This window comes from Gossypium raimondii, chromosome 11, assembly GCF_025698545.1.
Source record: "Gossypium raimondii isolate GPD5lz chromosome 11, ASM2569854v1, whole genome shotgun sequence".
NCBI lineage: Eukaryota > Viridiplantae > Streptophyta > Magnoliopsida > Malvales > Malvaceae > Gossypium > Gossypium raimondii.
Window position 1 is genome coordinate 51,775,605 of NC_068575.1, and position 142,958 is coordinate 51,918,562.

The 142,958-nt window shown below is 33.6% G+C and overlaps 16 protein-coding genes and 1 pseudogene across 22 annotated transcripts in view; 12 read left to right on the plus strand and 5 right to left on the minus strand.

Moving 5' to 3' along the window:
* The first annotated feature begins 13,272 nt into the window (after nt 1-13,272).
* Nucleotides 13,273-16,034, plus strand: LOC105803125 (anamorsin homolog). Its single transcript, XM_012635134.2, has 8 exons — nt 13,273-13,441; nt 13,665-13,809; nt 14,232-14,398; nt 14,468-14,557; nt 14,885-15,044; nt 15,147-15,283; nt 15,603-15,677; nt 15,818-16,034. The coding sequence occupies exons 1-8, from the start codon at nt 13,439-13,441 to the stop codon at nt 15,854-15,856; spliced, it is 816 nt and encodes a 271-aa protein (XP_012490588.1). The 5' UTR covers nt 13,273-13,438; the 3' UTR covers nt 15,857-16,034.
* Nucleotides 16,035-16,234: 200 nt separating this feature from the next.
* Nucleotides 16,235-18,711, minus strand: LOC105803129 (uncharacterized). Its single transcript, XM_012635138.2, has 5 exons — nt 17,889-18,711; nt 17,736-17,798; nt 17,544-17,647; nt 17,309-17,445; nt 16,235-16,640 (listed from the first exon to the last, which is right to left on the minus strand). The coding sequence occupies exons 2-5, from the start codon at nt 17,793-17,795 to the stop codon at nt 16,558-16,560; spliced, it is 384 nt and encodes a 127-aa protein (XP_012490592.1). The 5' UTR covers nt 17,796-17,798; nt 17,889-18,711; the 3' UTR covers nt 16,235-16,557.
* A 1,053-nt stretch (nt 18,712-19,764) lies between these two features.
* LOC105803127 (non-specific lipid transfer protein GPI-anchored 15) lies at nt 19,765-20,843 on the plus strand. 2 transcript variants are annotated; one of them, XM_052624367.1, is made up of 3 exons: nt 19,765-20,197; nt 20,332-20,415; nt 20,550-20,843. In XM_052624367.1, the coding sequence occupies exons 1-3, from the start codon at nt 19,885-19,887 to the stop codon at nt 20,666-20,668; spliced, it is 516 nt and encodes a 171-aa protein (XP_052480327.1). In that variant the 5' UTR covers nt 19,765-19,884; the 3' UTR covers nt 20,669-20,843. The 2 variants fall into 2 exon arrangements, with proteins under 2 accessions (XP_052480327.1, XP_012490589.2); XM_012635135.2 differs by having other exon boundaries at nt 19,766-20,197; nt 20,305-20,415.
* Nucleotides 20,844-23,846: 3,003 nt separating this feature from the next.
* Nucleotides 23,847-24,814, plus strand: LOC105803128 (non-specific lipid transfer protein GPI-anchored 5). The gene is made up of 3 exons (XM_012635136.2): nt 23,847-24,249; nt 24,365-24,397; nt 24,485-24,814. The coding sequence occupies exons 1-3, from the start codon at nt 23,934-23,936 to the stop codon at nt 24,604-24,606; spliced, it is 471 nt and encodes a 156-aa protein (XP_012490590.1). The 5' UTR covers nt 23,847-23,933; the 3' UTR covers nt 24,607-24,814.
* Nucleotides 24,815-26,256: 1,442 nt separating this feature from the next.
* On the plus strand, nt 26,257-29,316 carry LOC105803124 (F-box/kelch-repeat protein SKIP30). 2 transcript variants are annotated; one of them, XM_012635132.2, is made up of 2 exons: nt 26,257-26,492; nt 28,049-29,316. In XM_012635132.2, the coding sequence occupies exon 2, from the start codon at nt 28,121-28,123 to the stop codon at nt 29,156-29,158; it is 1,038 nt and encodes a 345-aa protein (XP_012490586.1). In that variant the 5' UTR covers nt 26,257-26,492; nt 28,049-28,120; the 3' UTR covers nt 29,159-29,316. The 2 variants fall into 2 exon arrangements, with proteins under 2 accessions (XP_012490586.1, XP_012490587.1); XM_012635133.2 differs by lacking the exon at nt 26,257-26,492 and adding an exon at nt 26,514-26,865.
* A 13,903-nt stretch (nt 29,317-43,219) lies between these two features.
* Nucleotides 43,220-45,287, plus strand: LOC105803121 (FCS-Like Zinc finger 8). Of its 2 annotated transcripts, none has more exons than XM_052623290.1 (3): nt 43,220-43,815; nt 44,055-44,913; nt 44,995-45,287. In XM_052623290.1, the coding sequence occupies exons 2-3, from the start codon at nt 44,120-44,122 to the stop codon at nt 45,062-45,064; spliced, it is 864 nt and encodes a 287-aa protein (XP_052479250.1). In that variant the 5' UTR covers nt 43,220-43,815; nt 44,055-44,119; the 3' UTR covers nt 45,065-45,287. The 2 variants fall into 2 exon arrangements, with proteins under 2 accessions (XP_052479250.1, XP_012490582.1); XM_012635128.2 differs by having other exon boundaries at nt 43,222-43,958.
* Nucleotides 45,288-46,918: 1,631 nt separating this feature from the next.
* On the minus strand, nt 46,919-48,695 carry LOC105803122 (uncharacterized). Of its 2 annotated transcripts, none has more exons than XM_012635130.2 (2): nt 48,474-48,695; nt 46,919-48,310 (listed from the first exon to the last, which is right to left on the minus strand). In XM_012635130.2, exon 2 carries the CDS (start codon nt 47,944-47,946, stop codon nt 47,326-47,328), a length of 621 nt encoding a protein of 206 aa, XP_012490584.1. In that variant the 5' UTR covers nt 47,947-48,310; nt 48,474-48,695; the 3' UTR covers nt 46,919-47,325. The 2 variants fall into 2 exon arrangements, with proteins under 2 accessions (XP_012490584.1, XP_012490583.1); XM_012635129.2 differs by having other exon boundaries at nt 46,919-48,336.
* A 1,199-nt stretch (nt 48,696-49,894) lies between these two features.
* LOC105803123 (late embryogenesis abundant protein 3) lies at nt 49,895-51,686 on the plus strand. Its single transcript, XM_052623397.1, has 2 exons — nt 49,895-50,397; nt 50,526-51,686. The coding sequence occupies exons 1-2, from the start codon at nt 50,053-50,055 to the stop codon at nt 50,688-50,690; spliced, it is 510 nt and encodes a 169-aa protein (XP_052479357.1). The 5' UTR covers nt 49,895-50,052; the 3' UTR covers nt 50,691-51,686.
* Nucleotides 51,687-52,960: 1,274 nt separating this feature from the next.
* LOC105801483 (late embryogenesis abundant protein 3) lies at nt 52,961-53,887 on the plus strand. Its single transcript, XM_012632768.2, has 2 exons — nt 52,961-53,291; nt 53,370-53,887. The coding sequence occupies exons 1-2, from the start codon at nt 53,016-53,018 to the stop codon at nt 53,526-53,528; spliced, it is 435 nt and encodes a 144-aa protein (XP_012488222.1). The 5' UTR covers nt 52,961-53,015; the 3' UTR covers nt 53,529-53,887.
* Nucleotides 53,888-56,195: 2,308 nt separating this feature from the next.
* On the plus strand, nt 56,196-57,345 carry LOC105803120 (late embryogenesis abundant protein D-34). Of its 2 annotated transcripts, none has more exons than XM_052624442.1 (3): nt 56,196-56,597; nt 56,731-57,017; nt 57,104-57,345. In XM_052624442.1, the coding sequence occupies exons 1-3, from the start codon at nt 56,277-56,279 to the stop codon at nt 57,138-57,140; spliced, it is 645 nt and encodes a 214-aa protein (XP_052480402.1). In that variant the 5' UTR covers nt 56,196-56,276; the 3' UTR covers nt 57,141-57,345. The 2 variants fall into 2 exon arrangements, with proteins under 2 accessions (XP_052480402.1, XP_012490580.1); XM_012635126.2 differs by having other exon boundaries at nt 56,199-56,597; nt 56,731-57,021.
* Nucleotides 57,346-63,187: 5,842 nt separating this feature from the next.
* On the plus strand, nt 63,188-64,302 carry LOC105803119 (transcription repressor OFP16). Its single transcript, XM_012635125.2, has one exon. It carries the CDS (start codon nt 63,415-63,417, stop codon nt 64,186-64,188), a length of 774 nt encoding a protein of 257 aa, XP_012490579.1. The 5' UTR covers nt 63,188-63,414; the 3' UTR covers nt 64,189-64,302.
* A 10,224-nt stretch (nt 64,303-74,526) lies between these two features.
* On the plus strand, nt 74,527-76,005 carry LOC105803118 (uncharacterized). The gene is made up of 2 exons (XM_052623040.1): nt 74,527-74,710; nt 74,821-76,005. The coding sequence occupies exon 2, from the start codon at nt 74,977-74,979 to the stop codon at nt 75,895-75,897; it is 921 nt and encodes a 306-aa protein (XP_052479000.1). The 5' UTR covers nt 74,527-74,710; nt 74,821-74,976; the 3' UTR covers nt 75,898-76,005.
* Nucleotides 76,006-95,740: 19,735 nt separating this feature from the next.
* On the plus strand, nt 95,741-97,004 carry LOC105803115 (uncharacterized). Its single transcript, XM_012635123.2, has 3 exons — nt 95,741-96,064; nt 96,265-96,406; nt 96,844-97,004. Exons 1-3 carry the CDS (start codon nt 95,796-95,798, stop codon nt 96,925-96,927), a joined length of 495 nt encoding a protein of 164 aa, XP_012490577.1. The 5' UTR covers nt 95,741-95,795; the 3' UTR covers nt 96,928-97,004.
* Nucleotides 97,005-97,121: 117 nt separating this feature from the next.
* LOC105803114 (F-box protein At4g02760) lies at nt 97,122-101,606 on the minus strand. Of its 2 annotated transcripts, none has more exons than XM_012635122.2 (13): nt 101,162-101,606; nt 100,914-101,089; nt 100,360-100,554; nt 100,159-100,269; nt 99,634-99,719; nt 99,441-99,562; nt 99,117-99,181; nt 98,940-99,012; nt 98,782-98,844; nt 98,630-98,694; nt 98,476-98,550; nt 98,065-98,336; nt 97,122-97,642 (listed from the first exon to the last, which is right to left on the minus strand). In XM_012635122.2, exons 1-12 carry the CDS (start codon nt 101,495-101,497, stop codon nt 98,120-98,122), a joined length of 1,584 nt encoding a protein of 527 aa, XP_012490576.1. In that variant the 5' UTR covers nt 101,498-101,606; the 3' UTR covers nt 97,122-97,642; nt 98,065-98,119. The 2 variants fall into 2 exon arrangements, with proteins under 2 accessions (XP_012490576.1, XP_012490574.1); XM_012635120.2 differs by having other exon boundaries at nt 97,122-97,659; nt 101,162-101,605.
* An 11,177-nt stretch (nt 101,607-112,783) lies between these two features.
* LOC105801482 (N-terminal acetyltransferase B complex catalytic subunit NAA20-like) lies at nt 112,784-114,797 on the plus strand (annotated as a pseudogene).
* Nucleotides 114,798-121,864: 7,067 nt separating this feature from the next.
* On the minus strand, nt 121,865-129,280 carry LOC105803113 ((-)-kolavenyl diphosphate synthase TPS28, chloroplastic). Its single transcript, XM_012635119.2, has 15 exons — nt 128,986-129,280; nt 128,380-128,466; nt 128,180-128,268; nt 127,742-128,045; nt 127,447-127,630; nt 127,051-127,265; nt 126,823-126,943; nt 126,628-126,740; nt 126,298-126,524; nt 124,616-124,731; nt 123,987-124,085; nt 123,651-123,905; nt 123,174-123,297; nt 122,746-122,940; nt 121,865-122,313 (listed from the first exon to the last, which is right to left on the minus strand). The coding sequence occupies exons 1-15, from the start codon at nt 129,080-129,082 to the stop codon at nt 122,074-122,076; spliced, it is 2,466 nt and encodes an 821-aa protein (XP_012490573.1). The 5' UTR covers nt 129,083-129,280; the 3' UTR covers nt 121,865-122,073.
* A 12,252-nt stretch (nt 129,281-141,532) lies between these two features.
* LOC105803112 (ribosome-recycling factor, chloroplastic) overlaps nt 141,533-142,958 on the minus strand; it is a 4,402-nt gene continuing 2,976 nt past the window's right edge. The window contains exons 8-11 of the mRNA XM_012635117.2: nt 142,919-142,958; nt 142,751-142,801; nt 142,136-142,192; nt 141,533-141,975 (exon numbers count right to left, since the gene is read on the minus strand). The exon at nt 142,919-142,958 is cut by the window's right edge and continues 17 nt beyond it. Coding sequence (XP_012490571.1) covers nt 141,958-141,975; nt 142,136-142,192; nt 142,751-142,801; nt 142,919-142,958 — 166 coding nt within the window. The 3' untranslated portion in view covers nt 141,533-141,957. The remainder of the gene's footprint in view (nt 141,976-142,135; nt 142,193-142,750; nt 142,802-142,918) is intronic.

The following is a 142,958-nucleotide window of genomic DNA, read 5'->3' on the forward strand; positions in this document are numbered from 1 at the left end:
GAAATTAAATTGAATAAACCAATATGATGATATTCTAGCTCCAGGCTCAATTTTTGCTTCGATTTCGAACCGGTACTCGATAATAAGTCTTCTCCTTCAATTGATAAGCCAATTATAGTGATCGAAGATACCTCAGACCACCAACCCTTTCGTCTGTAAATTAATTGCGGAAATGCCTAACAACTAATCTTCACCAAACGAACAACGATAAAACATGCGTCCACGATTTAGCTCTCCAATCGAACCGACAGCCTCAACTTCGCAGGTGATTTAAATCCGATTACTATTTCCTTTGATGGATCCAACCAACCACTTAATTGGACATACCAATATATTCTTCGATAAACTAAATACAACAGACAATCGTTTCGGTTTTTCCAATTGTACTCCTATCAACACTGAATCAATGTGCTCTTTTTATTTGATGTCAATACAACTTTATAAGACAACATTATCCACCTCCTAAATAATAATAATAATAAATACTAAATAAATTTTTTTAGACAACTCTCTCCCAAATTAACTATCTGCCTAAAATTAAATGGTACGTAGATTTAAGGAAAAAATAAAAAAAAATGAAGGAAAGAAAATTTAATAATGAAATCGCGCAACCTTGCGCATGCAAAGAAAGAAACAAAATGGAGAAAGCACACCAAATTGAAATTGAATTGTGGCAATCCAAAGTACAGGCCCATCGACACATATATATAATATGCCTTTAAAATAAAAATATAATAGATAACAAAGTGAAGAAAAAGTAGACTTAGTCTGCCTAATGGCACACTCTCGTCTTCTCATGTGGCATGCCTTTTAACCCTTTTCTTTGTTGGTTTCCTTGTCGGATAATTGCTTATTTGGGACGTCATGATCTCTATCTGTTTGCTTTCGTTCTGTCGATGGTTCGTCTATTTGTTTGCTTGGGTTCTGACGTTTTGTCTGTGTATGGAGGAAGAAATTGCGGGGCTTTCTATGGTGATGGTAAAGAGGAACCATGGCAAATCATTTCAACAATAATATTGACATTCAATCATATTATAAATCACACATAGTCAACTTAAGGAACAAACATGTTTAATTCATTTAAAATGAACTCAAAAAAAGTGTTTTCAGAATTAAATAGAGTAAAAAACGGAGTTAAGATTGGAATCCAAACTCTATTCATCAAATTTCAACATGATGTCTCGAGATAGGATACAATTTATTTTTAAAAAAAGTTTGCTTCGATGATGCCATGTCTGGAGACATTAAAATCCATGTCTCAAGGGATAGCTTCTCAAGCCTATCGATGAGTCTCGAGACAAACTTCCCTTGTTTTGCTATTCTAGCTTCGATGTTTGGATGTTTCGAGACCTGGAATAGGAAAAACTTATTTAGGTTCTGTCGAAACCATCTTTTTGAAAAATAAAATTTTAGGTTGTCGACTCTAAAAAAATGAAAATTTGGGAGTCGCCACCAATCTTTTATTGAAGTGTGATTGGATCACCTAAAAAACAGCTTTGGTCTACGAGTTTTAGAAAAACGAATCCGGGAGTCAGTTACGTACGAGGAAGGATTAGCACCCTCGTAACGCCCAAAATTGGTACCTAGTTAATTAATTAGTGTCTTAAGGTCGAGAATTTGGAAAAAACGTAATCCTTAGCAAAACTTAAAAGGTTACGTATTAAGACCCTTATTATTTCAGAGAAAGAAGATACCACACCCAATGCGTTAAGGCACAGCATTCTAATATTCCCCAAAATGAATTTGGCCAAAATACTTGTACAATAAAACTTTAAAAGAACATCCACTTATCCAAGATTTAAGAAATCACACCCAATACGTTAGGGCACGATTCCTCTAGAATCCCAAACTCGGAATATTTCCTTTACTTTAAAAGAACATCCACTTATCCAAGATTTAAGAAATCACACCCAATACGTTAGGGCACAATTCCTTTAAAATCCCAAACTCGGAATATTTCCTTTATTATTTTTTAAAAAAATCTTCATTTCGAGAAATCAATGCGTCACATCCAATGCGTTAGGACACAACGTGTTGAATTCCCAATAATGAGTTTTTATTTTTTGATTGAAGAGAAATGCTCGATTGTCGGATTTAACGAAGAAAATCGGAACCCAATACGTTAGGGCTCAATTCCTTTGAAAATCCTAAATACGAACATTATCTCAATTTTAAAAAATTTTCTATCTTTAAATTTGAGTAAAAAATGATGTAATGTGATTTTATACATACAAATGCTATAATAATAATAACAACAACAATAATAAATACATTAATGACATAAAAATAATGTAAACAAATGAATAAACGAAATAAAAAACAGTAATCCATGACATGCAAAATATTAAATGTAAACACAATTATACAACGAATGGGAAAGCAAACAAAATAAATAAAGATCGAAGACATATAATATACACATGAAAATTATGAAGATTAAAATATATATATATAATTTACAAATAAAATTTTGGGTTATAGAATTTATTTATAAATACAATACCTAATATACTTATGCAAATAAAGAAAAAATATAATTATACGTACACATATAAAATAATAAAAATAGGTATATTTTAAAAAGAAAAAGTGAGTATTTAATCATTTAAAAAAACGTAAATATATACATATAAATATGAAAATATTCTTTAAAAAATATAGGAAAATATTAGTTAAAAAAATATAGGAAAATATTCGTTAAAAAAATATACATGTACATATAAAAGGAATATACATAGATAAAAAATTAAATAATGAGTACATTATCAAAATTAATTTAAAAAATAAATATACGTATATATACATATATATATAAATATGAGAAAATATTAGCTGAAAAAAATAAGTATGTTCATAAAATATACATATATAGATTTTTAAAAAATGAAAATAAAATAATAATTACACTATTAATTAATAAAATAAATAAAAAGAAAATAAAAAAACTAAATTGAATTGCAATTAAAAATCAGGTAAATCCATAAATAAATAAAAGTAAAGGACTAATTTGAACGTCATGAATTACATAGAGGGGCTGGAAGGAAGTTTTCCTTCTCCTCTAAAACAGCGCCGCTTCAAATGGATCAAATTGAATTTAAAATAAATAAAAGGGTAAATTAAAAAATTAAAAAAAAAACTTAATTACAAAAACATTAAAAGGCGAAGGGGCTAAATAAATAAATAAATAAATAAAATTCACAGTGGTATCACCTTCTTCTTTTTTTTAAAATCGTAAATAAGTAAAAAATAATCGAACGAAAAAAATAATAAGCCTCCTTTAAAAAACTGCCAATCGTTCTCTTTTTTTATTCCTCCATTTCCTCCTTTTTTTTTTCACAATGAAGGGAGAGGCCTCTATTTATAGCTGAGCCTCCCCAAATCCAACGGTACAAATCAGTTACATCAACGGCTAAGATTAAAGGGTATCTACAAATTAAATCTCTAAGATTACAAAATCATATATTCTAAGATTGCATATCATATCTAAGATTGCATATCATATCTAAGATTACATATATCATATCTTGGATTGCATATCATATCTAATATTGCATATCCTCAAAAATTATGTTTCTATATGTGAGCCCGGGCTAAAATTGGGTATTACAGCTGCCCCTCTTTGCTCGTTCTTGTGTAACAAGGACGAAGCAAAGACTTTAAAAATGCCCGATTTTGTCCGGTCGTGCTGAACCTTGGTACATCTTCAGAAGTATAGGAATTAGTGCCATCTTTAGTCTGCCTCACTGCAACTTCAGGAGGATAAGACTTGCTTATTTAGTCTGCTCCACTGCAACTTCAGGGAGATAAGACTTGCCAATTTTAGTCTGCTCCACTGCAACTTCAGGGAGATAAGACTTGCCAATTTCAGTCTGCCCCACTGCAACTTCAGGAGGATAAAACTTGCTTACTTAGTCTGCTCCACTGCAACTTCAGGGAGATAAGACTAGATGCGATCTGCTCTCTGCAACTTCAGAGAGATAAGATCTGAGGTTTTAATCCGCTCCACTGCAACTTCAGGGAGATAGGATTATCGGCTTTAATCTGCTCCACTGCAACTTCAAGGAGATAAGACTTGCCATCTTCAGTCTGCCCCACTACAACTTCAGGAGGATAAGACTTGCTTACTTAGTCTGCTCCACTGCAACTTCAGAGAGATAAGACTAGATGCAATCTGCTCTCTGCAACTTCAGAGAGATAAGATCTGAGGTTTTAATCCTCTCCAATGCAACTTCAGGGAGATAAGATTATCGGCTTTAATCTGCTCCACTGCAACTTCAGGGAGATAAGACTTGCCATCTTTAGTCTGCCCCACTGCAACTTCAGGAGGATAAGACTTGCTTACTTAGTCTGCTCCACTGTAACTTCAGGGAGATAAGACTAGATACGATCTGCTTTTTGCAACTTCAGAGAGATAAGATCTGAGGTTTTAATCCGCTCCACTGCAACTTCAGGGAGATAGGATTTACAATCTTCAACCTTCTCCGCTGCTGCTCAGGGAGACAAGGCTTGGTGGCTTAAATATGCTTCCCACTATCTTGGAAAGATAAGATTCGCCGTCTTCGATCTGCTCCACTACTGCTTAGGGAGATAAGATCTATAATCTTCAACCTTCTCCGCTGCTGCTGAGGGAGACAAGGCTTGGTGGCTTAAATCTGCTTCCCACTATCTTGGAAAGATAAGATTCGCCGTCTTCGATCTGCTCCACTACTGCTTAGGGAGATAAGATCTACAATCTTCAACCTTCTCCGCTGCTGTTGAGGGAGACAAGGCTTGGTGGCTTAAATCTGCTTCCCACTATCTTGGAAAGATAAGATTCGTCGCCTTCGATCTGCTCCACTACTGCTTAGGGAGATAAGATCTACAATATTCAACCTTCTCCGCTGCTGCTTAGGGAGACAAGTCTTGGTGGCTTAAATCTGCTTCCCACTATCTTGGAAAGATAAGATTCACCGTCTTCGATCTGCTCCACTGTCAATGCAGGAATGCAAGATCTGCTCTTTCACTGATCTGTTCTCTGTGGAACATGACCTGTATAATGAACCTAACTATGCCTAATGATTAGGATGGCATGATCAAAATGCATCAAATGCTCCTAACTAGACATGTGTGAATTTTGCATGAATGTAAAATTTATTTTTCCGAGAATGATCCATCGTAGGTTGTCATTACTCGAAGTTTATTAAGGCTTTGTGACTGACGTGCTACAACGCCTTCTTACTTCACTGGCTTTTCTGAAGAAACATTTAGCCAGGCTGTCCCCCACTGTGAACCTCCAAGTTTAATCCATTGGGATGCAAAATTTGTACCCTCTTTCTTCTACTGTGACCCAAGGGTAAAAATATCTGGCCTTTTCTCAATCCTCTGCTATCACAATTCGAAGATATAGAATGCAAAACTCTTTGGTTTCCTACACCATTCCTAGGGTGTCATATCAAATGATCACGCACAAATGAATGATTCTCTTCTCCAAGGAAACCCCTTCTTATTGTTTGGTGATTTAAACTTTGTCACCCATCTGACATCCTGTCATTTTGTTTGATCAATGTTTTTGACAACAAAATCCAAAGAGATAGTCTTCATTTAGACTCTTCCTTCTCAGATTTCCAACCTTTAAACTTGGTGCGTTCTAAATAATAGTCTTGTTTTAGGCTCCTGTATTATTTAGAAACTTCTAAAGTAATATGCAAAACTTCCTTCGTGAAAGTTTTATTAGTCCATTAATCATTATTCTAATGCAACATGCTTGCAAAAAGGGTATAACAATGGATGAGAATACAATTGGTTCTGAGCATAGCTCGAAAGGAATAGATTATCAAAAATAGTAAACAAGGATAGCAAAGAAATTGATTGGGAATGTGTATCTTGGAAAAGAATGAAGTATTCCAAGAATAACAAATTTAGTATGAATATAGGGTGCCCTAGATATCGCAGCTTGAACTTCTCTGTACAAACTTTTTAAAGATCCTTCTGAGTTTGACATGTGTTTAAGAGATCCACAGTACTCTGCCAATGCCCCAAGATGTTGCCTACCTTTTCCTGATAATTCAGGTATAACAAGATCACCACATGCCCCCATCTGGTCAAAATTTAAACTACTCTGATCACCTCTTGCCCCATTCTAATCAATATTTGAGCCGCCCTTTTCGGGTTTTCAACTCAAATCCCCTTTGGTCTCAAGGCGCCCTTTGCGGGTTTTCACCTTGGCCTCTCCATTTTCTTTCTTCTTCTTTTTTTCGAAATAATTTTGATTGAATCTGAACTCATAGGATTAGGCACGTCCTTGTTATCCCTTCTGATCAAAATCAACACTTTTTCAGATAAGGCCTTCAACATAAGGCCCTTCCCATCTTGGATAAAATTCTTTTTGTATGGGAAAGATCCCTTTCAATACCAGGTCCCTCTCAAGGAGTTCTCTAGGGTGAACCTTTTTTGTGAGCTCGCATCATTTTCTTTTGGCGCATTTGACCATGATGGATAACTTTGAACATTCCTCTTCAATTAGATCTAAAACTTCGAGTGATGAATCTTGTCTTCAATAGGTAAAACCACGATGGGCCCAAGAGAAAGTCATTGCCCCAGCAGAGTAGTTTTTTTTGCTATCTTTTCTTTGGGCAATATGACATTAATCGTGAACAGACTGTAAACTTTTGATATTGTGCTGTTGTTCAAATTTAGTACATTGTCAGATATGATCCTTTTGGCGTTCCATATGATTCTTCAAGAATTGACATACGAAGCAGCTTCCACATATTTAGTAAAGTAATTGACGATCACAAAGATGAATTGATGACCGTCAGACTCTTTTGGCGAGATCGACCAAATGACCTCCATGCCCCACATAAGGAGAAGTCATGTACCCTGATAATTCTTTGTAAGGTGAGATCCATTTTCCGACTTGTTCTACCATCCTTAACAGGTCCAGAAATAGGTTACGATCTATGACATCTTCAAAGTTATGAGATCCCTCTAAACACATGTCTCGCTCAGAAGGAGATTCTGAGTCAGTAGTAGCGTCACTCATGTCATTGATATCTGAGGACCCATAATAATTGCAAAAGAATGTACAAAAGAATCTGTGAATTTACGAATGATTATTTATACAATATAATTATGAACGAAAGAATGATGTGGAAGAAAATCCAAAAGAATGAAAGAATAATTACTCGCAAAGAATGAAAAAATATTGGCTCAAATGCAAAGATGTATGTTATTAGAATAATGATGTTTAGACATGAGCCTATTTCATAAAGGAATTCCTATCGTTTTTAGGCTAAAAGCAACAAGAATGTTCTGAACATTACTCTAAACAAGCTCTAAAGACTACAGAGATTTCTTCCGCAATCCAATTACTTAGAACACTCCCAAATTTTATAAGGGCAGACATCTAACAAGGTCCCTTTTCAATTGTGTCTCCGTATGTGAACACTTCTCAACACCTCTTCATATATTGCATTCATACCATTATCAATCATGACTGGGTATCGAATTTCCTGCATTAGATGAGTCATCCAACTTGACAATACCCATGTTGATGAATTTTTCAACTAGCTTTTTGAAGGCAATGCAATTCTCGATTGAGTGCCCCGTAATTCCGGCATGATAATCGCATTGTGCACCTGTGTCGTACCATTTGAGATACGGGGGCTGTGGAGGTTTCACATGTAAAGGAGCAACAACATGCGCATTGAATAAGCTTTGATACAGCTCCTTCTACGACATTCAAATTGGCGTGAACTGGAGCTTTTCAGTACCTGGCTTCACATATGATTCTTGCTTTAAAGGAACACGATGGTGGTGGTTTACATCTTTAACCTACCACAATGATTGGTCTTGAGTGGCCCTTGTTATATCTGCCTTCATTTTTCCCCTTATTCCCTTTCTTCCTTGAGGCTTTTATAGTATCTGGGTGCTCTACCTTCACCTGTTTTATTTCTGATGAATTGTCAAGAGCAACAAGATTGGATTTTGAGTTTTTCAGGCGATAGACTGGTGTCGATGTACCAGTCAGATATTGTCGGGATCTGATAGTAAAGAGTGCCTCTTGTGGATATGCGTCTGGTTGGGCCTGGACACTTATCAAGGTAAAATCTGGAGAATATATAGGGTCCTCATTATCATCCCCAAAGTGAGTCGCTGGGCTTTTCCCTTTACCCAATAACTGGGTTAGCTGGCTCATATTTATTTGGAATTCTAGCATCTGATTCCTCATTTCTTGTTGAAATTCAGTCAATTGCTTTTGCATCTGTATTTGCATTTTCTCTATTCTCTCTAATCTTTGGTCTATGCCTCCTGACTTTGCTCGGGTACTATAATGGTGTTCGGTTGATTGGTTGGTTTCCAGATTAACTGAGGAATGATGTAAATTAATTAGAATCTTTTAATGTTTTTAAATGCATATGAAGTAATGCAATGCATGAATGCAAAAAGACGTCAATTTTGATTCAATTCCATATAAGAAAACCTTACTAGAAAGCAAATTTCTTTACATAAAGCGAATTACAAATAAGACTTTGCCCTAGTACCCAGAACTCTGATCTTCCTGTAACAAAACTAATTCTTGCCCCCGATCCGATTCTAATTCATACTTCATACTCAGCATGTCAGCCTGTACTACTAAAATCTGTACGTAATCAGCTACTTCTCGAATCTAGACCACAGCTTCTTTCATAAGATGATCTCTGCTCCTAACTTGACTCTGAAAGTGGTGGAGCTATTCATTATTACTACTTCGTTTGCGTTCAAGTGCTTGATCTGGATCTCACAATTTTACAGCACCGTTTCTAGCTCTTCCAAGGAATGCACTTGCTGTCCCTCTTTTGCTTAACTCGTGCAACGACCCACTACTCACTCATCCCTGTTATACCTATCAGCTTCTTTGAAAAGGTTGGCACATTTACCGCTCTCGAGTAAACTCTATCCACTTGAAACTTTGAACATCGGAGTAAAGCCACATATTTTTCTATCGTAGGTACCAAATCGACATTCCCAAACGTGAAGCAACTGTAAGCAGGATTCTAAAACTAGGCGAGGGCTCGAAACAAATGTTTGTCTACCTTCACATCAAGCAAATAAGGCAAGTCCCCATAATTGTCGTAAAATAACTGCCTAGCCTCATTATTCCATTGATTCCAAATTTCTTTCAACTCTTGCAAATTGTTTTGAGTTACACTGATGCGAGTAAAATCCCATAATTTCGATACATACCCATCGGTTAGGCTATCACCCTTTTCTTGCTGCGTTGTTTCAAACCAAGTTCGGACAGCCGCATTGTCCTCCACTTTATCAAGAAACCCTTTTTCCATGTCAAGCTTTCTATCTAGCAACCGAATCTGAACTGACGCCTTTTATGATAAAATGAAATGCCATGTCATGCAAACAAAATAAAACACAAAAGGTCAGTGTCATATAATAATCAAGAAACAGTAAAACACCTAATCGGATGTCTACTAGGGTTCAGTATAGTTTTACCTAGGGTGGATTCCTAAGGTTCATTATATGAAGTTTGGCTTCTAGGGTAAAGGTACCCGAACCAGCAGATTCCTCCATCCTCACCCATTATAGGCTCATATGGATCGAGTTCGGTTCAGGGGAATACATTTCCCTATGGCTGCACGGAGATGAAAATCTCACGAAGACATAGGTACGGATGTATCCCGGAAGCAATCCACTACCCTACACGGAGGTGAAAACCTCACGAAGGCATAGCTTCTCACTCCCACTTAAAAGGGTAAAAATGTTCAACTCATGAAATGTATAATGCAAACAATATTTAAGGAATAAGATAATGAATGCAAAAGGATGTTATGATTTTTAAAAAAATATATTTTTCTCGACCGTAAGACAAAAATTAATCAACTTTGTGGCTCGACTCTCTTTTTTTTTTTTTTAAATTTCCCCAGTGGAGTCGCCAAGCTGTCAAAACCATCTTTTTGAAAAATAAAATTTTAGGTTGTCGACTCTAAAAAAATGAAAATTTGGGAGTCGCCACTAATCTTTTATTGAGGTGTGATTGGATCACCTAAAAAACGGCTTTGGTCTACGAGTTTTAGAAAAACGGATCCGGGAGTCAGTTACGTACGAGGAAGGATTAGCACCCTCGTAACGCCCAAAATTGGTACCTAGTTAATTAATTAGTGTCTTAAGGTCGAGAATTTGGAAAAAACGTAATCCTTAGCAAAACTTAAAAGGTTACGTATTAAGACCCTTATTATTTCAGAGAAAGAAGATACCATACCCAATGCGTTAGGGCACAGCATTCTAATATTCCCCAAAATGAATTTGGCCAAAATACTTGTACAATAAAACTTTAAAAGAACATCCACTTATCCAAGATTTAAGAAATCACACCCAATACGTTAGGGCACGATTCCTCTAGAATCCCAAACTCGGAATATTTCCTTTACTTTAAAAGAACATCCACTTATCCAAGATTTAAGAAATCACACCCAATACGTTAGGGCACAATTCCTTTAAAATCCCAAACTCGAATATTTCTTTTATTATTTTTAAAAAATCTTCATTTCGAGAAATCAATGCGTCACATCCAATGCGTTAGGACACAACGTGTTGAATTCCCAATAATGAGTTTTATTTTTGATTGAAGAGAATGCTCGATTGTCGGATTTAACGAAGAAAATAGGAACCCAATACGTTAGGGCTCAATTCCTTTGAAAATCCTAAATCGAACATTATCTCAATTTTAAAAATTTTCTATCTTTAAATTTGAGTAAAAATGATGTAATGTGATTTTATACATACAAATGCTATAATAATAATAACAACAACAATAATAAATACATTAATGACATAAAATAATGTAAACAAATGAATAAACGAAATAAAAAACAGAATCCATGACATGCAAAATATTAAATGTAAACACAATTATACAACGAATGGGAAAGCAAACAAAATAAATAAAGATCGAAGACATATAATATACACATGAAAATTATGAAGATTAAAATATATATATATATAATTTACAAATAAAATTTTGGGTTATAGAATTTATTTATAAATACAATACCTAATATACTTATGCAAATAAAGAAAAAATATAATTATACGTACACATATAAAATAATAAAAATAGGTATATTTTAAAAAGAAAAAGTGAGTATTTAATCATTTAAAAAAACGTAAATATATACATATAAATATGAAAATATTCTTTAAAAAATATAGGAAAATATTAGTTAAAAAAATATAGGAAAATATTAGATTAAAAAAATATACATGTACATATAAAAGGAATATACATAGATAAAAAATTAAATAATGAGTACATTATCAAAATTAATTTTAAAAAATAAATATACGTATATATACATATATATATAAATATGAGAAAAATATTAGCTGAAAAAAATAAGTATGTTCATAAAATATACATATATAGATTTTAAAAAATGAAAATAAAAATAATAATTACACTATTAATTAATAAAATAAATAAAAAGAACATAAAAAAACTAAATTGAATTGCAATTAAAAAATCAAAAGTAAATCCATAAATAAATAAAAGTAAAGGACTAATTTGAACGCTTGAATTACATAGAGGGCTGGAAGGAAGTTTTCCTTCTCCTCTAAAACGCGCCGCTTCAAATGGATCAAATTGAATTTAAAATAAATAAAAGGGTAAATTAAAAAAATAAAAAAAAAACTTAATTACAAAAACATTAAAAGGCGAAGGGGCTAAATAAATAAATAAATAAATAAAATTCACAGTGGTATCACCTTCTTCTTTTTTTTAAAATCGTAAATAAGTAAAAAATAATCGAACGAAAAAAATAGTAAGCCTCCTTTAAAAAACTGCCAATCGTTCTCTTTTTTTATTCCTCCATTTCCTCCTTTTTTTTTTCACAATGAAGGGAGAGGCCTCTATTTATAGCTGAGCCTCCCCAAATCCAACGGTACAAATCAGTTACATCAACGGCTAAGATTAAAGGGTATCTACAAATTAAATCTCTAAGATTACTAAATCATATATTCTAATATTGCATATCATATCTAAGATTACATATCATATCTAAGATTGCATATATCATATCTTGGATTGCATATCATATCTAATATTGCATATCCTCAAAAATTATGTTTCTATATGTGAGCTCGGGCTAAAATTGGGTATTACAGGTTCGATATCTACTCATCTTGAGACCATGAGGTACATGTCTCAAGGTCTACAATTATTGTCTTCAGATTTATTCAACATGTCTCGAGACAATTACCTAGAAATATACAATTTGATCATTTTTGTTCATGTTATCTCGAGACATAACCAATGTATCTCGAAACTATCCTGCCAAAATGTCAAAAATGTAAACTTTCCGATAAATAGTTGATGCCAAAACACTTCCTAAATCATACTAAACTTGATGTGATATCTGGTCCCTTAATTGGGTCAAGGTTGAAGCTGCCATTTGGGCCTAAAACGTGGGCTATGAATGAAAAACCTAAAGAGACGATTGAGGGCTCTCTTAAGGCCCAAACCGTTCGATTTTAATTAGTCTATTAATTTCAACAGCTTTGTTTTATGTTTTATTCGAACATCATAAATATGTTTTAAAATATTATGTTATTGTCATTACATAATGCATTTCTTTTACATTATCTTAAGAATAGTTAAATTACAATTCTAGTCCCTCTAGTTTTAAGGTTATATTTCTCCTTTTTCTTTTTTTTTTTGCATTTTATCAAAATGGTTAAATTTCAATTTTGGCCTTTATAATATATTTAAATTTGAGATTTAATCTTTATATTTTAATTTTTAATATAAATTGGTCTTTATATTTTTATAATGCTATTAATTAGTCCAAAGAGTTTAATATCATTAACTTTTTGTTAAAATACTTTATTTTTATTTCTTTTAGGTTTGCCTTGATCTTATTTCTTCTTCTTTTTCTTTTTCTTTTACAATTTTATAAAATGATTAAATATCAATTTTGATCCTCTATTATGCCTAAATTTGAGAGTTAATTACTATACTTTAATTTCTAATGTAAATTGGCCCCATATTCTCATAATTTTATTAATTAGTTAAAATAATTAATATCATTAAATTTTTTATTAAAATATTATATATAATTTTTATAAGTGATACTATAATATATTTTAACCTTGAAATTTAAACTCTATAATCAACTCATAATTTAAATAGCGTTGCTGCAAATGCCATGTGGCGAGCAAGAGTTTGGTATTTGCATGTGCCCGAGTCACACCTGATCAATTGCCCTATTTTAAAAACCAAGCCTCTTTCCAACCGCCTTTCTCCTTTTTATTAGCCCCTGTAAAGGACTAAAATCTGTAATTTTAAAACCAGGTGGGTAAAGTAAAACCACACTGTGAAATCGCACATTCCGGAATCTCAATCCCCGAAAATTTAAGAAATAACTTTTCTAGGAGTCTTTTCTTACGATTCTGATCCCTGATCTGCATGGTGAGTATCATTTCACCTCTCTCCCCCTCTGCTTTTTTTAAAACTAAATTTACTTCATAACTTTTTCCATGGAAATCTTTGATGGTTTGGTTTCTCGTCATATTTGCTCGGAAACTGAAATTTTCTTTGTTTAATTGAACTTTTGAGGATTACGTAACGTATTTGACGGTTCTGGTTGCTGCAATTTTTTCCCTTTAATTTTGAACGCTCTTTGCCTTCATAGGATTTAAGATCGGAGCGGAGCACTGCATTGGTGGTTACTGATGACGCAAGTTATGCCCGTAATGCGCTGGATGCAATTTGGTCTTCTGAGAACGAAGACCCTAAACGCTTGGACCCTCTAATTATCTTTCAAACTTCTTCTTTAGGTATTCTATTTGAATTCTAATAATTTTTTGGTTATTTTTAAGATACATATATCTTTTTAAGGCTAAAATACACTAGCACCTACTTTTAGTTGGAGAACCTCGAGGATGAATGCATATTTTAAAAATGAGTAGCAAAAGTAAATATAATTTTAATTGAATATACTTTCATTTGTTATAGCTTTTCATATACATATATATATATATATAGTTAAAATTTGATTTTTGGTGAATAGAAAATGTCTTAATTCACTTTGAAACTAAAATAATTAGTAAAGGCAACAATTATATTTCATCCCTCTTTAGTGAATAGTTTCGACTTTCTCATGCGCTTTTAATTTTCTTCTACTACAATCTTTTGATGTTTTAGTTGCTGGCTTTATTACTCATGTTTGAACATATGTTTTCTTGTTGGGTTACTTCAGCTCGTCTGCCATTGCAATCATCCTATGTAGACCAGGTCATTTTCTTCACTAGGTCAGTTGAATTCCCTGTTGATGAGTTGTATGCCGAAATCTTTAGAGTTATGACTCCTGGTGGGAAACTGGTGGTTTATCGAAGTTTTCAGATTGAGATAAGTGAAGTAGAGACGGTAAGTATGTTGTGGTTTCATGAATTCGATGGAATTGTAGTAAAGACAACTTACTAGTGGTTCATGTAGGCATTGTCTGCTTTGGAGCGCAAGTTGCTATTGGCAGGTTTTCTAGAAGGGGAACGTTTTCAACTTAAAAAAATTGCTCACACTGTTGGGGTGAGTGCATATTTTATTCACCTTTTTAGGTTTAATACTTCTTACAGGTGCATGCAGCATGTATATCCAGGGTTTTCTGAGCTAGGTTTCTGATCCCTCCTTGCCTAAGTAAAAAAATCCTTCTGTTCTGATGTTAGTTGATTGATAGATTTATCAATTCTAATTAGTCAATTGTAATTATTTTGTTTTCCCCAATTTGTATATGTAATGGTCAAATTCTGCTTTAGGCATGTTATCTTAATTTTGTCGTTCATTTCAAATTCAGCTTTATATTACCTAATGGGAGTTTTTGATAAAACTAACTATTGAAAACATTGCCTCTATTAGATTAAGGCTAAGAAGCCATCTTGGAAGATTGGATCTTCTTTTGCCATCAAGAAGACCGTGAAAAGTCCATTGAAAATTCAGATGGACGATGACTCAGATCTCATTGATGAAGATTCCCTCTTAACTGAAGAGGATTTGAAGAAACCCCAATTACCTACTGGTAAGATGGCAAGACCCGACAAGACCAATAATTTTTGGTTGTCAATTCTGTAGGAGGAAAATTTTAGGAATATCATATAACATAAATATACTATTTCTTCAGTTGGTGACTGCGAAGTGGGAAGCACAAGGAAAGCCTGCAAGAACTGCACTTGTGGAAGGGCCGAACAGGAGGAGAAAGTACAGAAGCTAGAACTGAGTGCTGATCAGTTGAACAATCCTCAATCAGCTTGTGGCAATGTAAAACTTGTTATATGCTTCTCTCTCTGATTTGGTTTGGTTGATTTAAATTGATTTTACTATTATGACAAATTTGTGGTGTTTAGTGGTTACTTTCGGACTCTGTCTAATTGATGCTTTTACTTGTTCGGTTTTTGAAATCTGCTTTCTATTCAATCTTTCACTGAAAAGAAAAAGGAAAAAGAAAAAGAAGCAAAGCGTTAAAAATGAAGTCGGACTTTGTACTGCTGCTTTTCTGTATGCTTTGAAACTGTGGAGTGTTGACTAATACTTCTTTCCTTTTTGGTAATTTCTCCTTATGCTTTGAACTTGTGAACAGTGTGGACTAGGTGATGCATTTCGCTGCAGTACATGCCCATACAAGGGTCTTCCACCATTCAAGCTGGGCGAGAAGGTATGTGTTTTGTCTCAGGTTTTCCTTGATTCAGGCACCACACTCTTGTATGCAGACTGTAACTTTTCTCAATGAAATGTTGGCACACTAAATACTTAAATTTTAGAACAAGTATGACTTAGAATGATTTCTCCATCCAGGTATCTCTGTCAGGGAACTTCCTTGCAGCTGACATTTGAACTCCCAAATGATGGATTTTTGGCCCAAATTTTAGTTTTTGGACACCTCAAAACATTAGATACTGGTTTGGCTTAGTGGTTTAATGTGGAAGTTTAAAAAAATACATGCAGTTCTTATGTTAGTGTTCAAGTGGATATTTTATTTTTAATGACGAATATAATTATTTTATCGGTTGAATTTCAAGTTCTTTTTTTTTGTTTTTTTCTATTTAACAGTCTCAAAATACAATCTTTGCATTATCGCAAGAAATCGTAACAGCATGGTTTTTAATTGTCTTTCATTATACACAAACTTCTGACAGTATATCCTTCTAGTCCTAAATAGCGTTATATCATAGGAAATTATTGGTGGCTATGCGGGTTATATATTCTATGGAATGATTTATGATTTTACAATGATTAAAATGAAATATTAAATATCATAATAATCATAAATAACAAAGAAGACATTTTTGCGCGACATAAAAGCAGGGTAGATTGATTGCAGACATCTCTGCTTCATATACTACAAAATCTTCATCCGTTGACGGATGCTTTATTTAAGCACAAGGAAGAAACTGGTGAATGGCCATCAATGCAAAAAATGAACATAAATGCCTAAACTCCTCGGATGCAATCCAAAACCTTCAATTGCAATATCTGCCAACCCGGTTACATGTTAGTTGAAGACCCTAATCCATTGGCCACGTCGTTCAATATGTTCAAAGCTCAGGCATGCCCTTCCCAGACTTAGGATCGTATGTCTTCTCCAGCACAAGATTCATTGGAGTATCCTTGGGACCAGCTGCAACACATAACAGCTGAATTAAGTAGCATGCAGAACTTGGGCACTGTTATGGCAGCAAAGGAACTCGCATGCAATAACAATTATGGCAGGGTAAGAACACAAACAAAGAAAGCACTGTATTTTTGCAACCCAATCACATATATGCATACAATTACCAAAAGCTATGTAAAATTCGTCGTGTGCACTGATGAGTGTTCCCCCATAATAAACATCTAACAAGTTGTGGAACAAACAAACAGAAGATATATATTTCAACTCTTCATTGTCCTTTATAGGTGTTAGTATGTTAACCAGTTCATTATCAATATAAAACTGCATGGCTTACACTTTTCCTTAAAAAGGGCAAATTGAATCCCGGAAAAATACTCCCAAGTGATTCAAGGACTAAATGTTACCCTATAGTTAAACAAGTTTTCAAAGTCTTAACTGGCATTATCAGACTTCTAAGTTAACATCTTACTGAATGGAAAATCAACTCATACGTGTATATTTTTCAGCAACAAGCAGATTTTTATTTTTACTTGTTTTAAAAGAAAGGGAAACGCAGAGATGCTTCTTTTAATGAATTGCTCTTGTTGAATGTGCTGCATACGGTTAAGAGAAAGGGGATAAAAAGACCACATTCCACTTAAAGTGGGGAAAAGCAATAAGCACAAGTAAATTACCAACAGTTGGTCTGGGTGTAGTCCTCATCTTCAAGATCTCAGGGCGGGGAATTATGGAACCAGATGCTCCTATACCTCTAGACACTCTCACCTTAGTTCCGTCTTCAAGATATTTAACTCCTACCTTACAAGGCTTCCTACATCAATAATATCTTTAATTTGTAAAAAAAAAAACGACAATAATAACAACAAGAGTTAATCTTTCAAAATATACAATCAGAATAAAATCCAATACCCAGTAACAGGATCAAGAACTTGAACATTTGAAGCATGAAAGGGAGCTTCAACAGTGAATATACCACCTTCATGACCTGGTCCTTGCTTAATGTGCTTTTTTACCTGTAAAATAGAAAAAATGAAACGTAAAACGAACCCCTCCAAGTAACAGAACAAGGCCCGTACTTTAAAATTTGAAGAGAGTCCTGACCAGATTTTTCCCTTCGACAATAACACGATTCTGAGAGCGAATAACGCGTTTGATTATCATCACCTGCCATTTGATTTACAAGAAATAAAACGTATAATTAGTTTTGACTTACTCTAATGCAGAACAGAACTGAAATTTAAATGAGGTGCTTACATTGTCACCCCTGAGAACTTTCCAATGCCTGATGAGCTTCTAAGCTGCTTCCCAACCCATTTCAATCTTTAATCAAAAGCTTCAGTAAATCCCAAGAAAAAGAAGATGGAAATGAATATGAAAAGGCAGGAACGGTGGAAAGAACCGAAGAGAGGTAAAGCACCGAACTTTTGCCGATGACTTGGATGATCTGGATGGTGCTCGTTCAGTGCCAGGTTTTAGGGTTCTCGCTTCTAGCCTATTGGATTATCGGGTTTTCAATCTGCCCCCATTACGAAGTCAATTCACTATTCACTTGTGCATTTAAAAAAAATTATTATTAAAAAAAAAAAGAACGTACATACATAAAAGTTTAAAATTGATCTAAATGGGAAGGAAACACAAGTTTGTGTGAGAAAAGATGAAAATTTATTTAATATAGCATGTAGTGATGTGGGTAATCCAAGTGAAATTTTATTCAACATAAATGAACATAATGAAGGAGTGTTATGTGATCAACTAAAAGTTGTTTTTAACTTGTCTGTAACTTCCTCTACCCCGCACTTGGCATTGCACTTCACCTCACACATCTCGCTGTTAGTCCCCTCCTCCTTGCATTCGTCCTCACACTCCTTGTAACATGACTTGAAACTCTCGTTATCGTCGCCCTCCGCTGCCACCGGACTCACCCACATTGTTGCTGCCACAACAACAATGCTCACCAGTATATATACTGCCACCAATTTGTTGGCCATTCTCCCTGCTTTAATCCCTTCTTTTTCAAATGCTATATATTTTGCTTTGCTTCTAATAAAAGGTGTTGGTGTGGCAAGGTACTTGTAGGGGTATGAAAACCCTTATTTTAGGGAGTGATCCGCAGGATGGGGAAGTTTAGTGATTAATAATAGAGGGGGTGTCTAAATTTATGGTTTCCCATTTCAGTGTCCCGGGGGAGACTTAGGTGCCAGGGTTCTGTTTATGGTCGAAAGTGTTGATGATATTGCAAGCAGCTATAGAACCTAATTCATGACTTTTCATTGTTAGGTCAACTAAGGGCTTTGAGAGGGTTTCAAGCAATTTGGAGGGGAAAATCAGCTTGAGTTCAACTGCTTCAACTAATTGCCTCATTTTTTATGCATACGACGAAATCGTGTTAGTTGTAACTCTGGGTTTTCATGATTCTTTTTCTTTGTATAATTATGTAGCTCGGTTGGTTGTAGAGTTGCTTTGACTATGACACGTGTTAATTTGGACAAATGTGGTTTTTTCATATATTAATTTGCAGTATTATATCATATATCCATATTGAATTATGAATAAAATGTGTGCACATGCATGAAGAAAATGAGTAGTTCAGAAATGAAAGGGTAAAATTCTTACAAAAGTTTTATGAATTTGGATTGTATCATGATTTTCATTTTCTCTCTATCCAAATGCTATACTTATAGATCCCCTAATTAAATGAAACAATAAACTCAAAATAAAGAATTGCAAGCTCTCAATCTCAAGTTTTGCAACTTGGAGTTGTCTATCTCTAAAACAGATTTGACTTCCTTTTATAGTATGTTTGTTCTTCAACTCTAGAAAGGAAAATGTAAATTAACCCAAAGGGAAACGCCTTGGTAGTATTAGCTTGGTTTACCCCCATGTTTTAAATTCAAAGGGAGAAGGGTCAATTTCGATTCATGCCATCTTAACCTATTAACACAACAGAAATCCTTCAGCAAAGAGTAATTATACTACTATATATATATTTAGTGTATTGCTTCTAAGACAAATCAAGAAGCTAGCTAGTTATTGAACAACCCTCAAGTTTAGTAGGAGTTGATCATCCAAATATACCAATCTTTTTGTCATTTTCCTCGAAGACTTTACTATATAATTCCAGTGGCTTCATTATCCTTCTTACTCAAACCCCACATTTAGTAATTTGACTTCCCCTGATTCTTACACACAAGTCCCATCTCTCTCTAGTTTCACAACATTTTAGGCAGAAAAGGATTCATAGCAAGAGGAAATGGCTTCAAGAGGTGTTGAGATGGGTCTAATCCTAGTACTGATGGCAATGGTATGGGCTGGAGCCAACGCCCAAAGCTGCGCCTCCGCACTGACCAGCTTATCCCCATGCCTCAACTACATTACAGGAAATTCCTCCACCCCTTCATCTACATGCTGCTCACAGATGCAGACCGTCGTTCAATCATCACCTCAATGCCTTTGCTCCGTGCTTAATAATGGCGCTTCCTTAGGAATCACTATAAACCAGACCCTGGCCACGCAACTCCCTGGTGCTTGCCAGGTGCAAACTCCACCAATTCGCCAGTGTAACGGTAAGCTCAATTAATTACTTCTCCTTTTTATGCTTGCTTCCTGTAGTTATCTACAACAGGGAGATTTTTTTCTTTTTCTATTAGTAACTTGAATTAAAATTTCCCAGGTGGAACGCCTGGAACTCCATCTGCAGGGTCTCCAGCTGGTTCACCATCAGATTCTTCTGATGATACACCCGAGGGTGCCATTACACCATCAGCATCAGACATTCCTTCAGGTACATATTTAAAATGGCCTGGTCACATAAGCTGACCAACAAACCAAAACCGTATACATCATAAGAAGTTTTTGAGTTATCAATTACTAGATGATGAAGGGACATATTTTGATGTTATTGCTTAAATTTTGCAGGAACAGGGTCTAAAACTGTTCCATCCATCGACGGGGGATCATCAGGGGCAAGCATAGAGAAAGCCTCCCTTCATTTGGTTTTCTTCCTTCTCTCCATTGCAGTCGTCGCCAAATTCTGAGGAGTTGATCCATGCAGGGAATTGTTGCCCGTTGCCGTGTTGATGATAATTCTTTTTCCCTTGTTTTCCTCATACAAGTCTTGTTTCGGATGTGATTGAATTTGATTGTACCACTTTGTCCGACGTTTAGTCAGAAATTATTGAGGAACTCTTTTTTCTTTTTTCTTTCGAATAAGTATGGCTCCCATCCGGTTCAACAACTAGAACAAAAATTTATGTTTGGATTGAAACCAGAAAATAAGGTAAAAGAAAGTAAAACAAAAGAATTATGTTGCTTTGATTAGATAGTTAAAATAAATAAACAAAGGAAATCATTCATTATAATGAATTTTAAAATTATAATTTTTCATAAAATAATTTATGAAATACCAAAATGATATTTTATCTTAAATTATGTTTCCTTTTCTTTTCTTTTTTTCAAATTTGGCCTTTGAGAGAAAGTAAAAATACTAATTTATGTTGCTTAAATAAGAGGTTTTATACAAACAAAGGAAATGATTTCTCTTGCATTCCTTTCTTTTAAGGCTTAATATATAGATTGGCCCCTAAATTTGATAACTTTTCTCATATTTGCCCCTAAACTTTTTTTATCTTATTGGTCCCTAAGGTTGGCATCTGTTACGCAAATTGGTCCCTACACTAACACCGTTTGTTTTTTAAGAATTTTTTTGACGTGGACAAGCATGCGACTGAAATATAGAGAAATAAGACGATGACACGTGAATTCATCTTCAACCATTCTTATTTCTTTTAAAAAAACCTTAAAATTTTTTAAAAGAATTAAATTTTGTTAAAAAATATAAGAAATATATAAATTATAAAAATTCAAAAAAATAATATATATATATATAAATTGAAAATAGAAATAACAAATTTATTTAAAATTTCAAAATAAAAATTCAAAAATATGTTTAAAAATAAAAAATAAAGTTGGTTAAATTTTTGAAAAAATTACAAGAAATTGTACAAATATAAAATATAAAAATTAAAAAATATTTTAAATGTCAAAGAAACAAAAATTGATCGGTTGACGTGGGTCAACTCCTTGTCAGCGCCGATCAATGTTGGTCAAGCTTGATTAACTTCGGTCAACACCCGATCAAATTTTCTTTTTCTTTCATTTTATGTAAATTTCTAAAAAAAGAGTGACTTTTTTTTGTATATTCTTGAATTTTATTTATCTATATACTTTTAGATTTTAATTTTTAATTTATTTTTTTAAGTTTAATATTTAAAGAAGTAAGCTTTTAAATCATAAATTTCAACTTAACTTTTAATTTTTTATATATTCAAATTTTTGAATTTTTATAATTTATAATATCTTTTAAAAAAATTTAATTTTTTTAATTTTTTTTTCAAAATTTTAAGGGTTTTTTTTAAATGATTAAAAATGAATCCACGTGTCCTCCCCTTTTTTCTCCCGGTGTCGCCTCCATACTTGTCTATATCAACAAATTCTTCCAAAACAAACTATGTTAGTGTAAGGACCAATTTGTGTAATGGATGCCAATCTCAGGGACCAATATGATCCAAAAAAAGTTTAAGGGCCAATGTGAGAAAAGTTGTCAAGTTCAGGGGACAATCTATATATTAAGCCCTAAAAAAACTAGCAGTGTTAGCCATAGGGATTGATTTTGTGTAACAGATGCCAACCTTAGAGACTAATGTGATCCAAAAAAAAATTAGGGACTGATTTGAAAAAAGATTATCAAGGGGGCAATCTATATATTAAGCCTTCTTTTAACATAGGGGAAGTCGAAAATCGAAACCTTCTAAACAATGAAAAGTTTGCATACAGCGTTTTCGTTCATATGTTAAAGAAAAGGTTTAAATCCAAAATTGACCCTCAAATTATATCAATTTTTGCATTTAGATATCTAAATGGTGTTTTTTTGTTGTTGTCAAAAGTAATACCTATTTATCAATTTCGTCTCATCTTATCCCAAAACAATATCATCCAATAAAATGTGACATGTAGTATGTTCAGTATTGGACATTAAACATTTTATGGTAAAATGAGATGAAATTAATAAGAGTAAATTACACTAATAGTCATCCAACTATTAATAAATTTATATTTTAATCACCAAACTATTTTATTTTATTTTATTATCAACTGACTAATTAAGCTGCACATGTACAAACTTAAAACTAAAATTATTTATTGCATAAATTTTTTATCCACTTTTAGGTTTTCTCATTCGTTAAATAACTATAAAATTTATAAAATTTTTAAACAACCTAAACTTCTCCACTTTATTGTGTATTTCCATTTTATACTAAATAATTATTGCAATTCAATAAAATTATAAAATATTAATAAATTTAAATTATATCAATAAATGAGACATTGATAATCATAAGTTGCTCGAGTTTTCACATGTTTTTTTTCTTTTTTGACTTTTCCTCATGTTAATTTTGTTATGTTTGTATTTTATAATAATGTTTATGGGTAATAATATTATATTATCTTAATAGTCAAATTTTAGAGCCTAAAATTATAATTAGTTGTAATTAATTTCGTTGTAAAGGCATAATTTTTATATGTAAAGTTTTTTTATAAAGATATAACTTTTATATATAATATTATTTATATGAAAGTGTGTTTTACCAATATTTAAAGGCATATCTATTTGTTATTTGTATAAAGAACTATTGTATTTAATTATTTTGAAGATTTAAGGCATATTAAAATATTAAAATATATTTGAATTAACAATAAAAGAAGAAAATAACATAACATAATATATATATATATATATGTATATATACATGTTGTTCTCAATCAGTAAGTGAATAAAACTCAATTTTCTCAAATTTTACTTATCTAATCTAAATTAAAAGATACATCCAAACTATCTTAACTTTACTATGTATCCAATTATATTTTTCCTTAACACTTTATACCCTTTGGACAAAAAAATATACTGATATGATCACCACCTTGCCTTTAAAAAAGTAGTAGATATAACGTATAAAGGCTTCGCCACTTTTAACGTAAGCATCAAAATAATTGAGAGCACACCTTGGACCGACTTAATTAAAAATTCATTATTATGCCATGTTCCATAGTTGAAGTTGTTTACCAAAGAATCTGTTATACGAAAGTAGGCAAAAGTTGGTGAACAAACATAAAGCCACAGCTGCCTGCCCCCTTTATAAAACCACACCTCCCTGTCTTCTCCCCCACAAAGCCACATACATCACACTTGATTTACTCGAATTGAGAAAACAAATCCTACGACAAGCAATAGCAGCTACAACCATGAAGGGATCAGCAATGGTTGCAATGCTTTTTATAATCGCAACAAATTTATGGACAGGATCTATGGCACAATCAAGTTGCACCAATGTTCTCATCAGCATGTCTCCCTGCCTGGATTACATACAAGGGAACTCTTCGAAACCCTCTTCTTCGTGCTGCTCGCAGCTTGCTAATGTTGTGAGGTCAAACCCTCAGTGCCTCTGCCAGGTCCTCAACGGTGGTGCTTCATCACTTGGTGTCAGTGTTAATCAGACTCAGGCAATGGCTCTCCCAACAGCTTGCAATGTTAAGACTCCCCCTGCTAGCCAGTGCAATGGTAACCAAATCAATTAACCTTTTTTTCTTTTCTTCTCCTCTGATGTTGTTATTATTCAGCTTTTGAACTCAATATCTGATTTATTGATTTTATGTGTATGTATCTATATATATAGGAGCATCTTCTCCCTCTGGCTCTCCACCATCAGGTACAATTTACAAGAGCTAATTGTTATTTTAATTAACTTGGTATCCTATAGAACAATTAGACTAATAATACGTTCATGTTGGTACAGGTGGTGGTGGTTCAAAGAGTAATGTTCCAACAACAGATGATAGCACATCAGCAGGGAACTCGACGAAGCTGTCATTTTCAGTGGTCTGCCTCTTCTTCTTGCTCTTCATCGCCTCGGCTTAGGCTTCAAGCTTGATCTCCATCTGAGCATGTTTCGCCTTTTGTGGACCCTCTTTCATCTATTTCTACTTTTAATTTTTTTTTCCAATGTGTTATTAAATTATCCGGAGGGAGTGAATAATTTCTTTGAGGTTTGTATTTTACATCATATGTGGTTTTCTTTTCTTCAGACTTTTAATAAATATATCTTTCAATTTCATAAATAAAAAAAGCAGTATAATAAATCATCATTATTATTATTATATGCATTCAACATATATCATCATTGGTCGCATGAAATTGAAATCACATCTCTAACTTCAAAAGAAAAGAAAAGAAATAGCAGTTTGTAATATTGACGTTGAATAGTGAACGCTTAGGGATGAATTACATCTTGCTAAACCTATATCATCTCTAATTAATTTTTGTCTATTTTGATTCTTGCTTCTTTAAATAATGAAGACATTACTTGGTTAGGAAGCAATTATCTTCATCCTTGTTACACGCTTAAAATATAAAATTTTTCATTTATATTTTTAAAATTTTAAATTAGTCAAGATGAAATTATACTTTGACCTCCTTAAAATGATAAAAATTTGATTTAATCCTTTAAAGATTATAAAAATATAAGGTATTCAAATGGTAAAAATTACAATTTAATTTCGGCTCCCTCTAAAATAATTTTTTAGCTTTTCCCCTGTTAGATTTTATCTTTACGTTATTTATAATAACACTTTTTTATCTCTATACCTGTCCATGGGTTGGGCCAGGTCACCCGAAAAGTGGGAAGATTTGAGTAAAAATATAGACTCGAAAAATAGGCTTCGGGAAAAAAAAGACCCGTTTAGAAAACAGGTCAGGCCTTAGGTAAGGCTTTTTTGGCCCTGGCTTGGCCGAATATGAAAAAAAAATGCTATTCTTTTAAACTGCTTTCTTGCTTCTTCTTCTTTTCTTTTTTTTTTTCATTTTGTTGCTATTTTCTTTTTATTTTTTCACTATTTTGTTACCATTTCACTATTATGTTGCTACTGTTTTGTTATTGTTTGGATATTATATAACTCTTATTTTATTGTTAATTTTGTTACGATTTAAAAGTCATTTGCTTATTAAGTTGCACCTATCTTAGTGTTATTTAAGTTTACATATTATTCTTTAATTTATTTTTAATTTGTTGGGAAATATTTATTTTAATATTTTTAGTAATTTTGATGTATTATATTTTTAAAAATTTAAAAATAAAAAATTAATACATGCGGGCCAGGCTCAATTTTTATTATTTTATCCGGGCCGAATTTAGACAAAATTTTAAACTTATTTTTTGGGTTGGGCCCAAGCCTAGCAAATAGGCTTAAAATTTTAGTTGGACCTGACCCGGCCTATAGACACCTCTAGCTACGTCTTATTGTATATAATTTTTTATGAATGAACCTTTTGGGAAAAAGAAATTCAAAGACTAAATTGAAATTAAATAAATAAAAAATTAAAAGAAAAACATATTTCGATCTAATTCTCGAGCAGGTTAACGAAAAAAAAAAGAATAGTGGGAGGGAAGAAAATGAAGAGGTGACCCAAGTCGATACAGATAATGAGTAGAGGAAATCTTGCTTAATAAGAGATAGAAAGAGTCAAGGAAGACAGAAATTTGGGAGTAAATAAAAATGGCATATCCCAAGTGGAATATCCACTTCACTTTCCACAGTTTGGTTTTAGAATTATAAAAAACCAAACAAAGTAAGAAACCAAATAAATAAATTTTAAAATATTTTACTAAATGTATTTGTAACATGGGCGTTTCCTTCCTTAGCTGTGAAAAGTCTCTCTTGCTTTCTCTCCCTCCCTCGAGTATCTTCTCTTCGCAGGCAAACAAACAGAGCTCAATTTCTTTTCTTATTCCGAGTCTTGGTTATCAGGTAAGGCATCTTCTCTTTTCTCCATTTCAGAAGCTTTAGAATAACCGCCTTTTCTTTTCTTTAATTCAGAATCTTGATTTTATTTCGAGACTATTCCAATTCCCTTTCTTTTCTTTTTAATGATGATTTACAACTGGGTTTTTTTGTGAAACTGACGGCACGGTGGTGGGTGTATTCTTTTTCTTATGCTGAAATTTTAGGGTTTTGTTCTCAATTTCACGAATTTCTTTGATTTATCATTGTGTTTCTGGGTTTTGGATTAACAAGTGGATAAAGTGAACTAAGCGTGTCTGTGATGGCTAAATTCAATCGGTTTGGGGAAATGAAATACATTCTGGTGCCACGTTTCTTTGAACATGTGCTTGATATTCAGGTTAGAGTCAGGAATTTTGTTCTGTGGGTCAATGAGTTAATGCTATAGCTGGAAATTTTAGATCTATGTGTAGATTGTCAAAATCAGTTTTTATATGATTTTACTATGAATATTGCTAAATGTGCAAGCATATTTCTATTTTTCATAACAATTAGTATTTGTATAAAGACAAAATAACTAAATCACTCAATTCGGTAACTTAACTCACCTAACATCCTAATCAACATTCAATTCATCCAAAATTTAATTGTAATTAAATTATAAAATAACTAGATTACTATACTGTAAACAATTCAATTCATCTAATAATCCAACATGCACCTACCATTTAATATCAAATATTGAATCATGTCATTTAATACAAATAAACTTAAGTAAAAGTAATAGAAAATCTAACATTCAATTCTTCCGGAGCTAGCTATTCCCAAACTGGAATTGTTTGGGCCATGAATGGAATTTTGATAAATAGAGCTTCTATTTTCCCCACAAAGTAACTTCATTGATTGTATCTTACAGTTGTTGCTGAAGATTATTTGTTGTGTTTGATGAAAAGCATGGTGTCTAGAATGTCTTACGTTTGCCTATTTGTTTCTTATTTGCTTGTTGCCAATGCAGCAGTCTCAAGCATGGAAAATGAAATCTTAGAAGTTAATTCCATGCTATTTTATCATAGTTTATGTGCATACGATTTCCATCACCACCCTTATGTACTTTTAGATTTATCAGCTGGTTTATCCTTTCAATGTTTTATACCTTGTTTGTAAACATGTTGCAAGAGCCACGGTCTCAACTGAAGTCTTAGATGTTAATTATGTGTTTTGTTTTTAATCTTATTAATAAATAGGTCAAGTGCAGATGATTTCCATTAAGGTTCATTTGTGTTTTTGGTTCATCAGTTGGTTTGTCCTCCCCATCTTAAACCACCAAGTCCTTCAGCTACATCAGGCACTTGAAAATTGTTAATGGGATGATTTCTTGCAGTTGAACTCTTGAAAAAAATTTACCAATAAACTATCTCTAATTGTGTTGTTTCAATGCCCCTTTGATCATTAGTTTTCAGAGCTAGTTATTTCATTTAAGATAGCGAAAGCACTTCAATGTTTTGTTTGTGAACTATGTTGGTTAGAAAAATTCCAAACTATTGATTTGGTTCTTACCTACAAGTCCATATATTCTTTTTCAGATTGCATGTTGCACTGGAGTGATTGACATAGCAAAAGGTTGTTAGGGAAGAATCAATGAAACCTTGGTTAGCATGTCTGGATTAATTGAAGGTCTTCCGGATGCTGTTGCCCTTAGGTGCCTAGCACGGGTTCCCTTCTACCTATATCCTAAGTTGGAGATTGTTTCTCATTCCTGGAGAGCTGCCATTCGTAGCCCCGAGCTATTTAGAGCTCGACAGGAAATTGGCTCAACAGAGGAACTTCTATGCGTGTGTGCCTTTGATCCGGAGAATTTATGGCAGATGTATGATCCTTTACGTGATCTTTGGATTACTCTTCCTGTCCTTCCCACAAAGGTCAGGCACCTTGCTCACTTTGGTGTGGTCTCTACTGGTGGGAAGCTGTTTGTGCTTGGTGGTGGAAGTGAGGATGTCGACCCTTTGACTGGTGACCAAGATGGGAGTTTTGCAACTAATGAAGTCTGGTCATATGACCCTGTAGTGCGTCGGTGGGCTCAACATGCATCCATGATCTTACCTCGTGCTATGTTTGCATGTTGTGTGTTGGAAGGAAAGATCATCGTTGCTGGAGGTTTCACCAGCTGCAGAAAATCTATATCTCAAGCAGAAATGTATGATCATGAGAAGGATGTGTGGATTCCGATACCTGATCTCCACTGCACCCACAATTCAGCATGCACAGGGTTAGTTATTGGAGGAAAGGTGCACGTGTTGCACAAGGGATTATCTAAAGTGCAAGTCCTGGACAACGTGTGCTCTGGGTGGACAGTGGAGGATTACGGTTGGCTCCAGGGTCCAATGGCAGTTGTACAGGGAGCCCTCTATGTGATGAGCCATGGGCTTATTTTCAAGCAAGAAAAGGAAGTGAGAAAGGTCGTTACCTCTTCTTCGGAGTTTCGTAGGAGAATCGGGTTTGCAATGACAGGAGTGAGAGATGAAATTTACGTGATCGGAGGGGTAATTGGCCCGGATCGATTTAATTGGGATATCAAACCCATGTCTGATGTTGATATCTTGACGGTTGGGGGTGATAGACCTACATGGCGTCAGGCTGCTCCAATGACAATGTGCCGAGGAACAATTTTTGGTTGTACACAGCTAAGAATTTAGATCTCAACTCTTCTCTCTTCTTTTTTCTTTTTTTTGGTTTTAATTTTATTTATTTTTATATTTAATAGTTGGCTGATTTCATTTTAAGCAGTGTACTGTTGCTGAGGCATTGAGTTCCCTCCTATTGGAGATGAGAAATGATATTTTCTCTTTTACTCCTTATGGCTACTTTATTTTCTATATACATATATATATATATATATATTCTCTCTGCTCTTGTTTTTCCCTTTTGCTTTTATAATTTAGTAGCAACTTTTTTAATAAAATAAAACAAAACAAAAGTAGGAGCATAAATTAGTGTCATAGAGCTAGAACTTTAGTCTCGTTAACCGTATGATTTTGGGTGATTTTTTTGTTTCAAATTTGTCTAAGTCAGCCTAATTTTCGCAAAAATGAGAATTTTCAAAAAAAATTATCTAAGGCATTGAAATATAGTGGAAGCAGACTCGAAACGAAAGAACAACGAAAAACAGAAAAAGGAAAAATAGCGCATACGAATTGTTTGACTAAATGCTCTTAAATATATTCACAACTACGAATGAAATGGTTACAAATGAGGGAAAAGGCTTTTATTTAGTTTCCCCAAAATTAACAGTACATATTAAGTTACATCGACGATTATTATTAGAGTTCATCTATAATCGAGAGTCCATAAGGATTTAAACTCTACACAATATTATCCTTTTAGGATTTATACTATTTACCTTGATAACTCTAGTTTTACTAGTGAAGTAAAATCAATAGCAAAGCTTTTCTTCAATGTTTTCAAAATTGGATCGGTGGTAAAAACGATTGCTCTACCGATCCAAGTGATACGACATGATCAATCCGACCAAGTGGTTGAACATGATTTTTTTTAATAATTTACTTAATTTTTTATTTTTAATGATAATTTGTTTTTTATAGACTTATTTTATTATTTTAATTATTTTAATTTACTTCTATTTGAATCTTTAAACTCTAAATAAACTTCCAATTTTGTCCTTTTGTCACTCCTACTTTCCCTTTTTCATGGTCTTATTTAATTTTATAAAATAATTAAATTAAAATTTTAGATTTTTAATTGTAGTATATATTTTATTAATATTTTTTCTTTGGCAACTTTTCCTTCTTTAAACTACAAGCAATAAAATAAAATAAAAATAATTAAATATATATTTTAAAATTTTATATTGCTTATATTTTTCTTTTTATTTGTTAATAAATAAATACAAAAAATGTTTTACATTATTTAGTATAAATTTTATTTGCACTAATCTATTATTAAAAATAAAATAAATATTCTTAATTAAATAATGTAAAAAAGTTTTTATTTAATGATAATTTGTTTTTTATAGACTTATTTTATTCATGAAAAAGAAACAAGAAAAATAATTGGGTTACAATTTGGTACACTGAAACTCCACAAAGCAAACTTAAAAATTGTCATCTCTCTTTTCTTTTATATATATATTTTAATATTTTACTATATCCCGTGAGACACTTGTCATCATTTAAATTCGCTTGTGAAGTTTAAATATTCGTATCAAATATTCTTTTTAAAATAATTTTGAAAAAATTGATGTATAAGAATATATTTTAATAAATTATTTTTGTATTTATATAATGAAAATAAGGAAATTAAAATAAAAGGATTTTATAAAATTATAACAAATGAAAATTTTCCTAAAAAAAAAACAAATAAGATATGTTTGAAGCACTAAGTTGAAATTTTAATTTAAAAGTTAAAAGATCATTAGTTCTTGCATTTATCTATTTATAAACAAATTTAATAATATTCCCCACTAACATATTTAAATACATAACGTACATCAAATACAAGTCATAATAATCCACGAAATTATTAGAGAAGATGGTATGAGTGTCATTATCAAGCAAACCATTTCCATACGTTGCTTTTTTTTGTTTGGCAGATACCTTTTCTTTTTTCTTCATTCCTTGGTTTGTCAAGAAAATGGTTTGACGAAATGGAACAACCCCAAGGCCAATTTTTGAAAAACCCTTCATTTCTCGGCATTTCATTTTCTGATGCTGAAGGCTATTCTCCACTGACACTTGAAAACGAAAAATCTAAAACCATAATTGTATTTGGCAAAGACGTAGAAACCACTGAATTGAAGGGCCCTAATGCCAACTCCATTTGTTAATGAGAGAAACATTTGCCCCAGTCAATATTATATCTCCCCCAAACTTGGGGTTTAGCCTAATCTCCTGTCTTTGAACTGGATATATGCCATTAATTAACTGGGAGTGAAGAAGATATGGCTACTCTCCTTGACAGCTGGAATGGTGCCACCTTTGTCTGAGTTGAATCAAAGTTCATGGAGTTGATAAGGTTAGTACCGATGATGTAGGAATAGGTAGGTTGATGAAAATTGAGGTTTACACTTGCGGTGACACCAACCTTGCAATGAGGAGAGAGTCATTTTGGAGTTTTTGTATACAAAATATGAAGGGGATAAAATGTATGTATGAAGAAAATTTTGGAAACTGAAAAGTGGTTGTATTAATATGGAAGTCCATAAACTTTAAAATACGCAAGATGGAGTGAAGGGTGAGCGAGATGAATTCCCGGTGCACCTCTATAATTATCTTATTGGATGCTCTAAGTGTGATGGGACTTGGGCTGCCTTCTTCCTTTCACATGTTGATTCCATCATCCATTTCTTCGCCTTTAGTATTTTATATTCCTGAAATCACTTTATAATTCATCAACAACCATTTTTCCATCCTCCCAAACAACCTTTACTTTTTCTCCTATGCAAACTTTGTGGGCTAATCAAAAGTGGAGAACTAATAAAATTATATTAATAATTATTTATTACGAAATAGGTGATGAATCGAAAGCATAAATAATTATTTTATAATTTTTTATAATTAAATTATCTATGTCGAAACCATTTTTTATGAAAATAAAAATTGGAGTCGCCACCGATCCTTGATTGAGGTGTGATCAGCTCACTTTAAAAACGATTTTAGTCTACGAAATTTGAGAAAACAGGTTTGGGAGTCAGTTACGCACGAGGAAGGGGTTAGCACCCTCGTAACGCCCAAAATCGATACCAAATTGATTGTTTAATGTCTTGGTGTCGAAAATTTGAAAAGATTTTAAAAGAAAACTTTTTATCTTGAATGAATTAACATAATAAAACATTCTTATTTCAAAGAAACAAAACATCACGCCCAATGAGTTAGGGCATAACATTTTTTAATCTTCAAAATTAAGTTTGTCTTTTGATTTTTAAAACTCATGCATTTAAACCTAAGAAGGATGTTTAGTTATTTAGGTCAAATGAAGAAAATCGAAACACAGAAAGTTAGGGCACAATTTCTCAAAATTCCAAATACCGAATATTGCCTTTATTTTTTAAAAATTCTTATTTCGAGATGACAAAACGTCATGTCGAGTAAGTTAGGACCCAACATTTTTGGATTCCCAAGAATAAGCTTTTATTTGAAATTTACAATTTTATTGCAAAATAAATACTTGACTATCTAAATTCATCGAATAGAATTGAAGCCCATTAAGTTAGGACCAAATCCTTCTCGAGAATCATGAATGCCAAATATTTTAAAAATTTAAGAAATAGAATGATTTTAATGCTTTAATAAAAACAAACATTTTTAACGACAAATATACAAATATATATATATAAATGTTTAAATATATATATATATATATATATATATATAAATGGAGAGTTTGAAAGAAATAAAATATATGTGTAAAAATAAAACAATTCATTATAAGACAAAATAATAACATATAATAAAAACAGTTTGAAATAATGATAAATAATAAGGTAATATCTATGTATAGATTCATATATATATAATATAAGTAAATAGAAATATAATCAAATATAATAATTATTTTTTTTGTCAAAATAAGTTGATATTATTAAAACAGGCTCAAAAGTGTAACTGAAAGGCACCAAAGCAACAAATGAATCGGCAAAAGCAAACAAATAACAGCTGTCCAACATAGAAAATAAATGAATCCTAGAAAGTAACGATCAAAAAATAAAGCAAAATAAACCTCATGAGCCTGCAGCAGCACCGCTTCAACATCCAATATCAACCAAACGAGCTCTCCTCAACATCTGCCACAATAACATGCAACCAAGAGCAAACAACGCTTTGCAACCAGAAATGGAGATTCAAGGAACCTTCTCCAACCTCAAAGCGAACAAGTATGGAACTCAGATCCTCTGATTCCAAATCAACCAGTCATTCTCCACCACCAACCTCACAGAATCCGGTATATCAGCAACCCAGTTCCCACACACCCTTCTTCTCTGACCTTCCAGCGCCAGAAAGTGAGCCGCAATATTAATCACCTGGGGCACAAAATTGTAAGTGACTTCTTCAAAAAACTGTTACAATCGCTGAATATGATAAGTAATCGGCCTAAGTACCTATCTATCTTCCTCTTTTTTCATAACAGATTTGATGACTGTCAGAGAGTCACATTCCACGATCAGCCGCCGAAAGCCCATCATGCGCGCGAAGAGTAACGCCCTTTCACAAGCTCGTGCCTCTGCCACAAAAGCATCACCAACATCCTTAAACAGATAAGTATCCGCCCCTACAACTTTTCCTCTGTTATCTCTGGCTAAGATTGTTGTTAGAGTAAGTTTCTTTCCCGGAATATAAGACGCATCAAAATTAAGTTTAATAATACCAGAATCAGGAGGCCTCCAAATATCCTTACCCAGAAAACCAAAAGAAGAGTAAAGATTCTTATGAACTAACCAAATATAATGGTCATACCCCCCTAATGAACCCTAATAATTTTGACATTGAAAACTTAACCCCTTTATGGAGCAACTTATTTCTATGAAACCAAAGGCACCATAAAGAGATAGAAATGAGTATTCTTTGTCGGCCATCAACAGCAAGAATGTATTAACAAAGCGATTTTTATAATCCAGTAAAACATCAAAGGGAGGGAGTTGGATTTGCAACGAAGTCCACACACACTTCAGAACTCCATAGGACCACAACAGATGCTCAGTGTCTTCCAACTCTTTCTTGTACAACGGGCACACAGTCTCCACACACAAGGTTCTACGCGCCAGATTACCATAATGAGGCATCAGATTGTTAAACACCCTCCAAACATGTATTTTAATTTTTCCAAGGATGTTCAAAGCCCATAGGTCCGTGTAAAATCCTTTGTAGTCCTCATTACTAGTAGACATATGAAGACTATTCTGTAAACGATCTGTAATGAGAACCCGATAACCACTCCTAACAGTATATTCGCCTGATCATTCATGCTTCCAGACCAGCACATCTTCCGGCCCATTTTCAGAAATAGGAATATAGAAAATATGATTTGCTGTGTCAACATCCACTAAGCTATGGATTAACTCTCTATTCCAAGTACTGTCCCCATAACTAATAAGCTGATCAACCGTTGTCCAGGTAGGCCGAATTTCCTGAACCGAAATTATGTTGTTCTCCCTTCCAGGTAACCAGGGATCGTTCCAGATATTGACGCGGACACCGTTTCCCACCCACTACAAAATCCCATATCCAATCAGCGCTCGAGCACTACAGATACTCCTCCAGGTAAAAGAAGGGTAAGAGCCAACCTTTGTTGTTAGAATATCAGAAAAAGGAAAATAACGGGCTTTTAAGACCTTGGTTAAAAGACACTGAGGCTGGGATAAAATGCGCCACACCTGCTTTGCTAATAAGGCCTTATTAAATAAAAACAAATTTTTAAACCCTAGGCCTCCCAAATATTTCAGTTTACATAACGTGTCCCAATTATTCCAATGGATACCCTTCAAAGTTTTATTATTCGTCCACCGGAATCGATTCATAATACCTTCAAGCTTACAACATAACGTCTTTGGCAACTGAAAACACTGCATAGCATAGATTGATGTTGCCTGTAAAACTGATTTTATAAAAACCTCCTTGCCCCCCATTGACAGATAGCACATGCTCCACCCCTCAATTCGTTTCCTAAATCAATCCACAAAATTAACAAAAGCCCATTTTTTCCTCCTACCCACCATCATAGGCAAACCGAGGTACTTCTCAGGGTTAGAGGCCAAACGGACCCCTAACAGTTTAATAATCTCCTCCTAAACGTTAGAAGCAACATTCACACCAAAATATATGGGGGATTTATCAAAATTCACTCTCTGCCCCGAAACCATTTCATATTCATTGACAATATCGCATGATGCATCACTGAATAGAATACTATTATCTGCAAAAAACAAATGGTTGACCGAAAACTTCTCTCTACCTATAGGTGCCCCCAACATCTTCCCTTTCACCTTCGCATCCTGAAGAAGCACAGAAAGCCCTTCAGTGCAAATTAAAAACAGGTAAGGACTGAGAGGATCCCCTTGCCGTAGTCCTCTAGAGGGTGAAAACCAATCACTATTGGATCCATTAAGGCTAACAGAGTATGTAACAGAACAGACACAACGCATGATGAGAACAATCCAATCCATATGAAAACCCAAATGCTTTATTATCCCCGCCAAAAAATCCCATTCCACTTTGTCATACGCTTTGCTCATATTGAGCTTAAGCGCGAAGTTGCCTTTCTTGCCTCTCCTCTTCATTTTTCAAGAATGAAGTATCTCATAGGCAACCAGTACATTATCAGAAATAAGTCTACCTGGAATAAAAGCTCATTGGGCTTCATGAATGCAATACCCCAGCATATCACTCATGCGTAAAACCAATACCTTAGCAGTAATTTTATAAATAACATTACAAAGGCTGATAGGTCTGAAATGTGACATATTTTTTGGCTTATCAATCTTAGGAATCAAAATTATATGCGTTTTATTGATATCACCTATATCCGAGTGTCTATGTAGAATGGATAAACAAAATTGGGAAACTTCAGGACCAATAATATGCCAGTACCGTTGAAAGAATAAAACCGGAAAGCCATCAACACCAGGTGCTTTCAAATGTGCCAACAATTTGATTGCATTTACGATTTCCTCCTTCGTGAACTATTTTAATAACCTTTTATTCATGCAATTGGTAATCTTTCTTTCAACTAAGCCAAACAAATGCTTATCCGAACCACTTTCTGATGCAGAAAAAAGCTTACCAAAGTAGTCAGTTGCAATCTGTAAAAATTCCTCAGATGAGGTAGTCCTCCTACCAACGTCATCTTCTAATTCAGAGATTCTACCACGAAAATGTCGTTGCACGATAACCTTGTGAAAAAAGCTAGTATTTCGGTCCCCATTCTTCAGCCAATTAACGTGGGCACGTTGCTCCCAAAATAATTCTTCCTCATCAGCTTCCAGATTGAGTCCTAATTGGACCTCCATAATCTCTGCTAGAATCTCATCAGAAGGGTTTTGATTATAAAGGCTAGATAATCTATCTTCTAACACAAGTTGATTCATTCTCTCCTTACTACTAGTGAGCTTACTCCACTTTACCATTTGACGACTCATTTTCTCTAACTTATCCAATACACCATCAGACTCTTCTTCCCACCATCTTCTAACCATCCCTTCAAACGAACTATCTAAACACCACTTGGCCTCAAATCTAAACGGCTTCACGTGACTGCTTTGACGATTCCATACCACCCCCAACGTATCCAAAAGAAAAGGACAGTGATCAGAGAAAGAGTGACTCAAATGTTCAAGACGATATCCCGCAAAAAGGTTTACCCAATTGAAAGATGAAACCCCACAATCCAGATGTTCCCTTATATTTGACGAAACAAACCGTCCTCGTTCCCATGTGAACCATCGGCCAACAAATCCTAAGTCATTAAGGCTACAGTCTTCAAGGGCCCTGCGAAAATCCCTCATTTGACGATCCGATCTGAGCCGACCACCCTTCTTCTCAAAAGAACTTGTAATCTCATTAAAATCCCCCAAAACCACCCAAGGTATAGCCTGATCATGATTCAACTGACGAAGCAAGCCCCACGAAGCTCCTCTACGCCTTTAATCTGGATTCCCATAGAACCCCGTTAGCCTCCAGATATCACCACATTCGTTATCGTAGACCTCAACATCAATGTCAAAATAGGAAAAACTTTTAAGTTGAACCAATGTATTCCTTTTCCAGCCCAACGACAACCCACCTCTTGTACCAAATGTACCAACATCAATTCCATTATCAAAACTGCACTTTAATCTAACCAACTCTATTTTTTTAACTCAATTTTGTCTCCATAAGAAACAAAATACGAGGATTAATGGCTCTTAACTATTTTCTGAGCCTTGTAACTGTTCGCGATCTCCCCAAACCACGAACATTCTAGCTTAGGACTTTCATTCAGCCCGGCTGCTCTGACCTGTAGAGCTAGCAAAAACATCCATTGAACCTGATCCCGCATTAACATCCATAAGGACACGTGAACTCTTCACTGTTCTTTGTCGTTTTTTACCATCAGACAATGTAATTGGGTCATTTTTCTCAACTAAAACCAACTCCATAGGCCCATAAGCGACCCCGACAGAACTCAAATCATCAATACACCCATCACTCCCCTTAGTTGAGTTACCAACACCCTGAATGTGCGCAGAACCCAAAGAAGTTAGATTAGGATTAAGATAAAGATTCGGATTCCCAACAAAACTCCTAGAATTAAGGCCTAAACCTTCCCTCACATTAATCGAGTTACCATGTTTGACACCTGCCCAATTTTTTTCACTGCACGGTGACCCATCCACTGCCTGTAACCACCTACTCACCACCATGCTCCGACGCCTAGCCACCGCACGTAACGATAAATCCCATCCAAAGACTATTTTTGAGGAATCAATAGTTAGCCGAAAAGGACAGTAGCTCTCCCCATGCCCCAACTTTCCACAAATAAAACAAAACAAACTTAACTTCTCGTATTTGAACCGAGCATAAACAACCATAGACTTCCCAACCATAACTTTCTTTTTGCGCTTCAATGGGGCAGCAACATTTAAACAAACACGAATACGTAAATAATTTTGAATCCCTAAAGTCGAAATGGATGTATCATACTCAAGAAACTTTCCACAAAAATCACCCAATTATTTTGCCATCGACACACTCATCAACCTCGGAGGTAATTTATGAACTTGTATCCAAAACTCTAAATGGTTTAACTCCATCACTCTTGGATTTACCCTAACTGAAATTTTTGTAAGATAATTAAATGGTTATTAAAAAACCACGGTATACCCACAACAGCCCTTTCAATATCCACTTCATAAAAAACTGAAAAAGGTACTGTTTCTCCCCTATCTCCGTTATACAAATCCCTCCTATGGGATGCCAGAGATCTGCCATTGTATTACGCAGTGAGGGAAAATGAACAACACTATCTGTTAGACATCGACCCACCAAACAAAGTTGATGACCGTAACCCATCGCTTCTTCAACCTCCTAAAACGCTTCTTCATCATCGTCCAATAATCTCAAGTTCTCCAAAGCATCTTCCATCACAACCACCACACTCTGTCAATCGAAACAAAAGGAAAAAAGGATTGAACGTAAAGCCCCCAGAAAACAAGACTAATAACGTCGAAAAAACCTGAACCAGAACACCAAAGAACCGTGCCAAAAAACGGCAGACAAAGAACCCCGTGCCAATACGGCAGACCTGCTGCTATATTGTTGTTTTCTTACAATTTTTCTATCAAATATAATAATTATAAATAAAAGTAATAGGAGCAACGGGAAAAAAAGAAATTAATTAATAACAATAACACCAAACATGATTAAATTGAAACATAAACGAAAATTCTGGGGAAAATTTGAAATAAATAAAATGCAAATGGCCCAAATAGAATACGCAATTAACAGTGGAGGACCAAAAGGGAAATTAATCCTGCCTTTCCAAAACGCTGCGTAGCAACACGGATTAAAATGCCAAAGAAGTAAAATATTTGGGCCAAATTAAAAGAGAAACAACAAGTTTATTAAAAATGCTTCACGAAAATGGAGTCCTTATTGCGTAAATTTCCCATTTAGGGCAGGAACGCACGAACCCTGCCTGCGGGCCGGGTCGACGAACGGATCCTACCCTCACCAAACGGCGCCGTTTTACTTATACTATTAAAACTAAAATTTTCCTTCAAAAACATTTTTACTTCACTTTTTTCTAAAAAAAAAATAAAGCAGAGGGAGAGGGGTTTTCTCTGCTAGGGTTTTTTCTTAACTCAACCCCAGCCGCCGCAACCATATCGCCACCGAAGCTCCACCGCAGATGGCGGTCTGAGGAGATCGGACCCATGGTAAGTACCTCCTTTCTTTCTTTATTCTTTTTTTTTAAGAAAATGAAACGAACATATAAACAGTAAGGGAAAAAAACGAAGAAAGGAAAAAAACAAATAACCTTTAAAATCTATTCGATTCTCTATTTTTGTATTTTCAATGGTTTTTTTAATATAATATTCGTAACCCTTTTACAGCTTTTTACTTTGCTTTATATAGCCAAAAATAATGAAAAATCTCTCAAAAACTCCATCCCTTTTGTCGTAATTTCTGCTGCCGTTTGCTGCTCGTGATTCTTGATTTTGTTGCAAGTAAGTATTGGATTAGAGTCACGTAAGTCGTCGAGGCGACGTCTTGCGACATATGGGTCATTGTTTGTGCGTTAGTGCGTGGAGACGATTCTTTATGACGCTAAAATTTGGGAAGAAGGTCATTCTTGAAGATTGTAGGGTTTCAGATTTTTTCGGTTTTGAATGATTTGGGTTTTAGGGTAATCGGGCTGGTGAAATTGGGCCACATATATGTAAAAATGGACTATTTATTGTTTTATTTTATATTTGAGCTTTAGTATTCGGTTTTTATATTGGCTTTATTCATTCAAATGGGCCCGGGCAATAATTGGGCATTACAATCTAAATCAAAATCATGAAATGTAAACAAAAAATTCTTATTTGATAGTTTCGTTGTACTTTACCCTAAAGAAAGACAGAAAGATATAGAATTTGATATTGAGTTGAAAGATTCATGAAAAGTTCATCAATACATTTTCTTAAACCCTAAGCAACAATTAAACATGTTTCCAATTTTTTTTTTTTTGGTTTCCATCCTTATGAATTATTTGATTGGTATTTGTTTTATAATTACATATATGACCTAAGCCTAATCCTATTTAAATAGAATATTAAAGTAAACCAACTTTTGATAAATCAGCTGACCCATGGTGTAAGTACAATCACAAGTTGATGAAATGTACATTAATGCATGATACCTAACACTTCATAATGACCTATGTCTTGTCACATAATAGATGTGTTATATATTTAACATTTTTCTTAATATAAATCAAAATAATAATGACACCATTTTTTTCCATTTCTATCTTATCAAAAAGTAGTGGCTTTTATGAAATTAAACTTCCTCGAGGTGATAAATAATCATGGTATTGGTTCTCAAGCTCCAGTATAGTATATTAAAATTTTTTTTCCATCGATGCTGCAGTTAATAATGCTAAATAAATGTTAATGCAGGTGAAAATTATATTGTCTTAGCATTGGTATTGTTGTCAGTGTAAGAGGTTACGAGTTTGAGTGTGTTGAAGAGTATTATCCTCTTATTTAAGAGTTGAAGAGAGCTATGAGTAGTTCTAGACATTTTCTTAAAAACAACAAATATAATAAGAATATATAATAAGATTAATGGTAAAAAAGGCATTGATCAGTATTAACTCAATTGATAAAAGATATTAATTCAATTAAGTGACATTAACCAATGGAGTGGATGTCATTATATCTAATTTAAAATAATAGTTTATAAACTAATTATTATTTTATAATTATATATTAATTTAATAAACCATTTACAATTTTTTTCAAATATTAAAGTCTTTATTAAAATAAGTTTTTCCCAATTGATAATTACTTTTGTTCAAATTAAATATTAAGTAGTTGTTGTGTTTATATATGGGTTGATGCATTCCATTTTTTTATATTTAATTTTTTAATATATCTCACATCTCACCCTTTTAATCGTGTTTGTAGAGTATAAATATGTTTTTGTTATGAACATATTTTTAAAACAAAAATTTCCAAATTGATTATAAGTAGAAAAGAATAAATTTTTAATGAATATAAGTCAAAACACACACAAAACAAAAACTATATTTACTTTGACAATAATCGAAATATGAAGATATAAGTAAAGATAAGAAATAAAATGTGAGAGGAAAAAGTGTTGATATGATATTATAGAGATAATCATGAATGTGGTAGTGATGAAATATTTTGTAACCATTGACATAGTGATCATAATCTTGGATATAATTTTGTTAATACAACGTAATTGATCATTCATGCAATAAACACGTACACAAAATCTAGAAACAGTTGTATACGTAATTGCTTTAATTTAAATATTATTATGGTGAAAAGGATAGTTGGACCCATTCATACATACCCCATCTGCTCATCATTTTCTCCATGACTCCCCTAATTTGAAACCCATTTAGAAATTCCGGCCCACGGTTCAAATCAGCCCTCGTAAGCTAGGTCCCACTTCTCATAATTTGATTTGACTTCACCTATTTTATATTTGATGATAGGGTTACATTCAAAAGGAGTGGGGCCCTGTTAATTTGTTTGATGCTGAATTGTTGATCGATAAAACTGCGTTCTTAGGTTAAGAGCCAGCCTTACACTTGCCATTTGTCGTTTGTCGACATTAACCAGTGTTGCTTCTTGTTCAAGAGTAACCTAGGCTCCATAGGCTACGTCCTTTGGATATTTATTGTACAGTATCTTCCTCTAATTCACTTTTTACTCTATAAATCGATTATCCTATTCCTATCCTACAGTTATTGAAACATGTATTAAGCTATAGTTTTTTATTTCTATATAATAACTTATCATCATTTGTCTGGATTCCTAGCTTAGGATTAGAAGGATCAATCTTATATGGGGAGAATTAATTGCAATTGAATGGAAATCTTCCCTGCCCCAATTATTGGGGTTTTGATTCAAGGTTGCTCTCATTCCTTGCCGCGTGCAGACCAGGAACCCTACATCTCCGGGCCTATGCTTATTTGAAAACAGGGGTAATCAACATGAAGATTAAATTTAATAACATTATTATAGGCAAGATCGAGTAAACTAAGGTACTTGGATTGGAGTTGGACCCATCAATGAATGCATTAGATTAGAGGACAATGACACATGGACCTTTTGATTACATGGTTAAGCAAAGTGCAGTTTCAGGTCCCATTTCATGTCCTCCCACACCAACACTGCTCTGCTTTAATTTGCGTCAGAGTTTAGACAAAGTGATCAGTGTAGAGTAAATACACCAGAGAAAGTCGAGAGCGAATGCGACAAAACTACGTATGATATTAAAGGGTGAGAGTTGATGAATACGCTTTCAAGTTTAGACACCAATTGAAACAGTGAATTAACTGCTGCTATCCATAACATTTGAAAAAGTCAAAATTATATAAATCTAACCAAAATTTGGGTAACTTGAACTGTGAAAGTGGTTTGGGTCTTTTATCAGAACTTCAAAAACCCAAGTGATATTTACAAAATAAAAGGGGGGGGGGCATTGAAGAGAAAACAGTCTGATTTGGGTGCTAGATAACCAAAACTATAAATCCCATGGTCCATCACGATTTAATCTATCTAATTAAATAAAAGCTTAACGATTGAAGGCGTGAGCCACATTTTCATCCTTGAAAATTGTTGTTGTTTTTTCTTTTACTAGGTTACATCTTCATGCATGAAAAAAAAAAGGTAAAAAAAAGGTCTCTGTAAATACTGAAAAGCGGTACAAGGTAAAGTTATTTTGTGCTCAGCCGTGAAATAATGATTATTCCTTTGAGAGTGCATACGTTTATTTCTGAATTCGAAAACCTGCTGCAGAGAACAGTGAAAGATTGACAACAGACCAAGAAAGTCAGGACAAATTACCATTGAAATCTGGACCTCGAAATTCTATCCACCAAGGGACAAAACTCACTTCAGTTTTTTTACAACATAAAATTATAAAAAAAAGGAGAAATTATTGCTGGACGTTTGTCATACTTTTACTGTAAGAAGTAAGAACCCACTATCTCGCATGCATACGCCTCTCTTCTATCTTTCTCTTTAAAACCCACACCCAACAACGAAACTCTTACCTGTTTAAGCTTCACTTTTCTTTAGTTTTCTCGTCTTTTTTGGCTCTTACCTTTTCTCTCTTTTGCAAAGTTTTGCAGGGCTGAAAAAAAACTGAATGGAAAATAGATTGGCACAGTTAAATCGATCTAAATAACGAGAGCCCACTAACAGAAAAGTATTAAGTCCCAAACATCAGAGAGAGAGAGAGAGAGAGAGAGAGAGAGAGTAGTGAAAGCTTTATCTTTTTAATATTTGATTTTACTTGAGATTGATGATGATTTTGGGAGTGGCAGACATTTATACCATATTTGCCTGAAACTCTCAGAGACTTTAGATAGGTACTACTTCTTTTGCAGTAAAAGAAGGGGAAAAAAACAAATGGCGGAGCAGTTGTTCGTGCCTGCTCTTGATCATGTGCTTTGCATGCGAGTTATTATGATGGGTATCGAGTCTTGTCCTTGTTGAGGCAGTTGATCGAAGGAAAAAAGACAAGAGAAATAGGGAAACCGGTTTTTTTTTTTGTTTCTTTTTTAATGTTCTGCCATGGAGGCTACGGAGATTTAGAAAGCATTTCAATTTCCCAGAGTATGCGTTTCTGAATCTTGAAATAATAAAAAATTATAATTAAAAAAGAAAAAAAGCTTTGGTGTTTTTTTTTTTTCTTTTTCGTGATTAGCTCAAGCAGGCCAGCAATTCATGGTGGTGTGAGTGATATTAATCATTTCCAGGTGAGTTGCTGGCTTTTTTCTGACTTTCCCCTCTCTTTCCTTTCAATTTCTTGTTCCTTATTCTTAATTAATCTGATTCTTTCCTTGTTTTTGCAGTTGTTATTAGAAATTTGGCGGGGTCTGATTCTGATATCCATCTAATAAAAAGAGGATAGGTAGGTATGCTGAGGAATAGGCCCAGAGCAGTGACCAGCAAGCAAACTTTAATGGCTGATCACAGCTCTCAAGCATCCCCTGCCCAGAATTGCACTAAACCAAACCCATCTTTCTTCGATTCTCCAAGATTTAAAGCTTTCACTTCAAAAGCCTTTCCCGACACCGAATCTCTCAAGAGCCCTACTTCAATCCTTGACAACAAACCCTTCTTTCCTTTTGGTAACCCCTTTGCCTTGGACAGAAATCATCCCAAATCCCCAAAACCCTTCTCGCCTAATAACACACACCCCTCACCTGAAAACTCAGAACCAAAAGGTATTGCTCTTGCTATAGTTGATACATTCCTTAACAAAAACCAAACTGAAAATAAGAGTTGCTGCGAGGCAAGTAATAAGAAAAAGGTCTTGTTTGGGACCGAGCTCAGAGTTCAGATTCCACCAGTACTCCCACCTTCCTTAGTCTCTCCAACTACTTCTCCCACTGATTTTGGAATCAAGACCAGGAATTCACATTTGACACCTGCATTTGCCTCTCCCAATTACGGTATCCATATGAAGGATTCTCCTCGGGTCTTCAATGGATGCCTGCCCGTTAGGGAAATGGAGCTGTCTGAGGATTATACATGCGTCATATCTCACGGTCCTAATCCCAGAACCACCCATATATTTGACAACTGCGTTGTGGAGAACTACTGCAGTGTATTGGATAATAAGCCCAAACCAGCACCAGAGAGTTTCCTCAGCTTTTGTCACACATGCAAGAAGAATCTTCAACAGAAAATTGACATTTACATTTACAGGTTCAGTTTATTTTTTGCCTGATAATTTTGATTCTATTAGGTTGGAAGTCACTTAAAATGCATAATTTGATTTATATGCAGAGGTGAGAAAGCTTTTTGCAGTCAAGAGTGCCGACACCAAGAAATGCTCCTGGATGGAGACGAGAATTGAGAATTTCATTACTGGCTGAATAAATTATTTTGGATTTGCAAATCATTGATTCCATAAAACCAAAAATATTCCCAGTTCTTTATTTTTTTTTTTTCGTTTTTCTTTTTTTCCCTCTCCCCTGCAGATAAGAGATAAGAGAGGATGAGATAATGTAGACTTAATTAGATTAATTCTGTTTTTGAGTAAATTATTCATAATGATTGGCAATGGGATTTTTAACCTACATTTTTCCCTTGGCTTCTTAATACGTAATGATGCATGATTGAATATTAACTTGCCTTATCTTTCTTTATTATTATTATATTCTTTCAATCACATCAATCATCAATCCATAGCTAAGAGGCAATTACTTGGCTGATACAACAAGTTTTTTCTTCCTCTCTCCGATCATCATAATCCCTACCCTTACTTTGGTTGAGAAATAGAGAAACAAAAAATCTCAGAATTCTTAATTCCAACATTAACCAAGTATTGATATCCAATGATGTAGATCCAAACTCTAGTCTCTTTCTAGATCAATACGTACAAGACTGGAGCTAAAACGATTAAATATGAGTAGTAGTCGAGAAATTTGATACTTGATGGATGCACATATATAAGTCCAAATATATATTTTTTAAAGTGTAACAGGGAGAGCTCTTTTTTCAACCCACATCATTGCTTGCTCCTTTTCACGAAATAATGATGATGAGGATGAGCACTTGTATAAAGCAAACTAAGAAACAGCGACCTTCGTTATTTATAGCAAACAAACCAAATTTATTATGGAGGTAAATAGGGATATTCTGAAACATGTGAAACTGTGTTGAAACCTGGGTTTTGATCATTTGCTTCTCTTCTAGATTGATTTTGGGGGAGTCAAAGCAAACATTAATTCTAGAAAATAACTACCGCATGGCCCAAGTGCTTCCACACATGCTTTTGCTTTCTCACATATTAATATAGGCATCGCAATTATTAAATCGACACGTATGGACCGTGGTCCAAAACTCATTCAACCTTTTCCACTCACTTTCCTTTTTTCAATTTCTTTCCTTTGAGTTGCGTGTGATTAATGTAACTATTATTTGAAAGGAAATTCAATATTTCAATGGATACACAAGGTTTGGCAATCCTAGTCTGTACAAATATGACTTCATTTTCCGCGTGCACCACCGTACTTCGTCACCAGCTGGGACAAAACCAATTACGTTCCTCTGTACTCCGATCCAAAAATTGTAGGCGTTTCAAGCTAATACAATATAAGCAGTTCGTTTTCCATTTTTCTCTCAAATTATAACTTCTGACCCAAGATTATGATTTCCTGTTTGCGAGCATTTGAAGTCCTCAAGTTACCCAGCTCAAAGGCCAAACTACGGTAACAGAAGAGCATATGGTGCCAATCACCAATATGGTTCTTACAAGGACAACATCCGACGCATCTACTTTAGCAAAAGCCTCTTCAAATACTCATCCCACTAACTCCTACAAGAAATACATGTATATATTTGCATAGTAAATCATTAGCAATAGTTAACAAAGGTTTCATGGAAAAGAGTATCTTGTAGTAGCTTGGCAACATCCACAAATCTCCAAGCAAGAAACACATGCTCTATGAATACAACAGTGGCGCCGCAGCTGATTAACCTAACAAGCTTCAGAAGCCGATGTGTGTGACACATATAACCACTTACCCTTCCCGCTTTTTCCTTCTAAAAACCAGGAAAAGATGGTGAGATTGCGGGGTGTCGAGGACAGAAATCTTTACTAAAAGAAACAAGCGTATGTTGAGGATATTTGGGAATTAAGCAGCCAATGATGTGAAATTGAAAATAATAATTGCAGGAATAAAGAAAATCATTTAGGTAAGGCTAGTTTAGAAAAATAGAAAGGGCAAAACCAAATTTCAATAGAAACAAAGGGCAGTTAGGGGAAAACAATGTAATGGAGATTCTACAGGGGCAAGAGACATATAGGCAACCATCTATGCATTTTCATGCCAGAGAAGAGAGAAAACAATCAGCATCCAAGCTAACAAAACCAATACATCACATGCCTTGCGCATCTTGTCCATCATAATGTTCATAACCAGCCTTAAAATTCTCACTAACCATCAATTCATAAACCAAAATAAGGAGACTGTCCACCTAATATTGCTACAACTTTTACATATCACCTCCCCTCATAACCATTCATGCTACCAACTATCTTTTGAATCTTATATACAATCTACAACTAACTCCAAATCAGCACACTAAACTTAGGTCCTGAATTTCCTCTATTTAGTTATCAGTGTTGTCAAGATTAAGAATACGGCGTAAAGTCTTGGTGGCAGAGTCATCACAACCAAAGAGTTCGGCTACAGAAGGGTGAAGCTCCCCGGTAGGAGAAGCAGGCGCAGAGTTGCCAGTTGGATGAACATCAACAAAAGGGTCAGCAGCAGGCAAATCCAGTGACACCGTCCTCTTCACACGAAGAGAGAATTTGGGTATTGGCAAAGAACTAGGTGGTGGTGAATTGGAATAAGCAGGCCCAGCCCATAGCTCACGGAAGGGAAAACCTTCCCTAGAGATCTCCTCACTAGAAAACTTACCATTTTTAGTGGCCCTGTTGTTGTTTATTAGAGTAGTAGAGCTTTTCATGGTAGTTTTTGAGTGCGGACATGGTGTATTTGGGGAAGATGATGATGATGAAGAAGGGGGAAGGGAAGAGAGCCGTCTGTCTGTAGGAGCAGCGCTATACTCGAACGGGGAAGGGAGTAATCCCGCACAGAAATGGAAACTCCTACAATTAATCCCTCTGAAATTCCTAGACGGTGATGACCCAAACCGGGCTGGCCCATCTGGATTCACCTTGCTACAGTAGCGATTCCTATGCTGCGCCATCACAACCAGAGTCTCCATACGTTCGTTAATTTGGATAATCAAAACCCACTGAACCAACTATTCAAATCGTGCTATAATAAATCCCCCAAAAAAATTAAAAAAAACGAACTTGTTGTAAATCCATAAATTCTCGTTACAGCCCACTGAAATATGATAAATGAGGGAACTCAGAGGCCAAAATCGTATGCCAAAGAACAACTTGAGCTGCTAGTTCTTCATCGTCGCAGATCCAACAAGACGATACTAAAATCAATGTTATTTACTCCCCTCTCTCGCTCTTTTGTGCCAAATTTATTGGGTCAGAATCTCCGACGATTCAGAGCAAAATCATGATAATAAAAAAAAGGGACAACTCTGTTGCCTGGAATCAGACGAGATCCTCCTACATTACAACCATCAATCATCGAACTGTACAAAGGAAAGGAAAGGAAAAAAGGCAAAAATTAAGAAATGGCAACGGAAAAAGACCCTGAATTCTAAAATAGGAGTAGGCAAATTTGACAGATCTTTTTTGGGGAGAAACTTCTGAGTGAGTGAGAACTTACCGGAAAAAGTTAGCCTTGAGATATGTTAAAGGTGAAGTTATTGGATATGGCTAGGTGCGGAGAGACAGAGTCTGTTCCTCCTGCTCAGCTTCCATGTAAATTGTTAATGGGAATTTGTTTTCTGCCAGAAAAATCCAAACAGATGTCATGAAAATGAGCGACAGGAGGAGAGGGTAAGAGGGAGAGGAAATAGAATCACTCGCACGGATCTGAAATGTCACCGTCTTCACAGTGATATTTAAATATATGGGTGCTCCTCCTTTTACTGTTCTTTCTTTGGTAAAGTGGACCTCATTTTTTTTTACCAGATTTACGATTTTGACATACACTTAGGATTTTGAAAAGTCATAAGTTGAGTTTCTTATTTAGGTTGAAAATTATTTGAAGAATGCAGAAGGTAAAAATGTTTTGGAATACTTTCAAGCATTTAGTATTGGCATTGAATGTGTCAGTGTTTTTGTACTCCACAATTTTAAAATAAATATATAAAAACTTAAAACATAGCCTCAATTTTAAAAATTCATTATCAGTAATATAATTAAATTGAGATTGCAACGTGAAGAATAATATGAAATAAGTAATTATATCAATAAATAAAATTACTTTTGAAATAAAAATATGGTTAAATAAGATGTTTTTGAGGCTTTAAAAAATGTTTTTTTTATTTAATACTTTTGAGATAAAATTTATGCGTCTGAAATACTAAGTTTAAATAATTTAGCCCACTGAAATATGATAAATGAGAGAACTCAGAGGCTAAAATCGTATGCTAAAGAACAACTTGAGCATCCAAAAACAAAAACAAAACATTTCTAAACTATATATAAAGCAAAAGAGATGATTTTTATAGAATGGCAGCCGAAATCAGACCATATGATAAAAGCCCAAGTGCATGACTGAACAAGCCCTGAGCCTTGGATTAGACTTAATTTTAGAAGTAAATTGATACACATTTTTTATTGTTTTCTACAAATTTTTTCTGGATATCTATTAAAAATTTAGCATTTTTCTGACTTTACGTAATCAATGCGAATATGGAAGAAGTTAGAAACGTAATTAATCTTATATATAACTTGATAATAAATTGAATAATTAAGCTAATCAAACGATAGCCTCAGACACAAAACTACGACCACAGTCCAGCTTGGGCATAGAAATTTATCAGCTACTATATGTTTTAATACGACAATGAACTCATATTGGTGACCCCACAAAACGTTCATGTGCTGTGCTGTCCGTTTCTGCGATTGGTTTTGTTTTCTCCATTATCTTTGCCGCTCTTTAACTCGGATCCAGACAAGTGTAGCAACAAACTGCAAACCAAGCTTCAACTTAAACCTAATCCTTATCCTCTGCCATATGTCGCAGATGTTCGTATTTGGAGGCTAGATGTTACGCCCGTACACTACCACCTATTTACCTAATGTCCAAATGTCTCCTTGCCTACCCGAAACGTGCAGACTTTAGTTATACATCTGGCTTACGCATTTATATGCTCTGATGCATCTCCTTAACCCTCCACACCTTTTCACACCACTTCCAACTACCCCTTCTTTGATTTACATTTACAGGGAAAATTATGAACCAGAGACAACCAATAAGGCCTCAAGCAGCCGACCAGGCTGTCGACTACGGCGATGTTTTCGGTGTCACCGGTGCTACGCCTTCATCTCCAACTCCAACGGGTGCGGGTGATCAAAGTGGCATCACCATTGGAGAAGCTTTGGAGGCAACAGCTATCTCTGTTGGCGACAAACCGGTTGACCGAGGTGATGCAGCTGCAATACGAGCAGCTGAGGCCAGAGCTGCTGGTGGTAACGTCACTCAACGTAGCGGCCTTGGCGCCAAAGCTCAAGCTGCTGTCAATTTCAATGACCGTGTGGCTTATGATTACAATAAAATCACTATATCAGATGTTTTGTCGGTAATAAAGACTTGATGAATTAAGCCCAACACTTGTTAGCCCTTCACTTTACCAGTTACATTACACAGCAGACAACAAGTAAATCCCCCATTCGTCTAATTCTCTTATTTTTTGTTTGGGACCGACAGGATGCTAGTGCGAAGCTGCCTCACGATAAAGCCGTGACAAGCGAAGATGCTGATGGCGTGAGAGGTGCGGAGCTGAGTAACAATACTGAAGCAATGCCCACACCAGGAGGAGTGGCGGATACCATGGCCACAGCTGCTAGGGTAAATCGGGATGATAAGCCATGAACAACTTCATTTCTGTAGCCAATGTTATGGTTTTAGTAAAGCAGTTTTATGGTAGAAATTAAATCTTCGTGCTTTGTTGCATATATAATGGATGATCCGTGGCTGGCCATTTACGAATAAAAAAATGTAATCAATAAATTGCGGTTACTAACAGCAGTAAATTAGTATGTTGACCATGGGAGCAAAACAACAATTAGGGTCTGTTTGATTGTCAGTAAAATATTTTCCGTAAAATGATTTCAGGAAAATGTTTTACTTTTCTGTAAAATGATTTACCAGAAAATATTTTCTGGTGTTTGATTGAATCTGTGTAAAATATTTTCGGTTGTTTGGCAGATTTCTTGGAAATATTTTCGAAAAAATTGTTTTTACATATATTGATATGTATTAATAAATTTTTATATTTTAAATTATTTTTACATATATTGCAATGATTTATTTATAATAATACTCAATTATTAAGCTACAATATCATTATAAATTGAAAAAAATTAATATCAAATAAATTATTTGTAATTGTGTTAAAAAATAAGTATTGAATAATTAAAAAAACAAGTTACTGGAAAATCGATAAACAGAAGCAATTTTCTACCGGAAATGAAGGAAGGAATGAAGGAGGCGATAGAGAGGAGAGCACGGAAAATGTCTTACGGAAATTGAAAGGGTAAGACATTTTCCCTAAAATGTAACCCATTTTCTCTTGTTTTGGAGTTTATTTTCCAAATAGAAAATGTTTTCCGTCAATCAAACGCTGGAAAAGTTGGAAATAATTTTTCGGAAAATCATTTCCTTCAATCAAACAGACCCTTAGTTTTGTTGTAGTAGCTTGAATTCCATGTATAGTTTCCAACTTTCCATACTACATACCCCACCTTTCTCAGTTGCTAGCACTTTGGCCTGAGTAAGTTAAGCAAGACGGTCGATTGCTTGAAATTTATTTTGCTCTATATATTCAGATCTCTGAATTAATAAACTGAGATTTACATAGTTGTACAATATGTTATTTCATCCCTAAACTCAAACATTAGCTTAAGGTCTCACTGACACTGTCCTCTTTTATTTTGCTTCTTAATTTGCACTCATGGCGTCAATTTTTACAAGGATAAGGAGCATCAAGTATATCTAATTAATTTGTCGCCAAAGAAAAATCGTTTACTCTACCACTACCCAGATACTGGAGTGAAACAAGTGTTATCATCTTTCGCATTTTTAAAACTTTTATGCCATACCTCAGTCACAAGCCATGCTCTGTACTTCAACCTTTTCTCTTTTTTGGAAAACCGGAAAGAGATTGAAGAGTATTAATTTTCATTACTCATTTTAATTGATTTCGATATGAGTTATGTGCTTAAACTCGAGTGCAATGGTTGAGTAAGTCGACAAAAATAAAGTGTTCTATCTATCATTTTATGAAATGGTAAATTGATGAGAATGTTGAAAAGAAACTTAAGAACCAATCAACTTTGGGCTGTAATTTCATTATATTAATAACTTATATCAATTTTTATTATTTTAGATTAAAATACGTTTTCATCCTTATAATTTTATAAAATTATAAAGAATTTAAATAAAAAAATTTCATCTTAGAGTTCGGAACACAATTACATATTAAAATTTGCATGTGGAAAGAGATATGAACTATTAAAGTAGAGGTGATCATGGGTTGGGCTATTCGGCTCGGCCCGACGGTTTGCCCAAAAAATGAGAGGGTTTAAGTAAAAATATAGGCCTAAAATATAAGTTTGGGCAAAAAAATGAGGTCTAAGACTTTTTTGGCTCGGGCCCATCCTGGTCTGAATTATATATTAAATATATATTTTTATTTTTAATTAAATATACTTTTTATTAAATAGATATTAAACTTTTAATCCGAATTATATATTAAATATATATTTTTTATTTTTAATCAAATATGGGTCGGACTAGGGTCGGGCTTAGTAATTTTTTTTCGGGTCGAGTTTGGATAAATTTTTAGGCCCATATTTTGGGCCGGCCCAGACCTAGAATATGAACTTAAAATTTTATCTGTACCCGGCACGTCCATGATCACCTCTACATAAAGCACCTCCCGCATTGATCGAAGCCTTCCAAAAATGCAGCCAAAAAGAACCACTAAAAGAGCTTGCAATTTCCAAGCGTCTCTTTCGCAGGCTGAAACGTGAAAAATCCACACGTCAAATATCAAAGCACAATTGTAACTCCATCCCGGTGCGGGTCCAGCAACGGCATATATTTATAGAAACCACTAATTAGGAGATCCCTCGTTTTAACTTTCACCGTCATCTCATTCTCTAAAATTTTCGGTATCAATCAATCAAAATAATAATGAGCCAGGGACAGCCACCCAAGCCTCATATGGACAAATACTTCGACCCGGAACCCATCACTATCGGAGAAGTTCTAGAGACAGCAGCCGTATCGGTCGGCGATGCACCCATTGAATCAAGCGATGCAGATGCAATACAAGCCGCAGAAAGGAGAGCCTCTTGCGGTGACGAAGGGGAAAGCGGTGGGTTAGGCGACACTGCACAAGCTGCGGCCAGTTTCAATGCCACTGCTGCCCAAAACGTCCATAAGATTAACATTTCTGATGTATTAACGGTAAGTATATTTTTAAGACCCCACGTATCAATTCATTTAAGATTGCATGTTCAGATGAATTATTTTCCATTGCAATAGAATGCTGCTTCCAAGTTGCCTCATGATAAAGCTGTGACATGTGAAGATGCTGAAGCGGTGAAAGGTGCAGAGCTGAGAGGCAGACTAGAAACCGTTGTCAGGCCCGGTGGAGTAGCGGATACGATGTCAAAAGCCGCTGAGGTGAACCTGCAGGATTAGGATGACAGCGCATGAAGCCTGCATATAAGTGTGTTATTATTGTAGCTTTGTTACAGGTTTTGTCTTGCAACAAGTGAAGGAGTCGGTTATGGAGATGTAGTACCTTAGCGGGGTTCCAAAGTGGTAACTAATTTCCTTGAATGTTAAGATATTTCAAGTTTCAAGTTCAGTTATTGGTGTGGATTACTTCAATGTTATGGTTTGAGCATTGTTTCAATTGTTTTTTTTTCTTTTCTTTTCATGTGTTTGAATAAAATTTTAATAAATCTTGTTAATAGTGTTATAAATCAATGTAAAGGCCCAAAGGGCTTTCCTCTTTAAGGCACTAGCTTTTTTTTCTTCATTTTAAGTAAAGGAACCGGAGGATGTGTGCTACATATGTATTAAAAAGAAAAAAAAAAGTTTTTTTGAATTTCTTTTAATATATAGTATGGATTTGAGATTTAATTTTATGTTTTAATTTTTAAAGGAATTTAGTTTTATATTTTTATTTATTAATTTAAATAGTTAATATTATTAATTTTTCAATTAAAATATTATGTGATTCTATATAATATAAAATTAGAATTTTAAATTCATAAAGTTGAGATATTAAACTTTTGAAAATAAAATTTGAAGGATTAAGTTTCAAATCTACGAAGTGTAGAGATTTAGAGCCATAGTTATTTGAATCAATCGAACCAGTTAGGGGTACCAATCTGAAGAGAGGCATTAGACTGGTTGACACGTGAACTAGTACGAGTCGGTAGAACTAGGCTAAAAAATTGATTAAATCAATTCTTTGTTTTTTAAAATATTTTTATTTTTATGTTTTTTTAATGATTCATTTAACTGATCTATACGAACCAATTGTCTAATCAATTCAACCACTGTTTTGCTTAGAGTATTTTTGATCTTCAAAATTTTACTTTATAATTTGACACAAATAAATAAACAACACAACACGAAGCGTGGATGAAACGCAACTTTAATTTGTAAATTCTTTTATTATTTTAATTAATTGGTAAAGAAGTCAAATTTTAGTTTCTAAATTTTATAAAATTATTATAGTAACTGAAGCCGTAATTAGGTAAGTATCATGAACAGAAATATGGAAGGAATCTAAATAAAAGGTCAATGTATTTCCTCAAACTTAAGCATTTTCATTTTCAGATCTAGGATTGTGATATTAAATACATATATCTGTTTATCAGGTGGTTAGCAAATGGCCATGGTAGAGATGCTTTCCTGCAATTTATGCATTTAATACTGAGAGATTCTAGTAAATTGTAAGAATACGATTACATGTAGAAATTGTTGTATACTGTTACCTTTTGTATAAATACTTTTCCTCATCTTTGTCAGCTGAATTTATATTTTAATTTTTACAAAAAAATTAAGAGGTAGAAAAGTTTTACGCAATTAATCCATAATGGTTCAGCTTCAATTGGAGAAGGTAAGGTTAAAATATCAATTTTCTGAGTGTTTATAAGATTTGGGCTCACTAAAAATATATAGAAAATATTGCAATTGAGCACCACCAACTATGTACCTGAGAAAAAAAAAAAAAAACTCTAATTTTTTCTTCATTTGACGTCTGGACATTCATCTCCTATATCTTATAGTGTTTTTGAGATATTTATATCAATGAATTGATTAGTGGTCGTTTGAGTTGTCCGGAACAAATTATAGTCAATGTAAAATGAGAAGTTGTGTAGAAAGAGCTAACTATAACCAACCGTATTGATACCTTTAAAGGAGTTGAGTATTGATACTTCTAAGAAATATAACCGTTAAAAACACCATGCTATCGATACAATGAAGCAAAGTATCGATAAATCTGGATCAAATATCGATACCTCGAGAACATGTATCAATACATTACCTTTTTTAGGATGCCTTGAGGCTATTGACTTCCTAACGTATCGATAACACCTTAAAATAACTTAAGATCAACTCAAAAACATTTTATAAAATACATTTGCAACATGTTTTTGAGTATTTTAAAGTCTTGAAAATATAAAACATATGCATATATAGAAATTATTTTTTAGCATAAAAAGTAATGAAAGCAAGATACTAATAAAGGTGAATACTAAAATTTAAAACATGTTGGGAAAATAAAAATAGGAAATTTCATTTATAAAATGCATGTCTATAGCTATAAAAGAAATTTTAAGTTGTGGTCCACTTAGTTTTGGATATTATATATAAAATGTGGTTAAATAAATTTAAAATAGAGGGACGAAATCACATCTAAGGTAGAACATATTTCAAGAACAATCGAAATTAATTATTATATTTGAACTTATTTTTCCCTATAATACCATACCAACTTAACCTAAAAGTATTTATGTAAATCAGTGAAGATGGATTATATTAATTTAATGTGTCATGTATACTTGGGAAAATGTAGACTTGTAGTCTTATTGCACTGCTTTTTACCGCCGATGGCAATCCGAACAAGGACGTAGAGATTATAGCGGTTGCCAAGTGTAAGGTACCTTTTCTTGCCTGGGATCATATGACCAAGCCACCTACTACTATGACATCTGCCATTGCCGTTCCATATGTCTCTTCACGACGCCAGCGCCTAGAATTTCAAGCCACGTCGCTGCCAAAAGCAGGATTATACGTGGCTGGCTCTACGGCGCACCGAACTGCAGCCTACGTCCTTAAAAAGCACCCCGCGCACCTCCCTCAACGCCCACAATACATTTCAGTTCATCCAACAGAATTACACAAATTGAACTTCCGATCAACGGAACTATGAGCCAGGAACAACCACAAAGGCCTGGGGCTAGTCAGGAACCCGTCAAGTACGGTGATGTCTTTAACGTCACCGGTGAACTGGCTTCAAAACCTATTGGACCAAAAGATTCCGCCGCCATGCAGTCAGCTGAGAACAAGATCCTAGGAGAAACACCAAAAGGTGGTGCAGCAGCTGTCATGCAATCTGCAGCCATCGCCAATGAAAGAGCAGGCGTCGTTAGTCACAACCAAGCTGACGTTGCTGGAGACCAAGGCGTCGCCGTCATTAAGTCTGACGCAGATGGCGATGTTATGATCACAGAAGCCGTTGCTGGACAGGTAAAAAGTATTGGAAAATCGTTGCATTCAGTATAAAAATCATAAAGTGACAGACAGTATTTTTATTATGGTTTGTTGTAATCTTGGTTTATTTATATGCGTCTAATTAACAAGTTTAAATATTGAGATACAGATTGTGGGGCAATACAGGCAACCAGATGTTTCAGCGGTGACGACTCCAGCAATGTTGGTTGATCCAGGATCAATTACGATTGGAGAGGCTTTAGAGGCGGCGGCCATCTCTGCTGCAGATAAACCGATTGATCAGAGCGATGCGGCTGCAATTCAAGCTGCTGAAATGAGAGCCACTGGCAGCAGCGAGATAACTCCGGGCGGTATTGCATCCGAAGCTCAGTCTGCAGCCACTCGGAATGCTCGAACCCAGCGGTTTGAAGATCAAGCCACTCTCTCGGACGTTTTGTCGGTAATACTTTACTATTATTATTATGAACCCCATTTACTAGTGGAATATTTCTAAAGATTTCAATATGTTTTGGGGGCTGCAGGATGCTACTGCGATGCTGCCTAAGGATAAAGCAGTGACTCGTGAAGATGCTGAAAGGGTTGTAGCTGCTGAGGTGAGAAATAATCCTGGCATGAGTACTACGCCTGGGGGAGTGGGTGCTGCCATGGCTGCAGCTGCTAAGCGTAATCAAAATTCAACAATCTAGATCTTATCACAATGCTATTTTATAAATCACCATGTCTTCTGCTTTTTTGGAAAGAAAGTAATCCTTTTCAGGCTTAATTTACGTTTCCACTATAACCATATCAATTGATTAAACTCAACTAACTTCACGTCAAGATTTTCAACTCTACTCAAACTAATTTCTCAACTTTGGGTGCTGCGCGTAAGGTTTTCCATTCCTTAGTTGCCTTTTGTTAAATCATAATTTATTAGTTTAACATGTACAAATTTTGCAATATCACATGTTTATAAATATGCTTTAATTAATGCCACTTTTTAGCTACATAACACACTTCAAATTGTAATTTGCCTAGACATCTTTGCTAAAGATGCACTTCAATCCTACAATACTTATTCACATTAGCTACTCCAAAGGACAATCGTTAGTCACGGTGAAGAACACAACAATTCAAATACCATAATAAAAAATAAAAAAAAATAAAAGGTTTCATTGCTCGTGGTTTGTTTTTAATTCCAATTTAAGGAAAAGAAATGATATATTTGTATTCACAGAAAATAATTAATTACATATTTTTATAATGTGAAGAAGGAAAGAAAACTAATATTGGAACTTTAGAATTTAAGGAAAAGAGTGATTTTTTTAGGTTTGAAAATACCTACTTAATATGGTTTGATGAAAATATATTAATTCTATAGGGTTTATTTGTTAAATGAATTTTAAATAAATGGACCCTTGATTAATTACTTATCATTTTATCTTTTTTTATCTTCAATCTTTATATGTTCAATAAATTTTAATTTAGAATATAAATAATTAATTATTAAATATTTTAATTATAAATTGTTTTATATTTTCTTTGTTGAATATAATGTATTTTTAATTAATACATGTAATTTTTTTTCAAAATTACAAGTATAGTTGCATTTCAATTATAATGAATAAATTTAAATAAACTAAAATTAATCAATGATAATAAAAATATATCCAAACCTAAACCTTTTATACATGACCCAGATATTGTAGAATATCAATTAAGAACTCACATATAGATTTGTTAATGGGCTGGGCCATTCCACTCGAAAAGTGAGAGGAAAAATGAGCTTAGGCAAAAAATAAGGCTTGTTTAGAAAATAGGTCGGGCTCGAGTGAGGCTTTTTTGGCCCGAGCCCGGCCCGAATATGAAAACAAAAATTTTTTTGCTGTTCTTTTTACTATTTTGCTATCATTTCACAATTATGTTACTACTATTTTGTTGTTATTATTTGGATATTGTATAATTCTTGTTTTATTGTTAATTTTGTTACTATTTTTTTCACATTTGCTTGTTAAGTTACATTTATCTTAGTGTTATTTCAGTATGCATATATATTTTTAATTTATTTTCAATTTGTTGGGAAACATTTATTTTAATGTTTTTAGTATTTTTATGTATTATATTTTTTAAAAATTATATAAAAATAATACTAAAAAATATGGGCGGGCCGGCCAAATTCGGGTTTTAATATTTTATCTTAGCTGGGCTTAGGCAAAATTTTAAGCTCATTTTTTAGACCAGTCCAAGCCAATACCTAACAAACGGGCCTAATTTTTTTGTTCGACCCAACCCATAGATACCTGATATACACAAAATAAGAATGAAACCTGAAATGTTTAAATTCCGAAGGCTTTAGCCTTGTCCATTAAACTAAGATCTCAGAATAATAATAATAATAATTATATTTTGCTACTTTTTGTTTTGGGTTTTTTTTTTAAATTTTTTATGCATATTTATGTATAGAGATAAATTTTTATTTTTATTTTAATCAAATTTCTTAACAAATCGGGATTTCCATTTTCCGTGAAAGGCTCGCCTCTTTTTTTTTTTTTTTAAAAGAGTCTTTATAGAGGCAGCTTTATTTATCAAAGTAATTAATTTTAACTATAATTAATTTCAACCAATTGAATTGTCTATTTAATAATTAGTAGATGATGATTTTATAATTTTAAAATTAAAATAGAAAAATCGTTAAATTGTAAAATAAAATATAAATGTCCATTGTCCAACATTAACATAAAGTGCATCCGAGTTTAATAAGAAACTAAAATATGAAGTAGGGCTTTAAAAATCAATTAATATGTGCCAAGTTAATAAAAAACCCCAACTCATATAAAATGCGTTTAATTTTCAGGACAATTCAATCCGAATTTAAAGATTTAAGAGAACAATTATAAAGTTAATTATTTTTGTTAAACTAATATAGTTTAGAAAACTAACCCACTGTTTTACTTTCTTCATTAGCCGACAACCGTGAAAGAAGATTTAACCACCCTTCTTTTAATTTTGATTTTTTTTTATTTATCAAAATAAGTAATATTCACATGTTTTTATTTTTATTTTTATCATTCTGTGTTAACATCTGGATTGGGTTGGCCCAAGAAAACGACTTCACGAGAAAAATGTAAAGACAAATAGAGGCAGGCATCCATTTGATTTGATTGGGCGTACGGCCTGATGAGTGCTAGCTGTGCTTGTAGTCGCCTTTCAAACCCAATCCTGTCTTGAATTTAACAGTGTTTTCAAGGTGAATGGTTCAATGCCATTTGTTTTGGCAATTTCAATAAGAACCCAGCCAAGGTCTAAGTAATTGGAAAATACCTTTGAAAAGTGTGTGTTTGGATTATGAAAAAAGTGACTTAAGAGTTGACATTGTACGTTGTTAGGGCCCCTCCCCTCTCGCTGCCTTGCAAATGAACAAAAGAACTGAAAAGCGCCAAATCACTTTGTTTGATGCCCTTCTGCTTTCTTTTAACCTTTTTTTTCCCTTTAGTAGTAAACTAACCATCAAAGCTGCCAAATTTCAACTTTTCCCAACGGTTTTATTTGCATGAATTCTCTCTCAACACGGCGCTCAACAGGAGCAGTAGAAAACCATAGCAGAAAAATACCAAAAGAACATTAAGAATCAGAAAAAAAAAATTTTATCAAAAACTATTGCAAATTGATGAGAGGAAAATGATTATACTAATCTTAAAGACTAGAAAATTGATATTAGTGTTACAAAGTACTAGATATATCCCATAATATTGCAGAACCTGCCTGGTGGCAGCACATAACAGGCAGGGAAGTTTCACCGAATAGAACACCTTTGGGTGGCTTATGGGCAGAGATTCCAGACCAGGACAATTTCTACAGCTCATCTCTAAGATCTAAAAACCTTGTGAGGAGCTGATTTGGCACTGCCACAAACAATCTTCTCGGGCTTCACTCTGCCTCTTACCTAATCACTGTATCACACCTATGAGAAACAAGGGTTTCTTCTTTTTCCTATAGTTTATATATGTATAGGTCAATGATTAGTCTTCCTTGCATATTTTATTCGTTTAGAAATGATATTGAACTCAAACTGACCACCTTATGTTAGGATGAGTTTAAGCAAGCTTCCTTTCCATGTTATCATCATGTGATCAGTGATCACGTGTGTGTGGCTTAAGGGTATGTTGGTTAATAATGCCTTGACTGACTGTGTGATGTTATAACTTATAAGCAAGTGAGATATATCTGTCCTTGCCGGCTGAGTTTATAGTTTGATTGAGTTCACAGCTCTCCCACGAAACTAACAACTTAATGATTATTAGAACATGGTTGAGGAGAAAAAAAGATTACTTGAAAAGGATGCCCTGCCTGCCCTTGCGTTGAAGCTTAGAAGGAAGAGTAAGAATAGCTGGCTAATACGTACGCTAAAACAGCAGAAAATTTACGTTTCATGGAAATTGAGGCGACTACACAAACAAGTCGTAGTGTGGTTGCAATTGACGTTGATTTCTCATTTCGCAGTTTTGGGTAATGTTGCAGTGGATAGTGGTCACTCTGTTGCAACGTCCTTCTCTGAGTGAATACAACAGCAACAGTTTCTTATCTTCTTCTACTTCAGATTTCTAATATTTATGTAATGGGTTGGGAAGTGATGCACACCGTTACGTGAACCGATGGTTGTGGTCCTTTGGACACAATAGAAGCAAGATGTTAGGTTAGTTGGATTGCTCTACCTTGGGGCTCCCACCACCATGTGCTACCAGTGGTCGTTTTAACCTTGGGTGGAACCAGATCGACCTCTCCCTTTCTTTCTACTGCGTTACGTCTCCATTTAATATATATGGGCCTTTTGTCTCCTACATAACCTTTTTTTTTTTGTTGTTGTTGAAGTTCTAATTAAGATCATATCGCCCATTCTAACCTTAAATTAATTGTCTTTAATAATAATTTAACTGCGGCGTGTCTCCATTTCATAGATATGGGCCTTTTGCCCCCTACATAACCTTTTCTTTTTTAGATTCTAATTATTAAATATCATATGGCGCATATTAATTCTCTTTCCATATTAATGTTTTTAATTAATTAAATAAACTTAGCAAATAGTAATACAAGGTTAGAATTTAGAATTTCTAACCATTATGATTTTAGGAAAGAGTAGATTAAGAATTAAGATTTAAATGGGTCTAAGAACTAATATTTAAAGGTTTAGAATCTTACGAAAGAATTGGTTAATTTTAGAGTTAAAATAATAATAATGATAATTAATTTAATGTCTGTTGATATATTGTATTATCCATTCTCTCTAAAACAATATAATATAACATGTTATTGTTAAGTGCTTAAAATATGGGGTTTTTAGAATCATTAAGTTAAACCTTAATTATAACCACATAATTTATTCTTGTTTTTTCTTTTTCAATTGAGCCTTAGCTCGATTGGCATAAGTATTGTTGTCAATATAGGAAGACGTGGGTTTGAGTGCGTTGAAGCGTATTATCTTCCTATCTGTGAATTGGGAAGGAACTAGTAGTTCTAGATATTGTCTTAAAAAAGAACAAATATGATGAGAACCATCAATTACCATGAAGAAGAATATCAATAACCCAAAAATTTAAAAAACAAGAAACAAATTTTAATAGTAAAAATATCTCTAAAATTAAATTTTGGTTTTCTCTGTTTGAACATATTTAAAAGACTTTTGTTTGATATGTGGTAAGTGAGAATGAATCATTTGATGTCTCTAATATCATAACACTCAAGTGGCAGATAATGACAGAAGTTTATATAAAATAAAAATCAGTTTCAAAAATCTAACTCACATCAAAAGATTACTTTTAATGAAAGAAGTTAAAATGTGCAAGAAATAGAAATGCGAGTCGCACTGCCACTGATAGCACTAAAATAAATCATTTTGATTGGAATGCACATGATAAATTAATAGCTTGACTCTATACATAACATTATTTACATTCAATCTATTGTAGAATGAGGATTAATATTATTAATTTATAATATTTGATATGACCCAAATCTCAAATGGCACAAATACTATTCCACGTCCCTTAATTTGATTCCCTCTCTTTTTTATCATTTCTATTTTCTTCATTTTAATTTTCCTCCTCCTCCTTCCACATACCCTAGTTGCTAATGCCCTCTATCACAGGTCGTCTTCTCTAGCCAAAAAACATCGATGAGCTCTCCTTTTTCTCCCCTTAATTACTTTTTCATTGTTTAGATTTTCTGATGAATAATTAAGAAAATCACGAAATGCAAAATATTTTCTTGAAATCTCTTAACTAATTTTCGTGGTTGGCCGTTAGATCGGTTTACCGAGCCTCGCACTAGTTTCCCACTATTGGGATCTCCGAGGAGATGAGTAAAACTTTTAGAACTAGCCCTAGGCCAAATCTAATATGGATTTTCTTTTTTTGTTCGATGAGTGGGGTTTGTGTTCTGGGATATGGTTATGGTGTGGGTATGTAATGTTGGTGAAGGTACTATGAGTTAACGGAAATATTTGTGCTCATGGCTGATGAGTGATTAAAATGTTATAAATCTAATTTCGTAATAAATGTGAAAACATAATTGATATCAAAATCTACAATTTACCCTAAAAAAAACTCTTTTATATATGACTGTATGAGTGAACTGTTTGCCTGAATTAAATGATTGTCAATAACTTGTCCATCAACTCTCTCTCCTCCAACTTTCACAAATAACAAATATATTAATGGAGCCTTCCCCTTCCATTCTCCTGCTACTCTCTCTCTCTCTCTAACATAAAAGTATACAGATAAACAGAGAATTAAAAAAGTTGGAGCCTTGCACTTCATTTTCCTTCTGTCTTTGAGATCACAACACTGGAGTGGAAATTATGCCAAACACCCTGGCCAAAAACCTAAATCTCTGCTTCAAAAAGATCAGATCCCCATTAACTTCCCAACCTTCCTCTTCCTCGCCGCTAACCCCAGATGATGACAGCCGTCCACTAACCTCATCCGCCGCCACCGCTTCATCACCTCTCTTCAAAAACTACAACTCCCTCTATGACAACACCTTCGACTACTCAACCTCCAAATCCTTGACGCACTCCTCTCTCTCCTTTGACCCAGACCCCTTCCCTGAATCCGACTCCGAACCCGACTTCGCCACCGTTTTTGCTTCGCACCGCTTCTTTTTCACTTTTCCGGGTAGCTCCAACTCCATCATTGAATCAACAGTACCGTCATCAATCGCCACCACTCCCGAGTCATCAGATACTCTATTACCCAGCAGTTCCAGTCCCAACAATGACGCAAATCAATCCTCTAACCACGGTTGCGGTGATCGACCGAGTGAAGAACATGGCCACCCAAGGACCGTTGAAAACAGCGTAGCTGTCCCAACCTTCTCTCCCAACCCGTACATGGATTTCAGGACATCCATGCAGGAAATGGTGGACGCACGTCACTTAATCGACGTCAAGGCTAACTGGGAATACTTGCATGAGCTTCTCTTGTGTTACCTCGCATTGAATCCCAAAAGTACGCACAAGTTTATTATAGGAGCATTTGCGGATCTTCTTGTTAGCCTAATGGCAGCGCAGGGTGGCGGCAACAACAACGACGGAAAGATCGGTGACGGTAAGATTCCGGGGAAGTGCATGTAAAATATGTAATGTTATCACCAATTGATTGCGGATCAGAATATTGATTAATTATCTAAATGAGTAATATATACATGTGGGGAACTAAAAAGTTTGTTCCCATTGTTTTTTGTCTCATATACTTGGTTCAATTATATTACCTTATCTTGTAAGCTGTCTTCTTTTGGTTCTTGTCTGAAACATTGCAGCTCATGACATACATAACACCTTCTAAAACACATTAGAAACTGTAAGTAAAAGCTGATGTTTGTTTGCATTGAAACCAATTTGATAAATGGCTGTCTCTTACACACTTTTTTATTGTTCTACTTTCGTATCTTTTTTTCCAGATTTTAATTTAGAATTTTGGGCGGTTTATCCATAAACCTACAAAAACAATGCACACATTGAAGTAGAGAAATATTATGCAATTCAACACCAATTGAATGTTAGATTAGGACATTATTTTGACATGGAAAATCAAATGAGCAATGTGTGGTTGTTAGGATGGTAGGGGCATATTATTTCATGGCCGCTATCCCAATTTTTGTTGCTTGTTTTCCTGTGCAGTTAGCAACTCAGCATCATTGGCTTTCTTTTTTATTAAATTTTATTACCATGTTCTTCTCTAAAATTTATGTATACCTTTTGTCTTTTACATGCACGCCTCGTGGTTTCTTTCGAGCTAAGTAAGAGAGAACATTATAATATTAAGAAAATAATTAATTTTTAAAAAAAGAAAATCCCGAAATCCATGTGAGCTATGTAGGTGGTTGGTTCTGTAAGCACATAAAGTCATAAATGGATAGCGATGGAGTGTACAAATTTTACTTCAATTTAACACAGAGACAAACAGAGTCTTTTTTGTCTTTTTGCAAATGTGACTGATGAGGTGAAGCCAAACAAATTTTAATAAGTTTCCTGGATCTTCCCCAAGCATCCTTATCAATGCAGACAAATCCCCGGATTAAAATGAAACCCAATTGGTATGAGTAAAAAATTACCCATCAAAACAGACAGGGCCAGGGAATCCTGAATTTTGTCCTTCATTATTTTTTTATTTTTTCTATATTGGAAACCATTTCAAAACAAACATGGTGCAAGATTCACTGAAACGTGGTGATTATGATTCGTCCTTATACTAACTTAAGTGGCTCATAATTGATTAAAACGATGGAACATTGGTCCATTCTGTACCCAAGATTAGAGCTTTGAATTAATGAGTAATCACATGGTTATGTCCTCTAGTTATCATAACCATCAAACGATGCTTTTAAAATGGTAGGTGGTTTTTGTCATAATTTTCTAGAATCTGAAACTATACTAGATTGCATCAAATTAAGGCCAAGATTAAGTTTAAGGGACCGTGTTTGTGTTTAGCAGACCCATTGAAATAGTTAAAGGTCAAGAGAGATGGGCCTATGGAAGGGCACTCACCCAACTTTTGTGATAATCTAAAGGAAGTGCTCTGGATTTAAGGTACTTGCAAATGAAAGAACTAGGTAAAAGAAATGACTAACTAAACAGAGAATGAAAACAGATAATGAGGGAATAAACTTCTTTCTTTATTCCAAAAATTCTTAACCCCTCAATACATGAGGTACAGTATATATAAGGCTTGAGTAACAGCTCTAACAATGTAACAGCATTTTACCAGATTCAAAACTGACTTAACAACTCTCTACACTGCTAATATTCATCCATCTTCTCCCTAGGCAAAACCCGTAGACAACTTCGAAAACGAGCAAAATTCGATAACGAAAGTGGCTTAGTGAGAACATCAGCGACTTGATCACACGCAGGAACTTCCCCAACTGCTATTGAACCATTAGCAACCTTTTCACGAACGAAAAATAAATCTAACTCGTCCTGCTTAAACTTTGAATGTAGAACAGGATTAGCAGCAACCGCAATTGCACCGGAACTGTCACACCAAATATTGGGTATATCGGGACATTGAACATGTAATTCTTGAAGTAATGATAATAGCCACATAACCTCACTAGTGACTGCGGCAAGGCTCCTGTATTCTGCCTCAGCAGTAGACCGAGCAACGACTTGCTATTTCTTAGAACACCAAGACACAGGAGTATGTCCGAAATAAACACAGTACCCAGTAGTGGATCTCCTATCATCAAAATCGAACCCCCAATTTGCATCAGCATACCCAACTAAGGACAAACTAGCGTACGGACGAAACACAACCCCAAGTTCAAGCGTGCCACTTAGATACCACAAAATGCGCTTTAAAGCAGTCATATGGACAGAAGTGGGACAATGCATAAATTGACATATCCGATTTACAGCATATGCAACATCAGGCCTCGTAAGAGTAACATACTGTAGTGCTCCGGCAAGACTCCTGTATTCAGTCGGGTCCTCTAAACGCTCACCATCATCTCTAGTCATGACAGAAGAACTAACCATCGGTGTATGAACACTCTTCGCTTTTTCCATCGAACACCTAACAAGAATATCTCGTATATACTTCTTCTGACAGAGATGAGGACCTCCTGATGAAGAAGGAGCAACTTCAATCCCAAGAAAGTAATGAAGATCGCCCATGTCCTTAAGCGAGAACTCGTTATTCAACAACTGAACAAACCACTCTATAACAGGAGGCACATCACCAGTAACAATAATATCATCAACGTACACAAGAACATATAGCGTTGAAAACAGATAATGAGGGAATAAACTTCTTTCTTTATTCCAAAAATTCTTAACCCCTCAATACATGAGGTACATTATATATAAGGCTTGAGTAACAGCTCTAACAATGTAACAGCATTTTACCAGATTCAAAACTGACTTAACAACTCTCTACACTGCTAATAGCAAATATGTGTTACATATAACAATAATAAATACTTCAAGTCTTCAACCTTCATTGAATCTCTAATACATAAAAATAGAACCCATGTTTTGTAGGTTAAGGTAGAGTCTCTCGTAGTTGCAATGCCTTTATGGTTAAAATGGACCCAACTGTATAAATTCGAAGAGAGAGACACTTGTTGAAGAGAATAAAAACATGGAAAATGATAGAAACTAGTTTTACTGTTTTAGGGAAAATACATAATGCTACTTGATAAAAAGAAACAATTGTTGTTGGCCCCATAACTATGGTTCAGAAAAAAAAAAGACCAAACAGCAGAGGGGCTTTAGTTTTCATAATCGTGATTAGTTAGGCGCAAACATCACCTTCTGTCCTACAACTTGCATGGTTTTTGCAAGTGTAAGCGGATGATGTGAGAGATGAGCACAGAAATGGGTCAGGCATCATAGATGATTTGGAGCTTTCAGCACATGGTAATGAGGTTGATTGCATAAACAGTCAAAAGCAAAAAAAGGGTGTAAAAGTTTTACCTCTTTTCTTTTTCAGTCTGTTTGTAAGTTGGCCAACAAGAATGATATAATTACAGAAGGTAAGTGAAATGAAATGTTGTTCTAGTTTCTGATTGAAAATGGGAGGCAAACAAGCAAGAGAAAAAAGGCGTAATGGATTAAAGAAATATGGTCTTTGATTGCGCTGATTAATAACTATTTTTAACCAATGCTATAAGAACTGATTGATGTTATTGAATGAGAATACTTTACATTGTTGATTAACTGCAGGGTGATATAATCAATGGTGAAGTTGGTGACCCACACTTGTTTTTGTCCACCTTGAAAGCTACGTTCAATCAAGAAGCCGGCCTAATTAGATTGACAATCCCAGTTAACACTCAAAATAAATAATCAAATTTACTTCCTTTACTAAATCTAAGTAATCCATACTACTTAACTCTTTATTATTGACACATGTCATTTCTTGTTTTTAATGATTCAGTTTTTGGTTTAATTTTGTATTTCATAAGATATAGTATTTTTTTTTACATAATTAAAATCAATCAACACAGGTAAATCTATTTTAATCAATACATTTATCAAATAACCAAATGAATAGGCATGATTTTAGATATTTGATTCATAAATTTAGACTGAATCTTACGTTTTCACATGCGATAAATCATAAAATCTAATAGCACAAACATTAAGTAAGCATAACAAAATATATTATGATAAATTGCAAATGTAAAGTTGACTTAAAATCAAACGTTACTAAATTTATTTTAAAGTATTTTCATATTTATGAACATAATAGTTTATTTTAAAAGTTTTAGTTTGCTGTTAATATGAAAAGAAAATGCAACTAAAATCATAATATAAACTTCCAAGTTTTCTGTTCTTGTTAATGCTTATGGCGATATCAATTTTGTTCGGTAATGTATGTTATTATAGACTTATTTGTAAATTTTATTGAAGATAAAAAGCATGGAGGATTTTATTTCCCAAAGTAATACTATAAAGAAATTCGTACCTAAGATTAATCAAACAAATTAAAGTTCGTAATTTAATTTAATATTAAAATTCAAAATCAGATTCACAATTGATTTCTTATAATAGGTCAGATTGTATCCATAAAAATTCGTTTTATTCCAATGCAAGGATTCAACAATCGTTTAGTCAATACGCTCTTGAACAGAAATAAGGAATCACAATCTTTGATAATTTTGTTATCATCTAATTGTTTTTGCATGAGCCCATTCAACGATGTAAAGTATCACAATGTGATAAAATAATCAATTAAAAAAGATCCTCTAATTCCAATTAAGAATTTATTGGGTCCTTTGGGAACAACATTCAACAAACAATTTTTTTTTTTAAATGTAATAACAAATAGTTAACAATCAATGCAATAAACTACAAAGTAGTACGAAGACAAAGTAATTTTGTCTAAAATTTCAAATTTTGCTCGAAACCTCAGAAAAGGCTGTTTAAAAATATGAGATTTCGAAATAACCGAAATGTTAAGAATCCAAACATCCTAATCCTTCAAATTTTAAAATGTGAACAAAAATATCGTTCCTACGATTAAAAATACTAGTAATTACAGTCTTTCTATTATTTAACGGATAAATCCGAGTGATTGATTAAAAACTAAAATTAACTAAATTAATTAACTAATGAGCACGTCAAAGAACAAAGAACAAATCAGGAAAATAACCGATTAACAACCAATAAGCAAAACAATTCCCAGGAAAGAATTCACCTAAACTTCATCTGCCACTATCAATCTAAATTACTCAATTTATTTGCTTAGTATCTTGATCCATAAAAATCCTTAAATTATGCTAATATCTCTCTTCAAGAATAAGAACAACGGACTCTAGGTTGATTAATTAAAAAAGATTCTAATTAAAACCCCTATTATCGCATTAACTCAATTTATGGATTCTCCTATTAGATTTGACTCTAATTCGATAGGTTTATATCGTCATATTTCTAGGATTGCATGCAACTCCACTTAATTACGCTAGATCTACTCTTCAACAGGGTCTATTCCTCCTCTGATTTAAGCACATCAATGATGAATCAATAATCTAGAAATATCAAATCATGTATTAAGCACACATAATTGAGAACAAGATCTAAGTATTTATTGTGTAAAATAAAAATCAAATGACAAAATTCATCATAAGATTCATTTCCCTAGGTATTTAGAAAATTAGTTCATGCTTACAAATAAAAACATCCAGAAAACAGTATAACCACAAGAAACAAAGAAACTCATAATAATCTCCAAAGAAATCAAAAGGGAATCTTCAATCTTGATGGAAATCTACTTCAGAATCAGCTTTAATGGTGTTTTTCGAGTTATTTTTTTGAATATTCTGTGACAGCTCTATTATATCTTATTATTTTTGTCATATATAGGTTTCAGAATGTTCGAAAAACCCTAAAAATCGCGTTTTTCCACTGTTTGGAGTGCAATTCGCAAAATCGACATGACCTAGCAGCCCATGTGGAATGGTCCAACATGTAATTTGCTCTGATTTTCACTTGTTTTTCACTCATTTTGCTCCCAAATGCTCTCCTAAGTATAAAAACATGAACTTAAAGGATTAGGATCATAAAATTCACCATTAACATTGAATAATCACCTATAAACGCATTAAGAATGAGGCTAAAAACATGTTACGTTTAACACCTATCAGTTTGGTATTTGGTTTATTTAAATTATTTAAGTTATTCGCATTCAAAAATTTAACTCAATTAGAACTCGAAATTCGATTAACTCAATTTGAATAATTCGAAATTTAAACTTTTTTTTCGAGTTGAATCGAATTTTGCTCAGCTCTAGACTAAACTATGCAATTGTTCCCATATGGAGACATGAACTTGGTAATTATTTTCATAGTAGAGCTTGAACTTTAGGGTCTATAAGAAAATATCAATGACTAACTTGGACAAAGAACAACTCAAGCCATAATATTAGAACAACTGCCAAGTCCAAGAACTAAAAAGGTTCAGGCCCCAATTTATGAACAATTGTCACGAGTCAACTGAATACCAATTCAATTATAAATTTATTAAACTACCCTTACATATTTGAAATAAATTATATCCTTACGAGAGTACTTATTGTTTTTTTTTTTACATTTTTAATAAAACCAATATAAAATTTACATAAGATTTGATCTCTTGCCACCAACATTTATAAAATCCTTTATTTACCACTTAAACCAAAACATTATTTTAATATTTTTATACATTTTAATGTTATTACACAAATTGCTACACCCATATTGTTTGTATATATTGATATTGTCGTCAATTGAATTGATATATCAAGTCAACTCGATACCAACTCAAAAAATGATAATATCATAATAACCAATTGCATGCATTTAATATTTTTAATTTAATGAATTTATCTACTTAAATTTCCTTTTATTCACAATTTAAACTAATTTTTATTTTAATTTTGTACATATTGTGTATGTGTTATTATTAGTTTCAAACATTGTGTTTCATCATTTATTTTCTGTTACTTTTAGATGCACACATACGTTCTAAATATATGGTTTCCAACGATACGCTGTGATAGGATTTATAGTGTAATATATGCAACTTCAAACCGAGTTTTAATTAAGCACTTATATAAAATATTAATTATTATAGAATAAATTTTGATTGTTAAAAGGAATTTATCATATAATATTTTGTAACAAATATAATTTATAATATATTTATTTCACTAATAACAATTTTTTTAAAAAATGGTTATTAAAAAAATTGTAGAAAAATATTTTATATAAAATTATCCAAACACTAAAAATCATTTTTAAAAAATATATTTAATGAAACAAACCCAACCTAAAATATAACATGCAACAGCGAGGCATTTGCATTTGGGATTTGAAATGAGTAGCATTATATCTCATATTCATACGAAGTTGTTGGAATGTTAGCTATGTAGCAAGGATCTGATTCGAAAGAAGTTGTTTTCGGACATTTAATCTTTGGCGTTCTTCGTGGTATCAGATAAGGGTCGGAAAGCTTGGAAAAAAGAGGGGCAGGAAGACCAAAGTCCTGGGACCATATGAAATGATAAACCTAAGACATTTTTACGTACAGGAACAGGATTCACAGACACTAAACAGCTTTCACATGTCAATCTAGCCCCAAAGCTTACAGAGTTTCCTTATTTTTGTTGGGAATTCTTGGTTTTTGTTGCCAAAACTAATATCCTTGGGTCGGTCTACATCGATTCAAAGAAAGACTTAAATAATTGTAGGTTAAAAATCCAAATTTTAATTAAACAGAATATGGGTTGTAAATACTTAATTGATGGACACCTAAAATGCAATACCAAATTGTCAGGACACCTAAGTCCAACATTACTTAATTACACTTGAAGCTAGTGGACCAAAAATTAAAAAACTATGGGATAGGGGCAGGGGATTTGAGTAAGTGGAAAGAAATAGTTGTTTAGTGGGTGCAAGCTAATATTAAAAAGGAAAAGAAGTAAATCTCAAGTGTGGGTAATTATAGAATATTTTCTCCTTGTTTATGGCTTTAAAAGACGACAAGGAAAAGGTATCCCATATTTGGTTAAAAAGGAGCCAAAAACTGGTCCACTCTAGCAGGGCATTGCCAGCCAGGCATCATAAACCATTGCCTGTCTCTACCTTTATATGGTAATCTTTGATCCATGCTGAGCAAACTACATTATATATAAAAAAAAAAATCACTTTTTTTTCTCATCCTCAAAAACTCCTTTTGCATGCTCCCAGTTAACACTTACTGCTAATACAAAGTATTAATAAGTTTAGTCACTAAATAAATTGTAACATTCTCTCAAACATATGGGATCAGACAAATTCAAAGCCGCCGCCGTGAGTAATAGGGAGGAGGCTTTTCAGGAAACTTGGTTCACACTCTACCACTACCAAACCATTGCTTCGCTTTGATTTGTCGGTCAAACGCCTATGGCAGCTAATAACAAAAAAAAGCAAGCACCACCACCTCTATCTCAATTCAATGCTTGAAAAACTTAAATTCTATATATTAAATGCATTTGATCAAGTGTTGAAGAACCAACACTACTTTTACTCTTCTTTTGCTTTGCTTGTGTCACCATGCAATGCATTGACCAAAATTTCCTCCCCCTATGAGTATTGTAGAGTGGCATGATTTCTTTTGGTAACACGCCAACCATCATATATGCTAACGAGGATAATGAAAGAAGAAAAAGGAAAGCAAATGGTGAAAAATACTCGTCAATTCAACAATACACCTCATGACCATACTTTGGTTTTGGCTAAAATATTAAAACACTTTGTAGAAATAATTCTTGATAAATCAAGAATTAAAAACAATAAATCTCTAAAATCACCAACAAATTGAAAATGGTTAAGGCATTTCACTGCAGTACTTGAGGCATATCTTCAATACACATAATAGATGACCAATTCTTTCACTTTTGTTAAACAAAATCATTATACTTTTATTATATTCACCTAAGGAATGTTCATTTGATTTTGTATTTAATTAAATCCTTTATTTCAAGTAATTTGTTAATTTTTGTTAATAAACTTAAAATTAAAGGAAAATGTATGATTACTAAGTAGTTAGAATAAGTAGAAGTGGATTTTTCCCTGGCATTTAGGTCAAATTCAAATTTTAAAGTCAACATTCTTAAAAGGGTTTTACTTAAATACCGCTCTCGACATACAAATAATAATATATGTATTCATACCAGAAAGGCAACCTCCAAAACTAGGTATAATATAAACACAAGGCATAACCTTTTTCTCTACAATATGTTCTTCACCATTCCTATCATTGCAAACACTTGCCTATCCTTACTGCTACACAAAACTCTATTAATTTCAGCATCGGAAAATATTATATAACTTATAAGCTCAACACACAGGTAGTGGCGTATCTGGCAATAATTTCAGCATCGGAAAATATTATATAACTTATAAGCTCAACACACAGGTAGTGGCATATCTGGCAGCTGGCAGTGCCTCTCACTCGCTAAAATGGAAAATTGTCTATTTAGGTCTTTTAGAAAATTTAAAATTTAAAATTAGTAAAAGGTAAAATTGTACTTTGGCTCCTCCTAAAAATAATAAAAATTTTATTTAATCCTTTAAAAATTATTTAATCCTTTAAAAATTATAAAGATATAAACTATTAAAATTTAAAATTTAATTTCGACTTCTCCTAACAAAATTTTCTAACTTCGCCCCTGCACACAGATAAAAACATTCTATTACCAACCCAACTCTCTACTTTTAAAAAAACATAATTATTTAGAAATGCAATTGAAGAGATTTTTATAATTATGTTAGCCTTTAGTTTTTTTTTTTTTTTGTAAATTATAAAAAGAGAGCAAAACTCTAATAACAATGCAATTAACGTGACTCGAAATTAGATTACATATATGATGGTAAACACCTTAAATATCATACCAATATTTAATATTATTTACAGTGTTGGCATTAAATGCTTTGGCAAGCATGCATCTCATAACTGAAAGCCATTCTCATTGAATGCTCAACAACATTACTGCACACACCTTCCCTTATTATTTTTCTAATCGTGCAAGTATATCTTTTCCCTTCTTTAAATGTTATCCAAGTGTACTCCTTATCTGAGATCTGACGAAGAATGGTTCCACAACCATACAAAAGTTAACCATTAAAGTCAATTGGTGATGTAGATTTTCATTGGATCATTTGTCCTTCTTTTGACCAAGTGGAAGACATGAACCTCATTTATTGTATATTATGGTTTAATTAAACATGTAATTATTTATTGACCCTAACATTTATATACTATGAATTCTTGATGAATAAAGCAAACAATAATTTACATTATTAACAACATTTGTAATCTCTTAATTATGGACTAAAACAGGCATGGGGAAAAGGAAAATAGAAAGGAATTGCGAATAAAGGAGATAAGAGAGAGAGAGAGAGACAATTTTTTTATACATATCATTTTCGTTTGTGTAATGTTGTATATAAACCCAGCCCTTTTCCAGCAAATACACAGTTGCCATTTTCATTTTTTAATTATATATTGTTTGGCCGTTTCCTCTGCGTTTTTCTTATGTCTCTTTTTTCAGTCTTGGTTTTTGTTTATTGCAATAAAATATTCTCAGCTCTGATGGACTGAAGACAGACTTTGACAGTGGAGCAAATCTAAAGTATCCTCTCTCTCTCTCTCTCTCTCTCTCTCTCATTTGTTTACAACCTTAGGCTGTCCAAAACAGGACACCCATATCAAACTGAAGCATTGTAAAACTGATTTTTGAAGCTTTCTGGAAGTCGGTTCTTGAGTTCATCTATCAGTGTATCCAAGGTAGTACGATTGTGCTGTTGCTCGTTCTTTTCTTTCTTTCTTTCTTTTTTTTTTTTTGGTTTAAAAACAGAGGATTAGTAAAAGAGAGTTAAAAAAAAAAAGTTTCCCTTTATGGTTATTATAATGAGGGACTTTCCTTCTTGTTTTGGTGAAAGCGGTGTTCAAGTAGCTGATTCATCATCTTCAAGTGCAGCTAAAGCTGCTCAAAACTTGGTTACTTGTGTTTATCAGTTTCAATTACACGGTCGTTCGTGTTTAATCACGGTTACATGGACCAAGAATATGATGGGTCAAGGCCTTGGTGTTGCTATTGATGATTCAGCCAATCAATGTTTGTGTAAAGTTGACATGAAGCCCTGGTTGTTCTCTAAGAGAAAAGGATCGAAGACTATAGATGTAGATTCTGGTAAAATTGATATATGTTGGGACTTGTCTAATGCTAGATTTGGTTCCGGGCCAGAACCAGTTGAAGGGTTTTACCTGGCTGTTGCACTTGACCAGGAAATGGTGCTGCTTCTTGGAGATTTGAAGAAGGAAGCATCCAAGAAGATTAACATTAGCAGTACTCCTCTTAGTTCCGACGCTGTTTTCATTGCAAAAAGAGAGCATATTTTTGGGAAGAAGTTTTATGGTGCCAAGGCTCAGTTTTGTAACAAGGGACCGATTCACGATGTTGTAATCGAGTGCGACCCCTTCGATCTTAAGGATCCATGCCTTGTTATCCGCATTGATAGTAAAACAGTGATGCAGGTGAAGCGGCTCAAGTGGAAGTTCCGCGGCAACCATACCATTTTGGTGGATGGACTTCCGGTGGAAGTGTTCTGGGATGTGCACAACTGGCTATTTGGCAATGCTATGGGCAATGCTGTTTTCATGTTTCAAAGTTGCATCTCTGCAGAGAAGTTGTGGACTGGCGACTCTGCATTTGATCCATCTCTATTGACATGGTCTTCCTCTCAAAAGCTTAAAGATCATCACCAAGTACAGGGTCTTGGCTTTTCATTAATATTGTATGCTTGGAAGCATGAATAGAAGTGTAAACTTTTTTTCTCACTAGTGAGATGTAGAAAATACCTTCTACTATGATTTTTCATTGATGGGATTGAAATATGGTACATGCAACATAAGAGTTGTGGTTCATTTGTTTGTCTCAGTTCTTCCTCCTTACCTTATATCATATTAACAGCATAAATCAATTACTCTGGTTGGTTTCGAATTAGCTTTTAATTTCTAGGGAGAATTGTTATATGGACTAATGCAGCAACCAGTTTCTGCTAATGCAAATGGCAGAAACATTGATGTATGACCCTGCTTGCTCTTTCCCGACAACGATGTTTGGAAGAGGCACGAACTCTGTTGTTGAACCCATATGAATCCACGAAATGAAGGCCACGGCATTTGGGATAGATGCACGACATTAATGAGAGCATGGAAAAGGTGTGCTTTATTTTATTTTAGCATTTTTATAAAGTTTTATAAAAAAGAAAAATGTAAGAGGAAAATCGAAATCTTTATAGCAGTGATAGAGCTAAGCAAATGAAACCTTTAGTTTCATGAATCATGATTATAAAACTCAGGTCCGTGATAATATGTTAAATATTCTGCCATATCTTCATAGCTGCCTAGTAGGTGGATCTTATGAATCTATCATGTACTTAAGCAGCTTACAGGAGACTATCTAATAGTGCATTCGAAGTGGAACACAATCTACAGAAAATGTGGGAAGAATATGCTTACCGGTGTGTGATAGATGTATATCTACTGAAACCCCCTTCATTGGTCATGCAAAATAATTGCCTATACAGGGTGGTGAATTTGCTTGCTTTCGACCACTATGTAAAGAAGTCGGTGTAAGTGCTAAGGCTGGACATCTATTTCAATATTAAGGTTTTACGATCCCCATTGTAATGCCCCCCCATGCTTTGGAGAAGTGGATGTAGCTAAGAAGCACTAAGCCCTTTGCTTGTTCCTATACTTCCCAAATGTTGTCAAACCCTGCATTAGTGGATGTTAGCAGTTGTATGTCCATATTCCAATATACTTTAACTGTTCGAAGGAGTCTGTAAGATACTACTCAAAATATGTATAAACAGAAAAATGAAGTATAGAAGAATTCTTTAGTCTTATTCCTTGTTCTTGAATCAATACACTAATGAGGTTTTATACACATATGCGAACCAACTGCCTAAAGAACTGTTTAACAGATTTTGTAACAACCTATCAAACTAACCATCTTAACAATTGTTTAACATTCACCCTGCTTCTCAACGGGTACGACTCGAAGTAGGCTTCGAAAGCAAGAAAACAAAGACGCAGATAATGGTTTAGTAAGAATATCGGCAATTTGATCATAGGCGGGCAGTTCACCGACAACAAAAGACCCATTAGCCACTTTTTCACGAACAAAAAACAAGTGAAGCTCAACATGTTTGAATTTGGAATGTAAAACTGGATTGGCTGTAACAACAACCGCACTTGAATTATCACACCAGACTGTAGGAGGATCAGTAAAATTGATTCATAACTCTTGTAAAAATGATACTAACCATGTAATATCACTAGAGGCTGCAGCGAGACTTTTATACTCAGCCTCTGCTGTCGACCGAGATACCACTTGTTGTTTCTTAGATCTGCTGTCGACCGAGATACCACTTGTTTCTTAGAACACCATGAAACAGGTGTATGACCAAAATAAACACAAAACCCTGTTGTAAACCGGCGATCATCAAAATCAAGCCCCCAGTTGGCATCCGCATATCCAACCAAATATAGTCTATCGGATCGTCGAAAAACCAGCCCATGAGTAATAGTACCATGTAAATACCTCAGAATACATTTTAGAGCTATCAAATGAACTGTAGTAGGTGCATGCATAAATTGACAAACACGATTTACAGCATAGACAATATCTGGTCGAGTCAAAACCACATACTGAAGAGCACCAATCGGACTCATGTATTCAGTAGGATAAACAAGCCTTTCACCATCATCTTTAGACAAATTTGACGAATTAACCATTGGTGTATGAACACTCTTTGTATTAGTGAAAGAACTCCTCTCAAGTAGATCTTGAACATACTTGCACTGGCACAAATGAAGACTACCAGTAGGGGATCGACTGACCTCAATTCCCAAAAAATAGTGAAGCTCACCCATATCATTTAGAAAAAACTTGTTATGTAGTTGTTAAACAAAACAATTTATTTCATCAGTTGAACTGCCAGTAATAACAATATCATCCACATAAACCAAGATATAAACAATGGACGTGGTTGAAACTTTAAAAAACAAGGAGGCATCAGCTTTAGACAAAACGAACCCAGTAGATATAAGAAACTGTTTCAATGTTTCAAACCAGGCACAAGGAGCTTGCTACAACCCATATAAAGTCTTTGTCAGACGGCACACCAAAGGCTCACCATTTGGACCATATTGAACATATCCTGGAGGCTACTGCATGAACACTTCATCAGTCAGGTCTCCATTCAAAAAGACATTATTTACATCGACTTGACGAAGTTTCCAACCATTAGTCACAGCAATAGACAAAATGGTTCGAATAGTAACAGGTTTGACTACTGGGTTAAACGTCTCTTTGAAATCACAGCCAGGAACCTGAGAGCACCCCTTTGCAACCAATCGAGCTTTCCAACAACTAATCGACCCATCAGGATTCTTTTTAATTTTGAAAAGTCATTTGCATCCAATTGCTTTCCGACCAGGAGGTAGCGAAACTAGCTCCCATGTAGAGTTTGCCATTAAAGTATCAAATTCAGCTTGAACTACAAATTTCCATTCCTCAATAGACCGAGGTTCAAAATCAACACCAACTGACAAAGCTTTAGGCTTAAAAATACCTGCCTTAGACCGAGTAACCATAGCATGAGTATTTCCTGCAGAACAGGAAGTAACAGTTGGAGACACACTGAATTAATCAACCGGACTAGTTTCTGTAGACGAACTCAAAAGATAATTTTCTCTTATATTATTCCCATATTTAGCTTGTGAACCATCTGAAACTGACACATGGGAATGACACATATCTGGTAACTCAACTGTTACAGATCGATTAGAATTGTAACCTAAATTAGAAGGCAAAGGTACAATTGGTGATGAAATAATTATGTGAGGAAAAGACACAGTTGGTGATGAAACAGTGGTGTAACTGGGTTGTGTAGCAGACTGGACGGAAGAAGCCCGAACAGTAGGAACATATGTGGAAGAGTGAGAAGATGACTGAACAGTGGACAAATTAGATGAATGAAACAAAAACTGACGTTCATCAAACACAACATGACGAGAAATAACAACCTTACCCTCTAGAGTGAGACAAAAATACCCCTTATGTTGAGAACTATACCCTAGAAATGTATATGGCTATGAGTGAAAATCCAATTTGTGGGACACAAAAAGACGTAAATATGGGAAGCAACAACAACCAAACACCCTTAAGTGATCATATGTAGGCTCACAACCATAAAGCTTCTGATACGGAGACTGACCTTTCAAGACCGAAGTGGGTAACCGATTAATAAGATGCACAACACTACAGAATGCATAGCCCCAATATTTCATAGGTAAATTTGCCTAAGCCAAAAGTGTAAGACCAGTTTCCACAATGTGCATGTGCTTGCGTTCAGCAACACCATTTTGGTCTGAAGTATGAGGGCAGGAAATACGATGAATAATCCCATGACTAGCTAGAACTGAAGCAAACGCACGAAACTCACCGCCCCAATCATTTTGAAATTTCTTAATAGTCTTTCCAAATTAAGTGCTGACCATTTTCTGAAACTGAAGGAAACATTCAACTGCTTGAGATTTACGTTTAATCAGATAAACCCAGGTAAACCGACTACACATGTCAACAAGCGAAACATAATACAGATTTTTACCACAATCAACAGAGGCTGGCCCACACAAATTAGAGACAACTAATTCAAACAATTCCATATATTCAGTGAAAGAGTGTGAAAAAGGTAACTTATGTGATTTCCCTTTCTGACAAGCAACACAAACATTATAAAGACATTTTTTTATTTGAAACAATTTGACATTTGTCAAGTATAAGTTTAACAATCGCAAGAGAATGGTGACCAAGCCTTTTATGCCACAGTGAAAAAGCATTATGATTATTCAATTGACAACCTCGGATCCAGTGTTGTGAATAGAAGGAACAAAATCAAAAAGAACAGATGAACTAGTCGAAAACTAATAGAGACCATCACGAACTTGGCCCCGCAGTAAAATTTCATGTGTCTGAATATCTTTAACAACACAATAAAAAGGGTAAAACTCAAAAAATATATTGTTGGCAACAACAAATTGAGAAACAGACATAAGGTTTTTTCGGATACTTAGCACGCACGAAACATTAGAAAGATGCAATAGCTTTTTCTTTGATGGTAGAACAATATTCCCAATAAACGAAATTTTAGTGGGAGCTTCATTTTCCATTAAAAGATAAGAAGTACCTATATATGGAGTGGATGCATTTAAATTAGATGCATTCTGACACATATGATGAGTCGCCCCTGAATCTGGATACCACAATGAAGTTCATATCGGCACAGGAACACACGAGTTAGTATTATTAAAATTGGAATCATATTGTGTGGCATCCAAAAAATCAAAGGCATGAAAATCAGGAATTCGGGGTAGCCCAACACACAAAGAGGAATTAAAATAAAAAACACGTGCTCGTGGCTTTATCCGCTACGGAACAGGAGCATTATTTCACATAAAGCCTTCAACACCAACAAAATTAGCACTAGGCCCAAGTTTTTTACTAGCATCAACTTGTCCACTATTCGACCCATTAATCTGCCCACTAAGAGGCCCAACAGACTGGCTTGCATGCAGCCCAAATTGCTGCACATCATGTTGCCCATTAACTGACCTAAAATACTGACTATCAGTTGGCCCAAAACAATTCCTAGTATTCTGCCAACAAGGCTGACCACTCTTCTTCCCATGAACCGGCCCAAAACCCTAACTAGCATTTGGTCCAAGATACTGCCTATGGATCTGGCCTGCATAATGCGGCATGTGTGCAACCGAGGAAGGCAACCTAATGTGTTGTGCAGATCGCTGACCCACAGCATGCCCAACACGCCTTTCATAGTAATCAGACGGGCCAACAGAACCAAACCATTGTCCATTTGTGTCTTCTGCAAACTCAACCCCGTAGCTAGTTTCACCAAAATCCCTAGCTTGCAGTTGCGACGGATATACACTCTGACTCTGAAAAGATAACCAGCCTCCCAAAAGGTCACCAGATCCACAACCATCCAGCGAACCAAAACCTTGTTGTCTATTATGCATAGACGGTGAAAACCTCACTGTGGTGGAAGCATTCGGGCCATCATAAAACCGATTAAAGCGATAGAAGTAACTCTGCGTCGTGTGACCAAACCTATTACAGATTTGGCACTGCATACACGATCGAAAGCCACGCCCTCGCAAACCTACTGTCGCACGACCTCCACAATATCACACAAAATAGAATCAATGATCGCAGCAATATCAGGCCTTTCAACGAGATTAGCATGGATGGGAACCTTACGCACCATTCGCACCTGTCAACTTTCAAATTCCATGAAACTTAACCAAACGCCAAAAGGGAAAAGACTCCGTCGAGAACGTAGCCAAGGTCAGTACGACTTCAAAATTCGATGAGAGCCCAGCCAAAACAACTTCCACCTCTTCGGCTTCTGACACCGTCGATCCAAAGGCTGCAAGTAAGGCACAGGTATTTTCTATCTTCGCAATATATTTTGTCACAGTTAACTCGCCCTTCTTTGTAGAATGAAGATCATGCTAGATGCGAGAAATTTTCGCACTGGTTAACGCAGCGAAAAGATTATTTGTGGTGCTCTAGATGTCACACACAAATTGAGCAGAGGTAAAGCATGAAAAAAGTGACAAACTGATCGTACTTAGGAGCCAAGAAGCTAACAGCTTATCCTATTGATTGAATGCAACCGCTTCTGGATTTGAAATAAGTGCACCTTCTGGAGACGCAATAAACCGAGACGGAGCATACAGTGTACCTTTCAAGAAACCTTGCAGCTCATATCCTTCTATTATCAACTGGACATGTTGCTGCCATTGAACAAAGTTTCCTCCCTTTAGCTTCACCATGTCATGACGAGGGAAAGATTGAACCAGGCGTTGACTGGAAAACGTCGGACTGATAAGATCTGCAGAATTAGAACTAGCTGATGGTGCTATAACACAATAACGGAAGCATGTACCAGGACTAGGCGACTGATACCATGTAATACTACTCAAAATATGTATAAACAGAAAAATGAAGTATAGAAGAATTATTTAGTCTTATTCGTTGTTCTTGAATCAATACACTGAAGAGGTTTTGTACACATATGAGAACCAACTGCCTAATGAACTGCTTAATAGATTTTGTAACAACCTATCAAACTAACTATCTTAACAACTGTTTAACAGAGTCTTAAAAGTACAGAAAGAAAGACCCTATAATAAGTGTTGGCATGTTCATAACATCCTATATTGAAAGCTAAAACAAGTAGTGCTATAATTACTTGTCTGGATTGGATGTTCCATATTGCAGCAGTCCAGGTCCAAGTAGAGAGTAGTGTAGTTTCCCAATTTTACGAGTTGGCTACCATTTAAATGAATTCAAAAAAGTCAATTGATTCATACTACTGTCGAAACCATTTTTTATTTTTGAAAAAAAAACAAAAATTAGTTGTCGACTTAAAAAAAACAAAAATTGGGAGTCGCCACCAATCTTTTATTAAGGTGTGATTGGGTCACCTAAAAACGACTTTGGTCTACGAGTTTCAGAAAAACAGATTCGGGAGTCAGTTACTTACGAGGAAGGATTAACACCCTCGTAACGCCCAAAAATTGGTACCGAATTGATTAATTAATGTCTTAAAGTCGAGAGTTAAAAAATACGATCCTTAATTAAATTAAATTATTTATTAAGACTTTCTAATTTTGAAAAAAAAATATCACACCCAATGCGTTAGGGCACAACATTTTATTCTCTTCAAGATGAGTTAGTCCAAAAAACTCGCGTAATAAAATTTAAGAAAATATCTAATTGTTTAAAATTTATGAAGAAATCGCAGCCCAATACGTTAGGGCACAATTTCCTAAAATCCCAAACATTCAATATTTCCTTTATTTTTAAAAAAAAAATCTTTGTCTCGAGAAATCAACGTATCACATCCAATACGTTAGGACACAACATATTGAATTCCCGATGACAAGTTTTATTTTGTTTGATTAAAGAGCAATCCTCGATTGTTAGATTTTACGAAGAAAATCGGAACCCAATACGTTAGGGCTCAATTTTCTTGAAAATCCTAAATACGAGTATTTTCTCTATTTTGAAAAAGTCTATTTTTAAATTCGAGTAAAAAGATGATGCAATGTTATGTTGAATGTATGAATAGATGCCTCTTTAACAAATATCAATAATAAATACAACAATTGTATAGAAATAATATGAATAAATAAATAAATAAAAATAATGACATGCAAAATATCAAATAAAAGAGCAAAATAAAAATATGAAAACATAAATTGATAAACAAATGAAGGAAATAAACAAATAAAAAGAAAAAAATACAAAATATATACATTGAAATTATGAAGGATAAAAGACATACATATGATTTACATATAAAATTTTGGATTATAAAATTTATACAAACAAAATACATAATACAATAAAGAAAAATATGTAAATATATATATAAATTATAAAATATAAAATATGCGTTAAAAATATAAGTATGTAATTAAACATTTTCAAAATAAAAAATAGATATATGCGTATATATATAAATATAAAAGAATATTCATTAGGAAAAAAAAGTATGTATACGTGTATATATAAAATATATATATAGATTAAAATAGTTAAATAATATCTACATTATCAAAATAAAAAATAAATATGTATATATATAAATATGAGAAAAATATTAGTTGAAAAAATATATAAATATGTACATAAAAAATAAATATACACATATATATAGATTAAAAAGATAATTACATATGAAAATTAAAAATAATAATAATAATTACATTAGATTTAAAACTAAATACATTAAAAACAACAAAATAAAACATCTAAACAAAATTTCAATAAAAAATGAGTAAATTGAAATAAGGATTAAATCGAATTTAAAAACAAATTTAAAGGAAAATCTATAAATAAAATAAAATTTAGGGCCAAAATGCAGCGCCCGGATAACATGGGAGACTTAGTGGGAAATATTCCCTTTTCCCCTAAAACGTAGCGCTGCAATCTGGGTTAAAATGAAACAAAAAAAAACAATTTGCAGGGTCAAAATTAAAAATAAAAAAAATCAAATTGAACCTGTTATGGAAGTGAGAGGACCAAAACCGTAAATTTCCCATTCAGGCTTCAAAAACACGCGGATCCCCTTTTGGATCGGGTCGGGTCGCGCTAGTTAGGACCAATACGACGTAGTTTCAACGCCTATAGCCCCTTGTCCAAAACGGTATCGTATGGTACCATTATTTAAATCAATTTTTCACCCAAAATCGTTATTTGCAGCCCTAAAAATAAAATAAAAAATTGATGTTTCTCTGCTAGGGTTTCGACCCTAGCCTTGGCCGCCACCCTTCCGCCACAGTTCCACCGTGACCAGCGACAGGAGATACTCTGAGTTGGGTTTTTAACCCCTTTTGAAACAGATCCGAGGGCAAAGGTAAGCATCCATTTCCCTTCTTTTTTTATTTTTTCGCATATATAGAAAATGAGTCATAAATCGAAGAAAGAAAAAAAAACCTCTAATAATCACCTTAAAAAGAAACTGATATTTGATTTATTTTGTATCAATCTCCTTTTTTTTTCAATTACAGTATGTTAAGATGGCTTTTATAACCGAAATGAAACAAGAAAATAAAGGAAAAAATCATTCTATTCTCTGCTTGATTCGCGATTTTTCTAATTTTCTTGCCTATATTGTTTGTTGCCTTTTGCAGGTACATGCTTGGAGGAGCGCACGCGCGCGGAGGCGCAACACGCGCGGGGAAGGACTTTGGTTGCTGCGCCAAATGCCATTATTGCTGCCCTAGGGTTTCAGAAACTATTTTGGGCATTTGGGCCACATTGTAATTGGGCCTTTGTTTTTAGATTGGGTCTGGGGTTTTGAGTGTATTGGGCTTGGGCAAAAATGGGCTATTACAGCTGCCCCTCTTTGCTTGTTGTTGTGTAACAGGAACAGAGCAAAGACTTTAAAAATGCCTAATTTTGCCCGGTCTTGCTGGACCTTGAAACTCTTCTTCTTCAAGTAGCCTCATTCTTTCCTACTGCATCTTCAGAAGTATAGGAGCTAGTGCTTCAATCTACTCCACTGTAATATTAGGGAGATGTAATTTCTCAAGAGAACAAGATTTGCTATCTTCGATCTGCTCCACTACTATTTAGGGAGGTAAGATCTGTAATTTTCAACCTACTCCACTGCTACTTAGGGAGACAAGTCTGGGGTCTTCAATCTGCTCCACTACTGCTTAGGGAGATAAGATCTGTAATTTTCAACCTACTCTACTGCTGCTCAATGAGATAAGGCTGGGGACTTCAATCTGTTCCACTCCTGCTTAGGGAGATAAGATCTGTAATTTTCAACCTACTCCACTGCTGCTCAGGGAGATAAGGCTGGGGACTTCGATCTCCTCCACTACTGCTTAGGGAGATAAGATCTGTAATTTCCAACCTACTCAACTGCTACTCAGGGAGATAGGCTGGTCTCTTTGACCTGTTTCGCTGTTAGTACAAGAAGGCAAGATCTGCTATCTTAAGTCTGCCCCGCTGTCAGTACAGGAAGGCAAGACTGGCGTTTTCAACCTACTCCACTACAACCTAAGGAGGCAAGGCTTTGTGATTTAGTGGGAAATATTCCCTTTTCCCCTAAAACGCAGCGCTGCAATCTGGGTTAAAATGAAACAAAAAAAAAAGCAATTTGCAGGGTCAAAATTAAAAATAAAAAAAATCAAATTGAATCTGTTATGGAAGTGAGAAGACCAAAACCGTAAATTTCCCATTCAGGCTTCAAAAACACGCGGATCCCCTTCTGGATCGGGTCGGGTCGCGCTAGTTAGGACCAATACGACGTAGTTTCAACGCCTATAGCCCCTTGTCCAAAACGGTATCGTATGGTACGACTATTTAAATCAATTTTTCACCCAAAATCGTTATTTGCAGCCCTAAAAATAAAAAAAATTGATGTTTCTCTGCTAGGGTTTCGACCCTAGCCTTGGCCGCCACCCTTCCGCCACAGTTCCACCGTGACCAGCGACAAGAGATACTCTGAGTTGGGTTTTTAACCCCTTTTGAAACAGATCCGAGGGCAAAAGTAAGCATCCATTTCCCTTCTTTTTTTATTTTTTCGCATATATAGAAAATGAGTCATAAATCGAAGAAAGAAAAAAAAACCTCTAATAATCACCTCAAAAAGAAACTGATATTTGATTTATTTTGTATCAATCTCCTTTTTTTTTCATTACAATATGTTAAGATGGCTTTTATAACCGAAACGAAACAAGAAAATAAAGGAAAAAATCATTCTATTCTCTGCTTGATTCGCGATTTTTCTAATTTTCTTGCCTATATTGTTTGTTGCCTTTTGCAGGTACATGCTTGGAGGAGCGCACGCGCGCGGAGGCACAACACGCGCGGGGAAGGACTTTGGTTGCTGCGCCAAATGCCACTATTGCTGCCCTAGGGTTTCAGAAACTATTTTGGGCATTTGGGCCACATTGTAATTGGGCCTTTGTTTTTAGATTGGGTCTGGGGTTTTGAGTGTACTGGGCTTGGGCAAAAATGGGCTATTACAGCTGCCCCTCTTTGCTTGTTGTTGTGTAACAGGAACAGAGCAAAGACTTTAAAAATGCCCAATTTTGCCCGGTCTTGCTGGACCTTGAAACTCTTCTTCTTCAAGTAGCCTCATTCTTTCCTACTACATCTTCAGAAGTATAGGAGCTAGTGCTTCAATCTACTCCACTGTAATATTAGGGAGATGTAATTTCTCAAGAGAACAAGATTTGCTATCTTCGATCTGCTCCACTACTGTTTAGGGAGGTAAGATCTGTAATTTTCAACCTACTCCACTGCTGCTTAGGGAGACAAGTCTGGGGTCTTCGATCTGCTCCACTACTGCTTAGGGAGATAAGACCTGTAATTTTCAACCTACTCTACTGCTGCTCAGTGAGATAAGGCTGGGGACTTCAATCTGTTCCACTCCTACTTAGGGAGATAAGATCTGTAATTTTCAACCTACTCCACTGCTGCTCAGGGAGATAAGGCTGGGGACTTCGATCTGCTCCACTACAGCTTAGGGAGATAAGATCTGTAATTTCCAACCTACTCAACTGCTACTCAGGGAGATAGGCTGGTCTCTTTGATCTGTTTCGCTGTTAGTACAAGAAGGTAAGATCTGCTATCTTAAGTCTGCCCCGCTGTCAGTACAGGAAGGCAAGACTGGCGTTTTCAACCTGCTCCACTGCAACCTAAGGAGGCAAGGCTTTGTGATTTCGATCTACTTCGTTGTCAGTACAGGAAGGCAATATCTGCTATTTTCAATCTGTTCCGCTGCAACCCAGGGAGGCAAGGCTGGTGTCTTCGATCTGCTTCGCTGTCGGTGCAAAAAGGCAAAATCTACTATTTTTAACCTGCTCCGCCGTAACCCAATGAGGTAAGGCTGGTGTCTTCGATCTGCTTCGCTGTCGGTGCAGGAAGGCAAGATCTGCTATTTTTAACCTGCTCCGCTGCAACCTAGGGAGGTAAGGCTGGTGTCTTCGATCTGCTTCGCTGTCAGTGCAGGAAGGCAAGATCTGCTATTTTTAACCTGCTCTGCTGCAACTCAGGGAGGCAAGGCTAGTGTCTTCGATCTGCTTCGCTGTCGGTGCAGGAAGGCAAGATCTGTTATCTTCACTGATCTACTCTCTAGGGAACATGACCTGTATAATGAACCTAATTATTCCTAATGACTAAGATGGCATAAAATGAATCAAATGCTCCTAACTAGACATGTGTGAATGGTGTTTGCACGAATGTGTAATTTTTTTTGGGAATGATCCCACTTAGGTTGTCATTGTTCGAAGTTTATTAAGGCTTTATCACTGATGTGCTACAATGCCTTCTTGCTTAGATGGCTTTTTTGAAGAAACATTTAGTCAGGTTGCCCCCCACTGTAAACCTCAAAGTTCAATCTATTGGGGCACAAAATTTGTACCATCATTCTCCCACTGTAACCCAAAGGTAGGAATATATGGCTTTTTCTCTATCCTTTCCTATCACAATTCAGGGATACAGGATCTAAATCTCTCTGGTCCCTTACACCATTCCCAGGGTATCGTACCAAAGGCTCATGCATAAATGAAGGCTTTCTGCTCCGAGGAAACCTCTTCCTACTGTCTTGTGATCATTGCTTACTTGTTTATTTAAGCTTTGTCATTTTTTTCAATCAATGTTTTTAACAACAAAATCCAAAGAGAAAGTCCTAATTTAGACTCTTCCTTTTCAGATTTCCAACCTTTAAACATGGTGCGTTCTAAACAATAGTCCTGTTTCAGGTTCCTGTATTATTTAGAAACTTCTAAAGTAATATGTCAAACTTTCCTTGCGAAAGTTTTATTAGTCCATTAATCATTATTCCAATGCAACATGCTTGCAAAAAGGGTATAACAATGGATGAGAATACAATTGGTTCTGAGCATAGCTCGAAAGGAATAGATTATCAAAAATAATAAATAAGGATAACAAAGAAATTGATTAGGAATGTGTATCTTGGAAAAGAATGAAGTATTCCAAGAATAGCAAATTCAATATAAAAATTGGATGCCCCAAATATCGCAACTTAAACTTCTCTATACAAACTTTCTGAGTTTGACATGTGTTTAGGAGATTTACAGTACTCTGTCGATGTCCCAAGATGTTGTCTTCCCTTTCCTGTTGATTCAAGATCATCATATGCCCAATCTGATCAAAATTTGAACTGCTCTGATCACCTCATGCCTCATTCTGATCAATATTTGAGCCGTCCTTTTCGGGTTTTCAACTTAAATCCCCTTTGGTCTCAAGTCACCCTTTGCGAGTTTTCACCTTGGCCTCTCTATTTTCTTTCTTTTTTTATTTTTTCTTTCTTTTTTTTATATTTTGAAATATTTTTAATTGAATCTGAACTCATAGGATTAGGCATGTCCTTATTATCCTTTTTGATCAAAATCGATGTTTTTCCAAATAAGGCCTTCCACATAAGGTCCTTCTCAGCTTGGGATAAAGTTTTTTGTATGGGAAGGATCTTCTTCAATACCAGGTCCCTCTCAAAGAATTCTCTAGGGTAGACCTTTTTTGTGAGCTCGCATCATTTGCTTTTGGCGCATTTGACCATGATGGATAAATTTGAGCATTTCTCTTCAATCGGAATTAATCCAAAAACTCAGAGAGAATCTTGTCTTCAATAGGCAAAACCGCGATGAGCCCAAGAGAAAGGTATTGCCCCGGCAGAGTTTTTTTTTTGCGCCATCTTTTTTTTTGGCGATTAATCGTGAACAAACTGCAAACTTTTGATATTGTGCTGTTGTTCAAATTTAGTACATTGTCAGATATGATCCTTTTGGCATTCCATACTGACATATGATTCTTCAAGAATATGCTAACTGTCGACTTTATGACATTGGCATACGAAGCAGCCTCTACCCATTTAGTAAAGTAATTGACGATCACAAAGATGAATTAATGACCGTCAGACTCTTTTGGCGAGATCGACCAAATGACCTTCATGCCCCACATAAGGAGAAGTCATGTATCCCAATGATTTTTGTAGGGTATGATCCGTTTCTCGACTTGTTCTATCATCCTTAACAAGTTCAGAAATAGGCTACAATCTATGTCATCTTCAAAGTTATGAGATCCTTCTAAACACATATCTCACTCAAAAGGAGATTCTAAGTCTGTAGCAGCGTCACTCATGTCATTGAGATCCGGGGACCCATAGTAAGTGCAAAAGGATATACAAAAGAATGTGTGAATTTACGAATAACTATTTGTACAATATAATTATGAATGAAAGAATGATGTGGAAGAAAATCCAAAAGAATGAAAGAATAATTATTTCAAAAAGAATGAAAAAATATTGGCTCAAAAATGAATGCAAATATGTATTTTACTAGACTAATGACGTTCAGACATGAGCATATTTCACAAAGGAATTTCTATCATTTTTAGGCTAAAAACAACAGAAATGTTCTGAACATTACTCTAAATAAGCTCTAAAAATTACAGAGATTTCTTCCGCAGTTCAATTACTTAGAACACTCCCAGATTTATAAGAGCGGATATCTAACAAGGTCCCCTTTCATTTGTGTCTCCCTATATGTCATTAATGTGAACACTTCCCAACATCTCCTCATATATTGCATTCTCCCTATTGTCAATCATGATTGGGTGGCGAATTTTCTACATTAAATGAGCCATCCAACTTGACAATACCCATGTTGATGAATTTTTCAACTACATTTTTGAAGGTAATGCAATTCTCTATTGAGTGTACAGTAATTCCCACATGATAATCGCATTGTGCACTTGCGTCATACCATTTGGGATACGGAGGTTGTGGAGGCTTTACATGTAAAGGAGAAACAACATGCGCATCGAATAAGCTTTGATACAGCTCCTTGTACGACATTGAAATTGGCGTGAACTGGAGTTCAGTACCTTGCTTCACACATGATTCTTGTCTTGATTAACCCTGCTGATTAGCAATCGATTTGCTGTACGTATTCACGTTGTTCACCTTATTTTCTTTTTCTTTTGAGGTTTGCCTTCTGTTATTCCCTCCAGCATCTATTTTCCCGCTTCTGATAGCATTTTCTATCATTTCACCATTCATAATTATGTCGAAAAAACTTTTGGAAGTGCTTCCTAACATATGTGTGATAAATGGAGCTTTCAATGTATTTATGAATAGCATTGTCATTTCCCTTTCCAAGAGCGGTGGCTGAACTTGGATTGCGACCTCCCTCCACCTCTGTGCGTACTGCCTAAAACTTTCACCAGGCTTCTTTTTCATGTTCTGTAGAGTGATTCTATCAGGTACCATGTCAGTTACATGATTGTACTGCTTTATGAATGCCTGTGCTAAATCTCTCCATGAATTAATCTTGGTACGACTCAATTAGTTGTACCACTTAGATGCTGCCCCTGCGAGGCTATCCTGGAAACAATGTATCAGCAGTTGGTCATTATTAACATACTCAGTCATCCGCCTACAAAACAAAGTAATATGAGCTTCAGGGCTACTAGTTCCATTGTACTTCTCAAACTCAGGCATTTTGAATTTATAAGGGAGTACTAAATCCGGAACCAAGCTCAATTCTTTAGCGTCAATTCCATGGTAGCTCTTAGTACTTTCCATTGCTCTAAGTTTTTCCTCCAGCCATTTATACTTTTCTTCGAGCTGTTTTGGCAATTCACCATTCATTTTCTCTTTTTTCAGCTATTTCGTCGAAGTCAGGGATATCAGGATTAACAAGGTCGTCTCCTGGGTTTGGACCTGATCTAGCTTAAAAATTTATTGGTGTTATAGCACCGGCCTGAAACTGCTGAGGCTTGATGGTGACAGAGGATTTGTGAGGATATACCTCTACTTAGGTCTGCCCATGCTGAGGGGTCAAGCTTGGGGGTTAGAGTGGTTCATCCTCATTACCCTCTTTGACATCAACCATGAGACCCTTTCCCTTATCACCTCCTCCAGTCAACAGTTGGGTTAGCTTTGCCATCATATTATTTTGGGATTCTATTATTTTATCTATCATTTTTTGTTGAATCTTCTCAAGCTGCTCATTCATTTGTTGTTGAAGCTGATCCTGCATTTCTTTTTGGAACTGTTCTAGCCTTTGGTCCATGTCTTTAGTCTTTGATCGAGTATCGTAGCAGTGTTTGACAAGTTGGTTGATTTCCAGATTAACTGAGGAATGATTTTAATCGATTAGGCTCTTTTAGTGGACTTTAATGTTTATGATATCATGCAATGCGAATGCATGCAATGAACGCATAAAGAGATGTTGATTCTGATTCTATTCCATTTAGAAAACTTTACTAGAAAACAAATCTCTTTACATAAAATGGATATTTATACGACCTTGCCCTCATAGGTGGAGATATTCGATCCTCTTCTTCATTCGAGCGTTAAGATAAATCTCACGAACTCTTCAAAAAAACTTCTCTTCTATCTCCTTTTTGCTCGATCCAGGCCGTAACTTGTTTCTCACTCAACCTCGTGATGCTCGTTGGCTTCTCTTTAAGAATGTTCAGCAGCTCTCGAATAATCTTTGCCATCTTGAATCCTTGGGCAACGGAGCCATAGTCGTGTAGTCTTCCATTAAATCATCATTCTTCTCTTATCATGTGTTCTTGAACCATATTCGGACAACCATATTGTCATCCACTTTATCAAGAAACCCATTTTCTTATGACAAGCTCTCTATTTAGCAACTGAACGTAAATCAACACCTCTTTTTTAAGATGCAAATGCAATGCAAACATAAAAAACAAGTTAGTACAAAGTAAAAGCAAATGAATAAAGTACCTACTCGGGTGACCTCTAGGGGTTTGGCATAGTTCTACCTATGGCAAGTTCCTAATGTTCATTATATGAGGGTTGGCTTCTAGAGCAAGGGTACCCAAACTAGCAGATTCCTCAATCCTCACCCATTATAGGCTCATATGGACCGAGTTTAGTTTAGGGGAATACATTTCCCTATGGCTGCACAGAGATGAAAATCTCACGAAGACATAGGTACAGATGTATCCCAGAAGCGGTCCACTACCCTGCACGGAGGTGAAAACCTCACGAAGGACTAGTTTCTCGCTCCCACTTAAAGGGTAAAATCATTCAACTCATGTAATGTATAGTGTAAACAATACTTAAATACATTAAGCAAGAAGATAATGAATGCAAAAAGATATTATGAATTTTTTTTTAAAACAAACTTTCTCGACCATAAAACAAAAATTAATCAACTTTGTGGCTCGACTCTATTATTTTTTTAAAAAATGTCCCCAGTGGAGTCGCCAAGCAGTCGAAACCATTTTTTATTTTTGAAAAAAAACAAAAATTAGTTGTCGACTTTAAAAAAACAAAAATTGGGAGTCGCCACCAATCTTTTATTAAGGTGTAATTGGGTCAACTAAAAATGACTTTGGTCTACGAGTTTCAGAAAAAAGGATTCGGGAGTCAGTTACGTATGAAGAAGGATTAGCACCCTCGTAACGCCCAAAAATTGGTACCGAATTGATTAATTAATGTCTTAAAGTCGAGAGTTAAAAAATGCGATCCTTAATTAAATTAAATTATTTATTAAGACTTTCTCATTTTGAAAAAAAAAAGAAATATCACACCCAATACGTTAGGGCCCAACATTTTATTCTCTTCAACATGAGTTAGTCCAAAAAACTCGCGTAATAAAATTTAAGAAAATATCTAATTGTTTAAAATTTATGAAGAAATCGAAACCCAATACGTTAGGGCACAATTTTCTAAAATCTCAAACATTCAATATTTCCTTTATTTTTTTAAAAAAATCTTTGTCTCGAGAAATCAACGTGTCACATCCAATACGTTAGGACACACCATATTGAATTCCCGATGTCAAGTTTTATTTTGTTTGATTAAAGAGCAATCCTCGATTGTTAGATTTTACGAAAAAAATCAGAACCCAATACGTTAGGGCTCAATTTTCTTGAAAATCCTAAATACGAGTATTTTCTCTATTTTGAAAAACTCTATTTTTAAATTCGAGTAAAAAGATGATGCAATGCTATGTTGAATGTATGAATAGATGCCTCTTTAACAAATATCAATAATAAATACAACAATTGTATAGAAATAATATGAATAAATAAATAAATAAAAATAATGACATGCAAAATATCAAATAAAAGAGCAAAATAAAAATATGAAAACATAAATTGATAAACAAATGAAGGAAATAAACAAATAAAAAGAAAAAATACAAAATATATACATTGAAATTATGAAGGATAAAAGACATACATATGATTTACATATAAAATTTTGGATTATAAAATTTATACAAACAAAATACATAATACAATAAAGAAATATATATATATATATATTATAAAATATGCGTTAAAATATAAGTATGTAATTAAACATTTTCAAAATAAAAAATAGATATATATATATATATATATATATATATATATATATATATATATATATATATATAAAAAGAATATTCATTAGGAAAAAAGTATGTATACGTGTATATATAAAATATATATAGATTAAAAATAGTTAAATAATATCTACATTATCAAAATAAAAATAAATATGTATATATATAAATATGAGAAAATATTAGTTGAAAAAATATAAATATGTACATAAAAAATATACATATATATATAGATTAAAAAGATAATTACATATGAAAATTAAAAATAATAATAATTACATTAGATTTAAAACTAAATACATTAAAAACAACAAAATAAAATATCTAAACAAAATTTCAATAAAAAATGAGTAAATTGAAATAAGGATTAAATTGAATTTAAAAACAAATTTAAAAGAAAATTTATAAATAAAATAAAATTTAGGGCCAAAATGCAGCGCGCGGATAACATGGGGGACTTAGTGGGAAATATTCCATTTTCCCCTAAAGCGCAGCGCTGCAATCTGGGTTAAAATGAAACAAAAAAAAAACAATTGCAAGGTCAAAATTTTAAAAAAAAATCAAATTGAATTTGTTATGGAAGTGAGAGGACCAAAACCGTAAATTTTCCATTCAGGCTTCAAAAACATGCGGATCCCCTTTTGGATCGGGTCGGGTCGCGCTAATTAGGGCCAATACGACGTAGTTTCAACGCCTATAGCCCCTTGTCCAAAACGGTACCGTATGGTACCACTATTTAAATCAATTTTTCCCCCAAAATCATTATTTGCAGCCCTAAAAATAAAAAAAAAATTGATGTTTCTCTGCTAGGGTTTCGACCCTAGCCTTGGCCTCCACCCTTTCGCCACAGTTCCACCGTGACCAGCGACCGGAGATGCTCTGAGTTGGGTTTTTAACCCCTTTTGAAACAGATCCGAGGGCAAAGGTAAGCATCCCTTTCCCTTCTTTTTTTATTTTTTCGCATATATGGAAAATGAGTCATAAATCAAAGAAAGAAAAAAAAAAGCTCTAATAATCACCTTAAAAAGAAACTGATATTTGATTTATTTTGTATCAATCTCCTTTTTTTTTTTTCATTACAGTATGTTAAGATGGCTTTTATAACCGAAATGAAACAAGAAAATAAAGGAAAAAATCATTCTATTCTCTGCTTGATTTGTACTTTTTCTGATTTTCTTGTCTATATTGTTTGTTGCCTTTTGCAGGTACATGCTTGGAGGAGCGCAAGCGCGCGGAGGCCCAGCACGCGCGGGGAAGGACTCTGGTTACGGTGCCAAATGCCACTGTTGCTGTCCTAGGGTTTCAGAAACTGTTTTGGGCATTTGAGCCACATTGTAATTGGGCCTTTGTTTTTAGATTGGGTCTGGGGTTTTGAGTGTACTGGGCCCGAGCAAAAATGGACTATTACGACTACAACCTATACTAATGATGAAACATATGCTATAATACAATCACAAAACGACACCGTTGAAAGGGTAAATACCTTTCATCATAACAAAAATCATGTTGTAACGCAAAAACAAAATTAACTTCCTTCAGTTGTTTTGCCAAAAAGAAAAAAAAAAATCCAACAGGTTGAGTCTTGAGACCAGCCAAACGGCGTCGTTCTTCTCTTTTCTCCTTTTTCCTTTTTAAGACTAAATAAAAAATTGTCCCAGGCAAAAGGGAAGGACTTTCAGTTGTCTTGTCTCCGAAAAAACATGGGAACTCTATCATCTCTGTTCCCCCTCTCACTGTCTGCTGTCCCAATACCTCTCAATAACTTTGCCCCGAAAACCCACCTTATTTTCTTTGCTGCTTCCACTTCAAAGCTTCGATCCAAAACAGTGGCCTTCGGGGGGAATCCACCCGACCCCAAACAGAAAGAATATCTATTCTTGGACGAAAACGGTGTCGTCGAAGACATGGATGGTTATCTTAACAACCTCTCTCTCGAGTACGAGTCAGTTTGGGACACTAAGCCTTCATGGTCAGCTTTTCTTATTATGTTACTTTTTCTTTTTCAATTGTCATTTTATAAATTTGGGTTTTTTTCTGGGTTGTTCTTTTTGTTACTGAGCGACAATTATTCCTAATAAGAAGCTGATCTTTATGTTTCTTATGAAGGCTGCCATTGGTTTTGCATCTGTTCTTGTTTAGTCTGATGTTTCCCTTCCATTTGGTTGCTAGGTGTCAGCCATGGACGATTACCCTTACTGGATTGTTGGTGATTGCCTGTAGTTGGCTAATTTTACATTCACTTGTGGTCACAGCTTTTGCTACATTGGGGATATGCACATGGTGGTACATCTTTCTATATTCTTATCCTAAGGTGCACATTCTTGATTCTACTTGGAATTATAGTTTCTTTCCCTTGTCATCATATGAGCAAAAAATAAATAAATTAATTAAACTTTTTAGATATTTGGATAGCATGCAAGTTACTGACCAATTCTCTTGCAGTTGAACTAGAACAAAACATCTTTTAGAATCAAACCTATAAAGATTAAAGCCTGGTTAAGCCAAGATCTACTGACTACATCTTAGAAAAGAAGGGTTTTTTTTTTTTAAATATGGAAATGCCTATGGTTTTGACTTCTAAATCTGAGGCATCATTGGAAATTTGGCGGAGTTTACAAACAATGGGTTGCATGGACTTGTTAAGAGCTTTAGTCAAGCACGTTTATAACTACGTCGTTCTACTTGTCAGAGCTTTTATGTTTTGTTACGGGAAAACACGAAGAATTTAAACCTTTATTTTCATGTCAGGCTTATATGGAAATGATAGCCGAGCGACGAGAGAGGGTGGAGAATGGTGTAGAAGATACATTTGGAATGAGCAAGAATCAATGATTCCGCAGATTCTCTGCTTGTATGTACGTAGATGTTCCATTTATGGTTTATTGAATCAAGGTGCTAGTTAACATCAAGCCCTAATCATTACGATTTTTTAAAATTTATTTTCTTAAGAAATCATGACATTAACAAGATTGACATTGTTGTGATAAATAATAAATGTTTAGAAGTTTTTATACGACAATAAGAGAGAGCTCATAAACCAGAGAGGTATTGAGATGATGGTAAATGTGACAACTGACGAGGAGCAATTATAGGCTGACCAAAAGTAAAAATGGTTGGCTACAGCCTAGAAAGAGAATCGAAAGATTTATCCAATCCATTTCGCTTTGCCATCTACAAATTCCTTTCGGCAATTGGCGAAACAAACATTTCAACCAAGGCCACATTCCTACAAATTTCAACAGCAAGAGCTTGAGCGTGGACTGCCCTTGCCCGCTTCCATCATCTACTTATGTTTATAGCTGCTGTTGAAGTAGCGGGTACAAAGAGGGGGAACAAAAGGTCCCCAGAGGCTTTAGCCTTTTCTTTTATGATGATAACTAACTCAGTGAAGTAGATGAAAGCACCCCCCCCTTCTTCCCCAACCGGGACATAGCAATCTGACCTTTTGGATATGTCAGCAGCATCGGATTATCATAAAGGACAATAAGGATGACATACTGCCGCTCACAATGCAATTCGTATTTTGTCCACCTCTTCAGCTTCCACCCTGAAAAAGCCTCCCTCCTGTTAGAAAATACACACCTTGTCAAAACAAGACATTCATTCAATTTACAGGACATCACTATTTCTTATATCATTTTTTTTTTGTATTCTTCAATACCCAGAAATTCTCCCTAATATCAAGAGTTACTCTGAGTCAACATCTAGCAGTTTTCAGTTTGATAGAAAACTTTGTCAAGCATCAATACTCTTCTCATTGATAGGCAAACGTTGTCAACCATGATAATTTCAGAATATAAACCATTCCTAGTTGTCAACAAGCAAATCTATAAAATCTGTTGTTCATGAACATGGAAGCATCAATACTCTTCCCAATGGTGAGAAAGAAATATGAGAAGTATTTAGCAAAACTAAACAATCTATCAACTAGCTGGTTAATCATTTTCAAAATCTAAAGGAGGAGATTACCAATGCCAGTTATTTAGTGACAGCAAATTTCATGCCGCTTAGCATGGCAGTTCTTCTAGACAACCAGAAAATCCACCTCATCTGAGCTTTCCTCATAAATTACAAAACCCGAAACTTGATACTCCTCATTACCGCTACCCTGATCACTATTATAGCTGCTCTCTGATGAACTCATAAGCAATGAACCATCAGATGTATGACTACTCAGTTGGGATGGCAGACTGATTTCACTGTTAACATCACTATCAAACATGTGGTCTATGTCAATATAGCTGCAAGGACAAAGAAACCCAAGTCAAAATCAAATTTCATTTCCCAGCACCTTTCAAGTTATCTTAAAATATTTATTTCAGAACAAAAACACTAAGAATAATGAAGTAAACACTAAATTAGTTTAAGGATAGACCATACCATCCTTCTGATGGAAACTCGGCCAGCAAACAAATATTTGGTCTTACTTCCAAAACCTGCTTTAAGGGAATAATGCTGCAGAATACACAACATTAGATATTAGTAAAACATAAGGCAATATCAGCAGTTTAGCAGTCTCACAGAATTTATTTACCTCGAGTTGTAAGATCTCTGATACCAGTCACCTTCAGAAGCTAAACCTTCCCTATTAGATATGTCCTATGGGATGGAGGTAGTCAGAGTCAAAAGCAGATTCAGCATCAAAATGGATTATGGAAATGCTAGTCACCTATCAATTTCACTCACAAGATATCGAAGGAACTTAAAATCTCCTGCAAGAACTGCTGTCAAGAACCGAGCAACTTCCACCTGCACATGAGAAGTCAGACTGGAAAGAGACAGACTGAGACAGAGGGGAAGCTTCGCTCTAGGGGAAGAGGTAGGAGGTTAGGTTCAGACCTCACCTCTTTGAGATGCATGCAGTCCCTTAAAATTAAAACCTCTAGTAGATTCCCACCAAAGCCACTTCCCAAATTCCTGATTAAAAGTAGAAAAAAAATCTCATACAGCACAAAAGATAAGTTGCAAAAACAGGATGTAAAAGGATTTTCCTAGATAGGGTTGAAAAGAGCTGCATGGACCTCAAAAATGTTCCACTGATCGAGTAAGAAGTTGAAAAATCAGCATATTTAAGTTTCCGGAATCCCTGCAAGTAATATGAAGGATTAAACTTCTCAATTTACATTCAGATCAAATTTATAACAAATATTTAAGACCACTGCTCATTGCAACATAATCAAATAGAATCACAACTCTACCAGGCATACAACACCCACTCGACCAGAACTCAAGATATTTATGCAACCCGACCCTTCCTAATACCTTCAAATCATTGAGATTAAATGTCAACCACAACTTAGCAACTTGGCCAAAAAAAAACTTAACAACATAAAACAAATGCATACCTTAACAAGAATGCGAACTTTATAATCATGAAGTTTAAAACCTCTCAGCGACAAATAAGAAATATTAGGACAATTGTTCACCAAATCCACACATGTAGGCGATTTCAAGCTGTCATCCCTTCCTGCATTATCATGACACTTTGAGCAAGTGTGTTAGAGCACTTAAAGACACACTCATGAAGAGAGTCCATACCTGTTTTAGAAGACTCGAAGAATAAACGCTCTATCAAGTGACAATTTGAGCTCACTGACATCAGAGTTTGCCTCAGCTCAACATGACTGCATCAGAAGGAGGGTGATTGAACAAATTTGAAGGTTAAACAAAGAAGAAAAAAAAAGAATCAGCTACTCTGCTAAAACACTACTGGTATCACAAATAATTGCAAAGCAAATTGCATTAAAACTAACAAAACACAAGGATCAGGCAAGAAGTACTTCTTTAATTAATACAGAATGTTACATTTAGTATTGATATCAGTATGCAGATTTATGTTTGTGCACATGGAAAATCAATCTTTTTGCGACTGTTTGTTCTTTGATTTGTCGTTCCATATTTTTCCATATGTAGGAACAACTTTAAAGTTGTAAGTTTTTACCGCTTGTTATATCATCCAGCTGCTATAGAGCCATACTGCATTCTCAAGCCAACAGAGAAGAAAGGAAAAGGCAAAATGGTAGGGCCGAGAAATGTAAAACTAGCTTAAATAGAGACACTTACAGGCCAACAATTTCCAAATCAAGTAAAGAAGGGCAAGCAGCTAATGCCACACAAAGTGATGCATTGTCCATTCTTTCAATATTGTAAAGATGCAACCTCCTCAAAAGAGTCCTTACAAATGAAAATACCAAATGATAAGAACAAAATGAACTTATTACATAAATCACATTCTAAACAAGAAGTCAATGCATTCAACCATACCCAGCGGCACCATTGTCCCCACTTAATGGGTATAAGCAGGACCTTGTAAGAATAGATGATTCCTTCCCTTGCCTGGTCTTTTTGTCATTCCAAGAAAAGCTAGATACATCTACAGAATTCCTGATGCTATAAACCAATGGTTGGCAGGAACCAGGAGACGAAGTTGGGCCAGGTACAATTCCAAGCTTAAGAGATCTAAATAACCATTCAAAACATGGTAAGTAAGAATAAATATAGCAAAATAAACAACCACATCCAAATACAAATCAACTAGCTAATACTAAGTCACATTGATCTTTTTTCATAATATATAATATAAAGGAAATGGCAAGAACAACTTCTGAGTTACTAATTAATGAACTCTGTCAAAATATTTTCAATATGTCAAAGACCATTTTTTTTATAGAAAGTATGTGAAGACTGAAGATATTGAAAGCGATAACAACACTTTTCTGCAACGAAAAAGGTAACTTAAGTATTGGCTTAAGATCCTGTATTTATTACTTAATTTAAATGTTGAATTGTAATAGCGAAAAAATGGAAGGAAATCTTACCGGAACGATTTTCCCGCTCGTTGGATCATGGTGGAGACAACGGCATTATTAACCTTAGGCACGACAGTGGTGAGGTCAATATTGGCATAGCACAAAGGATCCATGGCACACTTGTTAAACATCGAACACGTTGCCGCGGCGTAACAAAGACTCTGCGAATCTAACATCGAAAACACCTGCAATAAAAAATCAAGAAAAATGGAAATCAAAGCCATCGATGAAAAAATGTGGAAGAAGATGGGATTTACCTTGATGGTGAGATCAGGGGGGAGGGCCCAGGCGATGGAGTTATGAAGCGAAGCACGTTTCCGAGCAGAGCGATTGGCGGCACGGAGGAGAAGGGAACCGAGATTGTGAGCACGATCGATCAGGAGAGACTGATCAGCGTCGGAAGGAGCAGATTCGAGGAGGCGGTCGAAGGAAAGGTCGAGGGAAACAGGAGGAGAGGAATCGGAGAGAGAAAGGAAAGAGAGGAGGAGGTTGTCCATTTGAGAGAAGAAAGAAGGAAGCATAGGGTTTTCGGCGGAAGAAGGGCAAGGGCGTTTGGCCATGGAACTTGTTGAAGGGTGGAGGAGGGTATCCATAGCGAGTGGTGGTGGATGTAGGGAAGAGAGAGAAAAGAAAAGTGGAGTAGTGTTGGTGAATTTTTTTTTGAAGTTGATAGATTGAGCGGAGGGTAGGATTGGATGACACGCGGCGCTTTACGGGGGAGGATTTCTGGGTTATAATGTTTTTGGATGGTGGATGTACCACCGTACGTGTATTTATCATGGGTCAGACTATAAATGTTGAAGGGTCGGGTCGGGTTGATATCAGATCCAAGGTTTATAAATTAAAATTTTAAGTTTAGATTTGGTGGGTTCAAAAAATAGGTTTATTTTTGTTTAAACCCAACCTAATTTAAGAAAGGTAAATTTGGGTTCGACTGGTTCATCTCTATTTGATTTTTAATATTAGTTTTATTTTAAAATAAAATTTTAAAAAATATATAACACACTAAATGCACTAAAAAAGGTTAAAATAAAAACTTTTAACACATTAAAAAAACATTAAAAGATATTTATATTAAAAACGCTACCATAGATATAATAAATGTTTTATTATATTAAAAAAACAAATAAATATAATAAATATTTTATTGCATTAAATATAATTTTAAAATTTTATATTTTGGATTGGGTTATTTAGTTGGATAAGTTTTTTTTTAGGTTTTACGTAATGGGTTTAATTGTTACTGAATTAGTGATTTAATATAAATATAAAAATATATAATTATTACTTAATAGATATAATTAATATAATTGTTTTTATAACATAATATATTTGGGTCGAGATGAACTCAGGCCAAAAAAATCTTGCCCAATGCCCGACCTATATAGAAAACAGGCCTTAAAATTTACCCAAGCCCTTTTTTCAAGTGTCACACCCTGAAATGTTAAGTTTAAGTTGGAATGGTGATTTTGGATACTAAGTTGAAAAACTTACAAATTGATTGGGCTCTAATGCAAATAAGAGGGATTTGTGAACTGGTTGTGGAAAGATTGGATTTCAACCACAGTTCGATTACATTTGAACTAGAAAGTTTCTTAGTAGGAGACATGATGATTATGGGTATGTACACTTGGTTGTTGAATTGATATCGGTGAAGGAAGTGCGAGAGTATTATATAAGAGAGAGACGTTGTTCTCCAGGCTATTATTTTATTTTTCTAATCTTCCTTCATCTTCTTCTCTGGTCTGTTCTAGAAGAAAGAAGGGTTGAGGAGCATTATGAATTGAGGGAAGAGACTGAAGTGTGAGCCTAAGAAACTGGAAATTTTGTAAGTTGGTAAGTTTCCTAATCTCTCCGTATTAACGGATATAAGAAAAGGAAAGAAAGTTAAGGATTTCAGTTATCCATCAATTTTGTTCTTTTTGGATAAGATAGTGGATAATCATTTAAATGGCATTTGCTTGCAAACAAAGTATGGTTCTTATAATAATGAATTATCTTCGTTGGAAATTCTGAAATGGTTGATGTTTTGTAAGCCGGAGGCTCGGGTAGCAAGGGAAAAGTTAAGTAGATGAATTTGGCGTCAACCTTTAGGTGAGTTTCAAAACTCAGGCCTTAGATGGTTATTTATGTATTTTTAGTATTGTGTGTTGGGTATGTCTAAGTGAATGTTGTGTAAATGATGACTTACTCTACAATTGAATATTGATACATGTTGTATAGATATGAAAATGCATAATTGGTTTTAATTTTAACCACGTTGAATAGATGAAACGTTTGGCGTAATGTGTGTTGTGCATAAACAATAGTATCGGTTGATTGCTTGTGTATGAAATGCATGTGCATGAATTATGCGGAGTTGTGGAGGTTTCTTAATGTGTGATTAGGATGGGAGGAGTAACGGAGAAAGAGAATATGATATGTTATAAGTTTTTCCTCTAGCATGGCATGTGAATGCAAACCGAGATTGGTGAATGACCTCGTCTTTGTGGGGGAACACTTATGTGTTCAAATTAACAAGGAGGATTTACGGAGGTTTGGGCAAACTGTACGGAGAAAGTTGCACACTAGTATATGAAAGACCTTTACGGGTAGTATATGAAAGCCCTTTAAGGGTGGTAAAAGACTCTGTGATGTAACACCCATTACTCGGTTCGATCGCCAAACCCGAGCTATGGAATGTTGTAGTCACAACTGGAACAGAACGCATCCAATTCACAACGATTTTCAAATAAACATGGAATACTTCATAAATACAAAATTAATACTCAAATTAAACATAAATCATACAATCAAAGCGAATTCAATTCATAAACACCAAAAACAACATTTCCAAGGCCTTATACGAGCTTACATATGCTCCAGTATCACCCAGAATTCAACTAGGACTAATTTGCAACATTCCCAAAATTACAGATCAATTATATCATAAATAAATCCTTCAAATAATTATTCATGTCATAGACACTCAAGTATTATGATATATAATTAGATTCGAGTCTTATTCGAACTTACGAAAGCTCTCAAGTTAATCCGAGCACAAATAAAGATAAAATTGAAACATTTTTTTAAAGATAAAGACAAGCATGAAAAATAGATGTTACACGGCCGTGTACCCAGGCCGTGTAACTCTCTGTGACCGTGTGGCACAAAAACAACCATGCCCTCCAGTAGTCACATGGCTATGTAGCTAAGCTGTGTAACAAAGGGGGACCATGTGGATCAAAATTTTAATATTTTACAAACTGCACACGGTCGTGCCTTTAGCCTGTGTATCTCACACGATCGTGTGGCCACCCGTGTGGTACCAATGTAACACCCCCTACTCGTATCCGTTGTCAGAATAGGGCACGAGGCATTACCGGAGTTTACTGAACATTTTCAATAATTCTAAGTCATTTATTATTCATATTCTGAAAATAATCATAACGTCCCTCTATTAGGCCCTAGAAGCTCAAAACATTCATTAGGAACCTACTGGAATTAAACTGGAATCATAGGGAATTTTTCGCAGAATTCTAAATATATATATAGATTTTAATTTTTTTTTATTTCCGAATTAGGTGCAGGATTCATATGGGCGTATCACATAACAATTATTTTTCATAAGAAATTGCATAACTGAAACCTTTCCACTCTTTCATAAGCTCAATTATATTTTTATCTAAGCATTTACCATTCCAATGCACCTTATAATTAAACATATTACCATTCAACAGTAATTTGGCACTTGCCTAAACTTCAAGCAACAACATGGTTAGCGTACTTTAATATTGACAAACTTATTTTCTCGCCATGTCTCACTTAAATTTATTACTCGTCTTAATACACATAATTTTCCTTGCATCAACGTATCAAAGATAATCTCATATTTACATGTCATGATACATATCATTTTCTTGTTGTTTCTTCTTAAATATAAATCATTCAATTCATTATGACAATATTTCATGTACCATAATGTTTTTAAGTTCAATGTATATTTATTCTAGTAGCAGTTCATAATCTTGAATATGCATAATTATCAAACAAGTTTCACATACATGTATTTTCCATGTCATATTTCAGGATATCAAATAATTATCATTTCTATATATTTCAAGTTTAATTTCATGATTTTAAGTACTTATCATTTTCTATTTTTATCCCGTTGAATTTCTCAGAATTTCAATGGATTTTCAGGGGTAAACTTTAGTGTACAAATTCGGGTTCGTCAATTCATATTCATGTGCGCACATTTTCCAATTCAGAGAGCACACTCCTGCGAACCTCATTTCTTACAGCGGGATTACGAGTCTAGGCTAAATCCCCTGTAATATAAACTCATAGAGTATTGTCAGGATTACCAGTCTAGGCTAAATCCCCTGCAATGACAATTACTCTAATGAGCTTAGATCCAATTACCATCAAAGCTAAATTGGACCCTAGTTCGGATTACCCGTCCGGGCTAAATCCATTTTCCACATATTCTTCGAGAGGGCTATATCAGGATAGGATCACCCGTCCAGGCTAGATCATTTTTACCGTCAATTCCTTTTAAGAGATCCATCGAATTTTCCTTCCATTCAACCGGGATTTCTTCCCCTTTTTATCAAATATATCAATGTTTCATAAATTTTCATACAATAAACTTTCAATCATATTCACATCAATAACATACAATTGAAGCATTTAAGATATAATTCAAGTTACACAAACTTACCGGGCTAAATTGTAGAACTACCAAAATTCAGAGACATTTTGGTAATTTTCTATTCTCCTCGAATTTCCACCCAATCTTGATCTAAATTAATATTTCATTCAATTTATTTATTTAAATAATAAAATAATTTGTTTCATGCAATTTGGTCATTTTGAAATTTTTACAAAATTACCCTTAAAATTTTACTTTTATTCAATTTAGTCTCTAAACCTAAAACATGTAAATTAGCTATTTTAAAATAAATTCATATTAGCTGAATATTCACATATATTTTTCTCCTCCTCCACTCCATTCCACATCCTTGATATATACATAATACCACTATTATCTTGTTTACTCATAACAAGTCGTTCACTTGAGTCATAGTTACTAAATTAATTATATATTAAGCTAAAGAACTCCGAATTAAGAACCAAAAATTTTCTATGAAACTATACTCACATATATTATTACCATAAAATTTTTAGAATTTTTGGTTTAGCCAATAAGTACAGTTTATTCTTTAAAGTTTCCCCTGTTTCACTGTTTGACAGTTCCAACCCCTCTTCACTAAAAATTAATTATCTCTTTGTACAGAATTCGGATGATGTTCCCATTTGTTTCTATTGAAAATAGACTCATTTAAGGATTTTAAACATATAAATTATAACCTATAATTATTTTTTACAATTTTAATGATTTTTCCAAGTCGAACAAGGGAACCCAAATTCATTCGACATTGTCTCACAAAATTTATTATATCTCATGATTTATAATTCCATTACTTACACCGTTTCTTCTATGAGAAACTAGACTCAATAATATTTATTTCCATATTTTATTCATACTCTAATTCGAATTCAAAAATTTATGGTGATTTTTCAAAGTTAACCTACTGCTGCTGTCCAAAGCTGTTTTAGTGCAAAATATTGATTACTAGGTGTATAACTCCCTTATTCCCTTTCTTTATAATATTTCCCATCACTTTCACTTATTTCTCTTCACTAATATATCAAGAACTTAAGACCTTATATAAGAAAACTCTACTATAACATTATTTTCATGCTTTTTCAACAATATCAAACTTAAAAATATATTGAAATCTTGATGTTCTTACCTTGTGCTATTGATTTCAATCTTTAACTTGATTTTCTCTCTCCTTCAGCTTCTATTTCTTGAATATAACTTGATATTCTAGCTCCCCATTGTCTTCTTGTTATTCTTCTCTCTTGGAAGCTATGGAAATTCATTTGATTTCTAGGTGAAAATGGTAAATTTTTGGTGGAAGGACGAAATTGTAAAGAAAGCAAAACTTTCTTTCTTCTCCTCTCTTCTCACGTTAGTTGCATGGAAATATGGTGGAATGGATGATTCTTCATCTTCCTTTTCTTATATATACTAAATAAAATACTAATAAAATAATAAAATATCATTTAAAAATCAAATTAAAATATTAACAAACTAATACTTATTTATTTAATATAAAATATCTCCAACATCATCATTATCTTCTAGATTTATCTCTCTTCTAATTTACCATTTTGCCCTTTATAATCTTTAAAATTCCATCCTTGAGTCATCACTTAATTTGGTAAAATTACAATTTAGTCCCTCAAAATTCTCCACTTTTCAATTTGGTCCTAATTCATCCATTTTCCTTAGTTTCTAGATTATTCCACCCTTAAAATATTTATACTATTGGTCCTTCAACTTTTTCATACTTACACTTTAACCCCTCAAATTTTGAGTATTTACTCTTGGGTAACAAAACTTTTCTCACTTTTACAATTTAATCATTTTTTAAATTAATATGTCATAATATACTTCCCAATGTTGTCATAACTCAAAATTCTTCTTTTTTTCACTTTATTTCCTTACTATATCAAAGGTAATATCTTATTGTAAAAATTTTGGGGGTATTACAACTAAATAGATCATAAAGTGTTTGCTTCAAAATCAATTTTCGAAGTAACTTTAAAACACATTTTGGCAATTCAAAAACCTGTTCAGAACATTTCAAAATCAAACCAAAACATACATATATCAATCCCCTAATTCACCAACCAGTATGCCTTAATGGCACCATCACAAATCAATGATGTCCAAAACATTCCAATTCATTCAACTAAATTAATATCATTTATGCTATTCACTTCACATTACTCAACCTTCTCATGTATGCAAAGTATTCATTTATCATCCACAACCAACACCAGTTATCATGTCATATTGGCACCAAGTAACCCCTGAACAAGAACACTTTAGATCATATAAATCAACTTCCAAATATACCTCAATTAGTACACAAATGACATCTCCATTTCTACCTTTTACATTATTGAAATCATGCACACATTCCTTATCCATTTATTTCTATATTAATCGCTTATGCATCAAGCCATTCTTAAGAATAAGCAAACCATTAAATTTCATCACTCATACACACACATATATATATTGAGATACAAGACATGTAAACATAATATGCAAGCCTTCAATACCATTGTCAATCATGTAAAACACTTACACATCTCAAACTATGTACATAACATATAACCAATCAAAATACAAACCACATTCAAGAACTAAAGTGTCAACACTCAAGATTGACCAAAACAAATCACCTATATACATGCCACAAAATCGAGCTTTAAACAATTAAAGGATTACCGAATCAACAACATGATAGTGTGAGCTTCTCGATGATCCGCCTAACACATTCTTTAAGTTGAAAATCTACAGGAAAAAGGGAAACAACAGTAAAGTAAGCATTATAAATGCTTAGTAAGTTCACCGGTATTTAAACAACATCTTACTCTCTTTTTTTACGATTTAACACAACAAACTATTCAACTAGACAATTTGGCCTAAACATGGCAATCATAAATCAACAAGGTGAGTTCATCATATAACTAATTCATATAATAATTCAAACATTTAGCATTTCAAGTAATTTTAATACCAATCGCATGGAATCAACAACTCAATACCATTCACAATATTCCAATCAACATTTCAATTTACAGATACAACTAAAAGTCACAATGGTACAAATGTATTAATGTATACAAGCTTCAACTAATCGATCAAAAGATTATATTGTATTAATTTATTTTGTTGTAAATAGTACATCCAATTTCAATATAATGGCAGTCATTATTCCGTTTTATTGTTCAAATTTTGCATCAAATTAATAGATTTATCACATTTCCATATTGACCCTCCAGCTCTTATGTCCAATACATATGAGCATTCAATACTATCAATATTCAACTTTGTATTACCATATCGCAATTATCAATCCAATTTATATCTCACAAATCAAATATCACATTTTATACCCTTATTAACCTAACTAAAACTCAAACGAATACACAGATCCAACCGACCACACCAAATTAGCACCTAGTGTGTATTAGATAAATCCAAAAATAGTAAGTTGCACCCAGCGCTAGTCGGTATAACTAGCAAATAGATGTACCCAGCACTAGTCGGTATAACCAACAAAAAGGTGTGCCAAACACTCCCTGACACGTAGTCGTTTAACCCTGAACTCATCTTACCCTATGGCATGCCAACTATATCCGACTCTGTCCGAACAATTAATAGGGGGTACAATTCCTCAATTTCATTTATCAGTCAATTTCTCAATTCCATATCATAATTTCATCAATCAATCATCAATTCACATAAGTGACAATATAATTCATCTTGATTCTAAGTCAAATTTACAATTTCACCCAGTCATACTATATTAAATTTAATTAAATTTAATATTTTATCTCGATAATCAATCAATTTCATACTAGTGCGATTCAAGTCATTATAACCAACAATAAATTCATTTTACATCTCATAATTCAATTCAACATATTAATTTTTTATCCATCAATTTATCATTCCTTTGCAAATCAATCCATAACTTACTTTTGTATCAAATTGTGAACCATTCAAATTAACATCAAACAAATAAAAATTAAAAATCAAATGTAAAATAATTTAAATACAATTATACTATGTGAACTTACGTGGAAAAACAACAAGTAGTCAATTCTCTAAGGACTAATTAACAAATTTGTCTTTTTCTCGATTAATTTTAATTTGGTCCAATTCTTGATCTATAAAATTATTCATTCAATTTATCAATTTCAACCCTCTTATTTCATCCAATTATAAACATGTATCAACTCAATTTCATTATTTGCCTGCCCTAATTTTTTACATTTTATTCAATTTAGTCCCTAAAATTGAACTTATCATATCTTTCAAATTTGAACTCCAAAATTTAAACCCACTTCAATTATGTCCTTATACAACCTCATATTATCACAATTTACAAAAAAATCATACCAATTTTAAGATATTCACAATTTTGTCCTTAAACTCAAAACTAACAAAATTTACTTACAAAATTAATCCTATTTCATTTCTAAGCTCCGAATATACCATAAACATTCAAAAATTTAATTAAAATCAATGAAAACTTTAGAAATCTTTAGCAATTTTGAAAATGGAGATACAAAATAACTAGACTTAATTCTAATGATTTTAAAACATAAAAATTACGAAAAACGAACTTAAAAAATATTACCATGCGAAGACCCTAAGTTGGTCGAGCCTTTGATGTTCAACAATAGAGTTTGGAAGTTTTATTTTCGGTGAAAAGAAAGTAAAAAAGATGTTGGCTTTTCATTACGTTTTATTATATTTATCTAACCATTATTTTGATTTAAAAAATTCAATAAAACAATTCAAAATTATAACCAAACCGTCCACCCATATGTACTATGGTCTAATTTCCTTTTGAACCTCATTTAATTTACCATTTAAGCCCTTTAACAATTAAAGATTTATAACAATTAATTTTGTAATTTTTACAATTTAATCCTTTTTTCTTAATTAACTATCAAGTCATTAAAATTACTAGACCAAACTTCAATCCGTTTATACAAAAACTCTATAAATATTTAATAAAGATATTTACGAGCTCATTTTATGAAAACGAGATCCCAATATCTCATTTTTCAAAACCACTGACTTTCGGTACACACCACTTGTACCTTTAACCTAGGCAAAACTTAAAATTATATACTACTTGAGTTTTGTTTACATAAGAGTTATAATTTAATCACTTTTCTATAAACTGAAGCTAAAAGTCAGCATATGATAATAATTCTATAAGAGTCTCGGTGTAATCCAAAATATTTTACTATAGAAAGTGACTTGACTTGTTCCGCAAGTAACTTGACTTGATCCGCAATAAACCAATATTCAAGTCTTCAATTTCAACTCAATTGGTCTTCATGTTTCGGGTTTTACTTGTCCAAAATCATCAAAAACAAATAGCATATCATTTTTGTTCTAAAATCTACCAACTCTTCAAAAGTGCAAGTATGACAATGAAACAATGCCTAAAGTTGTAGCCACTCTTTCGGCTACAGAAATAACCACAAAATGAACATTGCCTTCAAATGTGTCAGTAGATATTAAAATGAAAAATTAGATTAATTTGTGAGTAAAACAAAATTTAAATACATAAATACATTAGATTAGGAATACTGAAAGATACAATTATTTATTATGGTGTTGTTATCAATCTTGAGTTGGTGTCGAGTCAACTTGTGACACTAACTCAATCAACAACAAAAAATATTTTATCACACCCACGATGTGGATGAATAGAAAAATTTTATATTAAAAATATATATTTATAAAAATACATCAACAAATGATTATCATTGGAATGACAAGTGTTATTTATATGAATTTATTAGTCTTATTTTTTATTTTTAAATAATGTTTTTCAATTATTTTATTTGAAGATTATATAAAAGTGTGAAAAGATGAAAATACCATTATAATAATATTAATTACCATTTGAAGTAAGTTCATTTTAATAATTTCACAGCTGAGTTGGCGTTGAGTTGACTTGTGACACGACTTTAGTCAACTTTATATATATTAAGTATTGAGATACAATTAATGGAGATGATAAATTATGCGCATTAAAATAAGAATATACAAAATACATTAAAATAAAGCTTTGATCGAATGATAAATTTAAGGTTTTACTAATTCAATTGGTATGGGTTCTAATCCCATTACATGCATATTTTATTGGTTTTGTTAAAACAAAAGAATAAAATACCTTTAATAATATGCCTTATTTAATTATATAAGGACATTTTCATAATATCTCTAACCGAGTTAGTGCCCGGTTGACTTGTGACACCAATATGACTTATTGTAATTACATAAGGACATTTTCATAATTTCTCGAACCATGTTAGTGCTTAATTGACTCGTGACACCAACTTAGTTAAAAGCTTAAATGATAATATAGATATACAATTGATGGAACTAATAAAGCGAAGACAATAAAATTAAAATGTATACAAATATTAAACTAAAAATTTAATTGAGTGATAAATTAAAAGTTGTACTAATACAATTGGTTCAAGTTCAAATCACACCATATGCATATTTTTATTAGTTTTTTAAACAAACATAGTAAAGTATTTTCAAATAATATAACTTATTTTAATATGGAAAAACATTTTCATAATTTCCCTAACCAAGTTGGTAACTTGATTGAGGGTTATGTCACCGATCAAGAACTCAAAAGTAGTATTAATTATTTTGAATAAAGAAACTAATACATTTATCTCAAAATTAATAAATGATTAAATTTAAATAATTTTAAATATTTAATAAGTAATATAAATTAAAATTCTATTAGATAGCATTTAAAATTAAATAAATTATATGATTATTTTGGTACACATAAGTTTTATGATTTAGTGTTTAGTAAAAATGTTGTATAAAAAATAAAAAAAATAAGTATAAGGTTATTGTTAGGAGGAAAAAAAATTCAATTAAAATGACTATATATGTTCATTAAATTATATATAATTTAATGGACACTTGTTATCTAAATCTCGCTCGTGGATAGTAAACCAAAAAACCTTGATTACCCCATTTAAATGTGAGCTAAATGGCCCAATACTATTGACTATGGGCCACGGTCAGTATCCAGAGAACTTACTTTCCTTGCAGAGCAGTTGACGTTTCAAGCGTGAACCACAATCCAGCAGCCCTGCGTTTGACAACGTTTCGCCGATTTCGCTGCAACCATCTTCTTCGGTTTATTTCAAACAATTTCGACTCGAGGAAACAGTAGCTGCTGAACTGTTTTTTTCCTCCTAATGTTAAAACAATGCTTCGGCGACTTGTAAATGGTTTCCATTAATGGAAATTGTGTGCTTATTACAGTTTACTATGTCATTAGACATGACCTATTTAGCTGAATGGCCCCATTGTTTTCATGCAACTGAAGGCTCCGGCAAGCGAATAATGGGATACAATTAACTCTCTGTCTCTGACTTTCATTACCTTCCATATTTATTTTACTACCATAAGCCATTGGAATAGTTTTCAGATGTTGGGGGCATGTTCAAGGTTTGATTTGAATCGAGATATGATTCTTCTTGGTTTCTCTGTTTTAAGATTATGCATCTAGATTTAATACCTTGGAAATTGTTGCAGTTATGGGGAAAGTCGAGGGACAAGGAGAGTCTTGGCATGGCCGTGTAACGACAGTCACTGTAGGGCCAGAATACTGCAGGCAGAAGTTACTAAGAAGCTGATGAATCTTCTTGAAGACATCAATGATTGGATGTAAGAGAGGTGTATATTTATTGATGACTTCTTTTTGGATATTCTCATAATTGATTTGAGTAACTTTTGTCTGTTCATGCTATGGTCAGAAGCTTAGTTCATGCTACTGGGAATGGAGCAATGCCAGCAGTGAGCTTCAGAAAATTTTGACATTATAAAGTGATGCTGATCACATTTGTAAATTATCTCTAGATCTTATATTTTAGCAGAACTCAAGTAGGGGTGAATGCACATATAATTAAAATTGGTTTTCGTAGTCTTTTATCACATCAGATTGATGTTAGACCTCTTTTTTTGGTCTCAAGAGTGGCATGAATTTTGTAATTCCTTAAATTTCAGTCCTCCTTTTTACTTTTTGGCATTTTAGATAATTAAATAAATTCTTTAATGCAAACTTATCTTGTCATTGTCCTGGAGAAATTATCTACTTAATGAGTTTTTATGCTGTTAAGTTTAAAATTAATACCGTTTCAAGACATTGTCTTCTCTAAAGTCTCGAGCAAGTTAGATCACAATGGAATCTATACTATTTGAAGCAATGAACGTGATACAATATGTTGTTATCCGACTTTATTTACATTTTCTGTTTCTTTTTTTAATTTGTAATGAGCGAATATAATACAAGACTATCATGAAGAATGTCATCAATCTCCAGGTTTCTCCTTCAAACAAGTATGCTGTTACTGGGAAATTTTAATTGCAAGTCAATAAGTTTTATCTGAAACCTATTGAATTGGATAAGGGGCATTTTAATACAAAGTCCTAGTCTTGAAAATGTTTCTTAACTCCACCCTGCTTCTCTTTTTCCATAGCATTTTGCATGTACATTCAGCTTGGCCGCCATGTCTTTCATTCTTGTCAAGCTAACTTCTATCAACTCTTCAACAGCCTAGTTTATATGCCTGATAATACATCCATGCTTGCTCATGGTAGGAGGAAAAATAGGCCCTGTTCTAAACTTTGAACTTGCCAGGATGCTTATATTTTTCCATAGAAGGACAGTGGCAGAGATTTGGAGAGGGTTCTCGATATTGTGCATGTCAAATATGAATTTCTTGAACATATCCATTAAACCAAATTGTTTCAATGGAAAAATGCTTCCAAAAGTGGCAGTTTTCACAATGATGCTCTCTCATGTCCAGCATATGTTTGTGTATGCAAATGTGTATAAATGCAAAGGAGGCTCACCCACCTTTTCATTTCTACATCTTGGATATGTAATATACAGACGGGTATACTATGCTATTGTTCTGGAGAGGAAGTTGGGTTAGGTAAGTGGATTTGGATGTCCAACTAGTACTTTGTTTTTTTCTTTTTTGGTCCAAGTATACTGCCTCTTACATTTTCATTTTGTGGTTTCTTTTAGAGATATGAGGAAAGCTTTATCTAGAGATGTTGAAAAGAAGTCAATCATCCCCCTAAAACGTCCAGTTGCACCTGATGAATTGGAGTGTGATTAGATCCGTTATCCACGGAATTTCTCCAAACTATTTCTGATGGTGATGCATCACAACATGGTCATGTTTTTTTCTTGAAATACAGAGGTGGGACATCAGAGAGCATTAGGTATGTCAAACGTGATATCCAATATCATATTCTTAGTAATGAATTCACTCGGTGCTCTGTATGTGGTCTTTCACTGTCCCTAGTATTTTTGTAACTTCCATTGTTGTTTTACTTTTTATATTGATTTGGTAATTCATGTATTTATAGTGTTCACATATCTCATGTCATAATTGTGTTTAAGGTATTTAATACATGTTATATATATATATCGACACTTTTATATATGGTCATATCTTCAAATTAAGATGCTTTTGAGTTTTCCTGTCAGCAGATATCTCTCTAGATTTGCAATTTTCATCATTAAAAGCGCATGCTGATCTGTTTTGTATCCAGCATTGCATGTTTATAAAGTTAAGATTAGATTCTTAGAGCTCCCCTTTAAGCTAGCATATCAACCGAGAACCACTTTATGGAGAGTTCAACTGTGTTTATAACATTTCCATTCCTAGAGTTCCCTTTCGATGCTCATTTGAAGAGGGGTCGCCACTTGCCCAACGTGTGGCTTTTTTCAGAATTGTGGGGTACATGCGCACAGGCACACCATGAAAGCAATCAACACTATTATCATGAGCCGAAAAATCCAACGCATCTCTTCTTTGAAAACCAATTGTGTGTATGGGTATAGTTTTTGAAGCAAAAAAGTTGTTTGGTTATTCTAGTGAAGATTTGCATCGTTGTCAATCATGAGCAAAAGTTGACAGGACCAAAAGTTAGTAACACTTACTGTATTGTATCGAAGAATATGGGTATTCTGGTGTGTGGTCCAAAATGGGGCAACAATGGTGGAGGCCCCAGGAAGAAGTTGGCCATAAGTTAGAATGCTGTGGGGGCGAGATGGGTCCGGCCTCATCTGCATGTTGGCCGCTTGGACAACAGAGAAACAAGGAAGATGAGGGTGCTCACGTGCCCTCGTCTTATTCAAGAAAGAAATGCTGAACCAGTCACAAAGCAGCTGAGCAGACATGGGTTTGATGATTACTAAAATGGGTTTTCGTCCAAACCAGGGTTCAACTTCACTCCTTTCTGCTTTTCTATGGGTTCTTGCTTTCGTGTCAACCTTTGGTACTGGAGTTCTCCATAACATTGTTTTGTAGCCGACATGGCATGGAGGAATAATTTCAACTTTAACTCCATACTGTCAACTGGTGCACTGCTGCTTCCTTTTTCTCTTTTTCATGATTCCAGAAAATGAAAAACAATGAAAAGAGCTGATGATGCCCTTGCCAACCCATAAGGAATTAACCAAAAAAATAAAGCCGTTAGAGAATTGTGTGCATGCGTAGTCGTAGACTTGCTTTAGGATCCTGATTCCTACATTTTAGCTATCCATTGTCAATTCCAGGTTCTCTGCTCCGTACAAATTAGTAGATCTCGATTCTGCTGTGCGGTTCGCAATCCCTTTGATTATTACTCATGTGGTCCTCCTCCTGTTTTCTGCCTCAACTCAACCCCAAGTTGTTGAGAGTTTATCATCATCATCATCATCATCATTATACTTTTTCTTTTCTTTTCATTTTAGTATGGGAAACTGTAACCCAAGTTAAGGGTATTAAAAAGTTTAATTTGTAAAAATTTCAAAATGGACCGGTGGTTGAATTGATTAGATCACTAGTTTCTACTTCGACTAGTTCAATTAGGTTTTTTGATTCAATTGAATAAATTATTTAAAAATTATAAAAATATAAAATAAAATATTAGAAATAGGAAAAATTGATTTAACCTGATTAATCGTTAACTCGACTTATTTTTAATTTGGTTTGTATTGATTTATTGGTAATTTGGTCTAACTCCTTATTTCATATTGGGTTTTTTGTTCAATTCTGGAAACAATGGGAAAAGGTGCTTTTGAAATAGTGTGGTTTGTTAATTTTAAATGTTTGGCATTGTTGTTAAAAATGATTGTGGAAAGTTAAAATGTTCATTTTAGTCATGATGTTGGGACTTAAAAACAAATAAATTTACACAATATTTAAATAGTTCAATATAACTGTGCATTAAATATATATTTTAAATACTTTCTTAGTAATTAGTAAATTATTTGTAAATTTAATAATAGATGAAATATTTTAAAATTTTAAATACAATAAGAAATGATATTTAAATATTTTATATAATGATAAATCATATTTAAATAATTTAATATAATGATACATAAAATATAAATTAATCTAAAATTTTAAATACATTTTAAATGGTTACTACAAATTAGGATATTTTGATAATTCTACTTCAAAATGCAAAAGTCAAAAGCACCTAAGTCGTGGAAAATCAATTTTGACAACGCTTTTGTAACACCCTAAATTTTTTATTTTTAAAAGCTGTTATAAATTGAGATAGTGTACAATTGATTTCTTGATAAAGTAAAATAAGGAAATGAAAGTGATAAAAGAGAAGGTTGGGCAGTATCAAAGAAAGTAAAATTGAAAAGTATGTTGTAGTATACTAAACTAAAGTAATGATTAAATCATAAAGATGTAAAAAGTTTTGAGGTTTAAGTATAAATATTTGAAATTTGGGGAATGAAGTATAAACATTAGAAAAATAAGGACCAAGAGAAAATAATCCAAATTTCTTATGACATGAAATTGGTGTGTAGGGATCAAATTGAATAAGTGAAGAGTGACTCAATGATAGAATTTTGAAAAACATGAAGGATGAAATGATTATTACTCAAATTAGATAATTATATGGTGTAATAATTAAGAAAGAAAAGTGTTAAATTATGATTGGTTGAATATTTTATTATTAAATAAGATATTTGTATGGAAACATGAAGAAAATTCTTCATGCTTCCAAGGCCACTTATATGTACATGAAAGGAGACTTTTATTTCTTTACAATTTTATCCCTTATCATTAAATCCCACCTTTTCTCCCAAATTTCTTGAAAATTCTCATTGTCACCCAAAAGGAGAAGTGAAGTAGAGATACTAGAGAGTTAGAATATCATCTTGAAAGAAAGAAATTGGAAGCGAAAGTGGAGAAAGTTGTGAAGAAATTGAATTGAATTAAAAAGGTGAGATAAATACGTCAAGAATTTTACTTTTTAGCTTATTCTAAATAATTTAATTATTTATGAATAAGTTAATATTGTATAATGAATTGATTTGATATATTGAAATAATAGTAAAAATACTAAATTGTATAGTGCACAAAAGTTTATATGTAAAATAAAGTATTACGATAGAGAGCTTAAATGAATGTTAAGTGTTAGAGAATAAATTACAAAGAGATGTTAAGGTAAAATTATAATAAATAATGAATTTTCCGATGCTAAGGACTAAATTGTAAACTGTGTGAAACTCGAATTAAAATAATTGAAGTGAAGTGCATAAAGATCAGATATGTGATGTAAGAAATTATAATGAATTATTTGATTAAAGTGTTAATAGTGAAATTAAATGAAAAGTAAAGTTAGAAGGACAATTATAATAATTCTTGAGTTTTTGTAATGTCAAAGACTAGATTGCAAAAATAATTAGAAATGACTACAAGTATTAAAAACTTAGAAAGTGATTTCTAGTATAGGTATTTATTATGTTTTGATGTGTTCATAAAGTGAGAAAGAAGAAAAGTAATGGAAATATTGTAAACTACGAAAATAAAGTGACATAAATTATAGTATGTAAATTGAAGGTGTAATTAGGTTTACATGTAAGTTTTAAGGACTATATAGAATAATAATCAAAATTATAATATTACAAACAATCAAATTATGATCTTGTGTAAAGAATCTAATAGTTTGATAAGTGAAATAAGTGTTAAATGTTGATACGAGTGATAATAAGTAAAATTTTCACTAAAACAGTTTTAGATAGTAGCGAGTTCAACTTTGAAAATACACCAAATTGATTTAGAGGTTGAATTAAATATGAAATTAAAGCTTATTGAGTCTAGTTTAGCGTAAAAGAAACAAAGTAAGTAAAGAATTAGTATATTATGAGATATATAAAATTTTGAGAGACAATGTCGAATGATTTTGGGTTCTCTTGTTTTGACTTTGAAAAATTATTTCAAATTGTACAAAAAATTTTAGGAGATGAAATTTATATGCTTAAATATTGATGAGTCTACTTTTAAGGGAAACAAACGAAAACATTATATGAGTCCTATACTGAAAGATAACTAATTTTTAGTGAATAATGGTCAAAGCTGCTTAGCAGTAGAACAAGGGAAAGCTAAAACAATTTACTGTATTAATTGGAATAAGAAGAAAATCTGAAATTTTTATGGTAAAAAGGTCATTGAGTCTAGATTCAAAAATAACAAATGAGTTTTAATTTGGAACACTTTAGACCAATATATAAATAATTTAGTGACTGCTACTCAAGTGGACCGTTTTGCTAAAATTATGTAAACAAAAAATTGAAATTAATGCATATAGGCATACAATACTAAAAGACATATCGTATAATTACATGTACATAAAGGATGATGAATGGAGAGGAGGAAGAGGAAAAATAATAGAAGAGTTATAATGTTAAAAATTGTTGCAAATGATGGATTTGCTAATACATAAGAGAAGTTCAAATGAATTGTTGAGGTATTAAGTGAGTGAAATTGTTATAAAATGAATTGAGAAAGTCTTCAATGATAAATTGATTGCTATATGATAGCAATAGTTATGGTATGTAGAAAGAATAAACTATTTTTATAAGAGTAAGTCCTCTAAAGGACTTATTTGTAAAACTTTGAATATTATGTTAATTTTATAAACCTTGTTGTCTTTGACTAAAATAGCATGTTATATTATGTGGACTTGATGTGAAATGAATTGGATCGGGTAAATTTTAATTTCTGGATAGGGATTTAAGTGAAGAAAAATTTAGAGACAGGGAGCACATCGCGACGATCACTCAATTCAGTGAAGTTAGTGAGTGACGTTGCACGTGAAACCCGTACGTTGCGATGTTACCCCAAAATTTTGCATTTGAATCCTTGTTCGACCTTAAATTTTGTAGAAAGCTATTCTAAACCATATAAAACTTGAAAATAAATATGAAACATATAGGAAACATATATTGACTCAAATTTAATTATGTAGACACTTAAAATAATTTGAATTAGACTATAATTGTTCCGGCAACGAATGTAGCATCTTGGTATTTGGACCCAATGATTGAGTCAAGTATAAGGGTATTATACTTTCATCACTGAAATCCAAGTATTTGCCCTTAAAAGCATTATTGAGCGTGACTAAAGTTATGATCTCCATTTACATTTGTGTTAAGAAGAGTGTCGCAATTAGAATTGTTCATAATATTCATATTGAATTAGGTTTGAGCTAAACTTATGCATGATATCAAATATGAGATATAGTTACTTATTAATTATATAACTTTTACTATTATTAATATTTTTTATTATATTTCTAAACATAAATAATTTAACATATATTTTACTATTTATATTATGGTATGATATATTTAATTTTTGTATGATATAAGCTACATAATATATAAATAGAAGAAAAAGTATCATATTATAAACTTAAAAATAAATCAATTTAGATAAGATTAAACTTTGAATATTAAAAGTCCAACTCGACCATATTTTAGATAAATATAACTTTTTATTTAATTTTTTTTAAATCTAATATTTTTATATAAATCTTTTCAAAATTTCAGACCAACTAACCCAACATTTTAACAAGTTGCAACTGACAAACCGACAAAATAAATCAAATAACATAGAAATTAGGTGGAAGAGTAGAAGTCAAAATTTGCGACTTGCAGTGAAAATGTGGGATCAGTGACTAGGTAATATTTAGTCAAGCAATTTGCTTCATCTAAAATAACTTTTACAAGTTTAATCAGCACCTATTTGTTATAGTGAAATCCAAAGAGGTACATACTACTTGTCTACATCTCAATACCTTTTGGATAACGCACCAATGATAGAGGTAAGATGTAACTAATACTTGTTATCTTTTTAAAACACTTCAATGCATTCGAGAAAGGATTATATGAATATTTATTTTAATAATTTAATAATTTTATTTTGAATTTTAAGATTTTTATTTTCATTTAATTTTTTGATGAAATTATTAATGTCGCATTAAATTATTGAAAAATAAATACAAATGACGTGTACAATCCTTTCCCAATCCACTAAGATTTGAAGTGACATGAAAGTTTCCATTAATACCAGCATGATGAAACTTCTTTTTTCCATAAAAGAAATGGCAATAGATGAAGAATTATTTGGATTTAAATTTGAAGATAGCAGTATTATGATGTAGCTAGGTTAAATGCGAGAAGCAATGGAAGGTGGAGTGGGAATTTGAGATTTTGAATTACTAATTTCAAATCAGAAATCAAAGTGTGTGGGATGTTTGAATGCCCACCTCACATTGAAAGGAGCACCAAACCTTATCATGTAGTTTCAAATCTGATGCTGTCTGCCATCTTTGGTATACTTTAGGAGGAGGGTTATGTCACAGCAAAAGCTCAAAGGAGGTGAAACACTTTATTCAATGTGGTTAACTAGATGTACCACCATCTAAATTTGTCCAAAACTCTCTTGTTGTATTATGGACTGGTCCATTGGTCATTTTGGGTGCCATAAGTATATCTTTTAAATAAAGGTTGTGGTTCCTTTGTCATCCTAGGATCAAATGTCTTGCTTCCTAGGAACAATGATCTTTGGTTTTCTTTTCTCTTAACCGATACTCTCTACATAGCTAGCTAGATTGAGGAATGTCACAATTAAGACCATAATTATATTCATTTCATTAATGTTGGTGGGTGGAAAGAGATAGAGAGGGACATATAAGCATGCTTTATTTGGCAAATCTATATGTTGTTCAAAATCAGATTATACTTTTTCTAGCTTTATACTAATCATCAATTGTTGATAAAATATTTCTTTTTCCCTTTTGGATTTTGCAAATGATAAAATTAATGTTCATTTTTGGGTATTGCCATTTCATTTATCACTGACTTTTTCAAGTGATGGAATTAATAAGCTGACAAACCAGATATTTTGTATGGTAATTCGACCAAAAAAGGATCTTGTCAAAGGCAAGGAGCCATTGCTTTTTATCATTGTCTATTTATTTTACTTCAAAACTAGAAAGATTTGCTACTTTTTTTTCTGTCGCCCTTGAAATCATATTATATATATATATATATATATATATTATTTATATACTACATTTTTTACAGCCTGCTTTACACATAAATGGAGTTAATGGTGATCATCATATCTACCTTAAAAAAAGGGGGAATTTGATATGATGATGAGATCAGCGTACTTTCTCAAAGAGTACTTTAGCAATATGAAATGTGATGGTGTCTAAGTCACAGTGTGCAGCATAGTAAAAACTCCGTGCCACCGTAAGAAATGTTTGCTTGAATTCTGAGGTTTGGTCATCGACGGCGGAGGGATTTTGCAGTACTAACTGAACGAGCTCTTGCATGTTGGAATCTATTTCCCGGGTTATGCTGTTCTCTGTTTCATTAGTGTAGCAGCCATTGACGTGCACCTGAAACAGTTGACGGTAAAAGTAATTACAGATGCATGAAGCCGTATGGGTATGTTGCTTAGTTCTTAGAGTCGAAATGGAATGAGGTATTTATGCAGCAGAAGACCAAAATTAATCATATCCCATGCAACAAATATTCAAATTTAGTGGATATCATATCATCCCTTAAAGATAGTTGCATGCATCGGGATTAGATTCACTTGGTATATTTAAGTGGGCATGTTATACTCATTTCATTATAATTGTAAAACGAATAATGGTTTAAGCGTTCCCATTGGGAGTCTTCATGGAATCCACTTAGAGGGGGAGCCCGTAAATTCAGCAACACACAGGGATTTATACCATTGACAGTGACAATGAGATTTTCTTATCGGATTATAATGAAATGAAAGATGGTAAAAGAATGGGGACAATGTTGTTGAGGCAACTGACCTTTAGCATTTGGCGATGATAAAGCTGATGGCAAACTGAATTTGTGAGGCTGGAGAGTGGATCGTATTGGGGATGAGACAACACTTCGTCCAAGGACCAACGGCCAGAGCTGAGGTTGATGGTCTGCACCACTAACTCTGCGAGTCCTCGGTGCCTATCACCATCCTCCACCCACATCAGCATCCACTTTTCCCACTGTTTACACAGATAAAAAAAATAAACAAATTAGAAAGCTTAAAAAATTAACACCACTGATATATATATTTTTTTTACTCAAAAGATTTACTGTTTGCAAGTGCATGTGAAAGTTACTGCAGCTATATCCCATGTCTCAAAAGTGTAGATACTTTTGAGGGGGGGGGGGGTTGTTAATGATTGAATGAAAAATGGTCCATGGCGCAGGCTATGGGGATAAAATGATTACTTACAGCACGGCGAATGCTGCAGCTAATGTCTCGACCATGAGCCACAAGTGCGTCCAATGATAGGTGGTTCAGGGTCCGAAGCAAGATGTCTATCATCTTCTGAATTGTCCTGTTTGAGTCCAACTTACTGCAACAAAAATCACATGTAAGCATCACTTCTTTTGTCAGCCTTTCTTCCACTCCAACACATTGACCCTACTGCCCCTACATCACTGCCTTTCGTTAAAGTACACTGTGTCTTTTTCTTTTATTGGCCAGTGTTTCAGTACATATTTTACTTTGTACCCAAAATTCTTTTGTCGACGCTACAAATAAAACCTGTCCCTCTCTTCAAGGGAATCAATTATTGTTTTTGTTTTTGACACGGGGAATCAATTGGTTTAATCGTCCAATAAGGGTGAAAAATAAAAACAGTTTCTGAGTGTTTGATGATGAATTAACTACAATAAACATGCATCCATTCATAACTTAATTAATTACCTTGCATTAATGTGGCCAAATCGTGCATCAACCACAGTTCTGAAGACTAGGAGGAAAGAATTCCTAAGGTCCTTAGGTTTCCTTGCATTGTCAAAAGAAGAGGAGATGGTGTCGACCAAGAAAGCGGTCTTAGCCCAAGCCAGCCGCTCTTGCGACTTTTCTGGCTCGAATATGCTGGCTGCCGCCATAAAATAAGTTAAGAGAAGAGATCTACGGGTCACCCCAAAATCAGCCAGACCCATTTCCGAGTACCACCTGCTCAATATATAAACAGTATTCCTCATTAACTATAATTGAGCAAGCAAGGGAATCATGATTGGATATATTTTTACTTACTTTTGCATACTATCCCATTCCATCCTATGTAAAGCTTGGCAATTATTGTAGTCTTGTTTTGCAAGATCAAGGAACACATTATTGTTCACATACCGCATCCTGCATGAGATCAAAAGATCAAGAGACTTCTTTTTGGTGGACCCAGCCAAAAAAGCTGTATTAATGATGATTAATGAGTCTAATTTCTTTAATTTAAACATGAAGCATGCACACTAATAATAGCATTTGCAACATTAATTAATTAATCATGCCACGTTGCGAAACCAAACAAAGAAGATATCTTAAACAATATTCGAGTGGACCCCCAACTTAGAAGTTGGTCTGAGACAGCCGAGATTATGACACAAATTAAGGCAACAAATTGAACTTGATGATGACAAATATGACCAAGAACCGTGCTAGGTTTCCCTCGACATTCCAAAATGTCTAAAGCCAAAGCCAAAGAATGATGTCATTACCTAACTTTAGTTCTATGCAAGAATCATATAATATGATGTTAGTTTGGCTGTTTTTACTTTAAAGAAAAGGTAGATAGTAAAAACATTAACAAGAATGTTTTGTTTTCCTATTTCATTTACTTTTTGTCTTACTCTATACACATTTTTATATTATAAAGAAGAAAAAGTCACCTGTAAAGAGTTTTTCCAATCCACACATCATCTTCTCCTCCATATTGTTCTATGTAAAACCTTGTTTCAACTCTAGGCAGGCTTGCATACCATGGAAGCTTCAATGCCAACCCAACCTGTTTATATAATTCATTAAAATCTTACTAATCCATCATAAATTAACCATCTAAATCATATTTTCACTTTCTTCTTTTACTGAAAAAAATATGGTCAAAATAAATTAATTAATTTATAAAAGGTGGTTTTACAAATTATCACTTCCTGCCAAAAAAACCCATTATGCAAATTGCAAAATGCTGCTCATAATGTGCCCCCCATAAATAGCCAAACTAAACATGCATGAACATATATATAATATTAGTGTGTCAGCTGTCTTAAGCGTGAGTATTCTTTGCTGTTATTTGATGATGACCCTTTTGAAGTGCTTCGCCCCCTTGTTTATTAGATATATGAATTTTTAAGTATTAGTTGTTTATTTTTTTCATTTGGAAAACCTATGTGGCATGTTGTTAAATTTATGCCTGGTTGGTCGGACTGCAAACGAAAACTTGTCGCACTATAAATTGCCTTAACTTCAAAGACACACACACATTGGGCATGAACCAAAACAAAAAGAGGAAGAAAGAAAGAGACAAAGTGCCGACTAATCACAAATAGTAGCAGAGATTTAATAAAGAGAGAATCAAATCAAATATATATATATAAAAAGTAGCCTCTATATTTTCTACTATTTTATTTGGATTTAAAGAGCTTTTTATGGAATATAGAAAAAGAAGTTCCATCCATGAACAAAACAAACAACTTTGCACTGCATATATTTAGTAATATGAGAAGTGTCCAGTGGATGGATCTAAGTTAGGTCACGTCTGAATAGGAAAAGAAAGTTTGAAATTTTCCATTTCCATTTATAATTAAAAAATTGTTTACTCCAAAATTCACTTTAGGGTCGGCCAGTTTCGAATTAAACCTATTAGGTCAAACAAGAAAGATGGGGTTCAAATATTTAAATATTGCCACCGTTGGGGGAGGCTCAAGAAAATAAAGAAAGAATATGGGCAGTTATGATAAAAATTAAAACGAGCAAAAAAAAAGATTGCAAAAGCTTAATAACGTTGGTTAGTTGATGTAGAATGCAAAAGATAAAAAAAGGGTAAATTACACCCGATGTTACTAGACTATTAGTAACTTTACATTTTCATCACTCAACTTCAAAAGTTACAAAATGGTCTTTGAACTATTCGATAACTTTCTTTTAAATCACTAAACTATTCTAGAGTTTTCATTTAAGTCATTTGGTCGTTAAACTTTTTTTTAGTGTTAGAGGTCAAAGAAAAAAAATTATTTGGGTTTGCAGATACATGACTTTAAAGCTATTTCGTAAAAAAAAATGAACTATAGAATAGAAAAGGGAATGAGAGCTTTCGATTAATGTAAATAATCTGAACAGAAAAAGTCGATAATAATGACTTTATCAGCATTGTGATTTAAATAAAACTTTAGAATAATTTAATAATTATTTTGTAACTTTTGAATAATTTAATGACCAGTTAAGCTTATTAATAATGAGAAAAGGAAAAATAAAAGTGATAGGTGTAGTCGGAGGTATTTGTTAGGGGAATAAAGAAATAGCAACCGAAATGTAGGAAAGGAAATGAATTAATAAAAAGGAGAACATATATTACCTCACCAGGTAAGTCTTTGGTAATGATCCATTTATCTAATAATTCATCAGCCGCTTGTTTTTGTGTTAAAAATGTGGATGAAAAGCGCTTGGCATCCTCAAGAATCTTTTCTCCAGGGAACAGCACCTGGGAAGCCCTATACAGGTTGAAAATCCCGGTTATGGCTTGGTTGGACTGCCCCACAAAGCAGAAGAACTCCCCGCCTTTCTCAAAATGTCGGAACACATCTGTTTCATTTCATGTAATCAAATCCAAGGATATCGGGTATTAAAAAATAATAACTCCATTTGCAGAGAATAGGGATAGTGGTCCAAAGCAAAGCTTATATACCTGCAGAAACCTCGTACCCATGTAACCTTAGTAACCTAAACCCCATGGCCGTGTCGTCAATGTCATAAACCCGAGTGTTTCTTGCCCAGGAAATTCCATCTTCAGTCCAGTATCTGATATTTTTAAGACACTGATGATGTCAGTATTGCGGGAGTAAATTTTGTTCATATAATTAAGTTACATGAGGGCCCATACCTATAAACGTAATCTAGGCATTCTTTAATTTCTGGGTGGAAATATCTTGAAATCCCAAGGCGTTGCAAGCGGTCGACAGTCCAAATATGTTCGAACAGGTCAACCGGGTACACATTGGGGACTACATAATTAAAGTTAATATTAGAGTTCAAACTAACATGCACAGCAAAAGGTGATATATTTCCAAATATGGCTAGACAAAACAGGCAATAAACTAGTTTAAATTACCTCCCCCGTTGAATCTTTGAACAGTTTTCATTAAATATCTGAGGCAGTTCTCATCTTTAGTTTGCATGAGTGCGAAGGCAGTGGAGGATGGCGAGAACAAGAAAGACCCATCTATGCACTGCAACTTCAAAAGCTTTTCCCAGTCCAAGTCTGGCATCCCTTCAAGGCTATGGAGTAGTGTTGTGGGTACATTATGCATTATCTCCTTTGGTATCCTATCCCACACGCACAATGATTACGTTACATACATACATGTAAAGATCATGACCAACGGGTCCTACACTTTCTATATTCAAGTAAATTAAAGATAAGGCTGCTTTTCTAGTAAATTGGTGAAAAGCAAGCAACATAATAATTGTGGAAGCTTGGGAATTTGAGTTGTCTAAAAATCAATACCTTGTGAGCTTTAGATCTCTCTTTGCATAGATGTCTATAAAGACAGGGGAGTCATACGGTACTTCAATGTCTAAACTTCGAGCTATCTCCAGAAGCGAAGGAAAAGCCACTTCAAACCCGATTGGCATGTGCTCCTCACTCTCGTTTTCGAGTTTGCTTATATTATCTTTGAAAAATGACACCCCTGATTACCATTCATATTTAAAACAATAAAATTAAGGACAAAATCCGATAAAGAATAATCCGGGATTCGATTCTTCTGTCTTTGTTTTATAGCAAAATATTTTTACCACACCTTTCTGGCATTTGTCAGGATGAATACCCCATGTTTTCAAGGCAATAACACAAGCTAAAGTGTTGATCAGACGATCATGTGCCATGAATATTTGTCTATCGCCCCAGGATCCATCGGGGAGCTGATTGTTAGCGATCCATTCGAGGCTGGATGGGAACTGAGGAGCACCACGACCGCTAACGTCTTCAACCAGAGCAACCCAGGCTGTGTCATAAGCTGAGCTACTTATCTCTCCATCCTCCATGGAACCCAGCATCGACTTAATGGTGTCCACACGTTCCTTTACCTTATTCGACTCATAAACCTTTTTTTTTTTTTCGGATAAAATAAAAATCACATCACCATATCTACAAACCACTCACTGATTATGATTATATGTAATGAATTAAAAATACAAAAAGAAAAAGTGTTTGGGTGTTGGTGAAATAATATATTCACCTTAAGAGCTTCCTCTTCTTCTATGTCATCATCCACAATCTCCTTCCACTTTATAACTGGCAGACCATTTTGAAACACGCCAGCATATTCTGCACATTAATATTACTCACTGTTAAATATATCGAATTTGTCGGTAATGATACAGAAAAAAAATATTAAAAATGCAAAATGTTGAAATTGGAATTAAGTAAACATCGTACCTTGAGTGCGGGGTTTGGATATAGCTCTGCATAAGGGCCGAATATCAACGTTGTGGCCTTTGTCTTTACCCCATAACGGCCAAATGCCTGTGGTTAAATTAAAATATTAGATTATTTTTACATAATCATGTACATGTACAATTTATCCACTTTTACATTTTCTAGACATCAGCGATGGCTGATTTACCGACTTTTAATCTAATGTTTTCTTTTAAAAAAGGGCAAATAATATGGACAACATGTAGGTATGAACTTAAAACCGCCAAACTGAAACTTCATTCTTTAAAGTAAATATAATAAACTAAGGTAAAAAATAAAAATCTCAAGTAAAACATAATCCATGTCTTTGTCCCTCCATCAGAAACACTAAGTATTGCATGAAGAGAGAGAAATGTTGTGGTTTTTGCATCCCAGAATTTCAATGTTACCATGAATTTTGCCAGAGGAACCAAAAAGAATGAAAGATCCCTGTTGCAGAAACCAAAATCCTAAAGAAACAAATGATAAAAGAAAACACAAAACAGGGAGTTTGAATTCCCCTTTGCTCCTACTGAGAAAAGGTGGTGATAAAATGAATATGGTTTTCTTTTATTAGATTAGACATACCTGCAAAGGGCAAGGGAGGCTGATATTGATTATTGGAGAAGGAAATTATAGAAGAAGGAGAGGAGGAGGGGAGGGAGAGGAAGGAATGGGAAAACATGTTTATGGTAAGGAGTGGAAGGGAGAGAGGAGAGACAGGTAAATAGGATTGGAGTACAAACTAAACTCAGTCTTTGCATTTAAAAAACTAAAGAGAATGAAGGGGAAGCAGACAGAAACGACTTCCCAATAGATTCCCGCAATCGGGTGCATGGGATCATCCATATCTATGGAACCGAGGGGCACTCGTGTCCTTCTCCTTTTCCTCCCTCTCCTCTCTTCTTTTAAGGCGAACACAACAATAGACAAATAGCCCATTTTTGTTTATCTATTAAGTTAAATAAATTATTATAAATAAAATTTTCAAACTCGTTTATTAAACGAATTAATTATAAACAAAATGTATTCAATTCATTTAAATTCATGAATAAATTGGTTTATGTGAGTTTAAAATTCATTTAAAACTTGTTTATTGTTTCATTAATATATTTATAAAATTGTTATGGTTTGGATGTTTATTTTTATTTATAATATAATTATTAATATTTATATTTGATTATTTTATATTTATATATATATGCTTATTTATTGTTTGTTAGTTACTCATGAACATGTTCGTTTAACTTAAACGAATGAATGGTTTACACAAATTAAATTCCTTTTACCGCTTAATAAACTTGTATTCAAGTAATTTTATATCTTTTAATTCAATTTTCAATCTTTTTACCACTTAATAGCTTATAGTACACTCATAATCTTATCTTATTTTCTCTACATGTAATATATCATATCAAATACAATCATATCAATATGATATTTATATATATATATTTTGATATTGAACAATTGCTTGACATTTTACTTTAATACAAATGATCAAATTAAAAATTATAAATTCGTGTAAGTAAAATGAATTCATCTTTTTTTTTTATTAATATCAAACAAATCGTTCTAAATTAATTTTAAAACTTGAAGTCAAGTAGCTAACAATTTGATTATGTTGTTAATGGACCTTGGCTTTGAGTCTTTGGGACTCGAGTTTCACCATATGATTACATCATATGATATCCACCTCATTTTGTGCATGTGCTTTGCACTAAATTTATTCTACATGCTATTGTAGTTGAACGTGGGTTCAAGCTCATTTCTCTTCCACTATAATTCAATTTCAAGCAAAAGGGATTATTTATAAAATCATAAAAAAAATTTAAAAATATTTTTAAACAATAAATTTTAATTATATATAAAAATCAATATAATCATATGAGCTGGTAGGGTGACAAAACACACACACCACACAACTTAACGTAATTTTATAAAATATTGTGGGAGTAAATAAGAAATGGCAAAGAACGTAAATGTAAAATAAAGAGGTGAAAGGTTAATAGTTATGAGTAATGAAGAGAGGGTGGGAATCTGGATATGCATAGAGAGATTTATTCTTTGAATTGTCCTACTCTGGAAAGAGTATACTGAGCAATTTTCACTATTTAAATCCACCTCTTCTTGCTAATTTACTTAATTACCATACAATTGTTATGAGTCGCTGATAAAGAAATGTCTTTTGCGGCTATCAACTTTCTTCATTTCCAACACCAACCCCATCACCGTTATCTACCTTTGATCCAGAGGGCATAGTGCCCCCTTAAAATAATAAAAAATTATTATTTAGGACTTTTAGGATTTTTTAAAGTATTAAATTAATAAAAATAAAATTATACTATAAAAATTTAATTTAATTTTTAAAAAATTATAAAAATATAGACTATAAAAAATTAAAATTTCATTCAGGGCTGTCACCCGTTACTTATATTATTATAGCAATTTCCTCAACTATTTTTTTTATACTTTCTTGGGTCAGGTGGCGGAAAATGAGTGTTGGATATATAAACATGAGAAGGAGAATAATGCAGGTTTTGTTTGGTTGAAGGTAATGACAGAAACCAAACCATATAATATTACATTAATTACTTCAGAAATGTTTGTTTCTACTGCGGAATCGAACCATTTTTGATGCTCATGCTCTCCATCTCTTATACTTGATAATGCCTGCCATTTATGTCACACCAGTCCCTTTTATATTAATTACTCTTCGATCGCATCTCATGCACTCAATGGGAGGCCTCAATTCATGATTTCTTTTTAAATTTATTTTGAAATTCTATCTCCTCAAAATCTTCTTTGAAAATTAAACTTTTTATTTAATGCAGTAAAAGAGGATGTAATGATTTTATAAAACAATTATAAGGCTGATTTCACTTTAATTTTGTACCCATATGTATTATCAAAAATGAAATTCATGTCACAACAACGTGTGTTTTTTCTTTTACTTTCTTTCCTTTCATCTATACATGTTATTATTCTTTTGTTTAAGCTAAAACTGATCCCTCCCACATACAAACAAGATGACTGATAATGTTTGCTTTGTCAGCAATCGTCGTTTAGGACCTATTTAATATATTTTTTTAGTTGAAAAACACCCAAAATATTTATTTTCAAAATACATCAACTCTCCATAACGTTTAAATTTCTCTACCCTATTTAAAACTAACCATAATTTTACGTATTAAAATAAATAAACCCAAGTAGTTGTTACGATATTAAGTTGTGCAGAAGTTGTGTTTAGACTTGTGCCAACAATGACACCCACAACATCTTACACAACATTGGTTTAATTAGTAATTTTTTGTATTATCATTACTTATGTATTATGTAGCAAAAACAATATGTGTGAGGTCTTGTAAACAGGTTACGAAAGACTTATCTCTTATGAGGTAAAAGGATAATGTGTGAAGAATCCTTGACAATGCAAAGAGCATGCCATTACAAAGTATAAGAACTTGAGGATAAGGCGTTCGTTTCATATGGAAGATATGATGGGTTTTCAAACTTAAAGATAATATTGAAAGTACTCTCATCGATGTTTATGTAACAACCCGATTTCCAGTGGTATCGAAAACTGCAGTTTCAAGACCTCGTTTTCATAAACCGAGTCTGTAAATATTAAATAAGGATATTTAAAAAATTATTATATAAATAAATTAAAATTTGGATGGTCAATTTAGCCAAAATTATGGTTAATTAGGGCTCAGGGACTAAATTGTAAAAGTCCAATCGCTATAGATTTTTAATTAGGAAATGTCTTGGGGACTTAAATTACAATTAGTCAAATGTTCAAAATAGAAATTAGACCATGTCAAAGTGAGAGTTAGTGGACGGTATTAATATATGCTAATTAATTAAGGTAAAAAGATAATTAACCTTTAAATTAAGTTTATATATAATAAAATTTAGTGGAAGATGGCATATTCATTTTCTTCCCAAATCCAACCATAAAAATCAATCTTTCAACTTTTCTATTCGGCCATAAATTGGTAAGCTAATTCAAGTTATTTTCTTGTAATTTTTATAGATTTGAGGTCATGGGAGCTTGATTTAGCTAGCCCATGTACCAATTTGCAAAACTGTTAAAGTTTTAGAAAATTCTCATTGTTGATTTCTTGAATAATTAAGTATGAAATTGATATAAATTAAGCTTAGGTTAAGAAAAAGACTAATTTGTAAAGCTTAATTGTTAATTTCGTACGTTAGGGACCAAATTGAATAAAATGTAAAATTGCCATGAAATTCCAATAGAAATAGAAAATATGAGGTCCCTAATGAGTAATTGTGAAATCAAGTTTCAATCCAAAGCTTTAGATTGAAAGTTATGCTTGTCCCGAGTTTAGGGACTAAATTGAATAAATTAAAAAATATGCTTGATTTTATAATTGACTTTGAATTGAACTAAATTTAATAGTATTATATGTTTGTAATTTTATTTAGCTAACATTTACATGGAACTGTCGAGAGGGAAAGAAAAATTGAAAGTCATCGACGAATAGCTCGAAAATTCAATTTGTATTACTATAATTTAGGACCAATTTAATTACTGTATATTCATGTTATTTTGCATCATATAATATTTGAGTTGAGTTGTAATTGGATTTTTGAATTGAATTGTTTCGGCGAAGATTGATTATCGAGACAAAGACTAAATTGAATAGAATAGAAATTTCACGATTTGGTTGATATTTGATAATTGGTATGAAATGGAGTTAAAACATGTTGTATCATATGATGAATTGATTATTAATTAGATATGATAAAGTATTATTTGAATTGTTTATAATGAATCCGAAATTGATTACCCTATTAATTGTTCGGACCGAGTAAAATATAGTTGGTGTGCCATAGGGTCAGATTATTGATTGAAAACTATCATTTCTTGGCAACCCGGGATGGTAGATTGTACATATAGAGTCATCATTTTTAGGCAACCTAGGGCATATCCGTTCTGAGTCCGTGTATAGTTAATAGGGTTATAAACAAATGAATTGATTAAATGATACGTGAATTGGTAAATGAAATTGAAATACAATATGCGACAGTGTGCAAAATGAATCGAAAACAAGTCTTGGGGGCCAAATAAGTATGAAAAGGCCAATAGGCTTGGAAATAGTTGAAATACATATATGAAATTGCATATATATATGCATAATTGTTTATGTTAATCTATGAATAATCGTAAGTACATACAAATGATATTATGAATCAATTTGGTAGCTTGTAAAATGACTAGTAATTGGCAATTTGGTATGCATATGTAATGAGTTAGTGTTAAATTGATTTTTGGCATGTTATGTTGTATTGGAAATTAGTGGGATAAATTTTTATGTGAATTGGTTATAATGTGAAATGAAATTGAATGTATGCACATGCTTTAAATTTGTAATTGTTTTAGCTTGAATCATAGAAATACTGTTGGAAAAAATCCAATTTGAAAACAGTTTTCTTGCATAGTGGAAAATAAAAATTTTGAAAATCGAGCCGAATTGTGATATTTTTAGCAATCAACCCTTAACCAAATTCGTACCTATGTTTTCCGATAGAGGGATCCTTATCGTTCCTAGATTTTGATTTGCCGCAATTCGTTGTAACAAATTAAACTATTTTCCATGCTTAAAGAGATCGTATAAAAGCAATTTAGTTATGTTTTTACTTAGTTTTTAATTTTAGTTCATAAATAATAAAAAGTGTGATTTGAGCCATTTATATGACCTTAGGGGCCAAAATAGGCCTAAAGAAAGGCTAATGTATTCGGTAAGTATGCAAAACATCATTCAGAGGAATAAGAACACGAGACTGGCCCCGATGTTGCAACAGAGGGTATCAATGTCGCAACATAGTGAGAAAAGCATTCAAAAGGAGCAAACTTCCTTTAGTGTCATGACATAGACAGAGTGTGCCGCGACACTACCCTGCAATCCAGCCTATGCTTGTAAACTGCCATTAGTGTCACGACATAGGCAAAAAGGTGTTGCGACACTGGCGTGACAAAGGGAAATGAATAGTCAATGGCATTTTGGTTTGCACAACAAAATTTAATGTTAAAACGTCAGTCAAATTAGGTCAATGGACGATAGGCAACCCTAAACCTATAAATAGAAGCTCTAAGCACTTCATAAACAATTTTTTATTCAAGTTTTAGTAGATGGCTTTCATTTTGTTTTATTTTTAGTTTCTTTCTAGTTTATTTTTTTCTTAGGATTCTTTTATCATTGTAATTTTACTTTCATTTCTATTTCGTTCTTCAGGGAATTTGATTTGTGGAAACAATCGACTCTTTGTAAATTATCGTTCATGCTATGTCAATATATCAAGATTCTTTTTTAAATTCTTTACTTGATATGTTCTTTATGTTTATCTTTTCAATCAAGTTTATGATGTTTATTAGATCCATGAGGAACTAATCCCTTAACAAGGGATTCACAAGTGTACGTGGGAGTAATTAACTCTTATGCAGGATTTCTTAGCAGATCAGCTGGTTGGGATAGGAAGAACTTAAAACCCTAGGCCTGACAACCCTAAGAAGTCATCTAGGTGGGAATAAACCCAAAATTGGAATTGTCTGTCCGTGAACACCTAACCCCAATCCGATTTAGACTGTGAGGTTGAGAGATAAGCAGCTCTTGTCGACTCATTAGTTTAATGGAAGATCTAGAGACCCACTTAACAAAGTCATCATACCAAATTCCAATATAATAATATAATTAACTAGTAAATATTAATTAATAATATTTACAAACTCAATCATCAGAGAACAAGGTTGTACCGTTTTCGGTACCATTGAAAATCGAGTTGTTACAACACATATAAAATTAATAATTTAATAAAATTTTAACATATAAAACTTTTAAAAATAAAGCACTAATCGTCCACTAACTTTAAAATGGTCAATTTTCCACATAAAACCTCAATCATTTACCCTTTAAACATTTTTAACTAATAAAAACAAATAGTAATTAACTTTTAAGGTTTTTTAATTTAGTCCGTGTGCCATAATTAGTCACTAAATTGGCAAAATTGCCCATCCAAAATTCAATTCACTTATATAATCACTCAATAAATATTTAATAAAAATATTTACGATATCATTTTATGGAAATGAGATCTCGGCACCTCAATTTCTAAAACCACTAACTTTAGGGTCAATACATTTGTATCTTAAATAACTATCCACTTAACAAAGTCATCAGACCAAATTAAAATATAATAATATAATTAACTAATAAATATTAACTAATAATATTTACAAACTCAATTATCAGTGAATGGGGTTCCAAAACCACCATTTCCAGTACCACTGAAAATCGGGTTGTTACATATTGCTTGTACAGGACTTAAAGCTAATTAAATTATCATAAGTTGGTTGTGTGATCAAGGTCTCTATTTGATTCAATAAAATTAGTTATGATGTGATTGATGAGAAAGATTGCATTAGCATGAGAGGGGTAAAAACTTTGGAAAACTATTACAAGGTTGTTAATGAAGTGGCTTGTAACAAGACTATAGTGTAAGACCTTAAACTATGACACATCAAAAACTTGGTCATGTAAACTATTAGAATTTACAAAGACTTGTTAGGTATGATGTAGTATGAGGTCTTTCAAAACTTCGAAATGCAAAAACCAAACCACATTGATTTTGCAATATGAAAACAACACGAAGTATCTCATCAGATATTGCCACATATTACGACACAACAACCACTAGAACTTCAACACATGCATCTTTTGGTTCAATGAAAATAGAAAGCATGGGAGGTATGAAGTATCTTTTTGTTTGTGTTGATGACTTTTCGATATTTACCTAGGTTGACTTTTTGAAAGAAAATTTAGAAGCTTGAAAGTTGTGTGTTAAATTGATGAATGGCATAGGAGATTTGATTGGAAAAATATTCAAATCAAAGTGATCATGGTCAAGAACTTGAGAATGAATAATTTGTTAATTTTTGTTATAATGTTGGGGTTGTGGAAAGAAAGAAAAAAGTATCAATACCCTTTTTATAGGTATCAATACCATAGTTTGCAAAGAGACTCAGAAATTAATTGCTCCAAATAACTAGCTTTCACCCTTCAACTACCCCCAAACAACTAGAACTCAAAGAAGGGCCATAAAAAGAGTTCAATAACACTCCAATGAAGACTAGAGAACAAGTTTCAAAAATCAAAAGCTCATAATTCAAGATTCTTTTTTTTTATTCTTCTTATACACATACTTTGTTCATAAACACTTGTTTGATTTAGTTTCGTTTACTTTATTCAAGTGTTTATTTGAATTTGATAGCTTTGATGTCCAAGATTTTGTATAACAATATAAGATAAATTTTACCACTAAGTCACTTGGAGATAAAACATTTTCAAAGACTTTCAATATATTCAAAACATGTTTTAAATGTGTTTCAACTTGTTTCAAATGTTTTTAGTTAATACCAAAATATTTCAAGGTGTTTAAAATATTTTTAAGGTATTTTGGTAGCTTAAGTATCGGTGTTAAGGTTTAGGCATCAATACATTACAAGTCAGTAGCCTATCTATAATGGTTGTACTTCTAATCATGATTTTGGTTTGAGTTTATTGATATTGATAAAATATTTTTTAGAGATATCCTTAGGATGCATGTGTGTTAGAACATTGCATTTAGGACATATCACATGTTTGCACATCGTAGGAGGAGAAAGCAAAGCTTAATAATCTTTTAAGTTTAAATTTGTTTTTGAAAATCATTTTTGTAAATGAAACTTTTAAGTTTGTTTAAGGAAGTAATTTATAAGAAATTAATTTGAACATGTTGAGAATTTTGTTTTGAGCTTGCTTAGATAAAGAAATTTAACAAACTTTTCCCCCATACTTCAGAACAAAATGGTGTTACTGAGCGCAAACACAGACACATTGTGGAGACTGGTCTTACACTTTTGGCCCAGGCTAATCTGCCTATGGATTATTAGGGTTATGTATTCTGCAGTGCTGTGGTAATAATTTGAGATTTGATGTTTTAAATGCAAGTTTGTAGGTCTCTCGGTATTTAAATGATCATGTTTTGATTTGAGAAATCATAGGACATTGAAACCATTTAGACATAATTAAAATATGGGATAAAACTTCACCAAATGGTTCAAAGAGCTTGGAAAGATATATTAGCATAATTGCTCATTTAGAGTACGATTTTAAGGAAATGTGCTTTCAAGATTTGATTTTTAGTTTACCTTGTTTATTCGGTCAATTGATCACTTGAACAAATTTTTTTTGCTAATTTGGAAGTTGTTGAAAAGGTTCAAGTTTATTGAAAATGAACTTATCAAGTTTCGACTACTTTAAAGACTTAAAGTTGAGTTTTGCGCAATCCATATAGATATTGTACATTATAATGTGAATTTATGTTTATTAGTAGCCTAGGATCATATAAGTTGCACATAGTTGATTTTGTATGCAAATATGTTTGGAGCATGTAACTTGTGCTTAATATGAAATTTGCTAAGTATGTATGTCTTATTTTAACATATTTGAACAATTAGTGCTTTGATTTAATATGCTTTTTTATCACACCAAGGTAGTCACCTAATAATTCTTTGACTCAAGCATGTTTGTACTCTTGTTTTAGATTGTTTACACTTTTTAGGATCATACACATTTAGAATACTTTTTATAGGTTTTAAGATCTTTGTATAGGAATTTAGGCATGTTTAAACTGCATTTTCTTGCACTTTTGTTGCAAGGTATCGATACATGTTATCAAGTGTCGATACCCCTATTCAAAAAGTGACCAGTACTAATAACCAGTATTAATACCCTTTTAAAAGGTATAGATACCTCTATCCCATAGTTTTTAGGTTTTTTTTGTGTGTTTTAAGATGCATACAAGTAAATATATTCAAGTCATATTTATGCACATAATTGGGGGAGTATCTTAAATTGGAAGTCTATGAAATTGAAAATGCATTGTATGTTAATGTTGCTGAAAATCTTTTGGTTTTTCATGAAAATACGAGACTAAAGATACGTTCATTTGAATCTTTTAAACTTGGTTGAAAATATTCAAAATGATCAAAAATACTTTTATCTTACTTTGATGCATATCTAAACATAGATGTTGTAACAACTTAATTTTCAGTAGTGTCGGAAACAGTGATTCAAGATCACTAAATCTGACCAGTGAGTCATAAAATTTAATAAATAAATACATATGAGTCAAGTGTGATTATAGAAGAATTTTGGATAAGTGAATTTTGTGATTTAAAAAGAAATTAATATGTAAATTGGGTCTAAAACGAGGTATCGAAACCTCGAACTCATAAATCGAGCCACAAATATTTTTAGAAATATTTATAGAGTGTCACTGAGTTTGTATTAAAGTTTCGTTAGAAAATTCTAACGTTTGGATGGTCAATTAATTAAAAAGAACTAAATTGATAACAGTGCAAAATTTGTTAAATTTTGATTAAAAAGCTTAAGTGACTAACAAGGGGGGATTTAAAAGGCAATTAGGCCCAAATTATATGGGCTGGACGGTTTGGGCAAGAAAATCAGCAAGAAAACAAGGAGAAACAAGGGCAAATTTGGAAATTTTGCAAATTAAACATATAAAACAAAGACAAAATTAAAAAATCTAGAGATTTCCTCATAATTCATCAGAAAAAACGCCATAGGAGGTCTGAAACAAGTTGGTTTCTCATATTTTTATACCATGTGAGTTCAATTCTTGCTTTTTCTTTGAAATTTTTATGTTTTGTGACTTTTACAACTAGGTCCAACTATTGAATTCATTAGTTTTTGATTCCATGGGTGATTTTGTAAGCTACCGTGAAGAAGTGCTGGAAGTTTATGATGAATTATCATAGATTTTAAGCTTTAATTTCATTATATTATGATTTTATTAAATGATTTTAGTAGAAAATGATTTTAGGACCTAATTGTTAAAAAGCTAGGAATTGGGGTTTTGTACTGAAATTATGAATATCAAAGGCTGTATAATAGCCTAAAATGATTAGATAAAGTGTTATTTGAGAATAATTAGTTCAATTAAAGTGTTAATTGAGTAAGGACTAAATTGTAAAAACTATAATTTTGGGGTAAAAGTGTAATTTCAAAATTGAAGGGCATAAATTGTGAAGTGAATTAGTTTTGAATTAGATGCTAATGAATGGAAAAATTTATATTATAAATCGGGAATCCGAAGATAAACGCGAAAAAGAGAATATCAAACTAATCCTTAAACTTTTACAACTCTTACAAATTGGCCCAGGTAAGTTCATATGGCTGAAATTTTATGATTAATTGTTAATGTGGGAATGATTTAATGTATTAATTCATGTATTGTTGTTGAATTATGATTTTTGTAAAAATGTGAAAATCAAATTGTAAGTTCAAATTAAGGGATATGCAGGATTGAGTACATACGTTCAGTAACCAGTGATAAATTAACGAATAAGTCCATGGTGGATCCATGACAAAGTGTTGAACGTAGGTATGGTAATTCAGTAAAGAAACTGAGTTGTGGAACGTAGGTATGGTATTTCAGTGAAGAAATCCATATTGAGTTATAACATTGTAAAGGATTCAAACAAATAGTGGCACCGGGCAAACGATGTACTCAAATCCGTAAGACGATCCTTAATTTGACAAGTATTTGTAAGTGCAATTGAAGCTAAATGTTGGAATATAAGTTGATATCTGATATTAAGCTCGATTGAGTAAATTCATTGTTTGAGATTGTGGTTGGCAAGAAATGTTGTATTATATTTGTTTATTATAATTGTTAGTGAAATTTTGGTGAGACTTTATTATGAGCCTATGAACTTACTAAGCTTTCTGTAAGCTTACTTGTGTGTGTTTATTGTTTCTTGTATATTGACGTATATATACATGTTCGGAGGATCGGATCTACATCAAGGATCAAACTATCCAGATTTACACTGTAGATTTTATTAAACATCTTTTTAATTTATATGGCATGTATAGGGGTTGAAGTAATAAAGTAATAGTATGAATGATTAAGTATGCAAAGTAAATATGAATGTGATGGTAGTGGTAAATATTGAAATATACATGTTTTAGCTTGAAATGGTTGATTGTGTTTAAGTCCGGTAATGCCTCATACCCTGTTTCGGCGTCGGACACGGGTAAGGGGTGTTACAGATGTTGATTCAAGAATTCGATTAGAGGCCATGAACCTACATCGTATATGGCATTGCAACAAACAGGGAAGTAGAAAATGAGGTTGCGTTGTTGATAGAGCTCTCAATATTATTATTTAGGTAAACTACATAAATAGACACTTTTGTTTGCCTCAAATTACATTTTAATCACTTATGTTTGAAATGTTACGTTTTAGTCATTTATGTTATCGTTTTGTTACGAAATGGTCACTTTATCATTAAGCTCCGTTACCTCCCTAACAATGGTCCTACGTGGCAGTCCAAATGGATTTTAAATGTCAACGTAAATATCCTACGTGATAGTCCAAATTAAATTTATTTAATTAAAAATATTTTTTCATCCCAACATTGGACATCCAAGTTGGTATTTAAAACTCATTTGAACTACCACGTAAGACTACCGTTAGAGAGGTAACAAAGTTTAACAGTAGAGTAACCATTTTGTAACAAAACGATAACATAAGTGACTAAAACGTAACATTTAAAACAAAAATAACTAAAATGTAATCTAAATCAAACAAAGTGACTATTTTTACAGTTTACCCTTATTCTTTAAAAGAATTTATTGCAGATTTTGCCTACTGGTTGTCGGAGTTTGGACCATTCATTAGTAGCGGCGGAAAGAGATTCTTAGCGCAATAAAAGCATTCCTTGGAATCTCTTTTATTCAAAGCGAGAAAATTTGACCCATTATCCATAGCATAGATGCATTGGGGAAAAAAAACATCAGTTTTTGCAGGACATGCATATGAAATGGAAAATAGAGAATGGATTGCAATAAATACCAACTTTAATGAAGTGCACACAATTGTCAAATTTCCCTACTATTTCTCTGCGACATCAAAACAAAATGAAGAGCAGTTAACGTGGATGGTGATACATCACATGACAATCAGATTGCTTTAACCTGAACTCTCAGATTACCAGGCAAAGCTGGGCTACCAATTCTACAATAAGAATTCCATACACAGGGAATACCAACAGTCGGATTCAAGGCATCGATGCACGACTGAAAGTCTATTGAGTAATTTCAAGCATCATCCTTATGAAATTTACACGCCATTCTCAAACTTGGCCCTGCTCCATATAGTCCCCATACAACTACCTTGTACATCAACACAAAAAAACCCAGGCCAGTAGGCTCTGTTCGGCTACTTATACACCACAGAGCTCTCACAAACAGTAAAAAATTTTAAGCAGAGGTGATGAATTTTGTTCTTTTTTTCCCACTCCGACCAAAACAAGATATCTACCCATAACATATTAACTTTCAACATGCTCTTCTGCAAGTAAGATATAAATACTATGCACCAAAGTAATGCAAAGACAACCAGTTTATTTTTCTTTTTGTCTCAATAGAAATGGAAGATCAACACGTTACATCTTTGTACAAACAAACACTAGACCGTCAGCAACTCCTGAAAGACGAGAAAAAGCCAGATAAACATATAAAACATCAATGTACTACACACAAGAGTACTAGAAAAATTTGAAGCAAAAAAGAAAAGGCAAGGCAAAGAAAGTGGTCTCTGAGCAAAAAGGGAAAACAATGGACTTGTTTCTTTTGACAAAGCATACCTTCTCCTTCTGCTTGTAGATGCCATCAATCTTCTTCATATACTCATCTGTGAGTTTCTGCATGAGGAGAGATTTCACAAACTTGAGCACTGATGGGAACATGCAGCCCCCAAATTGACTTATCAATCAGAACAGATATTTACATGCATGATTGCATACACACCGATGCAAAAACACGTTTATTGTGCATGGAGTTAGGGACAGAAAAGAAATAAAAGGAAATAAGAAGCCCCTGGAGAGTACATTTTAAGGGCTACCTCCAAAACAGGGAGTTGTCAAAACTTCAGAGATACTGTAAAGAGGGACTTTGGAAGGTAACAGCACCACTACCTACAAATAAGCTATTGGAAATATCCAGGAAAGTTGAATTTGGTAAAACGAGTTGTTGTGACTTAATTACTTTAATAATGACTTTTAGATGAAATCATAAAACCCAAGTAGCAAAGAGCCTCATACATTGTGGATCACCTAGGCACTATCATCCAAGCCATTTAGTGTTAATTGGTCTTGTAACCAAAAAGCAATTGCATATTGTTCAGTCTTATAGGGGCAAAAACATTTGTTGCCTTGACTTTGTTTAAGAGAGAGAGAGAGAGGGGTAAAATCTTAAGTCACCTGCAAATCACTTGATAAGTCCTTCACATTGTCTTCAGACAGCTTTTTCTCCTGGATAAAATTGAAAAACAATATCAAGAAAAGATGATCAAGAAAACACAAACAAGGGAAAAGAAAGTAAAGCAAGAAGCAAAAGTGCAAAGGAAGGAGAGCTGTAAAGATACAAGCCTTCTCAAGTTTTTCATAGGCTTTAAGGGCGTCTCTTCTT

Coding starts and splice junctions, on each gene's coding strand:
- LOC105803125 (XM_012635134.2), top strand. Junction 14,558..14,884: donor AAATTGCTCACACTGTTGGG/GTGAGTGCATAT, acceptor TGCCTCTATTAG/ATTAAGGCTAAGAAGCCATC. Junction 15,678..15,817: donor CATTCAAGCTGGGCGAGAAG/GTATGTGTTTTG, acceptor TTCTCCATCCAG/GTATCTCTGTCAGGGAACTT.
- LOC105803129 (XM_012635138.2), bottom strand. CDS start 17,795: ATGATAATCAAACGCGTTATTCGCTCTCAGAATCGTGTTATTGTCGAA. Junction 17,648..17,735: donor TTGTCGAAGGGAAAAATCTG/GTCAGGACTCTC, acceptor TCTATTTTACAG/GTAAAAAAGCACATTAAGCA. Junction 16,641..17,308: donor TACACCCAGACCAACTGTTG/GTAATTTACTTG, acceptor TATGTGTTGCAG/CTGGTCCCAAGGATACTCCA.
- LOC105803127 (XM_012635135.2), top strand. CDS start 19,885: ATGGCTTCAAGAGGTGTTGAGATGGGTCTAATCCTAGTACTGATGGCA. Junction 20,198..20,304: donor ACCAATTCGCCAGTGTAACG/GTAAGCTCAATT, acceptor AAAATTTCCCAG/GTGGAACGCCTGGAACTCCA. Junction 20,416..20,549: donor AGCATCAGACATTCCTTCAG/GTACATATTTAA, acceptor TAAATTTTGCAG/GAACAGGGTCTAAAACTGTT.
- LOC105803128 (XM_012635136.2), top strand. CDS start 23,934: ATGAAGGGATCAGCAATGGTTGCAATGCTTTTTATAATCGCAACAAAT. Junction 24,250..24,364: donor CCCTGCTAGCCAGTGCAATG/GTAACCAAATCA, acceptor CTATATATATAG/GAGCATCTTCTCCCTCTGGC. Junction 24,398..24,484: donor CTCTGGCTCTCCACCATCAG/GTACAATTTACA, acceptor ATGTTGGTACAG/GTGGTGGTGGTTCAAAGAGT.
- LOC105803124 (XM_012635132.2), top strand. CDS start 28,121: ATGTCTGGATTAATTGAAGGTCTTCCGGATGCTGTTGCCCTTAGGTGC.
- LOC105803121 (XM_052623290.1), top strand. CDS start 44,120: ATGCTGAGGAATAGGCCCAGAGCAGTGACCAGCAAGCAAACTTTAATG. Junction 44,914..44,994: donor ATTGACATTTACATTTACAG/GTTCAGTTTATT, acceptor ATTTATATGCAG/AGGTGAGAAAGCTTTTTGCA.
- LOC105803122 (XM_012635130.2), bottom strand. CDS start 47,946: ATGGAGACTCTGGTTGTGATGGCGCAGCATAGGAATCGCTACTGTAGC.
- LOC105803123 (XM_052623397.1), top strand. CDS start 50,053: ATGAACCAGAGACAACCAATAAGGCCTCAAGCAGCCGACCAGGCTGTC. Junction 50,398..50,525: donor CTATATCAGATGTTTTGTCG/GTAATAAAGACT, acceptor TGGGACCGACAG/GATGCTAGTGCGAAGCTGCC.
- LOC105801483 (XM_012632768.2), top strand. CDS start 53,016: ATGAGCCAGGGACAGCCACCCAAGCCTCATATGGACAAATACTTCGAC. Junction 53,292..53,369: donor ACATTTCTGATGTATTAACG/GTAAGTATATTT, acceptor CCATTGCAATAG/AATGCTGCTTCCAAGTTGCC.
- LOC105803120 (XM_012635126.2), top strand. CDS start 56,277: ATGAGCCAGGAACAACCACAAAGGCCTGGGGCTAGTCAGGAACCCGTC. Junction 56,598..56,730: donor CAGAAGCCGTTGCTGGACAG/GTAAAAAGTATT, acceptor ATTGAGATACAG/ATTGTGGGGCAATACAGGCA. Junction 57,022..57,103: donor CTCTCTCGGACGTTTTGTCG/GTAATACTTTAC, acceptor TGGGGGCTGCAG/GATGCTACTGCGATGCTGCC.
- LOC105803119 (XM_012635125.2), top strand. CDS start 63,415: ATGCCAAACACCCTGGCCAAAAACCTAAATCTCTGCTTCAAAAAGATC.
- LOC105803118 (XM_052623040.1), top strand. CDS start 74,977: ATGGTTATTATAATGAGGGACTTTCCTTCTTGTTTTGGTGAAAGCGGT.
- LOC105803115 (XM_012635123.2), top strand. CDS start 95,796: ATGGGAACTCTATCATCTCTGTTCCCCCTCTCACTGTCTGCTGTCCCA. Junction 96,065..96,264: donor TGGGACACTAAGCCTTCATG/GTCAGCTTTTCT, acceptor TTTGGTTGCTAG/GTGTCAGCCATGGACGATTA. Junction 96,407..96,843: donor TTCTATATTCTTATCCTAAG/GTGCACATTCTT, acceptor TTTTCATGTCAG/GCTTATATGGAAATGATAGC.
- LOC105803114 (XM_012635122.2), bottom strand. CDS start 101,497: ATGGATACCCTCCTCCACCCTTCAACAAGTTCCATGGCCAAACGCCCT. Junction 100,555..100,913: donor CGAGCGGGAAAATCGTTCCG/GTAAGATTTCCT, acceptor ATGGTTATTTAG/ATCTCTTAAGCTTGGAATTG. Junction 98,551..98,629: donor CAGAGATCTTACAACTCGAG/GTAAATAAATTC, acceptor TGTATTCTGCAG/CATTATTCCCTTAAAGCAGG.
- LOC105803113 (XM_012635119.2), bottom strand. CDS start 129,082: ATGTTTTCCCATTCCTTCCTCTCCCTCCCCTCCTCCTCTCCTTCTTCT. Junction 126,525..126,627: donor TGGGTACGAGGTTTCTGCAG/GTATATAAGCTT, acceptor GAAATGAAACAG/ATGTGTTCCGACATTTTGAG. Junction 123,906..123,986: donor GAATGGGATAGTATGCAAAA/GTAAGTAAAAAT, acceptor TATATTGAGCAG/GTGGTACTCGGAAATGGGTC.